Below are 144,179 nucleotides of genomic sequence, written 5' to 3' on the forward strand. Positions count from 1 at the left end.
CTCCAATGCCACGGTCAACAGATTTCATTTCTTCATGCACTTCCCATGTGGCTTTGAGCTGTGCTGAATGAATGAACACTATAACACTAGGTCTTCATTCAGATTCTCACGCTGGCTGGGGGCAAGTCCAGCTCTGCAGATGTTTTCTTTTGGCAGGGTGCGTGTTGGCAGGAACAGAACTTTGTTTATTGGAAATGTTTCTTCCACCTCTCAGTTCTGACTTGTTTGTTTGAGGAACACTGTCCTGAGATATAAAACACCCTTATTTTATTGCCAAATGCCTGAGCCATGGGTAGTCTTCACAACTGTTTCAAAACCCTTCACATTTGTGTCCTTTTGGCTTGCTCTGCATCTGGATACATCAGTGTCACTGTAAATTAAGGAAGGGGACAAAAAAAGGTGCCAAACCAAAACAAACAAAAAGCTCTTCAAAAAACTCCAGCATGCTCAAGATAAAGATAATGGAGGAAATGAATGAAGCCTAGTTAAGCGTTGGTTTGTATTGGGGAGTTACAGAAATGTTAAGCAAAGAGGCCATGATTATATAATAACACGTGAGAATATCTAATAAGGCATAATGGCAACGTTGGTCTGTTTAGCAGCTGTTACACAGCAAGGAAGCAGCAAGAATTTAATAAGAATCAGAGAAAGTGGCAACAAATTCTTTTTAAGTTTAAGAATCCTGCTTATTCTGTAAAATCAAATTTTATTTAGTGATGCTGAATAGCACTTGTGAAGTAGAAGACTTTTCAGCAAGAGAGGATGAATAGTACAGCTTCAAGAATGTATTGATTACTGCAGCAACGAGAGAGGTTGTACAGGTGAAACTGTGATATGTTCATCTTTCTGAATCCAAATAATGGGATTGTGTGTTCTGCCTCTGTGAGAGGTGTTTGAGCCCATGTAACATTCACTAATGGGTCTGAATCATCTTCAAACATGTATGGCATAAATAGTTTCCCAATGCTGTACACATAGAATTAAAAGGCAGGCTAGATTAAGTGTCTTGCTCAAGGGCATAGAGAAGACCAAATCCAACCATTGTTCTTGTCAACTGGTGCAGCATTTATCAGGTTGCTGATTAAGTGGAGGGTCCTACATTCTATTATTGGTGATGCTTGTCTGACAAGGAGTCCTGGTAAGGTGGCATACAAATGAACCCTGTTAATTTACGTACCATTAGAAACACAAGACAGAAGGAAGAAAATCAATGCTTTGTTTTATAGTAAAGAAAAAATCAATGAGGAAAGAAATGGTGCTTCCTAGGATCTCAGAAAATGTTTTGGGCTATGGGGAGTAGTTAGAGGGAATTAAAACTATTTAATACAAGTTGCCAGTGTCCTTTTAGGGTACGATAGTCTAGAGCTATCATTTTGTAGCAATAACATGAGTAAAATCCAGAAATTCAAAGTTGTGAAAAGAAAGAAATATCAAGATACTTCTGTTGTCCTTTTTTTATTTTAAAATAAACTGGCAGCCAGCTGCATTGAATCTATGAAAACTGAAGAACATGTCTTATAAATAAAACTTAAAAACGAATCTCTGCAGCAAATGTGAGGCTACATGTAATCCCAAAATCCGCAAGACAGGTTTACCTAAGAGAACTGCCAGAGGTCCATTTCTAGTTTTGTTTCTCTGTCTCTTAGAGTAGCATATAAAGGATTGCTAGGGGGAAAATGTAAAAACAGGCCAAAAATGGAATAAAGTTTTCATGGTGTTGACTCTTGCTTTTGGCAGTCTGCAGTTTAGAGACACCCTGAACCAGAGGTTGCATCAGGACCATCCCATTTAATAGTCTCTGACATTACTTCTATTATTTTTAACTGTTCTTTAAAGACAATACTCTGATTTTAAAAAAAGCAAAACAGAAAACCACCACTTAAGTATGTATAATATTAAAAATCAGTGGGTTTGTTTTGCTTTAAACTTGTTTACTTTTCATTGGGTATCCCTACTTCCTATAGCACAACAAATACTGAAAAATTATTCCCCTAACTCCTTCCTTAGTTATTTTTGCAGTTCACAGATACACAGAATTACAGAATAAGATGAGGTGAAAGGATGATCAAAGTCCAACTCCTGGCCCTGCACAGGACACCCCAATAATCACTCCATGTGCCTGAGTGTGTTGTTCACATGCTTCTTGAACTCTGTCAGGCTGGTGCTGTGACCACTTCCCTTGGGAACCTGTTCCAGTGCCCAGCTACACTCTGGGTGAAGAACTTTTGTCTAACGTCCAACCTTAACCTCCTCTGGCACAACTTCAGGCCCTTCCTTCAAGTCCTGTCACTGGTCACCAGAGAGAAGAGATCAGTGCCTGGCCCTTCTCTTCCCCTCACAAGGTAGACTGCCCTGAGGCCTCCCCTCAGTCTCCTCCTCTCCAGGCTGAACAGACCAAGTGACCTCAGCCACTCCTCATACATCTTCCTCTCTGGGCCCTTCACCATCTTCATAGCCCTCCTTTGGACATTCTCCAACAGTTTAATGCCTTTTTTATATTGTGGCACCCAAAACTGCCCCCAGAACTTGAGGTGAGGCCTCCCCAGCTCAGAGCAGAGCAGGACAATCCCTCCTTTGCCAGGCTGTGATTCATTGCCTGAGGCTCCCCAGGACACTCCTGGCCCTGCTGGCTGCCAGGGCACTGGTAACTCGTGTTCAACTTGCCATCCACCAGACCCCCTGATACCTTTCCTCAGCACTGCTTTCCAGCATCTCATTCCCCAGTCTATACATTCATCCAGGGTTGTCCCATGCCAGGTGCAGAATTCACACTTATCCTTATTAAATCTGGTTGCTGATTGCCAAGTCCTCTGATTTGTCTAGATTATCCAAGAGATTTCTGTTTCCTCTTGCTCCCTGTGCCCAAAAGTAATTTCTATGTTAAAATGTTGTGGCCTTTGATATTTATTTTATCTGAAATTTAAATAATTCAATAACTCTAAAAATAATCTTGCTCTTATGTTTATCTTTATAGGCGCTTCTTGTACCATAGTGACATTTGAGGTATGGATTTATGCTCTGTCATAATGATGGTGTCTCTTTATTTTCTCTTTCTTCCTAACAGTTCCTAATATTTCTCTTTTTTCTTTTTGACTGCCAGTGAGATTTGTAGAGTAGATTTTGAATACCTACCAGCAGTGCCTCAGGAGTCTTTCTTATGTGATAGTATACCCCAAAATGAGTCCATCAGTTGTTTGCTCTTTGTTTTTGCTTGTCACATTATATGAAATTTCGTCACTTCTTTTTTCACTGGTTCTCCAAATGTCTCATATGATGGTGAAAAAGAGAAATTAGTTGGCCCTAGGGAATGCTTCCACTCCTGTCTATCTATGTTGCTCCCTGCCTTTTAGCTAATTTCCTCTACACAAGCAGATATTTCTCCTGCACCACACTTTATTTTTTAGCACCTTCTGGTAAAGAACTTTGTCTAAGCTTTTATGGAAAACTGCAATTTAGTCTACTTCACTAGCTAGATTATTCTTTACAATATTTCCATGGACTTTTTTTTTTTTAGAATTTTAAGAAATTTGTGAGGCGTGATTTATTCCTCGTTAGAATATATCTGTTTGCATAGATCCATATATGCATTAAGACCTCACATAATTTAAATTAAAAATGTGATGATCCATAAGTACTTTCGGATACCTTTTAAAAAATATGTAACTGGCATTCTAAAATATTTTCTATTTCACTGACAGCAAGACCAACATAGTGGTATATGAACACCGTACTTAACTTCTAGTAATTTCACATTTAAATTCTTTTAGAATTCAGGAATTCCATTGGAAATCTTAGAACTCTGTTCTGAATTATTTATTTTAAAGAATTTTATATATTTGTTTCAAAGGCTGTTTTGCTGATGCTTCAGTTTGGACCATGGTTTCACAAATTAGCATCCTGTAAAAAAGGATGCTGGCACAGAAATCTACCTAAGGTCATTTGCCCCCTAACTACTGCCATTGTATCTCATTTTATGTTTGGCATTTTAATAGTTTTCTTTTTTCTAATGTTTTGAAAAACATCCTTGGAAATTTGAATTGTTTTCTCAAGTGTTCCTCAAAAATCCTTTTTTGACCTGTCCTCTTCTAGGTTTACATTTAATGTGATGGCTTTGAATTTTCATATTTTGTAACAACTCTGTGTATGTATATTATATTATATTTTGTTAATATATCCCTAAAAAACGTTCTGTGTTGCACAGAATTTATTTCTGAATTTTTTTATTGAAGTTCTATATTTATACCATCAGTTTCATATTCCCTCCATTTGAACACATTTTCAGACATTGAAGAATCTACTAATTCCGTTAACCTCCTTTACTTGGCTATTAAAAGCATACCATCTTTTTCTTGTCCTTCTGGAGGACAATTTCCTCTTGAGAGGTAATCTTGACTTAGCCTGGCCCATCAAAAAAGGGTCTCTAAACAGTTAATCTGACAGCAAAAATTATTTTATCCTTTCCTGTTTCATAGCTTTTTATGTAATTCCCTTTTTTGAACCTAAATGTTACGTAGGGAACATTTTGGTTTTTTAACTATGGTAACAGGGTGGATCATTGTCAGATACAAAATTACCAGGTTCTTTGTTGCTTGGGAATAAATTTTGCCTTAGTAAATTCTTATTGTTCCAGCAAATAGTCGAACATAATGGCATTGTAACATCAAAAATTTAATTATGTTCACCACTTTTTCTTTTAAAATATATACAAATAATTTCTACTAAGTGAGTTCTACTACCATTAATATCCTATACTTACAGTATATGTAATTGTTTTCAGCACTACACAGTCTTTATCATTGTCCTGACTGAGTGGTCAATTATCCCTTATGTAACACATTTAATATATATTGATTGCATCTCAGTATGGAATTTTAATATGCAATGACTCTGTACTATCAAAGTCTCCTGACCTTAATATTTTAACTGTATTCTTTTGTTCCATTCCACTTTGGGATTTTTTTCTTTCCTATATTTAGGAAAACCAGTCCTAAAAGGCATTTCATTCTTCTTCTTGGACATCTATCATAATCTCTCTCCAGATTCAGCTAGGCCAAAGTTGGTCAGAAGCAGTAGTCTAGCTTTCAAAAATGGTTAGAAGAATTGCAAAATGTGTGAATTGACACATCCAGGTAACCAAGGGCAGCCCCCAAACCATTGGGCTGAAATGCAAAGAGCAGATTTATCTGGTGACCTCACTAACAACGCTGGCTGGCACAGACACACAGGGACACAGGATCTGCTTGGCTTAGCTCATCCTGCAGAGGCACGGCGTTCACTGCCTGCCTCACTGGAACAAAAGGCTTTGGGCATGTCTGAGAGTGTGTTGTGTGTTATCTCTCCATGGGAATTCTTCTTCTCATACCAGGTGACACTAGGCATAATAAATGGAGTTTTCCCATACTGACATTTTTAGCATTCCCAGCTGCAAGGTCACTTTGAATGAAACTATTCTCTGCTCCTTGACAAATCTTTCAGTTTTCACCCTTTTCTCCCAGCACAATGACAGACATTACTACATGGCTGAACACTGTAAGTCTGTCTGAGACACTCCTAAAATCATTGATCATGGGAAATATGACAAGACCGTATATTGAAGAAAATTGGAGGTGAAGTACTGCATTTTGCCAGAAATTTGATTAAAACCAGAAGTCTCCCACCACTCTGAACATACGATTAGCTTCAGAGGAAATAGGTACTTTTGGGGTAAAAAGTTCAAAACATGTAGAATAATTCTTGATATTCTGAAGGAGATATAATTCTTGATCTTCTTGATCTCCTTCATTGAAGGAGATGAAGATGCACAACTCCTGGACAGTGCATTAAAAACTTGCAAAACCAGCTGTTGTGTGCTAGATTAAAACTCCAAAGTTGGGTATTTTCCCTCTGAAAGGGGACAGCAGTTAGTAACAAGGGGACAGTAGAGCCAGCACACTTCATAGTTGTGCATCTGTCTAAGAGAGTTTATTTCCTGAACCCATTTCCATCAGCAAGATCTTTTGACAATCAATTTCACTGTTCAATATGGAAAGTATGGGCAAAATATATGTTCATTTGCTTCTTTCAAATTCTGATATTATGAAAAAATAGAATCACCATTCTATATTCAACTTCTTTATGTCTTTCCTGGCTATCATGTTTTCATAGAGTTGTATCTTTTCTAAGTTGAGGAGTGTTGGTATGTAGAGCTTCTCCTTGTTGATCGAGAAGATGGTTCCTGCTTGTCACATTTTTCTGCTCCTTTTCTCAGTCAACCACATTCACTAGGAGATGATGGGAATCAAAACTGCCTGTAGGGAAGTTCTCTATGCTTTTCAAGGGGATGTCTAACACCCTAGTCTCCGCTTGATTAGCATCAACCTGATATTGCCTTAGATCTACCAATTATAACTCCAAAATCTTTTCCCTGAGTGGAAGCAGCTGCTTTACAGCTCATCATTAGGGACCTTCTGGAATTTTTTTTCCCCTCATTGCCTTCGTTTACTAAAACAGAATTTATTCTGGTTTTTATTGGTAATCCTTTTTATTATAAGAAATCCTCTGCAATGATTTTCAACCAGCTTCTCTTTTTACCCTTCACACCATTTTCTTTGTATCCAATCACTTTCTAGATCACTTTTGAATGCACTAAAGTGAAGATACCCCAGCATAAATATCTATTTCTTTCCATTTGGAAAACTAATGCTTTATTTGTGCCTTCTTGTTACTTTTTGTCCTGTGTTTTAGTCCATTACTAGTTCATGAGAATGCCTTCCTTTTAACCCATGTCAATTCAAGTCTTTTGGAAAAGACTTTTAAAGCCTTCACTCCTGTAGATTAGTATCATATTCATCTATACCCTTCTCAGCTTCCTCAAACAAGGCCAACAGATTTGTGAGGCATAAATATCTTGCTTGACTCCTGTAGTGTATTATTTTTCTTATATGTCTACTATTTTTGTTCTTCAGTATTGGTTTAGCCAGTACATTATTCAGATTTTCTTCTACAGATTTTCGCATCATGTCAGGCTTTTCTGGCAAGTGATATCTCTGGGACTCCATGCAACTCTTAGAGTTAGCATTACAGTCTTCTGATATGAAGGCTGATGTGAGAAACTGCACATTGCTGTTAAAGTTCAGTATTAGGCTAAAACTCGTGGCAGAATGAAAAATGGTTGCTGTACTTCATATCAACTTTGTTCTGAAACAAGGATTTGTTTGAGATACAACCACTGATGCGCCCCTGTAAAAAAATTTCCTTCACAGTGAACACACACAAAAAAAATTAAATTAGCTTCTCTGTTATGGCCTCATTTCCTCCAAGAGCTTCTGATGCAGTTTGTTTCAAAAAGATGCCTAGGCTTCTCTTTCCACTGCAAAACTAAAATACATTAATTTTGAGTGAGGGGTCAAGGAATACAATATACTGGTGGGGGTTACCCTGTTATGGTCAGTACCAAGAACATACATGCACTCTTGGGTTGTACCTACATTTGGGACACTGTGCAGGAGAAGGGTGTATGGCATAAAATGGGAAAGATGGGAAGCTTCATTCTATTTCTACTTTATATACACACAGGAGTAAATCTGGTGAAGCAGTTGAATAAAATCAATATTACAGCTAAATCCAGACAGAGAAAAACACCCAGAGAAGGAGAAAAAAATCTATCCTGAGCAAGAAACTGAGGAAATTCTTTTCTGCCACAAATGAAAGCCTCGCAATAGAGTTTTGCATTCTGCTGGATGAAGACTTTTAAATGAGATGTTTTGTCAAACAGTTCTGATTGATTGAGTCAGATTGAATACAGCCATGGAATTGTAGCTGCTTCACTGGGAATTTCATCAGAAGGTATTTGGGTGGTGCTAAAATAACTTTCACTCAAGGGTTGTAGCAATTGCACACGATGCAGTAAATCTTCATGTGTTTCCTTTACTGTCCATACAAATTGCAAGTGAGTCAGTCCCATTAGGTGAACTTTTAATCATAAATTTCTCTCTCCAGACTTAAGTAAATAATCCTTGATAGGAAGAGAGAATGTTGATGTCTATAAATCATAGATGTAGGTTTGGACAATATGAAAATGCAGCACTGAGAGTGTTACTGAATTGTGGCTTTTGAGAATGAAAACCAGATATTCTGGAATACTATGTAGCTCTTCACCATCAAACAAAATTTAATATGAATTATTTAATTTGATCACAATCCAAGTTCCTACTTCTTAAAAAGAATTCAAAATGTCTTTATTTTTCATACAACAGCCATCCAGAAACACCACAGAAATTATTCTCAGATGTATTCTCCCTCCTGAACATAACGTTCCATAGTCTGCTTTTCATGGTGTGATGGTCTCAAAGAAAACTTTAAATAGAGACAGTAAACCAGAAGATTGGGCTACTTCATTAAACTTTCTAACCATACTTTTATCTGAATTCACGTACTTGTCAAAAATCAAAGGATTTTGCAGAGTGTGATGATGTTCCAGCCCAACCCTCCCAGTTCAACCTGGCCTCTGGTCCTCTGCTGTCTTCTCACTCCCCTGCCTCTCTCTCAGGCAGGCTTCTTGCTGCATTACCAGAGCAATTCTACAGGCTGAGTTGAGACATCCTTTATTTTCCTGTCCAGTGAGGCTTTACTGTACAGGGAGGGAAAACATCACAGGAAGGCAGAGGATTTTTTGTTTTGTTTTTTGTGGCCTGTGGGACTTTGTTTAGTTTTAATGCTTAAAATATACAATTCTAGGATGACATTTTCAGTTCTATTTTCAAAGCTCCTCTTAGATGACTTGAGGTAAAATAATTAATTATTTCTTTATACTAGTTCTATTCTGAGTACAAAACAATCCAAGTTGTGATGTTCCAGCTTTGCCTTTATTGCTGCTTCTTTCCCACCATGATGCAGTGTCAATGCAACTGACAAAATATGGCATGTATCTGTGCTGAGAGATCTGACCTGAGGCTTGTCATCAGGTTCCTGCAGGCTAGATGTAATTGACTGTTTGTCTTTGACAACCCTTTCCAGCAATTGTATCAATTAACCCTGGGGATTGAGGGCTCCACACACCAGCACAATATTCAATTTCTCCCCCCTAGGCAAGAACTTAATGCATAATCTGAAACAGGTTTCTCCCCAAATCACCTATTGCAACCTCATTTTAAGATGAAGAAGGATTGGGGGACCCATGTGCCATAGATCAACAAACAAACAACAAAACATTTCTATCAATTCAAGAGCCCTTGATTGTCCAGATGCCAGCTAGCAAGTGAAAAGACTAACAGCTATCCATGCATTTTCTTTCATCATGTAGGGTGTTCAGCAATCTTGAGTTGCTAAGAATAAGGGAAAAAAGTTATTCTTTTATTTGAACCTGACTTACTGGCAAATTAATCTCTGTCAGGTACATATCAAAACAGAGTCATTTTCTCTTTTCTCTTTTCTCTTTTTCTCTGAGCACTGCAGCACAAAAAAACCAGAGAAATTAAATTACAGATGTGAGCTGAGCAAGGCAGACTCTAAAAAGCAATGTAAACACCAAACTTGGAAACCAAACATATGAACTAAGGCAGCAAAGGAAGCTGTGAACATTTTCACACTAAATCTTGCCTCTATCAAAAGCCTGAGTCAACATACCAAAGAAATCCCATTAGTACCAAAGCAAGAGCCTAGATACAGATCCAGTGAACTACTACTGGATTTTTTGCCTCTGCTTCGGGGATTTTTCTTCTATCTACAAATCACTGTGGATTTGTTTAACAGCAGGAACTGTTTGTTTAAAACCTCAGGTGTGCTTGATATTTTCTTTTTCCAAAATCAGTTATAACCTCTATCTTTCTAAAGAAAAATTAATCCCAAATGAAAAAAAAACAAAGCATTGGCAATAGAAGAAGGTTGCTTTTTTCCAGTTTATCTCATTCCATTCTGTTTAACCAAAAAAGTAGAAAAGTTCTGGGAGCCTGCTCTTATGTTTACCTCTTATTTAAGGCTTGGCTTGAAAAAAAAATTGTTTTAAAATAAACTCAGGCAAAAACTTTTGAGGAGAGTTGAGAGTTTGTGCCATAATCAACCATCTCACTTACGTTTAAAGCATAAAAGTGTTTTTCACCAGGCTTTCAGCCAAAGATAGCTAGCTCTTATTAATAACATATTTGTACTCAGGGAGAAATCCAGCCTAAGGGTCTGAGCTATAGAGGCACCGGTCACCTGCAGCTCTCATCAACTTCAATGGGAAGTAGATGTCTCTGTAGATCAGAATTTACTGGAACAGAATTTCAGCCTCAGGATAAAATGAGACTTTTAAAAGAAATTTAATTTACAGGGAGAAATATGACTGCTTGGGGTGGCTGCAAGCTGCTATGTAAGGATCTCTCTGAAGGCCCGAGCTAGAGTTTGATGGAGTAATGGCAAGGGCATCTCCTTTTGTGGCTTCAACCCATATCGATTGTTGCTCTTCTTAATTTATAAAAACCAACCAACCAATCAAATAAACCCCAAAACAAAACAACCTCGCAACTGGAAGTGATTGATTCCAAAAGATACAGGAGGAAAATGAGAACTCCAATGGACTGTCAGGCATAATACAAATTGTATGACAGCTTTAGCACTTAGGAATAACCTAGGCTCCTAGTGCCTTGAGTGATCTTTATGTAGTAGTTACTGATGTAAAACAAAAATTACTTTTTTGAATGAAATATATAGAATTCATTTCAATAGTAAAAGAAAATTGTACATGTCCACATAAACGCCTGTTTTTTGAATTTATCAGGGAGAAGGAACTTAAGTGGAAGAAAAGAAAGGCAAAAGATGATATGAAGGAAAATGAACCTAAGTTTCAGAAATCAAACAGCTAGCAAAACAAAGTTTATGTCAATGTCAACACCTAGATTACTGTCTCAGCAGATAGCTGTTTTGGGGACAACGATGATGGGGGCTCAACAGTGGCTAGAAACTGAGTTAACAAGGCAGTGCTTATAGGGCATGCTAAAGACTAGATTTTCAGAAGTCCTGGGCATTTATTTGTTTCTTCTGTAAAACTAATTGCCACACTACTTCTGATTTCTCAAGAGGGTATGGACATATTGTTTTCCACTGTTTATATCTTGAGTGTTTTTTCTGTCATGTGCCAAGTTATACACCTTGACTACTTGCAAAATTAGCATATGTTATCAGTTAAACTACTATTAAGCAGAAATGTTTTGGAAGTATTTTTTACATGGACTTTTGAGTCTGTTTTTTAAATGTAGGAATGGCAAAAATATTTTTAGCCTACAGTGAAATAAGAGAAAACTGTGGTATTTTATTGTTTTCTTTCCTCTGGGACAGATGCCCCTGCTCACAGCAGGGGTGTTGGAACTAGATGATCTTAAAGGTCCCTTCCAAGGTGAGGCTGTTCTGTGATTTCATGATTCTTCAGAGCAGGCTGCTGCTAGCAGGCTAAGGATCTTTGACAATCAGGCTCCTTGTTTTTGTAGCTATTTGCTTGGCCTGACAAAAGTCCTAGCCAGCCAAATCCTTCCTGAGTCTTGAAGGTACAACATGCATTGATCTTCCTTCTCTTCTTCTGTTAATGCTGCGGCTGATCTCAGGCAGAAGCTGAGGTATAGCTTTGTATGGAATTACTGCACTGGATCAGCAGCCTGAATCTGCTTTAGAAGTCAGTAACTGCATTAAATCTGCATGAATTTTAATAATGGCGGAAGGAATTATGCATTTTGAAAGCCTTTAAAGGAAAGAGTTTAACACTGTGAGGATTACCAAGTTAGGGATCGTTGAGTCAGGCAAACCAATTCACGGCTGATTTAATATCCTTATATTTCTCCAACAACCATTTTAACCCTACAGCAAGATTCAACTTCTTTTTTTTTTTTAGCCAAACTTTTTTGTCAGTTCTTGGTCTGTGGCTTCTGCTCCAAAACCAAGCTGAAGAACAAGCAACACCAAAGGGACTGACAAATTAGAGCACAAGGCCTGTTGACATGAAAATTTATTTGGGTCTTGCTTACAGAATATTTTCTGATTAGGGTTAGAATTATTAGAAGAAAACACAAAGAATCACAGAAATACTAAGTTTGGAAAAGAGCTCTAGGATCACATGTTGAATCCATCTAAACTCAGAGCAGAGCTGCAGATGGGCATTAAATGAGGTTTGCTCAGCTTTTCATGCTGAAGTTGGTTGCCTTGACAGCGAGGATGACTGAGTCTTGGTCAGTCTTCCTCCAGCAAACTATTTAAAGCAGAGCAGTATTAAGTGAGTAATTAATTGCTAGCAGCCTGGTGGTTAGGGAAGGTAGGACTGTGGGGTTAAATAGCCTCAGGTGAGGGATGGAAGAAACTTATGGTTCTATGTGGTTTTTGGTGCCTGATTCACTGTCACTAGTGTGTCACAAGGGAGTTTTTGTGAGCATCTAGACTGTCAGTGTCTTTACTGATTGGCAAGGACCTAATCTGAAAAGTCAGTTACTTACCAAGTCCTGTCTGTAATAACTTTCAAGTAGTACTGTGAGTAGCAAGGGACATTATGTTTTTCCCTGTTATCTTCTTCCAACAAATAGTAAATTCAACCAGCACTAAGAGCTTGCATTCATTATTGCAATTACAGAATACCTCCATTAATTTAATATTAAACTTTGTACCATGGTGCTGGAGTACCCTCCTTGCTACACTTGACCTAAGGACATCAGTACATCAAGGCCTGGTGGTAACAACCAAGCAAAGCACCAAGATTTTTAAACACAGGAGCTAAACTTTTGTACATATATAAGGGATGTAGTGCACCAGCTGTGCAGCAGTGCAGTCAATATTCTACTAGGGAAGAGAGGCAACATGGACTGGTAAAGGTGAAATGGAAAGAGAAGATGAGAGAGAAGCAAGAGTTTTTATAAACTTCTCAACCCACACCTACTGTATGACTTCAGGCCATTAATTTCTGTCCTTTTCCTTCCATCTTGGTCACTGAAGGATGTACAGTTCTAGGGATCCCAACCAATTTTTTTAGCATTTGTGCAGTGCCTATATATGGACACCCAGTTTCTATCTGGAGTGTCTCAGTCCTTAGTGCAACAACAATTAATAGGCCTTCTGTTTGTCTGTTTCCTAATTCAAGTTCTAGCCCAAATATTGTCTTCTCTGACTTTTTTTGCTTTGCTCTGTCAGCTTGAAGCCTAAATCATGAATTTTGAGCCATGTAACTTCTCTCATTAGAGAGAAAACTGTATCACCAGCCCCTGTGATTTCAGAAGGTCCTGAATGTAATCATCTCCAGTAATTAGATCTAAGGACAGAACACTTGGGAATCTGCAATTCATGAAACTTTCAACATGTTACAAATCATAATTTACCCTATTTTTGAAATGATGACATTATCAAATGCATATGTATTAATTTAAAGGCCTCATTGGGCCTGTAATTTAAGAAGAGCAACAAAATAATCCATTGCTCACCTGGTGCCATATCACAGCAACTTGCTAAGGGACCCAGGGACATCTATAGTAATGTAGAGAAGGATAATGACAGGAAAGCTAAAGCGTTTGAACATAGCAATTAGCAGAGTTTTGTTATAGATTGGTAACTTTAAATCCATTAACTCCAGCATCCAAGGTGCAAACTCAGTGTGCCTAATGTGTCCTGAGCACTTCCATGGGTATCATCTCCTGCCACTGGTGGGTGTAACAATGCACGTCTTTGGGAACAATCAGTGTAATGTTGCTTTTTGTTATCAATTCACCTCTTTTTGTGAAACTTTGAGAAAGCAATTCCTTCTTCAATTCAGTTGAGCTTAGACAGCAGATTCAAAAAAGAAAAGGAGGGCAGTAGGATAAGATGTGTATGCATTATGCATGAAGTGTCATTGCAAAAGCTTCAATTTTTACAAACTGGATAGTAATAATGAGAGAACAAGAGGGCAAAGAAGATGTCTTCTGGAAAGCATATCACTGAGGCCTTTGTGTCTAGGGGTTTATGCTCGGTAAATTTTGGAGAATATCACTTAAGCTCCATGATGGTTCTCTGAGTCTGCTGACTGTTAAAATTTTGGATTTTTTTTTTAATACTACAGTATCAAATGCCTGTAGGTTGTACTCTAATCCTACAAACTATGGAGAGAAGAGAGGCTTTTGCACAAATATTGTGAATTCCTTATCTTTCCAGTTCTTGATATAGGAAACAATTTCATTATTTTCAAGGATTTGTCTTGGTAGGAGACAAGAGTTTATAACTAACAACCCTATAATAGATGGTTTTACTCTACACTAACAATATTAACAGAGTATTTAAATAAGAGCAATGTGATTAAACACATTTTTATTTTACATACATACATATTTCAGAAAACACTTCGGCTGTTTTTCAAATAGTTCAACAGAAAACAAATACTAAACAGTAAAATTCATGCTACAGAAGTTCCAAAGAAAGTTAGAGAATGGAAATAAATATTAGTGTGAGTTACAATGCTAAATCAATTTTGCCAATAATAACTTCTATTTTGCCCTATCTTCCTGTAAGGTACATAAGTTGGGGTTTGGTTTTTTTTTTTTTTCAGTTCCATTTGTTCATTAAATTCAGGTCAATGTTTAATACAATAAAAGTCAAGAAATCCTGAGAGAACTAGAGAGAGAACAAAGCTGGGTTTTTGATTTTAGGGGGTTGTTTTTTCTCCAGTAATACTAAAGAACAATGGAAGGATGAGTTCTATTAACTTAAAATGTGGAACAATATAAGAATCAAATTTTTTTATAAACCTTTTGAAAGCTGATATTGCCTTTATTGAAGAACTTTACTGTGAAAAAAATGTATCTAGAGAAACTGAAATATTAAAAATAAATAAACCAATAATTTAATCATAAATAATAAAGGGAAAAGTAATAATGCTCTGTAATTTTAGTTAAATTTTAGATTACCTGTGAAGAAAACTAAACACAAGCCTAAGAAACACTTTGCTCACTTTTCCGAAACAATGACAATGTAAAAACTAAAAACATTGGTAGTCCATCCTTTGGCTTTGCAAAATAGAAGAACAAGGTAAAGTATTAAGATTTCTTTATACAAAATATTGTGTATTTAAATGTTTCATATTATTTTGTGTATGCCTATGTGTACATACATGCAAAAATATTTTATCCCTCTTTGAGCAAAAACACATAAATATAAAAAAATCTTCTGAGCCATGATTAACATCCATTTACCCTAGGCTACTGAAATGATGGTGAAAATAGGGGTACCAAAATGCATTTAGCAATGTTTCTTATGTCCTGTAATTACAAGCACAAAACACCGCAAATTGAATAGAAAATTATTTTTTCCTCAGAATTAGCCCATATGCACAGGTCTTGAATTGAATCGTCCTTGCTCTCCAAAGGTTTCACTATGCAATTTTAAATATTACATAACTATTATGATTAACATGATAATAATTTTCTCAAGTTTATATTGCCAAAATCTCTATTAGAGATGCAACAGTCATGTGAAAATAGGAAAATTATTAAAAGTAGTGGAACTTGTAGACATCTCACATACAAAAAGGCAACCTCTACTTCCCTCTAAGGCAAAATATGTGCATCATATCTCTGCAGAGCTTGCAGGGCAAAGAAATTGATATTTTCAAAGAGAGATTTTCAGAGATTTTTTAAACAAAACCAGTCTTCTTTGCAACATTTTGAAACAAGCTTCCATTATAGATAGCTTTCATTAGGATATTTTGCATTAAATTAAGTATTTTATTTCTATTTGTCATGGCTTAACTCCAGATGTAATCTCAGCCCCATGCAATCGCTTCTTCACTCACTGGTGGGGTGGTGAGGAGAATTGGAAGAGTGATAAAATTCATGGATTTAATAGCTCAAGCAAAAGCAGCACATATAAGCAAAGCAAAACAAGGAATTCATTCACCCCTTCCCATGGGCAAGCAGGCGTTCAGCCATCCCCACGGAAGCATGGCTCCATCACACGTAACGCTGCCTTGGGAAGACAAAGACCATCCCTCCAGCCTTATTCTTCATCACTCCTCATCATTTTTCCCACAGCTTTACACCCCAGCCATGATGCCATTTAGCATGGTATGGGGTCAGCTGGGACCAGCTGATCTGGCTGTGTCCCCTCCCAGCCTCCTGTGAACCCCCAGCCTCCTTGCTGGTGGGCTGGGGTGAGAGCCAGAAATGGTCTTGGCTCTGTGCAAGCACTGCCCAGCTACAATGAAAACTTCCCTGAACTATCAACATTTTTCAGTAGAAATCAAAACCACCTACTGAGAAGCAAATTAACTGCACCCCAGTCAAAACCAGCACAGCATTAGATTTATATTTTTCCTAATAATGAGACAAATCATAAGCTAAAGGGGAGTTCCTAGAACATAACCCAGTAGAAGCAAAAATCTTGTTTAAATATGTTTTCTAAACCTATGACTTCTAAAGTTCAAATCTCCCCTTGGTCTACAGATCTTTTTTTTTTCTTGGTATTACAGGCAAAACTTAAACAAAAAATTCATTATTTTTTATTTCCCAGCTTGCAAACTGTGACTTACAGAAGTGTAGGAGAGTTTTGAAGTTCCTACACTCTAAATGATGGGAGGGGGTTAAATTTTCATGAACACAAAGCAGAAAAAATGATATTATAACATATCAATATTTGTGAAAAACTAATAGAGACAAACGTAAATATAACTTGTGTGATACTGTGCAATACTTCTTCAATAATTACTTATCAGAACTAAAGAGGCATCAGAAAAGTGAAAAAAAGAATGAACAGGAATGTGTCTTGAGTACTTTGACAAGTGGCATAAAGAAAACAAGAAATAAAAATGAAAAGATGAAAGCTAACCTACTTTAAAATAGTTATGAAAGCTTGCTTTTCTTTATTTTTTAAGAGTTGTTTAAACTGCTTATTTATAATTGAGCCTTTCAAATACACATGATTTGTTAGAGTAATATGTACTTCAGCTTTGTCTCTCTCTCTTTCTGTCTTCAGATTGACTGCTATTTGAAGGCCTTATTTTATATGGCTGGACTAATGCTATTGCACAAATTGCCCTTTTCAAGGCTGTGATTTCAACCTGCCTGAAGACTGCCACTTTAGCACCACAATAACAAATACCTTTTGTATAACAACTCTCTTCCTTTTAGGAAGAATAATGAAACAAAGCAACATAAAAAGGCACAACCATCCCTTTTCCCAGAAGAGTCAAGCTCTGGGGACATCTCCTCCCCTCTCACCTTCCAGAGTTTCAGAGCTGCTGCACTGACAGGGGCACGGCAGCACGCAGCTGCTGCGGCACTGCTCCCCCAGCACACCCTGTCCTGCCCCTGGGCTCTGCAGACAGCTGTCCCCAAAGCCAACCTCCCTATTCTGTGGGGTTTCCAACACCCACACCCACTCCCCAGTTGCACTGGGGCTCCTTTTCTGCTTCCCCTGCCCAGCTTTCCAGGGTCCCATGGAGCTTCCTCCTCTTTTCTCTCCCAGTTTCCTCACTGGAGGCAGGTGACACCTCCTTCAATAAAATAGTCCCTGTGGGAGAACACAGGGATTTGGATACTTCAGGTGACTCCCTGGAGTGCAGGGTTGCATGTCTACACCGACCCCAGTGTGCATATCCCAGATTTTATCCATATATTAGGCTAAAAGTGGTTGCCTTCAGTGCTCTTAGATGTACAGGTCATGTCTGCCTAGCTGTGAGGTTTTGAGTTTATGTTGTAATTACCCAGTCAGAGATCCAATTTTAACTTGGCAAAAGATCCTACACTTCAATTCTTGTTGTTCATACAAAGGTCACTCTTTAAAAAAATTAATCAAAATTTCAGTCCCCCTAACCTGTATGAGAAGATGTTTAATTAAGTATTTTTGACTAATAGTGAGCTATCTTCAGCATGGATGTCCACTTTCACTGTCTTGACTCTGGTCTAATGGAGATGGTCAGCTTATTCCTTGCCAGAACAATTATTATTTCAACTACCAACTTCCCTTTTGCTTTCCATTCAACTGCATCCTATAAAATTAGGCTAATTCTTAGTCAAACTAAGCTAAAACAGAGAGAACTGTTTTGTGCACCTGACGGCTTTTATTTAAATAATAAGCTAATACAAAGTTCTCATAATGCAGACAAGACCCAGAGAAAACTCTTGAATAGGAAGCAGAATTTCATCTTCATCCAGATACAGAGTTATCCTTGCTACAGTTGACTTGAGGGGGATCAGAGGAGAGAAACTTGGAGCTTATTTTTATGCTACGTTTTTTCTGTGAATAAACAGAATTTCAGTCTCCAGGACCTTACATGGTACAGCATACAGTAGAAAATTTCTCATTAAAAATATTGTTAGAAGTTGCCTTCAGATGACAGATTTTCATTATTCTCTCTCCTAGTTCAGACTTCACTGAAGAAAACAACAAACATTTCTTACATATCTGCTATCTACATTTGGACTGCAACATATTGCAATTTGATTCTATGACATTAATGAGGTGGTCAGGTGTCAGTTCTGCAAGGGTCCTAGTGTCCGATACAATTAATCACTTAATATACCTACAAATCTGTCTAAACAGAGACTGAAGTAAAATAAAGGAGGGTGTTTAATTCTTTGCCCAGTAGGCTAGGATGAGCTGCAGTTTGTTATTACAAAAGTGCTCTGAGGCTTTGCCCTTCTTGCTACAGAGCAGTGTCTTGAACCATCAGCTCCAGCTGATGATCCGTGCTCTATGTAACCAGGGGTGGGAGAGGGAGAGCTCTGATAAAGAGAGCCCTGCATGCTGAAGATCTCAGATTTTGTTCCAGAGTTTCATCATGTAACACATGAAAATGTCAGAACCATAAATTGGCTTCTCTCTGCTCTTTACCACAGACATAGCATTGCCTTCCCAAGGCCCTTATTTTCTTCTGCCTTGCTCTAGCCACAAGCAGCTGCTGCTGAGCAGCAATGCTCACAGGCTTTTGAGCTCAAAGGTAGGTCCATCATTTTAAGTTGATCTTCTGCCATCAGCAATGGGGTGTACTGGCTGCTCACCTCAAGTCAGGGTTTAAACTACATAAGGCATAAAATATTTTAGGTTTAGACATGGCAAAGATTAAATTCTTTACTCAGAGGTAATGAGATGGTAGTTTGAAAGGAAGTACTTAATTATTAGCAGTCAGTTAATGAGAAAAGTCAATCTTAACTCCTTAGCAATTTGTCTAGAAATCCCCTAGCAATATGGAATTTCATTTTATTAGTGCAAACTATGGAAAAGTTTGACTTTTTCATATCATTCAAAACTTATGTCTTGTATTTTAAAGTTTCTGAGAATTATTTAGTTGGTGAACATCTGACTGGAAGACATGATGCAATTTCAAGAGAAATATTTTTTTTTAAATTAGACAGGAGTCAATACTTTTTAATAGCAACAACCCAGCAGCCAAAGGAGTTTAGCACCTGCATCCTCCTAGGGAGCAATTTAAGTATTTGGGTTCTCACAATTAACAGGTGCTCATGAAGGTATTTAACTATGAAACATTAGTACCCAGCAGATTTTCCTCGTTCTCTTGAGTACCGATATTGCACGGATACCATTTCAATGGGGAAAAAAAACAACCAAAACAAAACAAACCTGAAAATTATACCTAGCCTAAAAATTTCAGATACAGTGCCAAATATGTTGCAAAATCTAGCCATGGTCACAAGTAGGGCACAGTGGATGTTGAAGTGCTACTGTGGCAGAGGGTTAGTGCAGCTGGGGCTGTTCTGGAACATCTGTAAAGCAAAATTCAGAAAAGAAGATTATACTGATATGTCATCTAATGCAGCTTAAAAATAAATAACTATATAAATAAATAACCTTTTGGACTCCAAGCCCTTGCTTAGATCCTGAACAAAAGTACCCCTAGCTTTTCTTGTGCATTTCTGTCCCAACACTCCTGCAGCAGTCATTTCATAACAGACCATGCTGTCCTGTTTTTCTTTTTGTATCAAAGAAGTATAAAGGAGAAAAACGCAACTATATTTAACTTCAGAACTGTCCGTCAGCCATGCAAAAGCACAGGTAGGTATTTCAACTAGTAAACCACGTACCACTTCGCTGCTAGGGCAGGCTGGCAGGGGAGCGCTAACGCACAGTACTGCGTGATGCTGCGGTGCGGGCAGCATCAGGCGGGCACACTGAACAAACGCTGCTCAGCCGCCCCTGCCCGCGCCCGGGGCGGCTCCGCAGGTGTGCCCCGGCAGCGGGGCCGCGTCCCGCTCACCGTGGGGAGAGCGCCCAAAGCCGCACCGGGCTGCAGCTCGCAGCTCGCGTCCCGAACCGACGCCCCTAACACCGCCAAAAGTTTCAGTCGCCGGCGGGCGGGGCCGGCCCCCAGCGCGCCCGCCTTGCCCCGCTTCCCCGCCCGAGCGCCGCTCCGGGAGCGCGGCCGCGGCGGGGCCCTGCGGCAGAGCCGGGCTGCCCGCGCCCCGCACACCCTCCGGCGGCGGCAGGGGCGGGTAGGGCCGCTGCTCTGCCGCCCCCCGGCGGGCTCCGCGTCCCCGCCCTGCGCCCGCCCGCACCCGCGGCGTGGAGAGCGGCAGGGAGCGCGGCAGGGAGCGCCCCGTCCTGCCCGCCGGCCCCGGGGGCGCCCGGCCGCCATGTGAGAGCAGCGGGGCCCGCGGCGGAGCCCGTCCCCGGGGCGGCGGGGCCGCACCGGCTGCGGCCGCCGCGCCGCGCTGCGGGCTCGGCAGCTCTGCGGAGCCGAGCGGGCAGCAACAAGCCGCCCCGGCCGCCCGCGGCCCCGCCATGGGAGCCGGGCGCGGGCAGACCCGAGCCGGCCCGAGCCGCCGCCGGGGCTGAGCGCGGCGCCAGCGCAGGTACGGGGCTGGGAGGGAGGCACGGAGGCGTCGAGCCGGGCCACGGGGGAGCCGGACGGGCTGGGGAAGAGGCTGGCCCGGCTCCCTCACGGCTGCACTGGGAGGGGTCGGGCGGCGCTGCCCGGCCCTCCGGAAAGTTTGGGCGGGCGGCGCGGAGCCCCGGCTCCCTTGCAGCGGCCGGGCCGGGCCGGGCAGCGGTGCCTGGCGGGCGGAGCGCGGTGCCCCGCGATGCCATCGCCCAGGGCCGGCGAGGCGGGCGGGTAGGGAGAGAGAGAGAGGCTTTTAAATGGCTTTGGGGAGCGGTACCGCGGAGGTGGGGTCGTGCCGGGAGGCTGCAGCGGCATTGCTTGTCGTGGCCGGAGTAGTGTACGTATTTTGGTTTGGGGGTTGTGGTGTTTTTTTTTTTCCCCGATTTGGCGTGCAGTGTTTCAGGGAGAGGAGCCGGGAGCGCTGCCTAACTCCTGGAGGATGTGGGTTAAATGAACCTTGGCTGCGGAAACTCGGAGCGGCTCTACCTTGCCTTTCGAACACGGGCGAGGAAGAGTGTGATGTGTGATGGTTCGGGTAGTTCGGAAGGGAGGTAGTTTGTCTTTGCTCGCTTTAGTGTGCTTGGTTTTAGTTGTCTGTTACAGAGACGTGCTCGTTGGTAGGTATTTAAACAGAACCCAAACCAGCGTACTTCAGACTGAAAAAAAGGTTATTAAAAATCATCGTGTGTGCAGACAGTGACTAGCACTCAGCTGGGTAATTTCTGTTCCGGACCCTGCTAGATTTTGGGGAGCTTCATTTAATTCGTGGGGCGTCCGTCCTCATCACATGTTGTCATTTGAAAGTTAAAAATAACCCCCCAAGCGCGCTGAGTTTTGCCTGCACCTGCCTTTGCCAGTGCTGACTCCCCGGAGTTCTGCGCGGTGCTCTCTCGGAGCCGAAGACGCCCGGTCCGTGTCCAGAGCCCTGCTATTTATAAGAGTTGGCAGAGCGGGGGAGGAGGAGGAGGGATGCAGCAGCAGGCTGTTTGCCTTTTGCATAAACTACCGAGGCAGGTTGCATATTGTTTGAGATGTTGCATCGGTGGAGGCGAGGCGGGGTGCGGGGGGGAAGAAGTGCAGAAGCTGAAGTATTCCTAATCCTTCTTTTCCTAGGGAGTGTGGCTTTACGAAGCGCTTCCCTCCGATGTGAATGCAGTGTCCCCTGTGGGATGCAGTAGGTGATGCCCAGCTCTACTGCAATGGCAATTGGAGCTTTCTCTAGTTCTCTTCTCGTAACCTGCTGCCTCATGGTTGCCCTCTGTAGCTCCACCGTTCCCATACAAAAACTGGCCAAGGCTCAAGACAAACAGGAGATAAAAGCGAGCCAGGAAAAGAGAGATCACACGTCTGCAAGGGACAGCCAGACGGGTCCAGGGAAAATGAATGAGATCGGCAGGAGCGGGAGGGAGGAGGGTAGCAGGGACTGGAAGAGCAAAGGAAACAGGAACTACTCGAACAAGGAGTCTTGGACTAAGCAAAAGCAGGCTTGGAACAGCCAGGGGACAAGCAGTAAATCTGGGATCGTTCAAGTGCAAGAGCAAAGGGATGCTGCTCCTGAGGAACCTCAGGTGGCTGAAGATTCGTCTCTCCCAGCATCTGTTGCGAGCGTCACTCCCGAGCCCCCGGAGGAGTACGCCTATCCGGACTACCGCGGGAAGGGCTGCGTGGACGAGAGCGGCTTCGTCTATGCCATCGGGGAGAAGTTTGCGCCGGGCCCCTCCGCCTGCCCCTGCCTGTGCACTGAGGAGGGCCCGCTATGTATCCAGCCCGAGTGCCCCAGGCTCCACCCTCGCTGCATCCATGTGGACACCACGCAGTGCTGCCCGCAGTGCAAGGAGAGGAAGAACTACTGCGAGTTCCGAGGGAAAACCTACCAGACCCTAGAGGAGTTCATGGTAAGGAATGAAGCCAAAGGTCTTTTTGTGGGTTTTTCTCTTGTTGAAAGTGGTATTTTGGTCTTTAACTGTTTTCTCAGGGAGTGTTCTGTGTCTCTCCCTCCTCTTCACATCTTTGTGTTAATATTACTTCTGCAGTCCTGTAAAATCTTCCCCTTAAACATGACCTTTCTTGCTCTATGGCACTCTAATATTTTTAAGTGAGGGTGCTGATCTTTATTAATTCCTTTGGTATTTACAGTAAAAAATGCTACTTGGAAGGATGCTGCTCAGTGGTGTTATGGATTTTGTGAAAATTTTCAGCAATTTGTTTCTTTATTTAACTATTAACTGTTAAACTTCTGCCTTGCAGGGATCAAGCAGGGTTTTGTGGGCTGACTTCTATTCCTAGTAATCAGTTTGTGATGATCCCTTCTTTTGTAACAGTCATTTCTTTTTCATTATTAACTATTTAGGTAGTGTCGCCAAGATTGCATAATGTTTGCTTTCTGTGGATGACTATAGGCCTTCTTTTTAACAATAGCATAGTTTGCAGTCTTGATTGCAGTGATACCTAAAGAAAGGACTTGAAAAGCTTCATGTTCAGGGAAATCCTTTCAGACTAGGGTCTTTTTAGCATTATTGTGCAAGGTTGTTACCATTGAAAATGCAGGATGTTACAGTGCACTCAAAAGTTTTGGAGTTGGGGCCAGTTTTCTGGTTGTTTACCTTGTCTTTTTCCATTTAGTATTTTATTGTGGTTGAGACCTGTGAGCAGGCTCTAAGATTGGCTTGTGAAATTTCTTGTGAGTGACTGTTAGATACAGGGCTGTTCCAAAACCCATTTCTGAATACACTGGAGAATTTCATACTGAATATATCGAGGGGAGTATGAAATATTATTCAAGGTTCTGGAAGCTGAGGCCCTCTCAGGGTGGAGAAATAGAAAGTGAGTATTTGAAGGCTGAAAGTAAGTTGTCACCTTTGCTCTCTGGTATTTGCACGCTCCTGAAAACTTAGCTTTGGTTCATAATGTCTTTCCATGTTCTTCAGTTTAAGAGAAAATAAATAACAGAGCAGAACTACTTTCTCCATAATAAGAAAGAGCATTGTCATTTGCTCTCCTTAGGCAGTAATGCGCAGAGCACTGGTGAATTGCAAGGTATGGCAGAAAACATTGTATCATCCTCCCTATTTCCATGTAATCCTCAAAGGTTACATTCAACTTCAGGGTGAAGTTTTCTACTTCAGAGGGAGCAGCTACCGGAACAGCAGCTAGTTGGTGTGACCTTTTCAGAGATGGCTTTTGAGATCCTTTCTTTCCCAGTAAACTTAATTCTTGAGGAGTGACCAAAAGATGAAGCTTCTTCGCACCTTCTCCATAGGTCAGTGTTTTAAAGGCTTCTCCCTGCTTTTCATTCACACTCTTCTACGAAATTCTGTTTCTCAGCCTATTTCTGTAGTGGTGTTGTAGTAATGGCTGTAAAGCAATCCTAAAATACTGTGTTAAGTGTGTAGTAAGTGTAGAACCTTAATGTTCCCTGGTACATTTGAATAAGACTGACAGCCTTGGTAAAAATAGTGTTGAACAGTGACATTTATAGAAATGTTCTGAAAAGATTTTGGTTTTCAGCTTTCTTTTTAACTCCATTCAGCTTTTAGCCCTTGGCTTCAGATCTTCCTCTAAAGAAACATTACTGCTTTGCTTTACCTGGCTTTGGAAACACAAGTGAGAAGGGATGTCTGCTCAGTACAAACAAGGAAAGTTATTGATGCAATTAGGTGGTGGAGCAGCATCCTGATTATTTTCCTATGTGAGAACATTGTTTTTTAGTTGAGAGTCAGCATTGGTTCCAATATTTTGAGCACAAGCTGTAAGTGCAGCTCTTTGCCCATGCCACTGCAATCAGTGGAGTTGTCTGGCAACACAAGGTGCAGGTGTAGTCAGGTTGCTGCTGCTCAGTGGAAGCAATTGTGAAATGCAAGCAACTGCACAGTTTCAAAGGTGATTTTGTGAGTTTAAACTTCATAGTCTTAGGCTGACCATGCAATCTCTTGATTAAGGTCAGGGAAGGAGCTATAAATGGATAGTGACGTGATTTTTCTCTGTATCTGCTCCTACTATTTGTGGCAAGAGTACCAGACATGACTGAAGGAAGAAAAAGGTGACCTCCTAACATTTAAGTGACATTTTTTGTACAAACATTTATGTATAGATGTATAATTATGCATGCAAGTTTTTGAGTCTGCTTATATCAAATTCCTATATGGCTTGGCATGGCAAAGAATTGCCCTGACTGGAGCCAGAAGCTCAGTGCACCAGGGAATTTGAGGTTTGATGTGTTTCTTCTTTGATTTGCAGTCCGTCCTTCAGGCATTGCTTGTGTGTGCATGTATGCATGCATTTTTGTGTTTTCAAAAAGGACATGGATGTCAGCACAAAACACAGCTTGGGTATAGGGAAAGGATGAAGTCTCATAAAGCTGTTTCCATCATCAACACTCTGGTCACCTGTGGGTATTGTGGGGCAGAACAGCAGTGTGATCACAACATCTATATTAGTGGAACTGGTAGCAAAATCTTTATTTGGTGAAATGCAATGGGTATTAAAGTTCTGCACTGAAGCTGAAGGTTTCTAAAGCACATGGTCCAAATCTTCCAAATAAAATTTGAAAATTATGGCTGATGTATAAAGTCTTAAGAGAATGAGGAATTATCTTCAGTAGTGCAATGTTTTGGAAAAGACCTGTAATTCTGAAAGCTGTTGCTTTGTGTCTTCTAGAATTTCCTTGCTACCACAAGTGGTATTTGTTTTGTGGGTAAGTTACTTGGAAATCTGGAAGTCAACAAACCCAAATGAGTTTTAAAAGATCAGTGGTATTTTGAAGGCACAGAGGAGTAAAAGCATGGCTGCTGTGTTTATTATTATCAGTGTAACCCCATTCATGTTCTCCTGGGTTGTGTCAGTGGCAAGAAAATATTAGTAAAAATTCCAGCATGAAAGAAAAGAAATTTGGGATTACGACAGGTTTTCTTTTTTTCAATTTAGAAGTTCTCAAGGCTTAAGGAACCAAATGTAGATTGTATATCTGTTATGAATCCAGCTTTTTGTTGGTTTTGTTTTGATGTCTTTTTGGTTTGTAATAAAGTTGGACATTTGGTAGGGGAAAGCTCAAATTACTTTGGACTGCAAATGATTCGTCACTTCTTAATTATGACAATTTACATTAAGCTGCTGGATAGACCTACTACCCTTACTAAGCTACAGCTGTCTTCACACCCCACTAGTGGAAAATGTAGCAGTTTACAAGCAAGCAGTTTGCACATTAGTTCATTTCCTCTTTTACAGTGCCTGCAACTCCTATACCTCTGCTCATAAACTTCCCTTTAAACAATTCTAAAGAGCTAGGGTTTTTTTTACCATCTGTAGTCTATTTTCTACAGGTTTTATGGCTGCCTGGTGAATACACAAGACTTCTGTTGCCTCTTGTTGTCTTCCTGCAGTTCTTTCATAGGTAGAACTGCTGCTACTACAGAGTTAACAGCTTCGTCTGTAGACCATGGAGATGTGGTATCATTAGTTGTCAGAGAGAGATTGATATTATTTCTAGTCCAGCCTGGTTATGTCAGAAGTGCTGAGTGTGAGTGCTGCTGGTCTGGTCATTCCCCACAGGAACAGGTGGGATGCTCCTTGCAACGACTGCCACTGGGAACTGCGCTGCAGGGAATGCGCTTGCTCTGCATGAGTACAGAGGGGAAATGAAGGACCAAATGTGTCTTTTCATTCTGATTTATTTAGCTGCTGTTACATACAGGGACTGTCTTATTGTCTCTCTCTCTCTAGTGATAATTATGTCTCCAAGTATTAAGCTGCCATTAAGGTGCAGAAAGTGGGGGTTTTCTACAGTTCCTGCTGTATCCTGATGATCAGTAAAAAGCAATGTGTTTAGTCCAAGGATGAACAGATAATGGCTAACACTGATACCATTTTAGCAGCCACTATGGTTTACTTGCATGCCCGAAAAGAGCTTTGTAGAATAACCTCATGGAGACCCTCCTTCCCACTGCCATTACTTGGGTTGGTGGGTTGTACAGATGACAGTACTTACCAAGAGTGTACTGTAAGTATTCCTCTGAAATCCTATGATCTATTACACTTGAAGTGTCTTCATTATTGCAGTATCACATTAACAGTGCACTCTTCACAAAATATGTAGTCTTCAGGTGTGTATGCTATATAGGACAGAAATGTGTATCATGAATCATCATTATTAGATAAGAATTAGACCAGTTTTGTTTCTCAACCAATAGTAAATTGCTTATTTTTTCTGAGAATTTCAGCCTTTGTCAAATTTGGAAATCTAGTAAACCTATATAATAAGAACATGCTTGAATTTTACAGAGGAGAGATTTTAGGAATAACATCTGTGTGTTGCCTTGTTTCCTGATTGTCATCAGATACTCTAGTTTTTACACCACTTCCGATATTGAATGACACAGCTACTAAGGAGTGTCCTGGACTAAGGAATGTCTGTTGTGGTAGCTACTGATCTCATTCAGCTTTGATAGTTGGCAAATTTGCATCTTTTCCAAGTCATGGCAAAAAGTGTCAAATTTGATTGAAAGCTGTAGGTTTGCCTTGTTGATCCTGATCCTTGGAACTGAGTGCTGGTGTTTTTTTTCAAGTAGGATTATATATTGTATGATATTTTTATATTAAAAATAATATTTTAAAAATAAATCCTCCTTAAAACCCATATTTTTATAATTTAGTAAGTTTTGTTTCTAGATATAACTCTAGAAGGAGGGATTCTTCTTATTGAGTTAATACTTAGGAGCTCAGGTTTGCTGACAGTCAAAACTTCACCTGTGGTTCAAGTGATAACTCGAAATACCTGAGCCTTTCAACTCTGAGCATTGGATCAGAAACCTCCTCATCTGCTGACACTCCAGCTCTGGAACTGAATGTGACAGTTTAAAAAGGATTACAGGACAAAGTTGTCCTAAAGTCTGCAATAAAGATCTTCTGCACTGGACTATCAGCCTCCGTGTGGGATTTCCTAAACATATGCATGGTGTTATCCTTGGTAGAGTGTAAAGCAAAGAGAAAATGCAAAGTGAGTAGCCAGCAAAGGAAACCTGAAATAAATAATAGTAATAAAAGCAGAAAGCAAGAGACAGCAGGAGACCCTATTTAGGCTTTCTTAGCATTGGGAAGGGCGTGAAAGATATCTGAGTACATAAGCGAATAACAGCCTTGGCAGGTGGGAAGGGAAGTAGCAAAGCATGAATGAGCATTTAGTTGGAGATGATGCTTTGCAAGCATCAGCATGTTTGAACTTTGGAAGTGAGAAGGATGTGAGAGGCAAGCAAGCAGAGAATGGATTTGAGGAAAAAATGTGATAGGCTGCCTGAAAAATAGGGAGAAGAAGCAGATGATCTGCAAGTTAGACATCTGGGTGATTCTTCAAGGCGAATAATTATTTTCTTCTTTAGATTTTATTTTTTCTTCTCTTATTGGAGAAGTGAAATGGGGGATTGTCTGCATCAGCTGGAATCTGGAATGAAAAACAGTCCATAAAAAGAACAACCTCCTCCTTAAGTAAATCAGTAATCTGCACAGATTTTAGATTTAGAGGATCACTAATAATAACGTTCAGCTGCATTTTCATCCTGTGTTCTGAGCATGGGTACCCATGTGGTTTTTTGGAGTGCAGTAATGAGATTTACAGTATAGCATTTATTGCTCTTCAAATCCTTGCTTCCCTCTATCTTGTGTGGTATGAGGATATCAGCAATGCAGGTGAGATGTGTCTGGTCAGGAATGGTGAGGAGGACAGCTGGAATTGTACATTTGGCAAATGCAGACATTTCAAAGTCCATTTTTTACTAAAGAGAGTCTTGCTACTCTTTTGTTGGGAATTAATTTCTTTGAAGCAGGTCTTTCAAGTAAGTATCTCATGGTATTCCTATTCTGTAAGAGTTCTTCAAACACAGTAACATTTCATTAGGTATAAAGGATTACCTGTATTTTCCTTCACCCCTTTCTTTGAATTTCAACTTTCTTTCAGAAAGTTACAAGTATTAGAAGAATTGTCCAAAAACAATTAACCTATGGGAAATACCTGAATTCAAAAAAATGGGATTTTTTTCCTGACTTCTCTTTGAAAAATATAATTTTCAATAAAATGTAACTTCCTGCTACCAAAATACTTTCAAACCTAAAAAAATTTACAGTAAGGACTACCATTACAAGAAGTCTCAAACTTCATTTAGCAAAACTTTTCTTGTTAAAATAAACTTTTTCTCTAAATTATTTTTGAATCTCTAATAGAACTGAACTAGATTATGAACTTAATTTTCAGGAAATTCATTAGAAATTCAGTAGGGTAATTTTTGTTTATTTTGTGTTAAAAGTCTTCACTGTTGTTGTTTTCAACATCCCTCTGACTTTCCCATTTGGTGTGTAGGTTCAGAGAAAAACCTGTTTTGTTTTGGTATCTTTTCCTGCTGTGGTTCTATAATCTTGAAGGAGCCCAGTCTTGCTCTCTGCATTATTTAGGCCACAAAACCCATTTGTTTTAGAGTGGGGAGGGAAAAAGACGTGAAGGAAAGAACATTGCAGATGAGAGGGGAGCACTGCACACTCCAGGAGGGCATTAAGTGGAAGAGCTAAAGGGTGCCTGGGTTTGTGTTTCAGGTTTCTCCGTGTGAGAGGTGTCGCTGTGAGGGCAATGGCGAAGTGCTGTGCACGGTGTCAGCCTGTCCCCAGACCGAGTGCGTGGATCCCGTGTACGAGCCTGACCAGTGCTGCCCCATCTGCAAAAATGGTGAGTGGTGCCTGCAAAGCCAGGAGGAGGCCTCTGCCAGAGAGATCCATGGTGCCCTGTTCTGCTTTTGAAAAATTATTTAGATACTTGTCTTTTTCCTCGAATGGAGATGGAGTTGTTCATGGACGGTGTAATCCTGTTGTGAGGAATCAGATCTCCCTTGATTGTGGTGGACTCAATTATGACCTACATGGATGTTAGTATCAGCTATTGGTGTATCTCTTGTGGATATAAGTTGCATGAACTCATTGTGGTTATGTTTTATCTAGGTACACAAAATGGTACTCAGACTCTTCATATTATCCACCTTTCAACATGAGCAGGAAAAGCTACTTTTGTTCTCCATTCATATTTGTTTCCCTTTCAGATATTCTTCTCCTTTTCTTCTTTTTTTTTTCCTTAAGGCAAATCAAACATACCTTATTGAGTTCATCTAATTTTCATAACTAAACGAATTAAACTCCCAAGTTTAATTGAATATTTTTTGTAACTAAATTAGACAGAAAGTCTCTCTACTCCCAGCAAGAGCTTGTATTAGATCAAAGTCTTAGTATATTTAGGCGAAAGAAATTACATGACATACTAGCTCATCACTTATAAAGAAGAAATGATAATTTATTAATAGAAATGAAAGCTGCAAAATCTCAAATGAAATTATATTTAAAATTAAAAATGACATTTAAAAATACTCAGATAATGTGCACACATCTATTATTTCTCTTGAATAGGTAGGTTTCATTACATTAGCTAAAACAAACTGCTTAAAATTGTGGGAAAGTTGGGGGAGGAGAGAGTGTACAGCATATGGTTTTCACAAATTCAACAGTAGATGATAAGAGATTGTTAATTGCATTGGAGGAGTTTCATTTGTATGGATATAAAAGTAATTGCTTCATATTCCTTAATTGGTTGTTACAACCCTGAAGGAATTTATTCTCGGCTGTAGAGCTTAAGGGCACTCTTGTTTCTGGAGATGAGGACAGGCATTTTTCAAGGCATTTAGGGACAGTTCCTAAGAAAGTCTGAATTTGGAAGCTGGTGATGTCATAGCTAGCTAGCTAGTCCAAAGGATCCTTCAGCACTTGTTTGATGGCAAGAATGTTGCTGACATTGTGCGTGACATGCTCTGCTGCGGTTCCCCAGGTCAAAGTGACTTTAGCTGACAAAAGGTCTGTTTTCAATATCAGGGATGGAGTTACAAGCAGAATGTGTTAAGACTCTGTAGTCTTTCTCACTGAGCTTGTCCAGTGGTCTTAACGGTGTTTGTAGCTGGGTTGACTGTCCATCAGACATTGACACATCTGAATGTGTTCCTCCACACATTCTCCCACAAGCAGCAATGTAATGCACAGTAGTGGCAATCTCCCATTGATGGCTCTCTTTTGGATTAAGGTGGTGTGGCAGTGCAGGGCTTGGCTTGGCTGTTCACACAGATTCCCTGACACTTTTCCCAGAAATGAGCAAAAGTTACCAAAATCTGTACATGAAACATGTACACTTTTGTTGTGAGGAAGCTGCCTTTTCAGAGCTGTTAAAAGGTGTATTACCTGAGTTCTACCAACAAGAAAAGGATGATCTTGTCCTTAGCCTCTGAATCCCCAATATTACTTGTGTATTTCTCCCATATAACTGTGAGCTGGCATCTCTGACCCAGTTTCAGACCAAGGTGACCACTGCTGCCTGTTTCTACTCAGCTGTACTGTCACTTCTCTGCATGTCAGAGAACCAGCAGTGGCTTTCCTTGTTAGCTTTTAGATGAAGAAGAAAACCATTAGCAATAACAAGACCAAGATAGCTCAGAAGCAGCTCAGCTTTTCTGGATCAGCAGTTTCAGTGTAATACCACAAAGAAACTTCTGAGGAATCATCTCCACTGGGGGAGTGCATTTAAAAAAAAAAAAAAGGACTGTTTGCTTTTCGAGCTTGAAGTGTGGTACACGTGCAGCTCTCTAGGAACTTCAGTGAATTGCTCAATGTTTTTAATTAGATTGGAGCAAAAACCTACTGAGCAGGAAAACCTAGCCTGCCTCATCCTCTCATTTTCAAGCCTGCTGGAACAAATGTGCTGTGAATGTGGGTTGGAGAAACAATCATTGTGTTGTGCTTCAGGGTTGATTGTTACAGCAATGACATCAATGACATCATGTTAGAGACACAAAAGGGCTCTGGGTGATGTACGGGGAGCTCAGCCATTTAACCTGAGTGATGGGAAAGGTGGAGCCATAGGAAGCATCCAAGTGAGGTAACTGCCGTCATGATCTGCAGTAGAGCAAGAAGGGGTGGGAGGTGAAATTTGGATTCTCTACTTTACTAGCATTGGTATATGCTTTACTAGCATTTGGATTCTTTACATTTACTAGCACTGTAACACTAGCATTTACTAGCAGTGTTGAAAATGCACACAAATCAAACCGATTTCCCTCCCTTTTCTGCCACTTCTTAACATATAACCCCTTCCCAGCTTGCCTGGTGGAAGCTTGCTGGCAGTGACCCAACACTGAGAGCTGAGTGACTACCTCTGTCACTGGTAAGAACATACACAAATGCCCAATTGAGGAGTATGGAGGAGATCCAGTGAAAGCCTGTGATTATTAGAAATTAATGAATTCAGTATATTGACAGGTGTGAGATCCTGTGCCTTATCCCTTGTAGGAAGGCAGGTATGTAGTTGTCTTCTCTATTTTCACAAGTTTGCTGGCAGCCCTTACAAGGAGGGGTGGATGTGTAACTGCACATTGGGCTTACACAACTGCACATGTGGTGGTACAGATTTGCTTTGGATATAAGCAGTGGTGAATGGAAGACTTGTGGAATTAAAGAGTAGTTGTATGTGTAGTATTTAATAATATTCTATATCACATCCCGACTTTCAAGAAGAAACCTGGATACTTCCATAGCTGAAGATAGTACTTCTTCGTGAGCAGGGACAGGGAGTGCTTTAAAAGAACATTTGCTCTGAAAAGTAGTATATAGAAGAGACAAATGATAACACCTCACTGAGATCTTTGGATTAGGGGAATTTTCCTTCTTTTTATGCCTCAAGTCCCTGCAACTGCGGGAGCTGTTTTGTGTTTATCTTACATAAATGTCCTGAAAGGAAACAGTGTGAGGACAGAAGGGGATGGAAGAGAGGCTTCCTTCTCATGTGGATTACATGTTAAGCTTTACCATCAGCACCAGCCACAAGAAAAAATCCAGAAAGTTAAATCTGACTTCAGAAAGTTACATTAAGTAACAGGTGCCCAGTTCAGATCTCCATCGTGCTATAGAATATTAGCATTGTGGTTACTTTTGTGGAAGACATCCCTGTTCACAGTGATATCAATAACCTTAGATTCAGGTACAGAAATTTCTACAGTTTGTGCAGAGTTAAGGGTAAAGATAATGGGCATACAGTCACTCTTTCATTGGGAAAAGTCTGAGTACTGATGCATTTGGGGGTAACACTGGTAGTGAATTGTCTTTCTCTAGATTACCTTGGCTGTGTGTTCTGCTTGTATTCCCAGCATTAGAGCCCTAGTAGACATACACAGCTGAGTTCTGCTTGGCCTAAGCCTGCAGCCATGGAGCAGCTGATGGAGTCAAGGGTGGCCCTGATCCTGACGGTGTGCTTGCAGGAAGATGAGATTAAACCCATAACCCATGCGGAGCCTGAGGGGGAATCATGGTTGCTAGACCAAAAAACATTTTGATCTAAGGTCCCCAAGAGATTTTTATTTCATTATATGGCTGAAAGATTGCCCCAGATAAAATGAAATGGATCCTGTTGCCCTCCTAGCATTCATCTATCCGTGTGTCAGTGTTGTTTCTCTGTCTACAGCAGGGAGAGCTGAGCTTCTCCTTTTGGCAAAGGCTCATAGCTGTACAGTTGAAAATAAAAACATTGATGCCTGGAGGGTCAAGTGTGTTCTCAGGGCTGTAACATTTGCAGGAGATGTCTATTCTTACTGGTTGTGCAATAGGGAGACTTCACTGATTGCAGTCCTTTCAGGTGCCTTAGGTCATTTCAGGACCTAATTTGATATTTGTGTTCATAGTTACAGTTGAAATACATGCATCATTTGGTTGAAATGCTTGCTGCTAGTGAGGTGCAGGTGTAATGTGCTATGGCTAGGGAGGGTGTGTGGTGATGGTTTTGTATCCCTGTGCTGAGGCTGACTCATTGAAACTTGCTTTAGTACCTTTCCATACAATTGCAGTGTTTAGGCCCAAGGTGACTTAAAAGTGCTTCTGAATGGCAAGTGGGGACCTCCATCTGAGAGAAGGAGCTCTCAAGGGAGCAAAACCCTGGTAATGGCTGGCAGAGCTATTGTCTCCTTTTGCTACTGTTGGTAAAACAGGGCTTTGTCTCACCTCAGGACTCAGGTCTGTTAAACAATGGTGCTGGTTGATGCAATACTGATGTCATATCTCTAAGATCCAGGTGGAGAGAGGCTACTTTGGGCTGAGAGACCTATCTGGCCATAAGAAAGAGGAGGATGTTTATTCTGGGCCCATGAAGGGAACTTGCACCTTGGCAGCTCTCATGTGAGCTGGCTGTTTGCTCTGCCCTGCAGCCCCATCTTTGCTCAAGGACCATGGTGAATCTGACCTGTAAAATTTAATGTCCTTCTGCAGTGTGTTTAAATAAAATATGATATGACCTTGACCATAAATGCCTTAATCTCAGCAATGAAGAAAGTATCATCATGCTGGTGTCCAAGCAGAGGTCAAGGCAGGACTATTGCAAACATCCGGAATGTAACTGCTGTAAAATTTAAGTAATCCATGCTTTTGATTGTCCTCCCTTCCTTTTTCTATTGTCACTTTAAATACCTTTTTCAGTCATGCTTTGGCAGCTAATTTATATATAGCAAATGAGATCCAGAAGTTTTATTGCCTGAGAGTGGATTCTTCAGTCTACATTATAAGAGGGAGATCAAATCAGGTGGTTATGGTGGCCTCTTCTAGATGTAAGATATAGGTACCATAAAATGATTGTAAGTTCTAGTTGATAATATTGGAACAGTATTTAATTTTTTTTTTTTAAATAGGATGTATGTTAAAAAGTAATAACCTAATGAACAAGAAATAATTTAAAACTAATCCCAGTTCTGCCCAGACAGTATGCACCAATGTGATTTGTTCCCTTCTAACTTGTTGCATTTGAATGCTTGTGTATGCAGGGTAACATTTGCTCCACGTTTCTGTGTGCACGAATCGCTTAGCAAAAACTTCTGCATGGACTCTCCACTTCAATAGAGTGTTATTTCACAAATGATTTATAATATGGGACTCCTAACCAAGAAATATTAATGTTCTGGGGGAATGAATGTTTCAGGGAGAAAAAAACATTATTTAAGTTGCATGAACAGCTGTATCTGATTAAAATTGCCTAGAGATTATGCAGGTAGGTTTAAAAACTGTAGCAGATATTTCGGCGGCCATGTATTGAAAACAGCAGCCTTGTTTCTTTTAGTCTGCATTGGGTGTTTAAATTTGGCTTCCAAATCTGGTAGGTGAAGTTGGTAAACTAGTTGCAGTAGTTTTTACTCTTGGTTTCTGCTGTTGATGAAGTTGAGAGGAGGTTTGGTCTGTATTGTCTTAATTCAAGGAATTCCTTTAAACTCATTTCATCTCTTCACTCACTTTTTCTCTCCACTGTGGGAAAGTTGGTGGCTGCATAGGCCATGTGTGCTTCTTGTGCCATATTTTAGATCCAAAGGTCTTTAAATGCACATGGATCAGCACTGCAAAGTGGGCTGAACAAAACCTTATGCCAAAACCACAGAGGCCTTGTTGTTTCCAGTTCACATCCATGTGCATGCCTGTGTGTGGATATAGGATCCACTGCTGGCATCGCTCGTGTTCAGCTGGCTAAGGAGTGATAGGTGTGTTATTTCTGCCTCCAAGGGTGTTTATTTAGTGTACAAGTTATGTGGACTTTCAGGGTATACATGTTTTCCTAAGTATAGAAACCCATCAGACCATGGAAAGGATCCGTCTGAAGATACGGCATTAGTATCCAAATACTGAGCCTAGATCAGTTACATGGATAAATCAGTTTATATAGTCTGTATGTATTTATTGCAAATAAATGTAGTGTGCATTTTTTTTTCCTTCCAGAGGCCAGAATGCTCTCAATTGGGAGTTCTGCTGTCAAGAGGCAGCTGTAACTCCCCTGAGTATATAATGTCCCATCATTTTGCTCAGACACATGAGGACAATCAGAAATTATACTAACCTTGGTATTTAATGTGGTACTTTATACTTAAGTAGAAGGATGTTGAAGAGCCTATTAAACTATAAAAGCAGTGTATCCTATAAAGTTTTCAGAACTCACTTTGCAATATTTTTTCTTTACAGGCTGTTACAGTGAGCCTGAAAAGCATTCAGTTTTTTTTCCTATTACTTGATACTGCAGGCTTAAGTCATATAGCAAAGCTAAATTCTGCTGTATCAGTCCACTTTTGTGACAACTGCTTGCAGGGATTGTCATTTTACTGTAAGTTGAAGCAAAAGCCAATGATGATATGCCCCAAACTGTTGTTTAGTGGCGGTGGTCCCAGGTGAGTGTGGGAAACAAGCTGCCAGTTCCCCATGGTGCTCAGAACTTCCATGTGTCACAGCTACCTGGCTTCTTAAAGTGTGTTTTGTGTCAGCCTCAGGAGCAGAAAATTGAACATGCTTACTGTGCTGATAGAAAAAGAACAGACACTGAAATCCTGGGATGGGAGGAGAAAATTTTCTAGCGACTTTCATGTATCTGATGTAGCTTGCAGTGCTTGTCATGGCAGTTTCACACATCTGCCATCCTGTATAGTTCTGGATGCTGGTTAGGGTTCAGACAGGAGAGTGCCTTCATGCCAGTACCCATCAGAGTATTGGAGTAAACAGTGTGCTCTTACTTGATTTGTTGTTCCTGACACTTTCTCTGGTACGTTGAGCCACATTTGGGCATTTGCTTGGTTTCTAGCAGAACAGCTAGCCCATGCTCCCCAAAATGAAGTCATCAATTGCTTTGGGGTTTTGTTTATTTGTTTATTTTGTATTTTTAAGTTCTTCACGTAAGAGTTTTCTGAGTTTATATTGCAGTTTTATTTCCACACACCTGGAGATAGGTAAGATGTAAAAAGAGAAAAATAGATCCCAGATCTCACATTATGGGCTCCCCCTGCTCCATACACTTTCCCCCAGTGTTTTGCTGTTCTTTGCTGTTCAAAGAAAACAAACATTAAGGGAGTTGCCTTGTCTCCTACATCTAGTATTTATTTTATGCTTTTCATTAGAGAAAATATTCCCACTGCTAATTGTGTTCCCCCATTCTGCCATTGGACGTCTATTTTTATTTTGTCATTAGCTGAAATTGTGGCAAACATTTGGGGGACATGTAGGCTTCCAAGGTCTGAAACACTTGTGTGCATCTTGCTGTATGCAACATCCTTGGAGTAAAATTCCCTTTGAATAGAACACTACACTATTTGATTTAATTGTGAGCTCTTAGATTCTGAAACCCTCTCTTAATCCAGATTGAGTTACTATAGGTCAATTCATTATCCAGTGTCAGCTGAGCCACTGTACTGCCCATGTGAGCTCTTAGTTGTGTTCTTTGCAGATAATCCTGTTTGTAAATAGAAGCTGTTAGCTAGCTAGCTAGGTGCTACAGTAATAGGTCTACATGGCTGATTAGTATTTTGTATTAGTATTTTGTGGTGTGATCAAAAGGAGCAATGAAGAAAGATACCTTGTGCATTTTGCTTTATGTTCTTTTGCATTTTTTCATTGCTATTTCATTATGTTTAATGAGGCATCCAAGAGTTTGCTTGGCTTTGAGGGGAAATGGAGGCTTATATTAAAGTGCTGTGGTATGTTGGTATATCTCTCTCATATAAGAACACTTGCCCTCTGATGATTAATGATATAATCAAAGTCTCCTATAGTTCTAAGTGCAGTGTAGTTTTCTCTGCTTATATTTTCATAGGAAGTTGAGATTTAGGCATTAAGAAAGATGTGAATTGATCCAAGTGACTTACTGGTTGATGGAAACAGGGAATGAGCTGATTTCATAAGATTTCATTTCCTTACCACTTTGCTTTTCTGTGGTTGAGCTTTGCAATCATGATGGCCTTTCCATGCAGTGCAGGATTGCTAATGCCAGGTTTGTCTTAACTTGGCATGACTCCTCTTTCTTTTGAGTTTGTTGACTCCTCTTTCTTTTGAGTTTGTTGAAAGTCTTCCCATGGCATGACAGAAGTCTCAGAAGTTTTCTTATAGTCCTGATGGAACTGTACTTGTAAATGAAGTCAAAATCTGATCAACAACAGGAAAACTTGTTTCCTTTCCTGAAATGAGTTTGACCAGGGGCTAACTGGGACACCTCTGCCAGAGTTTGGAAAAGGGATCTGAAGAAAAAGAAATGATGTGTTCTTAGGGAAAAGGCTAAAAGCTTATCTTATTTTTTATTAATATTTGTAAAATTGCAGTGCTTGTTTTTCTTGTTGCTCTAAGTAGCATCTTACTGTTTCAAAGTACTGCACTGGGGATCCCCCCCATGGTGTGTGCTGTGAGAGTCCTGAATTAAGTCCCTCGCTACTACCTTGGCCCAGCAGGTCAAACACCTTTGTCAGCTAGAGACTTAAGTACTTTCCTAATTTAAAACCTTGATCTTTAAGGTGGAAGGAGCTTTTACTTCATGAACCTTTGGATTACTTTCATAAGGGTAATTATCCATACAGTTTTGTTTCCTTGAGCATATGCAGCTGTAGAGCAGCAGTGATTAAAAAAAAAACAAACTAAAAAAAGAAAATAACACACTTTAAGTAATTCCTTACCTTCACCAACACAGTTACCATAATGATTAGCATTTCAAAGCTGATAAGCAATCAAAAACTTTGATTGCTATTTTCATTTAGGGAAACAGTAATTTTTTTTTTCTGCCTACACTAGTGCTTGTTAAATTTTCATTAGAAGAATGACTTCCTACTGGTAAACATCACTTTCTTCTAAATGTCCTGTTCTTTTGCTGAGTCTTCAGCTCTGTTTGGTTATTTCTCTGCTGCTAGCCCTGGGATAGGGGCCCATTAAAGAACTGCATGCATAAATTCTACTTACCTTACAGTCTTGTAGGCAATGAGTGCTTTTTCTCCTGCATCATTTCTTCTTGCTATTGCACACTGGTTACTGAGCAGCTTTCTTTGAAGTACTTGTGAGCAGCAAGTCACACACTGTATTATCCATGGAAAAGATAACTAAGTCTTCACTGTGTGCTCACCCAACGTGTTATTTAATTTTAGATTTTTTTCTCTTTTCAAGTGGAGTTGATCAGATGGAACAGTGGCAAGAAGAAGAGAACAAGCAGTGCATTGTAACAGGATTCAAAATACTATTTGGTGAATAGTGTTGAATAAAGAAGATCCCTGTCCAAACAATTGCATTTGGGCCTCCTGTGTTTCAAATACTTGCAGTGTTATTTCCTTTCTCAGAGGTAGTTTCACTGAAGTGTGTTGTTAATTGCTTTTTCCAAGTTACAAGAAAAAGTAACTTGTGCTCCAAAATGGTTTTTATTCCTTTTCTTTCTGCCAATACCTTCTCCAACATTTTGAATTCAAAAGGGAGATCACTGGTTAAGCTGAACAATTTTGGGGGAGATACACAAATAACAAGTCCTGTAGGACTAGGAGGAGTAGTGACCATTGATAATATCTCATGAAGCCAAACAACAAGGTAGCACAGTGGTAAATAAAATTCAACAAAACCATATGTTAAGGAGTGAAAGAAATTGCTTGAGTATTTTGATGACCTTTTTTTAAGATTTCTGCAAAGGGGTTTGATTTACATATCAGTGTGAAATGGAAACATCTTGTCAGGTTTCATTAAGAAAGGCTTGCATGTATTAGAAGTACATGCATATTATTTGGAGACTGGTTCCTCCCACCTGCTTTGTATAATCTTCCATGTTTGCTGAGCACTCAGCAAGAAGTGGTTGCAGAAGTACAGAGAAGAGCAGCAAGAAATTCCCCTGAATATTCCCCTGTGAGAACAGATGAGGCCTCTAGTAGTGATAGTGCATGAATTAAAAATCATATGATAAAGTGTGGTACCAGGGGAGAGCGATAGTACCGATGAAAGTCTTCCCTGTGCTCACAAGTCAAGGGAGAAGCAAGAAAATAGAAAGACATTGTACATGAGGTCTTTAAAGCACCATGTAATTAACTCATGAACTCACTGCAGAAGATAGTGCTGAAACACAGTTTCCTAGTGTGGTGGTTTGACAGGAAATGTGTTTTTTGGGATGCTGTGTTTTTGGCCAATGGATATTCAGGCTTTAATATTGGCATTTAACCTGGCCATTGGGACATGGACACGCCTCTGAGAACACGGGGTTAAAAGCAGGGCTCTCCCCTGGGAGGGTCCTCTTGGGCTTCCGGCGGGAAAGAGTTCGGGTCTCTCCCCCGGCCCAGCTGCTGGCTGGGCAGGGGGAGGGGAAAGCCATGTGGCCGAGAGAGGTAGGCCTGAGCCCGGGGGTGGAAGGGTGGAAGAGAGAGAGAGAGAGAGAGAGAGACACCGGGAGCCATCGGGCAGCCCCCCTGAGAGACACAGAGAGAGAGAGCGAGCCGCTGCCTGAGACTGTGACCTTGAAGCTTGATAAACATGGGCCTGTGCCGGCAGCACGGCTGGGACGGAGAAGAAGGGGGGGTTCAGCCGGCTGCTTGTAGGAGCTTTTAACCCTTTTTTGGAGAATGAGAACTTTACAGATCATTGACCTTTCCTAGAAGATAGAGTGGAAGATGAGGAAGGAAATGGGCCAGTGTGAGAGAGGTCTGGGCAAGTGAGAGATAGTAGAAGAATAGAGAAGAATCCTCGTGGGAAGAGATGATGGAGTAGCTTTTGCTGGACTCTTTTTGTATAGCCATGGACAGAACCATGTTCCTTGTGATACAGAGACTGCATTCTAGGGGGAGGCAATGGCCTCAGAGCCAAGAGGGTTCAGTGTTGATGCCCCTTGGCCCCAGGGGGTGAAAAAATATGGGGGGGACAGGTGTCCCAAAGGAGAGATTGTGGGGACAGGTGTCCCAAAGGAGAGACTGTGCCTTTTTTGGATCGGGACAGAGCATCCTTAAAAGACAACCCTAGAAGCAGTTCTGGTCCGTGTTCAGTGGTGAGAGCACTGGACATGAAAAGGAAGAAGTCACGATGGCAGATGTACTCCGGGCGGTGCCACAAGTGACACAGGAACACATGAGGCTTCGATTGTGTTTCCAGGGGAAGCCCATGGCACAAGAAGGACTCCTCTCCTCTTGATGAACTGAGGATTGATTGTTTGAAGGGTGGTGCTGGACCGAGAGTTGGTGATTTGAGAAACAAATGTATTGTGTTGGAAATTTGGTGGGGGGAGGAGGAAATGCATTTGTGAAGTTTTCATTTTCCCTGTGTATGTGTGTTCCTTTTTCTTTGTAGTTGTAGTGTAGTTAATAAAGTTTTGTTTTCTTTTTTCCCTAAGTAGGAGCCTGCTTTGCTTATTCCTGGTCACATCTCACAGCAGAAACCAGGGAGAAGGTATTTTCATGGGGGCACTGGCATTGTGCCAGTGTCAAACCATGACACCTAGGATTAGAATAAAGATCATGTCTTTGATAGAAGGAATAAAAGAATAAAATATCTTGACCTAGCTACCATAAAACTGGCTTGGGGTGGCATGCTGTAGAGCCTACCAGAAACCTGCTAATTTTTATGTGAACAGAAATATAACATTGTTTTCTACTGTCCACATCTTACAATTTCCTTTTTGAACTGCCTTTTTTGTTTTTAAATTACTTTGCAGAAAAAGAGTTGGGCTATCTTGACTTTAGCCCAGCCAAACCAGTGTTGGATGGGTACTTTCTAGTGAAGGCAGGAACACAGAGCTAATGAAAAGATGTTAAAACAGCAGCAGTCCTTTTCCTGCACAACCATTGCACAAGCCTTGTGTTGTGTGCTGGGCCACAGTAGCACCTTACTCAGTACTTGTAGCTGATGGAGATGGGACCTAATGAGGAGGCCTTTTTGGCATGGTCTGCTCTCAGCTATTCTATCAACCTTTCTTTAAATGACCTAAAGGGAAGTCACCCATGAACTGCTTGTGTAATAGCTGTCCAGGCTAAGACTTCTGAGACTGGTCAAAGGACTCTGTATTTACAGTTTGTGCGTGTTTAATACAATCTGCTGAAGAACTAATGAGAAAAAGAGGGCTCAGAAGCAAATAAATTATAGCAGTTTATGGAGTTATTACATCAATGTGATCCAGAATGTGCCACCCCACAATGAAAACTAATTATCTTCTGGCCACAGCAGTTGCTAACCTGATATTTTGTTAATGAATGGATTAGATGGAGCTTTGACAGCCACTAACATGAGTGAATGATTAAGACCACTTTGTGCTGCTGTCTAAGCTAGGTGATGATTATGACAACTTAGAGGTAATTCTGTATCCATTATTAAGCCCCTGCCCCCTCTTTCTCTCTCCCCTCCACTCTTCCCTGCCAACCCTCTTAGATAATTAAGTCTAATTATATATGTACATCCTTAAGCACTCCTACATGCGGCTGGCATACATGAGGAAGCTTCATTTACCTACTTTGTAGCCTAGACATTAAATCTGCAAGTTGGAGTTTGATTTCAGTGTGTTTAAATAAGGTTTGCCTTCCTTCCCACGTGACTCTTGTGTTTTGCTGTGATTAGATAAGCTGTTAAGACATTGGAAGAATCATCAAGTCCAAGTACTGGGGAAAGGAAGATCCAGGTTTGCTGGCAAAGGCTGCCTGGCTTGCTGGCAGGCAGGTGTATGTCAAGTGTACAGTTTATATGCCTGTGGTGCTGAAAAATAAACACTTCCTTGGATTTTCTTGCCCACAGCTTGTTCAGCAGAGATGTTTTAACTGTTGTGCAGTCTTCATTATGAGAAGGTGATGTATTTGTCAGTATGAGTGGACTTTTTAATTTCACATCAGCTGAGTGTTTAATCTCCAGTCTTCTGAAGTTAAGTTTGTTGTGACAGCTGATTCTTTCCAGTCAGAGTGACTGAAGAGTCAAGTCAATTATCTTGACATACATGGGTTTATGCCTAGGTGTGACTGATTAGTCTTTGGCTCCACGCTCTGTTGTGGTGCACGCTTCCTCAGGGCCCTGGGCTCTCTCCCTGGCTGTGCTGCTGTCTGTGCTGTCACCTGGCCATGGCTGTGCACCAGAAGCTGCTTCCATAAAAATCCCTGTGTTATCAGCTAAGTGCAGGAGCAGTCTGGAAACTTTAACCGTCCTTTAAACAAGCTTTTAGGATGGCAGAAGTTTCCTCTACTCTGGTTTTGAGGACTCTACCAGAGACAAATATTTGGGGTGGACAATTGACAGAATGTGAAAATCCCCCCTGATGCCAGTCATGTCCATGTAAATGATATATACACAGGTTACAACATCTGGACAATACAAAAGGGAACATTAGAGATTCAGATAACAAAAACCCACTTAAATTTACCCTAAGCTAGGATCACCTCTGAAGGTGGTTCTCACTGTCTGAGGTCCAGCTGGCAGATTTCCAGCCTCCTGGCTAAGTACATTCTTTCAATGTGTGTGTGTGTGTGTACACAGATATGTATATACACACAAACACATGGTACAAGGGTCATCAATCACCATACTTCATGGAAACATTTCCCATTTTGGAAGCCCTCTCAAACTAGTTGCTTACAGTGGTCCACAGGCATCACCCTTTTACTTTGCCTCCCAGACACTGGGGCAAACTTTTTGATTGGGTCTCTTGTGATAGGATGAGGGGTAATGGTTTTAAACTGAAATAAGATAGATTTAGACTTGATATAAAGAAGAATTCTTTATGATGCTGATGTTGATGCTCCATCACTGGAGTGGCTGCTGTCATTTCCTCCCTGCTTTCATGAGATCAGGTGGTTGGTGATTTGCTGTAACCTGAGTATCCTTCCATCTGGATATGTTGCAGTGGGTGTGCAGGGGAAATGCCTGCCCCCAGGGGCCCATCACACCCTTGTTTTGCAGAGAAAGCTGCAGGAGTATTTCTTAAGCTGCAGGGCTGCTTTTGCTGTAGAGCTCTAGAGGACAAGAGGTTGACTTGTTATTATGGTCCCAGAGATGAAAGATGACATTATGGTTGTTTGCCTGAAGATGTGGGCAGTTGTCTGTCATTAGTTGTGTGTAGCTGATTCTGTGATGCATTTGTTGCAGTTGTGAGGCTCAAAATCTAGTATTTGTATTTTGTTGTTGTTTCCTCTTTTTAATAAGTGAAATCAGAGGTTTGGATTTAATCATAACATTTCTACACACTGTGGTGAATCACCTTTAAATCACCTGAGACTGTAAAAAATGTGATTTCAGGGTTTCTCCTTGGCTGCACATTCCTTGCAGTGGGTGTAGCTGTGAGTTGGAGCAAGCTCTGTAATTACAGAGAAGCCCAGAGATGTATTCCCAAATGGGCAGGCCCATAGAAAGGTAAATTCCCATCAGTTGTCACTAGAGGTCAGCATTAATTTTAAGATCAAATCTATTCTTACCACGTAGTGAGTTGTCTGTAGATTCAAGCTGTGGGTGGTTGTGACACAGGTAGGACTTGAATGAAATGAATAAAATAGGGAGCTTAAATAGTTAGGTTGAGTCATTTCATACATTCTTGTTATCTCTTGTTTTGATGGAGTGACTGCTGCTTTTGAGGTAAGTAACAAGATGATATGACTTATTATCTTTTCTTTTCCCCTCCCCGCTTACCTGCCTACTTTATAATTAAATATCTGTGTTCCTTTTCAAGTGTGTGGGTTAGTTTTTTAGCAGAATTTGAATTGAATAGCTGTTAACATAATTTTCAGTCAGGGGTTGGGATCAGAAGTTAAATGTACTGATACTGTTACAATGCTGTTGTGATTCACTGTTTTTTGCAAGACAGCAGCTTAGGTCTCTGGAATCAGAGACCTAAAACTTTCTCACCAAAGCCCTGCCTCTAAACTTTAGTGTAGGTCCCTTCAATCTCCTCTGAATACTCCAGCTAAAGCCCTGTTTGTAAAAGGCAGGTATCGCTCTGAGTTTAATTAGAATATTTAGTTAGTTTGATTTTTGGAATATATGTGTTTTAATAAAATGAGGACTAACCTTTGATGCCTAGTTTTTCCTTTTGGAAATTACATAGATCTAAGTCTCAAATAGCAATATGGATCCATCTGTGCCAGGGCATCCAGTGCTTGGCCAAGTGGAGCTGCCTGTCTGTGTTGAGGACATGTTCGTAGGCTGTGTTCATAGAAAGCTTCTGGATGCATTAAATTTTTGGCTGCCTGATAATGTCAGGCCATGGATGTACAAGAAAAGATGCTGCCAGTTGCTGCAGATCACTGAGCCAGGCCTAATCTCCAAGGGGGTGATGAGCCTCTTGAGCAGCTGCAGTTAACTTCTGCCTGTGAACTTGCAAATTTGCTTGTCTTTGGGATTGCGGTGCGTGCTTTGTTCATAGCAGATTGTGCTTAGCAATAATTGGCACTGTGTCTAATCCTTTCTGGTTTAGGACATGGAAGAGAATTACCTGATGTGACAATGCCTGGAAGATAACAGAGTAGCCTTGTGTGAATGTGGTTATTCATCAACATGGCTTGTGGTACACATCAAGGAAGGAAAAACAGAATTGATGGGGAAAGGATGGAAACCTCCCTGATTTCAGGGAGAGTATGGCGTCTCATATGGCCTTTGAAACTCTAAAATAATGAATTTATTTTCAAGCATCAGATTATTTGATAATATTTACATTTCTAATTCCAGATAAAATGATGTTATTTAAATGGGTGCCAGCCTTCCATTTATGGAAGGTTAAATGGCATTTGCATTTTGTGATGTTTGAAAGACTTCAGTTCTCCGAAATTGTTTTAGTGTGAGAAACCAGCTTCAGTGATAATTATAGAGAGAATAGCTTAGCATAAATGCATATATATGTGCTTACATCATTTTCATAGAAGGACAACTGAGTAGTTCCCAGCAGTGAAATCTCAGTGCCTGTTTTCTATAAAGAAAATTCAAGGAATACTTAAGAATGCCCCAAACCAAGTGATTTGTGCCCTCACAAGATGCACCTGTAGGAACACCAAGGTACTGGGTGAGTCAGTATGGATGGCTTTCCATGGACTGTTTAGGAGTTTGGTAACATGACACAGATTTCTTCAGTCAACCTCTATTTCTGGGTTATTTTTATTAGGAAGGTCAGTGATCTGTCTGAGCCTAATTATCCCATCTGGTGAGTACGCTTGAGGCACACAAGTTTCCTGCAGTTTGTGTGCACAAAGAAATGATGTGGTTACCATGTTATTTAGTCAGCTCTGATTCCTTGGATGCATGGGAAGGTGTCTGCTGGGAGCTGCCTTGCCTGGGGTAGCCTTATATGTGACTCTGGAAAAGAGTTTCCCTCTTCAGTTTTATGGTGAGAGTTTGCTCTACTGCTCTGCTATTGGGATTTGTGTTTTCATCCCATAATTTATATTTTTTAACACATTCTTTTATTGGTCTTAGTTAAAAGCTGTGTGTTGATTCAGAATTTCTCTTCAGTTTGTCAGAAGTTTCTTCCTTTCTTCTTGCACCGCTGAGCGATTAGGTGGGCAGTTCAGAAAGACCTCCAGGTCTTCCAGCTGCATCATCTTACAGCTACCATTGTTTATTTTAAGTGTTTGTACAGACCTCCAGTGCAGTTCAGCCACACAGTGCCTCTGTAACACACAGAACTAGTTTAGAGAAGAATCTTGGTGTGCCAAGTACCACACCATTGGTCATGCGCACATGAGACATGGATGGAAAAGGAAATTGCATATTAACTCTTGGCTTATGTCTTAGCCTATGAACTACTTAATCCCTCTGTTCTTTCCTGTGGCATTCATTCAAAATGCCAGCTGAAAGGAATACAGATTGCTGACATGTACTGTCACTATATTTAAGCCTTCACCAAGATTATGCACAAACCTGAAATCTGTAGAGACATCTTTATTAATAAAGCTTCTCAGTCATAGGCAATAATATAGATATATATTTTAAGGCATTCATTTCCATGCTTTGTAATCCTATTTCAGCTCTGAAAAGAATGTAATATAATTCTGGCTGGAAAATGTTTTAGATAAATCTATGAATTCAGTCAAAACTGTGAATTCTTCATCTGCTGCTAATCTCTTTCATTAGTGGCTCTTGACAAAACAGTGCTACGTAGAAGGTGACAGTGAAACTGATAAAAATCCAATTTTCTTTGTTTAACCAGAAACCAGTGTGCAGTCCTTGTATTTTCTCTGTCAGCTTAGAGATTGCTGGTGGGATTGAAATAGGTTTGTAGCCATGAGGTTTGAAGCTTCAATTCTGTCACTGGCCATTTTCCCACTGGAATGAGCTATACCTATTTGCAGAGGCACAGAGCAAAGCTGTGCCAAACTGTGATAAAGATTATGTGCACAGGAATGGGAAAAGGATAAAAACCCCACACTGATATGAGGAGAACGTGCTGATATGAGGAGATTTGAAAATATGAAATAAGGAAAGCTTGCATTCTTTTTTTTCTTTTCCTCACCTCTATCTAGAACAATTTCAAACAAGAGAGCGTTAGCCCTTGTTATGTCCTTGTACACACATGCAAACTTGTAAAAAGAGTAAACTTCTCTCTTCTGATGTTGCACTGAAAATGTGGGCACTTTCTCTGCTATCATCATTGAAATGTGAAATATTTAAACAAAAAAAAAATTTTGTTCATTTGTTTGGAATATAGCTTAGAAAAAGCCTGGGATATGAAACAAAGTGGTGGTTTTTCCTTTCCTGATAAATTTGTTCTGGTGCATCTGTCTGGTGTAGATATTTCTTGGTCATCTAAGCTGGTCTTTATTTCTGCCAGCATCTCAATTCAAATATCACTTCAGTGATTTAAGAAAAGGAGATGGAAGGTATGAGAATGAGTTAAAAATGAGAGAGAAGGATGAAGAGAAAGAAAGAGAGAAGGAGTCAAAGAAGATGAAGTAGAGACACACTTAAGAAAATGATTGTATCCCCATAGTGAGGTAGGCAAGAAGTGCATTTATTGTAGTCTGATTTATCTTGTTATCTTTGTTTGGAGAAGAAGAACATACCCAGCCACATGGTCAAGTCAAAATGTTTGTCCACAAAGAATTAGGGAGTGGGAGGCATGGAAAGCAGAGCTGCAGTGGCCATGTATTCTGCACATACTAGCCTGCATCTGCTTGGCTGGCCATAACCCTGCAAGGCAGATGGGCACAAACCGTGTGGTGCATGTGTCTCTGTCTTCCCTGAATCTGTCCTGCACCAGCCCCAGATTTATTTAATTGTTTTAATCATCTTCAACAAAGTCATCCATCACCATCTTAAAACTTTCCTCCCAGCATCATAGGAGCTAAGCAGCCATTATACTGATGAGATTATTGGGATTTTGTATGTGTCTGACTGTGTGGCTTTCATCAAACCACTGATCTGTTGATTAGGCAGGAGATTTTTTAATTATTATTATTTTTTTTATGTATGAAACATAGCAGGACTTTTGCTCAGCTAAATGTTTATTTTTAAAAGGGAATGTGGTGGTAGAGATCTGTAGTCAATAGAGGCACTGGGGTATTCAAGAAAATTGATTGAGTTTTTTTGTTGGTAATTTGATTTTTTTAATTAGTTATTGCCTTTGGTCATAATAGATTTATCATGACCTTAAAACTAATTGTGAACAACAGAGGAACTTAAGGAAAGATTGAATTATTTCACTTCTGAGTTGTTTTTTTCTGGGTGAACAGACATGATGCTTTTCTTTGTGGGCAAATTTTCCATGCTGCAGGTTGTAAGATACCATTTCATCTTTTGCAAGTTTGGGTTTTTAAAGAGAGTGTGGCAAAGAGGAGAAAGACTCCCTTTGTTCTAAGGTCAATATCATATCCTTTGTTAGGTATTTTAGGGACTCCCAGATTTTCAGTGTCTAGGGCAAGCATCCTGAACATGAAAAACTTAGAATGGGAACCCAAGGGCATCTCATCCAGTATGCGTCCATAATATCCCTATGCTATGTTGTTTGAGGGGAGCCCATGATGCCCAATTGTGTTTGTAGCCATCAAAGCTGGCATTGGCTGGAAAAAATTATTTCAGGTTTGGGGAATTATTTGCTTTTACTTCCTCTCTCATTTTAAGGACATGCCATCCATTTCAAACAGGAAGTTCAGAAATGAGCATTTCTGATGTCTGGTGGCACCTGTAGCTCATGTGACTTTTTTGGCAATGGTAATGAATTCATTGCTTGGATAAAATTACTCCCTCTCAGCTGCTTTTGGGTGGTTTTATGTTTACTTGCATAACTCAGAAAGGACTTCTGGCACAGATTTCTTGACCAGATCAAGCAACATATCTCAGCATCTCAATGCCTCCTTCCTCACACCACATTGTCAGAAATCTCTCTTGCTTAGAGACGCTTCTAGTCTTGGGGAGACTTTCACTACATTTGCAATTGGCTTGTGTTGGCAATAGTACCACAGATTCTAAATCCATGGGCATTTGTGTGGAGAATAAAAAGTAAATCCCTGCTTTAACCAGTATACAGTCTAAATGCACATTTCTTATAAGGAGTATGTTGTTATTTTCATTAATATTGTTCTTAATGTCATACTCCCCACACTTCATTACTTAAACTATCAATTGCCTGTCTTATAAAGGGTGGTCTTCTCACCCTAACATGTCATCTTTTGTAGCCACAAAACATTTGTGGATTTGGATAGCATCGAAGGATGTGTATCAAGTAAGGAGGGAAGAAATCCAATAATTTTTATTACTTGTGACCAGAACAATTCAGTACATGATACTGATAATCCTGTGCCAATGTGAAGTTTGAAAGTATTGAAAAAACAGAGAATGGTGTCAATCATTGATCTTGAAGCTTGGCCAATGAATGAAGCAAGAAATCTTCAGCACTCCTTTAAAAATAATTATTACTTGTAAACATGATTGTTCCAGTTTAATAAGCTTGTTTGTTTAACCCTGAATTCAGTTTCTTTAGTTGTTTTTATTAAACCACAAAGAAGGTGTACATGGGGAACTTTCCACTTCTACATTTAAACCATTTATTAAGAAAATGTGTACTCAGGCATTTATTAGTGCCATTAATACTGCCATGTTGCCCAGTTCCTTTGGAAAAAAAAAAGTATGAGAGTCATTCTTGGATAAGGACTTATATCTGAATGAAGGTGTAGTGTTTCTCAGGTAGTTTTCTTGGGTTGGTATAATTTTGATTGCCAACTTTCAAACTGACTGGTTTGGGCCATAGCCAGGTTACATTTGGGTCATTGCCTATTTTTAGTGTTTTCAGAATAGACAGTGCAGGTGTTGATTTGTGTGCACTCTTATAAATGTTTCCCATGGGATTCTGCTGTTTGCAGTTGTGCAGAACAGGAGAATTCAGATTGCCATTGCAACAATTTTACAGATTTTATTTAGCAGAACTGCAAGAAAGGAATGTCTTGTCCTGGATATAGACATTAAGATACAGCAGCTGAGCACTTTGGGTTACCCAGTCTGATTTGGCTGTGTTGCACAGCTGTGATCATGCAGTCCTAACAGACTGAAACTAGGATACACTGTGCTCTAACCTTACTTCTGGACAAACTAAATAAACAAAACAGAAAAACCAAAGAAGAAAATAACAAGAAAACAGCATTTCAGCAGGACCCTGATCTAGGACAAGGTCTTTTGTTTTGTTTATTACATGTAATAAACACACAGAAAAAATACCACCATGAAGTGACCAACATAACCATATTCCACGTGCTTTACAGTAAAGAGAGGATTTGGTTATTTTATGTTTTTTGATAATGTAAGAACAGCTGTGAGGTGAGAAAGCAGATGGTCCTTCCTCTGAACAGCTCACATCTTAAATAAATAATTGTGCAAGCATAAGGAGAACGGGTGAAGGAAGAAGATGAATTTGTGCACACATTGTCATGGTGTGGGAAGATGCTCTGTTACCCAGTACTTCTCAGTGCTGAAAGTGTTCAAGGTCTTGAGCTGTTCAGATCTCTTTTCCCCTCTGCAGCCTGTGAGTTTAACTCTCTACTGAGCTGTTGACCTCTGTGTCAACAGACGACTTGGACTGTGTCCGACCATAGGAGATTGTCCACAGCATTCCTGTGTGTCCCAAGCTGTGATGTGGATGGCTTGGAAAGGCTTGACTCAGGAGAGGTCTCTTTACTCTTCCTTCGATCAAGGTTTCACATTACCTGCAGTGCTGCTTAGTTTTCTCCAAGACATGTAGGCCTCTCTGTTTTTCCTATCTTTGGCCAGCAGTTTTCTGCACTTTTCAAGTTCCTGCTCACCCACAAAGGGGCAGGAACCCCTTCCCCCTCAGCTCTTCACATGTGGATTGCTGCTACCTCCTCTTCTGGCTTCCAGGTGTCCCAGCAAGCCAAACAGGGTTAAACCTCAGTCTCTGGAGCCCATGTAGCATCAAACAACTGGCAGTGGAGAAACCAAGAGATTTTCTGATGTGACTGCACAGGGAGTTTGCACGTATGGCTGGAGCTGAAGGAATGAGTGCTGCAGTGCCTCAGGAAGCTGTGCCAGCCAGCAGTGCTTGACAAGGAGCCTCTGTGGCACCAGGAAGCTGCTTTCACACAGAGCAGGGTAGAAGCAAATAATCTCTAAGCCACCTTGGGGTTTAAAGGACATACATTAGTATGTGGCAGTGTCGTAGTCAGGTGTGCTCTCACAAGGTCAGGGACAATTCTGTTAAGCAGTGAAAATGAGGACAAAAGCAGCAGCAGAGAGTTGGAGCATCAGAGTTGTCATTCATTATCTCTTCAAGTCATCTTTGGATTACTGATAATTAGAGGATATGTTGACTCATTTGCCTGTGCTGTGAAGCTGACGTTTATTTGAAAAGGAAATAAAGTGACCTCTGAGAGAGGTGGTGCTAGCTGCTCTCAGCTGGGGGTTGCCACTGTGAGAATCATGTACCCAGGCATTTAGGATTGCACATCTGTTCTTTGCTGTAGGTTTAATGTGATTTTAAATAAATGGGAAAATTGAAAGGCATGAGACAAAGAGGAAAAGTGGATGTCATTTAAGTAAAAAAAAAAAAACAAACAAAAAACTATTAGAAAATGCTAGTCTTTGATGTCTTGGTTGTTTAGACCACATAGCATTAAAAATGAGATTAAAAACAAGATTAAAAACATGCTCATTTTATACATCATATCTCCACATTGAAAGCACATTGCAAGTGCTTTCAAGTTGCAGACAGTTAAGGAGTTTTTAATGATAATGATCCAATTATTTTTAAGACTTGGTCGTAAATACATCATGTCAATATTTTAAGGGTTTAAAATAATGATTTCAGTTTTACAACTTGGTAAAAACTATTGTAAGAAATATACACACCATATGAAATTTCATTGGCCAGACACCCTTAAATCATACCCTATTCCTGGTGCATTACAAAACATAAATCAAAATTAGAATCCTGTGAGTAATTATTTCTTTTCTTGCTCTTTTGTTGGAATGGCATTATTATGTTCAAACCCCACATGGAGGTTGTGGTTGAGGTGTTTCCAACAGCAGTAAATAGTCTGAGTCTTTCAGAGGTGAGGATCCACAAACTAGTGTTTTCCTATACAGTATGCTGTCACGCTTGCACAATTCTTTGTTTTCCTCAATTTTATTATTAGTGTTTTTAATACCTCCTTAAAAGTGGAGGAGATAATTAAAATGGGTATAATATAATTAGTGGATGATGAACACAGGCGCTTCTAATTATCTTTTGGGGATGACAGTGAATGTGGACAGGTGATACTACAGGTATTGCCTCTATAATAATTGCCCATAATTACATGCTTAATAGTAAAAATATTCTGAAGTAGTTTATCCCCGCTTTTGAGCTTTGTGGAGAATCCAGTTGAATGCATTGTGGGGATCAGATTCCACTGCTGCCCTTTGATTCTTGGCACAACAGCCCAAGTTTTGAGCCTTGGTCAGACCTTTAAGTTATTCTCTTGAACTGGCTCCTCAAAGCAGTTGCAGTTTCTCCTTTAGGCAAAGATTCAAAGAGAAGTGGCTGAAGACTTAAAGAGTTCATCTGAATTTTCCTCCTGTTTCTTGTGTGCAGTTGTTTGTTGTTTCAGCACAGCACTGTCAAAACAGAGGCACCTCTCAGAATGTGGATGAGAGAGGAGTGTGCTAGCTGTGTGGAGAAAGAAATCTGTGCTTGTGCACTCATTTATTTTATTTGGTAAGGGAGGCTGAGCTCTGTTTTCGTGCTTTTTGGATAGTATGGTCTTGGTTCTAAAAAACAAACGATTCACAATTAAGCCTACAGTTTCAAATTTCATCTTGCAGAACAAAGACTTTGTCAGTCTTTTTGTGCTTTCATTTGCTCTGAGTTTTCATGCCAGATGAACCAAAGCTGTTTACTCCCAGGATCAAGTATTCATCTTGCTCTGTGGGCAGGTGAGCACTGGCAGAGCTGAGCTCTCTTCAATAACAGCTTTAAATGAATGATGCTGAGCCAGTGGCCTCAACACACTTCCCACAGAGTCTGGTGTTCCTCTTCTGGAGCTGGTTAGCAGGCAGCTTGAGTGTGTTTATCCCTGCAACCTGTATCCTGCTTTAGTGTTGGAAAAAAATTTCATTGTTTCTAAAGCAGCATGGTACAGAAAATCCAGATCTCACAAAAGACGAAAATATTGTCACTGACAGGCTCGTGTTTGCTGCTATATTTGAATATTTTAACCAAATACATGCAGGTTTTTTCCTCTGATTTATAATACTAAGTAGAATACTGTCTTTCCTTTTACACTTAATACAATGCATACAGATGGTGTAGTATATAATAATTGTATCTACAATACATTCTACAATAATTTACTATTTAATACACACAATATATTAGTTATATGTGTGTGTAGACACAGGTTTATGTGTGCACAGACATATGCTTTATTTTGAAAAGCCTACTCCTGCAGGGGTAGTGGGTTTAGGTGTAATTATAGCATCTCATTGGCCAGGAGAGAGTGTAAGTTGTGTATAAAATCATCTGCTTACAATAAGTTAATGGCAGGATCACAGCTTAGTCCCATTAGTAAATGTCCCTTGGTACATATTCTGTAATTGCTTTAATTGGTCTCTCTCCTAGCTCCCCTGAGCAGAAAATGCCACTGAAAGGCTGCCATAATACATGGAATATATAATTCACTCCATGCTTCTAATAGAGCAGGTGTCTCCCCCAATATGTTTTAGTCATTGAGCTTCACTGAGAAATTTCAGCTTGTTACAGCCTAGGGTGATAAATTTTGGGATTTTCTTTTGAATTGTGCCTCTTTGTAGATTCTGATTTGGCCCTGATGACTACCTCTCCGTGGTAGCCTAGGAGTAATAAATACATTCTTATTGATGGTTTACATCTATATGCATATATATATAGAGAGAGAGCATATATATATATATATATGCTTGCTAGAGACAAGCTTGCTTAAATTAATTGTAAGAAAAAGGAAAAAGTTTAATTAATGTAAGTATCTGTTGATAGCTATTGAAATACCACAGGGGAACTAAATGATTCCTGTGACTGATTTGGTAAGAAAGGATGGAAATGACTGTCAAAAGCCCTGAGCTCCATCCATGTACTTTGTTGGTCCTGTGAGGAGGTTTTTGCCTTGCAGGAGCTGTCTCCAGCTGCAACTTTGCTCTCCTATCTGCTGGTCCAGTAGATAGTAAATCAGGTTTCCTTTTGACAGGGGAGTTTGCAGCAGTGTTAATTGGTAACAGTCATTGTGCTCTTAGGGATGTGGAGGTGGCACATGAATTGCTGGTTCCTTCAAGAGAACAGTGGAAGTGCTGTTCCTGAGTAGGAACTTCTCACAAATACAGAAAGGAGTATAATCCCCAATAAATATTTGTCCAGCTGTGTAGATTTCCCAATTTTCTTTTCCTACAAGTGCATTAATTGATTATCATACCAAAAAGGCACTTTGATCTGTTAGTGCTGTGAGGATTTGGAGCCCTTGTATTACCAACATGATTAATTTATGGTTAATTTGTGTTGCATGTTTCAAATTACTGGTGCTCTTGACATGTTAGATCACCAAAAGCCCAGGCACTGTGTGTGCTAATACGGGAACTAAAGTGGGTCTGCTAAGTATAGGATGAAGCACAAACAAAGTAATTTGTGGTATAGAGGGGTTTTAAGAAGGATTTTTTGTCTTTGGTTAGCTGGAAGAACTCATCAAAGACATGGAGAAACTTGTTTTGCAGCTCCTTTGTGTTGTTAGATAAGTTGAGCTAACCTTCCTTGACCACAGGTTCATGAGCCTTCAAATGTTGATGAGATGATCGTTTTTGACCTCTATTACTGTAAGCTGCAGCTGTTTGCTTCTGTTGTGGTTTAACCCCAGCTGGTAGTAAGTAAGTACCATACAGCTGCTCACTGACTTCCTTCCCTCCCTGCCCCCAGTGGGATGGGGAGGACAATCAGAAAAAAGGTAAAACCTACAGGTTGAGATTAAAAGAGTTTAATAACTGAAATAAAGGAAAATAATAATAAATAATAATAGTAATGAAAATCAATATCTCAGATCTTTCCGGATATTAAATATAGGGCCAACATACATCTGTGCCCTGGGATTGTTCAGTACAACATGTCCCACAGCAGTCTTTGACAAGTTAACAGCCAAAAATCTGTGGTATGTAAATCTGTGTAAATTCTCAAAGTGATATCAGCATTCTTATTCAGTAGTATCTCACCTTAATTCAAAGTATTGTCAGAAGCTGAAATTGCACTTGGAATACAGATCTGTGCAAATTACTTAAGCATATTCCGTGAACTTATGTCCTGTGACGAGCTGAAACTTGGGTCTTCTATAGTGTGACTGTGTAGTGTCCCACATGTTTGGAAAACTTTATTGAGAATGTAGCTGTGCAATAATGTGTAGCAGCTTTTTTTCTTTTTTACTTTATGGCACAAAATCTTTCTTTTTTAGCCAAGTCCCTAGCTATCAGTAGAAGAGCATGAGGCTGAAGGACACTGCCTCTCAGTACATGTTTTTTTCATTGCAAGGAGCTTCATTTTGCCTGTTGTTGTGAGAGCATGATCAGCACAGAGCAGCAATTTGAGGAGTTACAAGCTGGCACATTGTGAGTCCAAAGAGTGCCAGCTGGGCCTGAGAAGCAGAGTGATCCCTGGTTGTGTTTTCCTGAAAGTGCTTGGACAAGTTCCATGTTGTGAGCAAGAGGGACAAAACTCATACATCCAAGAGCAGTGATGAGGCACTTTTTAAGTGTGCTCTGCTCTCCAGCTGTGTTTAATTACACCTCTAGCTGGGTAAAATTTCCCACAAGTTTTAAAAGTCCCTGGCCCGTACCTGAATTTATGCAGCTTAAGGTATTTGACACTGTTTCAGACTTCCTACTATTTGTCTTCTAATCCTTAAAATAACTTTTCTCTTTTAATCCTTCACACAAACATATTTTCAAAGGCCCTTTTTTTGTTTATAGTCAGCTGCTAAAATTATTTGGCATCTGTGGCTTTTTGCATTAGCTATCGAGGGAGCAGGAGCTGAGACACAAATGCTGGTCCAGCACATCCAGTGATGAGTTCTAAATGATGACTGCTTTTCCACTAAACTTTTGTCTGTCTTTGTAGAATTAATACATTTTCTGCAGGCAGTGTAAAGCTCTGGTGGGGGGAGGGGAATAATTTGTGGGGAAGTTTCTTAAAAAATCAAATGGTACATGTTTGGGGGGTCTGCAGAAAATTATTCTAATAATAAAACCAGGGCACTGGAGGTTTGCTATTTTGAAACATATGTATTAGTGAGACAAAAATCTCAGATGAGAATTGTCAGCTGTAGATGCTAGAAGAATTATCTGAAAATCCTGTCTGCAGCTGCTGGGGACAGAGCTGAGGTCAGTCAGCCTGCAAGCCGTGCTTGTTTCTGTGGGTATTCCAAATTGTCCAAATGCTTCCCCAGCACTGGGGTGGTTTGGAAGGCTTGGTGCTTATCCTGCACTGTTCTTCTGGGATGTGCAGAAAGATGATAGGGGGCAGAAGCTGGTCTGTTGTGTATTCTCTGTGTCATCAACCCCCTCTTTGCCCTGGGGGAGCTCTCTGAGGCCCCTTCGTGTTTCCCTGCTTTAGTTCAGATTCCTCAGCTGTTTGCCTACCATGAGTCCCACTCTGGTTCTTCCCTTTTTGGGGTGCTGGTCACTGGGAAGGACTGGAGGACATTCTTGGCGCACATGGATCTCTGAAGAGCTTACAAGCTGGGTCTGGGGCAGACTCATGTTTGAATCAGTTTCAGAAGATGTTCCAGAAATGCTTTTAATCACAGACTTGGCCACTATGTGTCTTACCCTGATCCATTTCAAAGGCTCATCCAGTTGTTCTCCCCAAGAGAACAATTGTTTCTCTTTAAGAGAACTGTTTTCTTAATACAAAAAATTCTCTCTGCATGAGGCATTTCCTGCTGTGCCAGGCTGTGTATTTGTCCTGTACCAGTTAGGCATCACTGCACCTAGTAGGTTTATCTCCCTCAGGGTGGGCACAGCTTTGCTTCATTTCCATTTGCAAAGGTATTGGCTATATGCTGAAACATTAGTCTTGCCTTCAAAAGAAAATGCTTAAATTCTCACCCCTCATTGATGATCATATAGTTAACTACTTTGCAGCAAAGTAGCACTGATCTGTGCTGGCAGCAAGGCCCTGTCAATACAGGTCATTCAAGCTCATACTTCCAAGCCCATGGAGCTCATCTGGTGTGTAACAGCCATGGATCTGGCTCATTTTTCACATGCTGTGAACACTACTAAACATATTCATAGAAACTTTTGCTTTGCCACAGAGTTTCCTCATGACCTTGAAAAAAAGAATTTAGAACTTTCTTATGTTTAAAATTATGAGAATGAAAATCTCTCTTGCCTCATCTGTTTTTTTCTTGCTTGAATGTGAATTATAGCAGAACAAGTTTTATTATACAGTAGTGCATTGTATCATGATTAAGGTCTCTGCTGGAGCATTAAATATTACTATTCTACATAACTTTCATTTAAGCAATTGTTCTTGCTCTTCAGTTGCCTTCCATGCTGCTCCTCTGTTTATGTGTGTGTGCATAGGTGCTTCATTTCATATTGCACAGACAGGTAATACTAAATTTCATAGAAATTTGAGTGTTTGTGTCTGTGTATGTGCCAACCAAACACAGACTCAACAACAGAGGTTATGTGTATGATCTAAGACTAATCTATTTATTGAACAGATGTTGGGAGGGAGGAGAGTGGTCTTTCTGCAAAGCGCTACTTTTAATTGTGACTCCAATATATTCTTACTTTACAAAGCCTTGGTAGAAGTTTATTGACTTGATATATTCTTTGCAAATGAAAGTTTCAAATGCATATGGAAATTACCATAGCAAGCACCAGTGTGTGTTCCTATTTGAAACTGATCAGGTTTTGAATTATCTTAGCCATATATAACATTTTAGTGAAGTACAGAAATTTTCATGGCATGAGTTTGGGAAGCCAGTTTGTTTTGTTCTCCCCTTCTTCCCAAACTCTTTGAAAGAAACACCTTCCCTCCATTATTCCTGGGTCTTATTTGGCTGAATGTGTAGATTAGTTCTAATTCTGGCATCTTGTTTGGTCCTTGGAAAGATCAGCACTGCCCATGCTGCACTAGGGCTCTGCAGGAGGACAGGCTGCTTTAGCCAGGTGGTCCTGGGGCTCTGACTGATCATGTATTTTGTTTTCTTATGTGCATCATTAAATCTGTATCAAAATAACCTTGAAGTATCTCTATTAGAAGATGACAGGTGTCTGTTTGTCCCCTCCTTGAAGTTCACAGGCTGCTATTAATGCTCTGAAAGGTGCTTTGCAGTCTGCTTGGCCTGTGATTTCTGCAAGTACCATTATTCTAAAAGCATGAATTAGGGAACATCAAAATGAGTATATCTATAATATACTAAAAGCATAGGTTATAAGTGCTCAAGTGCCCATAATTATTCACTGTGTCTCACAGTTTCATTCTTTTTGTGAAAGGAGATTTGAGTCCTCCTCAATTCACTGAACTACTTTGGAGTCAATAATTTATATGAGTGTGTGCACAGGTGCATGAAGACAGCAGTTTCCCCAAAACATCAGAGTTTTGGGTTGGAGTTGCATGTGCAATGTTTTTCTTTTAAAACCTGTAGGGAATCTTTAGGTTTTGGATGGTTTAGAAAAGTCTATCAAAATGCAGAGGAAAAAAATGAGCAAAAATGTGAATGGTCAGCAGCATTCCATGACTAAATTAGCAGTTCAATCTATGTAATGACTACAGGGCAAAAAGTCATACAGTAAGGGGCCCCCCACAACTGTGAAGTGACACAGCATATTGCATGGAGAAAAAGAAACAATTTAAACTTTATTAAGGTATTCAGTATGCTACACATTGGGTAAATCATTGAAAGAAAATGTTACTGATTGAAAAGAAATGATATGAAGCAGCTCTGTATTACCCCAGTGGTATCAATTTAAGTCAATGACTAGCCTGTATTAGAAACATGGAAATTTTCAAGAACCTGAACCTGTCATTAAAAACAAACAAACAAACAAACAAAACCACAAGGCAATTGTTTTTGTAGATTTCTGTTGGGATCTTAATCAGGCTCTTTGATTTCTTCTGGGAAAAAAAAATGCCCCTCTGAGAGATGCAAACTTACAGCAGCTGTTCAAAAGCACCAAAGTGGTTGCAGTATTTTTGATCAGCCTTGAATATACCTCAGAATATTAGTGACAACCAAGATGTCAGGACCAGCTTTTTTATCCATGTTCTGCAGGAGTTGAGGAGAGGCATGGGTGAATTCATGCAACATGCACTACTGTAATATAAGCTGCAGTATTCATGAGGAGAAAGCAAATCCCTCACCAGGGTGTGGAATTCCTGAAGTGAATGTGCAGCTGGGAATACTTGTGGTGCCTGTCTGAGGGAATGTGATGCTGGGCACCTTTCTGGTCAGGTCTGCTGTCTGGGCTTGAACAGGCAGCATGAAATGGTGCTGTTGCACAGCAGATGATGGGGTCCTGCAGCTGTCTCAGAAATCAGAAGGAGTTAAGGGCAAGAAAGGAAGCAAAGTAAATCTGACTGGAGCAGAAGGAGATAGAAAGACTAGAGGTGAAGACAGAAAGATAAATGGAATGAGAGCTTGGAGATCTTTGCTTGCTGTAACTTGATTTATTCAACTTTAAAATGTATTAAAAGGTAAGAAAATTGCTTACAGATTGTACTTGTGTGTACATGGCAAGTGAGGGACTGGGTAGTAAGAAAAGTAGTGTGCTAAGGGTGATGCTGGGGGCTGCAGCACAAAAAGACTTGGCAGTGGGTATGTTTGAGAAAACTTGTTTAGATGTGATGTGCTCATGCCATGATAGCTGGAGGAAGAAAAAGTGCTTTTAAGTTTCATTTATATTGCCTGACCTCTTTTGGAATCTTTTTAGTGCCTTGGGCCTGGTTTCTTTAACATGCAGACTTGCACATTTCTGCATGGGAACCTTGCAGATTCTTTCATTTCCTTACTTTCCTATTTTTCCACTATTGTTTTTATCATTCCCTATTACTCTCTACAGCAGTGTGGCCAAGGTGCTCTCTTCTCCCAAGTCTTATGCTTAAATGCCCTGTAGAGTCTTCCTACAATCCTTTCACACAGCTCACATATGGAAACTGAACACAGGGCAGGACTGTACCTTAAGGGGGAAAAATAAATGTGGTGAGGGTTGAAGCTTTTCTTGAAATCCTTCTCTAAACACTAAGCAAATGAATAAGAAGCAAAGCCAAAGGTGTTCTGTCTGTGATGGGAGTCAAATGTGGTCAGATATGACCACGCAGGCTGATCCTCTCCTTTAGACATTTTTTCTCACTTTTTAACAGCCTGGAAGTGGAATCTGTCTTTTAACCAGAAACCTGTGTTAGAAATGTTATTTTAAAAGCAATGTCATCTGCAGGAAGAACCCACAACAGATTAGTTATTGGGGAAAAATAATTGACTGAGTGCAGCTTTTAGGAGTTCCACTTTGAACAGAAGTGAAAACTAATGAGGGGAAGTACCAAAAAGCAAAGTTTTTCTTCCTGCCTTCCATTATAGCTGTTATTTTATCCTATTTTAAGAGTTTTCCCCTTTCTGGCTTGTCAGCATCTGTATTCAGTCATTACTTGACAACATGATTATTTTGTTTTTATTATTAAGAATGGATATGCCATAATTAGCTGAAATATCAGTCTCATAACTACAGGTATAGAAGTGTTTCATTTGATAAGACGTTGTGCCCAGAGGATAAAAATTACTTAATGTGCCAAGAAGGCTTAAAATCTGAAATATAAATTTATCAATCCAATTATTTAACCATGATAAGGGTATTTTGACTTAGTTTCAGAATCCTTTTACAGTTCTGGTGTTTGCAGTGCTAGCCAAAGATGAAGATGTATTTAACCATGGGTTTTATTGCTGGCATTTTGAAGAGATGTTTGAAGGAGATCTGTTTGTGTGATTCCCTCATGAAATCTCATGTTTGCAACTGTATTATTTTGCCTTGCTGCCAGATGTTTTTACCTGGAGCAGTGTTCCTAATACAGTAGAAATCAGATGGCAATCATGCCTGAGGAAAGAGACTCCTTGATGCATTCTATTCCTTGTTGTAATGTGTCTGGAATTATACATATTCCGTATGAAAGTTCCCATTCCCAAGTGTTTTAGTCTATTTTGGAGCATTTACATGGTCTTATTCACAGTATTGTGGTCAAGATTTCCCTTAAAAACTGTTGCGGAGTTTTGGTTTTTGGTTTGGAGTTTTTTGGTGATTTACCTCCTGTTCTGACCAATTTTCTCTCTTCTCCTGAAAACCCATCCACAGCTTTTGTTCCACAAAGATTCCCTACAGAATTCATTTTTTATGCATGCTAATACATGGATTTCAATTGCACGCGCATAAATTACATATAGACTTGGAATTAAGAATCAGAAAATAAATTACTAATCCAGTAAAGGTTGTAGACTTTACAAGTACATATCGTGCTATTAATGGCTATGGTATCAAGTGCAAAGGGAGTAACTGCAAATTAAACCCTGGAGAAGACAGGAATGAGCACTGCCTTGCAAAAGGGAGCAAATTAGAAGATCCACTGCTTTCTTCCACTTGGGCTGATATCCCCCCTTTGCTAGGACACCAGTTCTTCTGCAGGAAGCATCTCCTTTCCACACCTCTGAATCTCACGTTTTACAGCTTTCCCACCTACTCTGTAATTAAGAGCTTTTCATTTTAATTTAGTTTTGTTTTCTAGGGAGGTTCTTGAAAATAATAACTTCTACTCAACACAAACTTCTCAAGTCTTCTTTACACTTATGATGTGTATGCCCTTATGAACTGAGCAGTGATCACTTTATCACCAGAGGGTAGAATATCCCCAAGACAGATTGAGTAGCTATCAATTTAATCATACACCAAGTGTTTAATTGTTGGTTGTAGGACATTCTGGAGTAATAACTTTATTAGAGAAGTAAAATTTTAGTTTTATCACTTTTGTATTATTTTATTGCTCTTTTTCTAGTGCTTTTATCACTTTTGTATTATTTTATTGCTCTTTTTCTAGTGCACTAATCTGAGTTTCAAAAAAATCAGTTCAAAATGTCTTGGGAATCATTTACAGTTTCATAATGCTTTGGTTTTGCCTAGGAAAAAAACAAACATAGCTTTCAGATAAACATTAAAGCACCAGCTGTTTTCCTCCAGAACTTTTATTTCCATAATAATTGCCTTTGGAGGTAATTTTACAAGAAGAAGCATATAATATGTGGAAATATTTATGAATAGGTTTACGTAATTCTATTACTGTATATACAAAGACTGGTTTTCATGCCTCAGTAGCTGCTCCAGAGGTCGTACATGTTAGGGAAAAAAAAAAGGAAAAGAAAGTTCTAGGAAGCAGCCCAGCTTCCCAGTGCCAACTTGGCCATCTTGGGGGCCATTTCTGGAATCTAATTTTATTTTTTTCAGAGTTTTCTGGGCTATTAATTTAATGAAAGTCCTGATCCAATTTCTTACTTTTCCCTGAGCATCTTTGCAGGAGCTTGATGGTTACTTCTCTGAACAGTAATAATTGGTAGTGCTTGCCTCCTCTTGGGCTTAGTGCCTTGACTTAGTGGTTGGGCATTTAAATAGTTCAGCCCCTCGCTGGGAATATCTTGTCTCTCCTTAGAAGAGCAGATATCTTTGCAATGTCCATTATATGAATTTTGGCTTCTTAGACTGTGAGTTTGCACTGGCTAAAACCAGAGGGCTGTACATGAGCCCCGGTGTTTTTTGAATGTGTCTTTATCCTGCTGTGTGACTGGGATCAAATGTTAAATCTTCCTAGCCAGAATAGCCCACCCTGTGATGATAGTGTTGGTGGCTGAGCATGCAGACTCAATCCATTGATACCCCTTAACAAGTCCATGGGAATGTTGAAGGGAACATTGAGCTCATCATCCTCACTCTGTGTTTCTTTCACTGGCCCCTGGCCCAGCTGGCATATGTCCAGGAAGCCAGAGATCTGTCTGCTCCAAGGGGGTTTTGCCCTTTGCTGGGCTCTGCCCAATTTCTCACACCTGTGTAATGGAAAGAAAGAGCCTGCACCAAGAACATCATGGGAGAAGAGCACTGCACTATCAAATGGCGCTCTTGGCTTTGCAGCACGTGGGAAAATAAATGCTGTTTAAGACTAAAAGTGAAGAAGTTGGGTAATGTTATGTGGAAGATTTTTTTTTTTTTTGGGTAGTGTGTGTCCTTTTATGTGTGCCCCTGTGAGTGACATAAAATTTCTGTGCTGCTGCACTTCTCTTGAATGAAAGGATTTGTATAACTCACAGAGGCAATCCTTACATTTAACAAAGACGGTTCTCATATCTTTCCTGATTCATGTCTCTCACTTTAAACCATATGTCTTTCCATCTCAGCAAAAAGGTGATTCCTTAAAATAATTTTGCCAGTCACCCTGCCTGCTTTCTTCCTTTTTGCTTCCTGCTTGAAATCACACTGATTTGGTTTCTTCCAACACCAATGGCTTCCTAATCTCTTGCATTTGCAATGAATTACCCTTCCCTCTTCTGATTTCCTGCTCTTCCTTGTCCAAAGCACCCCTGTTAGCTAGTTTTTGGTTCATGAGTTGTGTGAGAGTGATGCAAATGGAAGTAAGAGGAAATAAACTTCAGGTAGTGATGGATTTTCATGTTGCAACTTAATATATTTAGATTTTCATAATACCTGGTCATATTTCTTAAAAGCTGGCTTTAGACATAGTCCTAAGTGGAGTGTGTGAATTCTCCTCAGGAATGGTGTCTCAGATTTTCAGCTCTGACTTGCTGACAGTTTCTGATCAACAGAATAACTAATATTTGATGCACCCCTTCCTATCCTGAGTATTTCTTTCATCCAAATTGTATTGTTTTAGCATCTCACTCAGTATTCTGTGCAAGACCTTGATGAGGTAAGGGAGTGATCCAAGGAGCCCATGTGAGAAATGGGGCTGAAATGTGAGGAGGATGCCTGTGTGCTGGTGCAGGGCTCGGCCTGCAGCCCAGACCAGTGAGCAGCTGTGGCAGCACCTGCCTGCAGGATGTACAAGGATTTGTCCCCAGAGGTGCCTCTTCCTTTCCCTCTGTATATGGACTCCGTGGGTGGCTGGCTTGGACCAGGTCCCTCGTTTTTAGGTGGCAAAGCTGGGTGCCTATGCCCAGAACTGTGTCTGGCCAGAAGCAGTGTGCTGGAATAGGGATTGATGCCAAACTTTTCCCAGACTGCATCCTGGCCACCCATGGGAGCAGGGCTGCTCAGGGAACCCTGCCCGGGGTACCAGGGGCAGGAAGAGCCTGCTCTCACAGAGACATTTCCCTGTGATTTTAAATTCAGCTTCCTCCACAGGTACAAAATGCAGTCTTTCCAAAGCAAGCTGTGTCAGGGCTGTGTTTCCTAACCACCAGGGGAAAATCGTTAAAGGGGATAAAAAGCTGGAATTATTGATTGAGTAGCATGGAGGGCAAAACATAACCTCTCTTTTGCTCTTTAAAATACTGTGATTTTTCTCAGTTGTGGAGTAACCTAGGTGCATCTTAAAGCTAGCTGATAAGGAATTTTTTCCTTATGAAAACTTAAAAACTCATTTTTTTACAGGTATATTCACACAGTAATAGTATGACATTAAAACAATTATCAATTGCAACTGTATATTTTGTAAATTTTCACACCTATAGAATTAATATGGTAATATTTTGACTAAACAGGTTCTTCATTTTCCTCTTCTGGTTCCCATGCATTACACCTGTTTTTCACAAGGACAGCTTTTTATTTCAGTCAGTGAAGCTAACAATGCACAGCAAAGGACGTTGTTAGAATTCATTGTGTTTTTAAATGATGCATGGCATGCTGACAGTTGTATTTCATTCTTTGGCACACATCCCTGACATTTCTATTCCTGTAAGAAGGGGTACTATTTTTCTGGTTTTAGGAGGAAGATTATTGGAAACGTTCTAAATGAGAAAGGTAGAAGAGGGAAAGAAGGTGGTCAGTCTTCAGTATATATTGAAGAATATCCTTTGTGGAACTGTTTCATTTTTTTAGTGCTTTAAATAACAATTGTGCTGGTCTCAGCTAGGTACTTACCTTTTGTAACTCAAAAGAAATGGATAAAATAAGCACAAAATCACAGATACAATCAAGAAAATGCCATAGGGCCAAAGTCCTCAAGTACAAAGCTGAGCAGTTCAGATGTCACAGACCACTTATTTCTGTTACTGCAGAAACTATAACCTTAACCTCTGTTTCCTATTTCTGCAGCTGTCAGCTGTGCTCACAGCTTGTCTGTATGAGAGGGTTACACAGGTGTCTGAGATCCCAAACTGCAGCTCCTTCAGTGATAACACTTTTTTCTCATTGGTGTGTATTACTTCAGCAGCAGATTACCTAGAGGAAGGCATGTTAGGGACATCTGTGCACATACAACCAGAATAAATCAACTCTACTGAAGAGTGGCTAGAAATCTGTCTGTGTATGCAAGCCCCTAAGTTCATAACTAAAACAAAAAATAAAAACCCGAAGGATCAGTAATGATGGCACAAAACACGAAATAACAACAAAAAGTCAAACCAAGTCTTTATAAAATATCTAAACTTGCAAGGGGACTGTATAATTGGGAGAATTGTCACTGTTTGCTGTGACGGTCTATCAGGACTTGAATGATAATACATTTAGGATTTTGATATAAATCATTCTCAGTGAGAATGATAACCACTGGTTTAACTGTATTCAGTGTGTTTATTCTAAAATGTGGTGAGAAAAATGGCTGATGCTTGACTGATGATGTTTTGTTGGTTCAATTGAATGATTCCTTGTACTAGTAGGTAGCCACTGATCATCCTCACATACGGTATTCTCAATACCCAGTGATTTATAGTGCCTGACTGGAAAAATACACTGATTTAGATTTGGCTTCATTGCTAAAGCAGAATTATACTATATTTTGGTACCACTTTAGCTTTTGATTTAGTTGTAAGCTTTAGGGATTTTCTCAAAATAGATTCTCTAAATCTTATCCTTCATTAGTATCCTGCATTTAGCCTGTGTTTCAGGACATATAAAATCCTGACTGTGCATTTTGCCTAAATTACTGACCACTTCTCAGGACCTAACTAGTCTAACTGATAGATACTACCGCCCCACAGTGCTGCAGTGTTTTGGCTAATTAAAATGTGTTTTTTATTACAGTGTTTGCAGCAAATCTCTGAGGCCTGTATCATATGCTTTTGGAAGAGCAGAATCTTTTTAAACTTATAACAGTTTTTAGGACAACCTGTTGAGGATCTTTCAACAAAGGCGTTTCACATGGCTTGCTTAATCTGAAGAGTAAGCTGATGTTTCCCAGTGCAAAGAAGATGTCTTAGTGCTGAGCAGATCTTTCACCAGGCCCTCAGTTATCCTGCCAAGCCCAGCAGGGTCACTGGGATTAATAAACAGCTTAAGAAAGGGAAGGATTAGCCCTGCTAACCTCAACAGAAGGGTTTTTAAATTCCCATGCTACAAGTACTGGGGCAGACAGGCATTTTACTCCACTGCAGCCCACAGACTGCCCCATCACTGCTGCCAGTCCTTGCAGTGCCTTCAAATGCTTCTGCAGTTTCTGTAACAGAGGGAAAAATTAGCAATGATTCAGTTTGTTTTCTTAGACATAAGTGCCCTCTCTGGGCTTCAGAAGCAATTTCCAAGTAGCCAGTGCTACTCCCACACACTCCCTGGGCTCCACTCAATTGCCAGCATCTCTGCAGAATGCTGCACCACAGCTCGTGTCCCAGACCAAACCACCCTCCTCTCTTCCAGGCTGGCTTTAGCCAGGCTGGCTCACAGGCCAGTGTGGCTGGTGCAGGGGGAAGCAGGGAGGGAGCTAAGGGGAGTGCAGGCAGGCAGCTTTCTGCAGCTGTGCCTGGGCCCAGCAGGCAGGGACAATGGTAAGCAGGGATAGGAGTGCCAGCCCCCAAGAACTCCTGTTTGTCCCACAGCATTCTCCTGGAGAAATGGGCTGCTCGTGGCTTGGACTGGTTCACTGTTCACTTGGTAAAAAACCAGCTGGATGAGCAGACCCAGCAAGTGGTGGTGAATAGAGCTACATCCAGCTGGCAGCTGGTCACACTGGTGTTCCCAGGGCTCAGCATTGGGGCACACCTTGAATCCTGTGTCCAGTTCTGGGTCACTCACTACGAGGACATCGATGTGCTGGAGCATCAGAGAGGGGCAGTAGAGCTGATGTAGGGAATACATTTCCCATGAAGATCAGCCGAGGGAGCTGGGTTTGTTTAGCCAGGGGAAAAGGAGGCTCAGGGGAGACCTTATTGCTCTCTAAAACTACCTGGAAGGAGGTTGCAGCCAGGTGCAGGTCACGTCTCCCAAGCAGCAAGTGACAGGAAGTGGCCTCAAGTTGTGTCAGGGGAGATTTAGACTGGATATTAAAAAAATTCTTTATAGAAGGGGTGGTCAGGCTGCCCAGGAAACAGTGGAGTCACCATGCCTGAAAGCATTGATTGGGCATGTGGATGTGCCACCTGGGGACGTGGTTTAGCGGTAGACCTGGCAGTGCTTGGTTAACATATGGGCCAAATGAACTTAGAGATCTTTTCCAACATACATGTTTCTGTGATTCTTTTGTTATCTCAGGTATCTGACATGATTTTTCTCCATACATTCAAGCCTGATGTTTTTAATTTCCTAGTCATCTGGGTTGTGACAGACCTGCAAGAAAGCTGAGCCTAAAATCAATACACAGCTTGTAGCTTCTAAGTGTTTATGTAATTTTCTGTGAGATACCCACAATGTTCAGCTCATGTCTAATTGGTGCTGTTCCTGGGTGGAATACAATATCCTTTTACAAGTAATTAAGTCATTTTAAGTAGCCTATTTGAGTCTTTCTGTATTTTCTCTGATAAAGGAAGTAGTTTGATGCAGTATATTTTTATGGCAGTCAAACCTCATGTTTAATTTGGCCCTTTTATGCTTCAAGACTTCCTATTTGTCTCATGTGGTATTGGATTGTGTGGTGTTCGATGTTCCTTTGCTTCTTTGTATTCAGTACACAAAAAACTGAAATGCTGCTCACTGGATACACCTGAAAATCTAAGGTGACAGCAGCAGTGGCAGGTTGCAGACGGTTCCCTTCCTGCAAGCCATTTCTATCTGTGCAAAACTGTGCAGCCCTTTTTGGTAGTGGTACTACTGGCATTGTCAGTGATTTTGGTAGTATTTTGCATTGTCATTCCAGGGATGTTAATATCACCAACAAGTTCAAGGTGATGGAGAAACAGAGCTGGGAAGAAGCAGTGGTCAAAAGGATCAAGTCCAGTGGCTGTGGTGTTTCATGTTCTGTGGGTCTTTTTGGACACTACTGCAATTTCTAGAACTGGAGCCAGAATAAAATGTTCATCAATGGTGCTGTCACATGTGATAAATGAAAAAGAAAAACAACGGGAATGTGGTCATAAACAGGGCTTGGAAGTCTCATCAGCAGAACATTAAAACCCAATTCTTAAGTAGATTACAGCTGGTTTATCTTCTGGATTAAAGCCCATGCACCCACACAAGGCTGCAGCAAGTGCCAGAGCTTTGGTAGCCACTTTGTCACAGCAGTGCCACTGATGGCGTGGTCACCTTGTTTAGTTATAGAAGAGAGCTTCCTTGGGCTCTCTTCTATCTGTCCAGTCACAGCAGACACTTCTATACACATCCTTCTAAATTAGTTGGCAAAATGTTATTTGAAATTGTTTCTTCCAATCTGTCATTTCCCTAAGCATCTAAAAAAATATGGCCCTAAGAGAAGGAAGGATTTTATTATTGTTAAAATCACCAAAGTTCTGTGTAGCATGAAAAAAATTATCCTTTCATGGAAGGTTGAATATTGCACCCACAGCTTTTTTTGTTACTTCCCATAGCAGGTAGGAAATATCACACAATGGATATACTTTTATTCTGCTTTTCCTTGTCATACATAAATATATACAGACATTTACAGGAAGTATTTAGGATATCTGCCATGGTTCTCTGACTGCCAGTATCTTAAAGCATTGATAAACTATAGCAATAGTACCTGATTTTTCAGGGTCTTAAATTGCTTTTAAAATTAGGTTTACCTGAATCCTTCTTCTGTTGAAAACTCTCTTTTGGGGTTGGTTCAGTTGTGTCCAGAGATACTGAGGCAAGTATCACAAAAAGATTTCGATGGACTGGGAGAAGTCAGAACCATGACAGTAGCAGGGGGGATGAACTTATTTTTGTGAGAGAATGAGAGTCTGCTGTAATCCTGGTCACAGACTCCTTTTGCCAGCTGCTGTTTGTGCTTTATCTTCTGAGCTGACATTTCACAGGAGACAGATGTATTATATATACACACACACATCCACGTGAGAGGGAAACAAAATCAAGTCAGGGAGATACAAACCCCTTAGAAGAGATTAGAAATTGGAAGGACACAAAGCAGGTACTGATACCATCTCTAGGGAAAGTGATTAGGTTTGAGAGGGATGAGGGAAAGAGTGCCCGTGTCTCAGAGATCTTTCTGTGGCACAGCAGCCTTATTTTAATGTCTCACCATGCCACATTAGCACGTTTCAAAACCCATCTCAAACAGCTAAGCAGGTGAGAAGGGACTTTGTGTTCCTGTGCACTGGGAGGCAGGCATAGCCAGCATCTGCCTGTGGTTTGGTCCTCAGTTGTCCTAGCTCCTCAGTGTAACTTCCAAAACATCCTTGGCTTTGTATTGTGGCATCACAGGTCATCTGCAGCAGTAGACAGCTTGAAATGCAGGCAGGTGGTTGTCTACATTTTCCAGCTCAGTGTTTCATTAGTCTCCTTGGTATCTGCAATGGAGAAAGTCTCAAAACGTCAGAAAGATCTGAGAGATGGGAGGGAGGCTTTGCTTTCTCCAGCATGTTCCTGAAACTACTGAGCAACAAAAACACTTCTGCGGTACATAGTAGACTGTCAAGTTGCATTTCTGGACAGCCAAACTTTAACATAACACAGGCAGCAGCAGATTTTACTTGAGTGCCATGACACTTGCAGAAGCTTGTTTCTGTAAGATTTCTATCTGATGTAAAATTCATAACTTTAATGAAAATGTCAGCTCAACTTTTTCGTCAGTGGTCACAACAGGAAGGCAAATGTCAGGAAATGGGAGGAAAATAGGAAACAAAACAGGGAATATCACTGTGCTACTGTATGGATCCATGGTGTTTGTACAATTTGTGTATGGTACACAGGTCTGATCCTCACAGCCCCAAAAAGGGGTAGCAGAACTGGGGGAGGTCAGCAGGGACAGTGATGGTGCAGAGCTGGCCTCTTCAACCCTTTGGTGAGGTAATGGGATGGAAGGGAATCATGATATAGGTCATGACAGCATGACAGAAGTGGGGATGATTGTTACCACCTCTTCCACTATGAGGATTTTGAAATATCGAGTTGAGGTAGTGGGTGGACAACAAAAGAAAATGGTTCTACCCTGTGCACAATAGCTGTGGACCTCCTTGCAACCAAATTCTGTTTATCAGAATTTGGTTTGGCAGGATGTTGGAGAGGTTAATCATTAAGTAACCTTTTAACTCCATCCATTAACTCCACTAACTCAGCAAGGAGGAGCCATTGACCAAATATCCAATGAAGGCAGTGCAGGAAGCTGGACATGTGCTTGTTCCGTTCTTGTATGCTTCCCCATGCATCTCCTTCTGCCTCCTGCTCGTGCACGTGGACCTCTGATCTCACCCAGCACTGCTCATTCTTGTATACTGTCATGGTTCCCAACACTTCCAGGGCAAAGTGTAGGACCTCTCTTTCCACATTGTAACCATTGGAACTGTCTCTGTGAAAAATGAAAAAAGGAGTAAATAAAACCAAGGGGGGTAGGCTAAATACTGAAGTTATGTAATTTACAAAGTGCTCTAATACCACATGAATAATGCCAGAATGAATGATGCCAGTGATGAATGCCAGAGAACTGTCAGGGTAGATGGGACTGCTGTCAGGTGCCTTGGAAGTGGCCTGTTTGCTGCAAGGAGCTATTAGAGAGGCAGCTGTGAGGAAGTTTAATACAAACCAGAGCCCAAAGCAGTCTTACATCGAAGTGTTGTATTACAGAGAGGTTGTCACTGTAGTTTTAATTGGTAGAAAACTACTGTTACTTATTCTCCAGGCAAGGACATTAACTTGCAGTTGAACAGATTTCTTTGTCCATGATTGGGTTTAACATGTGATGAAAACAGTTGATTAAATAGTGATTTACCAAATTGCTGTATCTCATATTTTGTAACTGATTGGAACATGTGCCCATACAACAGCAAGGACAGGAGAAAGAGGAAACAGGAACAGCTCTGTGACATACAGCTGTGGTTTTGTGGAAGGAGGGGAGGAGTAGTTTCAGAGAGGCACTTCTGAGGTTGCCAAGGTTACAGGTGCTTCTATAGGTGAGTGGCTTGGGCATTCTCTGCTGAGAACTGGCATCAGCTGTTTCTGTCTGAGATAAAAAAAATTGCATTTTAATTAGATTGTTGCCTTTGTCAACACTGAAGCATAGCATATAAGCAGTTGGAAACTTTCCACAGGACCAGTAAAATTATTAAAAAAAAATTACAACAGCAGCATTTACCCCAATAATATTTTGAAACTTTATTAGTTTTTAAATGTTTCCAAGATGAGGATCTCTTTATAATAACTCAATGAATTAACCACCCAGATCTGGCTTCTTAGCTCTTAAGATCCCAGTAAAAATGTTGCTTTTGGAAGGTAGGATTCACTGTTTCAGATGCAAGGAAGCCAAGAGCTGCGTGCCAGTCTGCTGCTCAGTGTGAGAACTGAGGATTTACACTGAACTTGCTGCTTTGAGACGTGTCTGCAATGGCAGCAACTGTGCCTTAGCCCTGGGAAAGAAATCTGTGCTGATACCAGCATGGCATGGCTCGAGAGGAGTCTGACAGCACCCCTTGTACACTTTAGGAAAACAAAGAGTGTCGTGGTAGATTTCAAGCTGCGCTCAGAATTGATACAATATGTCATAATGAATTTTCTGCCAGATTTAAGAGTGATACAGCAAGATCTTCATCTGCTGTGAAGAAGTGCAGCACCACTGACTGCCTTAGTGCTATGTAAGTGTACACAGCTGGGGATGGGGCCAGGGGGTTTATAATGCAGAGCAAACAAGCCAGCACTGCACTGAGCAAGTACCAGGTGCTGAAGTTGGGCGGAGTAGTGGTGTAGCCAAAAAGGAGCTCAGAAAGCAGGCAAGCGCCTTTGTAAACCAAGGAGAACAAATTCACTGCTCCTGGAGCAGCAGAATTTAGTGAGAAAGCCCACCACTGCTGTGGGGTTGGAGCAGCCCCAATTTACTTGGAAATGCTTTTTGTAAGCTAAGTCAGGTAATTTTGCAAACTTAAAAACTCAAAAATTAAAAAAAAAAAACAACTTTTGAAAACCTTGCTCAATCAATGTAAACTGCCCAGTTTTAAGTAAAGCAGTACTTTCAGCGAGTGCCTTGCCATCGGGACAGCTCGTCCTCCCTGAATGTGGAGGACCTCCCTCTTCAAAGGGAGACTGAGGAAAAGGCACTCTTACACTTTTAAAACCAACTTTTGTGTGCCTGCTGTGCCTCCAGGCCTTCCCACTGTCTGTTCAAAATCTTCAATTCCTCAGTTTCCCTACTGCCCTTTTAGACAGGCAGCGAATCTTTAGTGGCTTCATCATCATTGTCTCTTTAACTGGACTTGATGATCCTTGTGGGTCTCTTCCAACTTAAAATATTCTGTGACTGTGTGACAGGCAGGGGCAGGGAAGGGCTTCTGGAGGCACAGGAGTACCAGAGCAGCCCTTCACCAAGGGTCCACCAGTGCTGTCCCATGTACACCCCATCACTGCAGGCTGGTCTCATCAGTCCAGCCAGGTAAGTCTGTGTTCTGTGTCTGCTCCTTGGAGGAAGAGGAAAGGGAGGAGCATTCCCTGCCTGGTGGGAAAGGAGCCTCAGGACACCAAGAGCCAGGACAAGCTCATACAGCTTCAAAATTGAATGAGGGTAGGGGTGAAGCTCAGAGTTATTTTCCCTAGAAGTCTGAGACTTTGGAGAAATGATAAGAGTTGTGGAAATAATTTCCCTTGTTTGGACACTGTATTGCACTGACATTTATGTGGATGATGTTGCAGTAATCCAGTCAGTTCAGCCTGTTCATTCATGACCTTTTCTGTAACATTACCCACAATGTTGTGTGTGATATTGCAGAGAAAAAGGTGAGGTCAAGGATGCCAGCTGACTGTTGTCAGCTTAAGTACGATATAAGATTTGCACTTACAGTAATGAGTGGGGGCAAATGCAGAGCCAGAAAATGGGCAGTTTTCTAAGGAAAACTTCCATGGTACTAAAACAATATTTGTTGCTGCCATTTATTTTTTTTAGGTCCCTTTTTCAGGTCAATGATTACTGTTCTTCTGTAGATTTACCAAAGCAATGACTTACCCCCATATAAAATAGTTTAACAGTTGAGATCTAACTTGTTGAATCTTTACATTAAATAACTTTCTGGTGTAAAAAGGACTCATCACACATGACATTAAAGTGTTGCTAATTGTGACTGGAGGCATTTATATTCTGAATCCAAGTGAATTATATTAGGTGTGTTGCACCGTTTTTACTTCATTCCCCAGTTGGTTTTATAACCAAGTATAACCTATAACATTTGCTTTTCCAGAATAAAATAAATCCTGTACAGGGGATTGACATCACTGTTTTTCCTATGGTGCCTTTTAAGGAGTGTTTAAATTTCAAGTGGTCTTGTAGCTTTCATACAAATTCTCCATGGAAAGTAGATTCTGGTTTTAATATTTTAACTCTTTATATCATATAGCTTTGTAAATCATGGGACTGTTACAGTCCAGCATAAAAAACATTTAAGTATATTTACATAATGTGCAGGTGAACTCATTTTGGGATGAAACTTTATTAATTGCAAGAAGAATACTGTATTTTAGAGAAACAGAATTGTACAGATCAGCATTCAAATATGTTCCACCAAGGACATCACAGTTTACTCTGCTTTACCTTGGTTGAAACCCAGGGCATTTCCCAGTGTGCAGTGGGGACCCAGGAGCATTACTTCCACCCAAAAAGTCCTCCTTCCAGTGTTTCCAGCTCAGTAATACTTTGCATGTACAGATGGAGGGACTGAAAATGCAGAAGTATCACAGTAAGATTAAGATAGTAAAGCAGCTGATTTTAAATGAGATATGCTGTATTTTGCTGCACTTTCTGCATCCAGATGGGCAGGAAGTCACCCAAAATTGTGGAAGAAGCCACATGTTGGAGATAATTGTCAACAGTCAGTTCCAAAACTAGGATAGGCTGCCCAGGGAAGTGGTGGAATCACTATCCATGGAAGTGTTCAAAAGGTATGTGGATGTGGCACCTGGGGATGTGGTTTAGTGTGGAACACAGTGGTGCTGGGTTAACAGCTGGACTCAGTTACCTTAGAGGTCTTTTCCAGCCTTAATGATTCTACAGTCTGTGATTCTATGAAAACAAAGTATGGGCTTAAATATTAAGAGCATTAAGAAGGAGTACAACTTGGGGAAGTAAATTTCTGCAGGTCTTGCAGGTCTCTTCTACAAGTAACTGTTATGTGAGGAGAGGCTTTCTTTATGGCAAATTTAGCATCTAGTTTTCAGGCTGTTGTGTGCACACAAAAACATAACCTGTTTCAATGAGGTAACTGTTAAAACTGATTTGTGCACTATTTGGTTTTTGCTTTAAAATGCACAGCCCAGGAGGTGGGCTACATGTAGAAGAAGAAGAAGAAGCTATGCTCTTTGGTGTAGGTCTTGGAGTAAACACTCAGCAATGGAAGACTGAGCCCATGTGGGATATATTTATTTGTATGAGAAACAGGCTGGCAGTCAACTTTGACTGTGTTTTGTGCATCCATACCCTTTAAGAATTTCAGCAGTATCAGATCAGTGTATCCTGGCCTCCGACAAATCCTGCCCTGATGACAGTGGTGCCAAAGTGCTGTGAAGCAGCCAGGCTGTGCCTGAGCTGCTGCTGTGTGTGCTCATTAAATGGAAAGGCCAGGTTCCACTGGGGGCATGACAGTGGATAGATACATGGTTGGAGAGTTCAATGCTGCTCTGTAAGTGCATGTGGATTTTCAAGGCAGAAGTAGACTTCTTTTTTGACAGAAGTGTAGATAATCCAGCTCTCACAGCCTTCTGCTTTTTGAAAGAACCAGATTGGTCTTCTGAATGTTGTGCTGGTGGGTTTTTCTCCTGCCTCATCCTTGGAAATGAAGTTATTTCAGTGTACTATGAAAAGAGGTGTTTGGAGACTTACTGACTTACATAAAATGGAATATTTCATTTTGTACATGAAAAGTATCCTCATTCAGAAGGGGCTGAAGCTATTCCACTCTGCTGGAAATAAACTATTTTCTCATGAAAGGGAAGATAAACTAATGTGGTAGTATGATTACTACAGAAAGTAAAATGCTTGCTTCCAGTGGGAAAAAAGTAATAAAATGTATAAACGACTCTCTAGTAGCTTACAGTAGCACTGTTGAATTATCAACAGCTGGCATTTCCTCTAGCTTCAGTCTGTGTTCATCTGCACCATCAGGGTGTGCCCAGGTCTCTGTCACAGCTGCATGTTGCACAGAAAGGTTTTATTGCACCTTCCTGCACAGGGAGCAGGGACAGTGCATACCAGAAACATCCAGCCACTTGGGCAGGCAGCTCCTTGTTTTCTGTGCTGCTCTTATGCCCTGTGCATGATGCCCATGTTTGTGTAATGTGCCCAGCATTACTCACTTTGCTGTAGGCTTTCCGTGCCCAGGACCAGGACTGTGCTAGGCTGGATTGCAGTGTGTGTTGGTGTCACATAATGAACTCTCTCCTTCTTTCAGGCCCGAACTGCTTTGCAGAAACCCTGGTGATTCCAGCAGGCCGGGAGGTGAAAACTGATGAGTGCACTATATGTCACTGTACTTACGAAGAAGGCACGTGGAGGATTGAACGGCAAGCCATGTGCACTAGACACGAATGCAAGCAAATATAGGGAATCTACAAATCTACAAACTTTTCGTGGTTTTTATAAAATATCCCACAGCAGTGAGCACCTGAGATGACCCAGGGAAATCCGAATGAGAAGATTCTGGCGAGGAGCAAGGAATAAAATACTGATATTTTGTTTTTCAAAGTAACATAATACTGCAAGGCAAAGAAATGCATATATTTAAAACATTTGGACATAAGAATACCTGTCTTAAATGTGTTATTTTCACAGTGAGTACACTTAAATACACTATAAAATATTCTATGTATTTCTATAATACCATTATAGAGCTTAAAAATAAATGTTTTATATAGACAATACAGATTGAAGTACTGTAGCATTGCCTCTCCTCTTGTATACCTGCGCCGTGGCTAAAACTATACAGTTCTGTTCCAGTTTCGCTATATGAAGATTTTCTTGTGCGTTTTTTGGTTTTGTTTTGGGTTTGGGATTTTTTTGCTGTTGCTTATTTTGAGTTTATTGGGGCAGGCAAGAGATAGCACATGAGAAAACTTTGGCATTCTCCATTATGGAAAAAGAGGAGAAGAATAGGCTTTCAGAGAACACATGTTCATTTATGGACATAAATGGGTGTAATGTAGAGGTGAGTCAGCTCCAAATCTTACTTTTACTTGTGCTCCTGTCTTCTGATCCACTGCCAAGATGACTTGGAGCAGTGGGTAATGTGAAATTGGTCTCTCATAGCTGCTGCTAAAAATTTATTCAGATGAATTCAGTTCTTAATATTCATTTCAGACATAAAATTTATCAGCAGGACAGACATGGCTGTGACAGAATATGGCATCACCAAGCTGGTGGAAGTGATGGTAAGTAATCACAGAGCATCTTGATGTGATGCATAATGGGTATGGAGAAGTGCAGCTTGGGAGGGCTACAGCAGCCACATAAGCCTTCACTGATGTGGCTCCACATTGCTGAGTTTGGGCAGGAGAGCTGGTTAGTAGCTGCACCATTCCCTAGCCCTGCTCTTGCCACCTTGTTGGAACCTGGTTCAATATTCTGTTTGGCAGAGTGTACAGAATCTGTACACACTCTGTATTGAAGTGAAAGGTTTAAAACTCTGTCTTTGAACACATCAGAGGATTTCTAGCACATAATCTGACCCTGACTGCATGGGAGGTGAATTACATCTCTCTGCTTCAGCCACCAACAGCCTTTGCTTAAATTCGTTTTAGTTTAGTTTGTCACCAAATCCAACAATATGTCTGTTTTGGATACCTCTTTAGGCAGTGACTCAAGAAATATGGATTTACTTTTAAGTTTTTGCAGGAGGGAAGATTTGATGAATAAATGTCTTAAACCAGAAGATTATTGCTTAAATTCCCACTTACTCTTTGCTAATTTCTCCTATGGTGTAACCTGGTTGCACCTTTGCATCCATACAAAGTATGACTTTCTGCTGCTTCTGAACACTGAGGAACTTTTGCCAGTGACTTCAGTGGATCCCAGTTACCACCTCATGTCCTTATTTTGAGCATATTTCTATCACTGTGAGTTATTTGGGAGTAAAGGATGTATGTTTTGTCTAAAACTTGTGATAAAGTATACCAAGCAATTCATTCCATAGGAGTCAGTAGTCATATGACAGAGAGCTAGCTCCTAAGCCAGTCAGACCCATGCCTCATGGCTATTGGGCTTCTGCTTACTGAAATCAAGTGTCAGCACAGCTCTGAGAGAGTGCCATGAGTGCCAGTGGTCTTCCATGAATGACTGCCCAAGACAAGTGGAAGTACCCATGTAGGAAGCAGCCATGAAACTTGAGCAGGGAAGGTGAACTTACAACGCAGTGTGGGATTGCCTTTCCAAGTGGGCTGCTTGGTGACTCTAAGAGACATATGTGTTTTCAGTGAACTGTGAGAAACTCACAATTTATGTCTTTCAATGTATGGCCAAAATGAGTAAGTTTTTGGAATTCTCACCTCAGACTAGTGAAGCTTTGCTTCTTTACTGAAGGTTCTTGTGAAGCCTTAGACCATTTCTGAGGAGAATTTCTGTTCTTTTAGGCAGTTCTCTTTGTTGAAGTAGTGAGTACAAAGTTAAAGGGTTAGTTTCTAGTATAGCTTTTATAAATATTTTCTATTGCACATTCTTTCAAAAATATTTTTCTGTCTTTCCTGGTACCAATATATTAATGTCATTTTTACTGTAGTAATAGGATGGTCCTTTCGATTGCATGTGAAGCTTCCCAGGTGTGTTCATCTTGACATCCAGCACTGTGAGTTGTTCCTTAAAGAGGTTATATTTTGAGTTATATAATGTTTTTTCTGTTTTTTGAGAAGCAAACTTCAGGTATTTTTAGATTTTTTTTTTCTTTTTATGGAGTGATGTAGAAGTTATTCTGTTTTTGACCTTCTTTATGCTTAGATCACTGGCCACATCCAGCTTTGGCCTGTACTATTAACACATGAGAGCTCTTTGGCTGTCCCTGAGATGGGGAAATGGGCTGAGTGACTCTTTCTAGGCAGATCTCACCAATCTTGCCCAGTTGCCACACAATGTGCTAAGCACCACATGGCCACTCGCTCCCCACCTGCCCACCCAAGTGGAATAGTGGAAAAGAAAGAAAGAGTAAAAAGCAGGAGAACTCATTGGTCAAGGTGAAAATAATTAAATAAAAAGAGAAAGGAGACAAGAAAGAAAAAACAAAAAAAGCATGGCAATTGCAATCACTCTCTACCTCCCATGGACAGGCCAGTGGCCTGAGCAAAAGATAACCTCAACCTCACTCTCCTTCATTTCACTGCTGAGCAGAGCACTATATGGCATGGAACATCTCTTTGGTTTCTTAGTTCAGCTCACCTGCTGGTTGTGAGCCCTCCCAAGCCCTAACCCACCCCATTCTACTCACAGGGGATGAATGAGAAGCAGAGAAGACCGTGGCACTGTGCATGTCCTGTTCAGCAATAGCCAAAACACTCATGTGTTTCAGCGTTGCTTTGGTCACAAGCCTAAACCACAGCATCCTACTGCCTATTTTGGAGAGTAACTCCATCCCAGCATGTGGTGCTTCTGCCAGCAACCTCACACAGGCACAGAGGCAAACACACCAAAAGACCCCAAAAGCCAGACTCCAACCAGTGACTGCACCAAGCAGCATGTGGGCCTTTGGCAGCCGATTTGGGGAGCTGAGATTTGCAGCCTGATGTGTGTCACTTCACACAGACAGGTTTAAAATTTTCTTGTTATTAGAGTCGATAATGAAAATAGAAAAAGTATAAATATTTAAGTTAGCCATTATGGAATGCATTTGGGAACCATTTGCCTTTAAACTAATTTAATCTCAAGGCAATAAAATAACAACCCCAGAAGTGCTGTGGTGGCCACATGTACTAATCTAAATGTTATGCTTTGGTTATGTAATACACCTGTTCATGTGTAACCTTAAAAAATAAGAGAAAAGTCATCTGCATCATTTCCAGTGAACTAAATTCCAAAGAATATTGTCTTCCCTACTGAAGCCCAGATACTCAGCTGGTTTTTGCTTCAGTGCAAACAGGATTATGCATCCTACACATGAGGAGTTCTTCTGCTTTGCAGGTGGGTTGTGTCTATTAAAGCTGTATTTCCAGACACACTAATAACTCATGAATAATTTTGTATTTGAAGGCCTGTTGCTTGGATAATGAATATTCTTCTCAGATGTTCTTGTGTAGCTGCATTGGCATGAATAAGAGATTTCTGCTTATTTCCCAGTTGAAATCAAGACAACCTATTTCTGTAGGAGTGCATTATAGATGAATTTGTCTTCCAACCTCTGTAAGCAGGTGCCTGAAGAGATTACATTCTAGATGGTTTCAGGTAATTATAAAATTGCACTGTTAGTGTGCAGTGGGATTCTCTGTACTACTCATTTAAGCCACAAAAATGGAAGAGCTGATACTCAAATATTATGTGAGATTTAAAAGGCAAAAGGGGAAAAAGAGAAAGTATGAGAGACAGATGAGCTGGGCATTACAATAGGAGTGTCTAACAAAAAAAAAACCCAACATATATTTTCAAATAATATGATAAGAAAAGTAAATAAGAAAAGTATTTGGGCACAAATTGAAATACAAAAAATTCTAGTTGGAAATGAAGAAAAAAATCACACAGTAAAGGTGAATGAATACTGGAGGATGCTGCCCGGAAATGTTTTGGAGTCTCCATCTTTGATGCTGGGCACAGCCCTGAGCAGCCTGCTGTAGCTGAACTCGTACTCAGCAAGTTATTGGATGGGATGCTCTCCAGAGGTGCAAAATTAAAAACCAGGTTCAAATGGCATTGAATTAAAGTCTTTAATACATACAAGAAAGAAAAAGATATGATGAAAGGTTCCCTCACTTTGGAAAACAGCTGTCCTGTTTCCATATGGGGAACTGTATTGTCATGCTTGTAAAGTATTTGATGTTACTTTTGACAGTAACTTTAATACCAAAGTTATCATAGCTCCATGATACATAGAAGGCTTTTAAAGGCACACATTATTTAAGAATCTAATGTAATCCAATTAAATGCTCTATTTATTCCCCTTATCAGGCAATGAGTTTTCTTCACAGCCTATGTTAACATGTGTTTTCTCTCTGCAAAAATGCAACTTCCTACTGCATTAAAAACCAAACTCAAACTTGGGAGACAGCACTGAATATCACAGGCTATTTTCCTGACTATCCAAGAATTCAAAATTTTCATCACTTTTTGATTAAGGTAAGTACTACTTTAGAAAGTACATAACTTGCTCAGTTTTGACAGCCACTCCTTCCCAGTTTTCTCTTTCCTTTGAAAATATATTTAGGCTTAACCACACTAAAAATGAAAATTTGCAGTCTCTTGAAATGTCATATTAAATAACTTCCATAGCAGTTAAAAAATAAACACAATCTAGTATTTATTTATTTATTTATTTATTTACTATACCTTTAAAAGAAATACAGGAAAACTCCAAACTAGTGTGTCACTCGGTAGTTACAGAGAAGTGGAAATAATGATATTAAATTATCAGTAATAGGAAAAAATTCTTTTCTCAGCTAAATCAGCATAAAACAAGAGTTTTTCAGAAGCCCAGGTAAACACTGTTAAAACTGGGTAAGTATTTCTTCCACAGCTAGAAATAATAAAGTCTCTGTACTTGACTACAGTCGATAAATGAGAGGGAACATTCACAAATCCTGGTATAAAGTGCCTTTGTTCATAGTAGGCAGATTTAAAGACAAACTTCTATTTATAATCATTTACTTTGCTTTTTCCAGTAAATCCTAAAGGTTGTGCAAACCTTGTGAAAGAGGGTGAATTTCACCTATCAGTAGGACCAATTCCCACTATTTCTATACTCTGCTTAAATCCATAAATGTGTGCATGGAGAAGAAATTCAATATTCCAGTATGTATAATACCCCAGTGAAAAATACATCAGTTTTATTTTTCTCTCCAAAGTATAGATGGAAATCTATGAATGCCTTTAATTGATGAAAATATCTGCCTACCAGAGTTTTCCATTTCTGATATAAAGGAAGGCAAATTATAAAAATGTCAAAGTGCTGCTTAACCTAAATGGCTATTTCCTTAAATAGCTGCATCCATTTCAGAGGCTAATTCTCAAATGTTTGCTATCCATACCTCAGTAAAGTCCATGTGCTGTATTACTTGTTACAGTTCTGTTTAACAAAACCAAAGTCTGTATTTTCACAAAAGCAATACTGTATATGATGCTCTCTTGTTAGCCACTGCTAATTCAAATGAATGCTCACTAATTTAGTGCTGTTGTGAGTGAGAAATCGTGGAGATAACACAGACATGCAGTGCTTCTGCCTAATGTAACAACCCAGTGGTCTGTTCTATTCTGGTTATCACAAGAGGAATAAGGAATAGGTGGCCTTTAGTCATTCCAAGGGTTACAGTAAAAGAGAGTTCAATTTCTTAAATGCCAAATGTTTTATAATGTTCTTTCCCAGCTATGTATTTTCAAATGTCATTTAATAAAAAGAGCTATTTTATATATTCTGCTAGTTATGCCACTTATACTAATGTTTGAGCAGTTAACAGTGTAACTCTGTAGAATGCTAAAAATGTGTTCTTTCCATTTTCTTCCAAGGGCCTTATCTGCCTATGTTTTATACAAAAAACTTCATATATACTTAATTCAAACCAGAAAGGCAAGTAATACAGTCTTAGTAGTTACTTTCAAATGCACTCTTTTCAGTTATTCAATTCTCTTTAAAACAAAATATAATATAATTGGAGCGTCAGGTTCTGTCATGTCAACAAGATATTAGTGGGTATCTTATAGTATAGTATCTTAAGATAATACATCATATTGAGAAATTATTTCTTAGATGTAGGACACTATTTCTTTTTAGTCCTTTTTTGCAGAGTAGGGTGGTCCATATTTGTGCTTGAAAAAAACAAATACCTGCAAACCTCATTTTCCAGATGTGGCAGAGAGGTGAAAATGGTGTAATCGTTTTACCCCAGCCAGCAACCAAGGTCTGTGCAGCCGTTTGCTCACTGCCCCACCAGCAGGATCAGGCAGAGAATCAGAAGTGTAAAAGCTGGAAAACACATGGGTTGAAATAAAGACAGTTTAACAGGGAAAGCCAAAGCCACACACACAAGCAACGTGAAACAAGGGACTAATTCACTGCTTTCCAGGGGCAGGCAAGTGTTCAGCCATCTCCAAGAATGCAGAGTCCTATCACACATAGAGGCTACTTAGGATGATGAACACCCTCACTCCAGATGTTCCCACTTCTTCCTTCTTTCCCCCATCTTTATATACTGAGCATGATGTCAGATGATCTGGAATATTCCTTTGGTCAGCTGGGGTCACCTGTCCTACCTGTGTCTCCCAACCTCCCAAGCATCCCCAACTTTCTCACCAGCATGTCTGTGAGAAGCAGAAGAGTCCCTGGCTCTGTGTAAGCCCTGCTGAGCAACAACAAAAGCATCTCTTTATAATCAACCCTTCAGCAGAAATCTGAAACAGAGGCCCACAACAGCTACTGTGAAGAAAATAAATTCTACCCCAGCCAAAACCAGCACAAATGACTTACACATCTAGCTGATTGTTATACATGAATTACATGGAAAAGAAGTGGAAGATTATAAACTCTGTAATACTTATTAAAAACTAAGCAGTTTGCAAATACAAAACAAATAGGATTTTAAACAGGAGTCCACTAGTGAATACCAACTTAAACAAGGCGCTTAGTGAATGATGATGACAAGGAATGCGTTGAGTCAACCACTTAGTAATTCTGAGCAGTCTTACAAAAGTAGGTGAGTGTCAGGAAAAGTATCACAGTACTTCATGTTGCTGGTTTTTTTCTTCTGGTAAGAGCAGAAGTCTTGTGCTCAACATGGTCTCTTAAAGCTGGACAGATTACTGACCCAAGTGGATATGTTACATCCATTGGGAGGAAGTTACCAATGGGTCAGGAGTGGTGATATAATTAACCCTGAAAGAAAGACTTTAGGACATTCTTGCACTGGGGGCTACATGGCATCATTCATGACCTTTCTCGTACACAATGAGCTGCTGACTCTAATCCTCTAAACCAACCACTGAATGGGCAGGGAGCTGAAAACTACAGTACAGACTCCTTACATCAGCCCATCTTTATTTGAAATAGGCTTCTTGAGCATTCTGACTTGATGATGAAAAAATTGTATATATTTTCTACATCATCCATTTCTTAAACCATAATTTTCTTTACTTTTTACTCCATTTACATAGGGGGGATATGCCCATCTATTGCATTTTAACATGGCCTAAATGCAGTAGTATTTTAAATACACTTCTATAGCTCCTTGTATTAGTACTACAAGACAAAACAAAGCTGAAATTTACACTCTGGTAATTATTAAGAAGTAGTGCAAAAACAATACATCAAATTAGAAAACAATGTATGATGCAGAACAAGTGTTCTGAATGAAATCTTTTTCTTCTCTTGACTCATGTTATGCCATTTGACAAAGTCTGCACAGTCACCTACAGAATGACTTCACTGCAGAAGACTAACTCAGCATTGTGCTCTTGGCAGAAAAAAGCAGGATTTGAGCTACTCGGTTGTGACTGTCCTAAATCATGCCTTGATTTGGCAATGGTAGCCTTTCTTTGGGATGGACCTTTAACTAACAGCATTTGCATTCAGTATGCAAAGATAATTAGGGCCTTCTTCCCTTTTGCAGAGTTGGCATTTCCCTTGTTACTGGTTTCTGCCTTTCTCAATGTTGCCATCACAGTCGCTGCTGCACAAACCTCCAGCAGGATTTTCAGTATTTGGTCTGGTTTATATTTTTTTTCTTGAGGCCGGCAGGATTCCCTGGATCCCCAGGGGCTGTTACCAACTCACCAAGCATTTTTTGCTACTGCTATTGATGGTAGAGGTTTTAGAGGTTATGAAATGTGAGAGAGAAGGAGTCCTCTTCAGGTGATGTCAGAACATTGCTGTACATTAGTACAGGCAGACCAAGATGGCTTCATTGGAAAGAGAAAGCTTTACAGGTAACTAAAGATATTTTGCAACCTTTCTGCCTGGAAAATCCATCATCTTGTGCACCAGAGGAATAATTCTTCTCTTTTTATTGAAGATTATAGGCACATATCTAGCAAATCCTTCAGAATTTTCAGCTTCTTTAAATGTAGGAAGGTGGGCTTTTCTTACAATGGGATAAAAACTTTATTTCTTAGAAGTGTCATCTGCTTGTTATCTATCAGAAATCATGAAAAACAGAAAGGAATCAGAAGTAAGAAGCAGTAGCATGCTTACCCAGCTACTGGAAACTTTCTCTAACTGTTAAATTGTTTCAATCTTTTCACTAATGGAAAACCCCTGTTTCTCTATATCTACTTTGAAAGCATAAAATCTTAAAAAATACTTTTACAGCATATTTTACATACTTGCCACATCACAAATCAAAATGGACGCATCCTAATCTGTTCTTGTATCCTAAAACTAAATAGCATTTTGCACTTTCTTCTGATTTTTAGGACTGTTTCAATGTTCTTTGAATGCTTTCCTTTTGAACTTTCAAGTTACTATATGTCTGCAATAAAAATAATCACCATACTGTGAGCAAGAGCTGAAGAAATCCAAATTAGAACTGACTATTCAGTATCTAGTTTACTAAAAATAACACAGAAATCAAGCTTTGCAGAATAAAAATATTTCATTAAGTTACTACAGCATCTCATATCAAATTTTCTTCTCAGAGAAGACCTAAGAAACATATGACATTTTGTACTGTATTAATCTCACAGCTGCACATGATTTTTATATATATAATATATATTTATAAAACATACAAATTATATTTTAAAGTTTTGATGACATGAAAGTGACTCCATCACTTAAGTAAAATTTAATAGTGGATCAAACACGTTGCCAAAATATTTAATTAACTTTTTTCTAAAAAAACATTCCTTATTTAACATAAAACAGGATTTTAAAAGTAGAAAAGCATTAAAATTAATACAAAATTATATTAAATAATTTCTCAGATGCTTGTGCTTATCAATTCTGTTATTCAAGGCTGCTTTACAGAAGCAGAACACTAAATGAAATTACTAATCATCATTTACTCTATGTCTTTAAGACTTTGCCTCTACAAAACTGCTCAGTAAAAGCTTGGCCTGAGGCTTATCTAGTACTGGATAAACAAAACTTTGATACGTTTTACCACCTCTGTTTTCTGCCGAAAAGATTTCTAATGGATATGTACAGCACAGAATGGCTAACCAGGGTAACACATTTAACTGATTCAGAAAGAGATTTAGACTAGAAAACAGAAGTTGAGACAATAGCTCAATGTTTCCTGCCATGTTAGTAGAAAAATAGAGGTGAAAAAACAAATCAGGATATTGTTTGATACTGAAGAGCATGAGGCTGATGCATGGAGAAGAAGATGAATGCAAGTTCTGATACAAAGATTTGGATTGGCAGATGATGCAGTAAGTGAAAGGGGTTCGTGCTTAGTGCACAGATTGTGTGATGGCAGTGTGAAATAAATGATGCACTGCACAACAGTATGCAGGAGCAGAACTACTGAAACATCACATGGAAATAGATATTCTAAAAATAATAGAGGAAAGAGAACAGATGTAACTGAACATCAAGCTATTTTGCTGTATTAAGAAGTAAAAATAGAACAGCCTTGGTTATGAAACCTGCAGAGACTATGGATAGTTTTTTTTAATTTTTCCATGCTCTTGGGCCTACTCCATAACCTTTTTCCTTCTCTCAGATCCTTATCAAGACACAGAGACTAGAAACAGATGCACTACTCAAAATTTAGAAATTCTTGAGTGACATCTGTTTGCATGTTCCAAAGTGGGACTGACCCACAGAAGATAATATGAGGTTTTCAATGTGTCTGTGGTGATTGCCTATCACCACAGACACATTGAAAATGTAAGAAATGTACTATAAACTTTTCAGAAAAGGGAAAAATAAGAAAATAAGAAATCACAGACCAGCTGATCAGACTTATGTAATATGTAAAGACTTCATGAATGAATGCTGAAAACCATGCAGGTAAGTGTAAAGCAATACAATCTGATGTGGTTTTTAAATTAAGATAAACGTGTAATTAATTTGAAGGTGCCAGGTATGGCATCATATATAAATGTAATTAATCAAAAAAGACAATGTTTAGAATGAAATTTTAGAAAGATTATTGAATAATCCTAAAAGGGAAATGAGAGCTAGAGAGAAATTGCTAAAGGGGTTGCTCAGGAGCTTGCATTTAGAGAGGCTTACTAAATATTTCCACTAACAAGTTTATCATAAAAAGTCCCAATTGACAATGCTGACAATAAAAGTGTGAGAAGCCATGAATAAAGACAGTGTGTAAATAGGCAGGAAGAAACAGAAGAATGAGAGTGGCCTGTATATTTGTTTGATTAAAGAGGACTGTGGGCACAAACAGTCACAATGGAAAGGGGAAGTGTGTGCTGTGACATTTTTGGCAAAAGAGGTTCTGTAGACCAAGAGAAAAGAACTAATGATGTAAAAGGCACTGGTAAGAGCTCATATGAAATACCATGTTACAATCTAGTGACTCCTGTGTGAGGATATTAAAATCAAACATGACACGTAGGATACAGGTTTGCTTTTCAGTGATGAGGATGTGCAGTACAGAGTCTCATTTCCTTGAGAGTCTGTGTAGCCTTACTGGGGTTTTTAAAGCTTATGGAGGATACATCTCTCAGATATAACTGAAGCTCATATCTTGTCTTGAGTTAGAATGATAAGCAGAGGATGATAAGCAATGTGATTTGGATTCTGGGGAAGGAAATTCCTGATTTTACCAAGTCAGCCTAGGAAACTGGTGTATTTTTGGGTATGCTGACACTCAGACTATGGGACATCCTCAACCATGGGAAGTAGCAGCAATCAGGTGTCAGGATTGGCAGTTTCAGGTTCTTGGGTTCTTCAAATGTGAAAGCTTGCCAAAACCTCTGCCAAAGATGTGTCTGCTGCAATCCCCAGTGAACAGGAATCAGCTGCTTGGGTTGATGCTGGGGTAGGGCTGTGTGATGTTTCTGTCTAGTGCAGGAGGTAATGGAGCATGGAAGCTAAGAAAACAGTGTTATTTTTTGCTACTTATGTTAAACAGCCACCAGAGCTAATATGAAAGTTGTGTTTTGAAGAAAAAAAGAAATGCAAATTAACTTAGTCTCAAGTAAAATATTCTGAGGGAAAGCCCAAAACAAAAGTGCAGTCCATGCAAAGCAAGTGTCCTAAAAAAACCCTGCTTTTCTAAACTTGATTTTCAAATTCAGATTTATTTTGCAAATTTATAGAGAGCGATTATTGTACCTATTATCCTTATTATACTTAGATTTGTAATGGGACATTTGAATTTGTAATTAGATGAAAGCATTGCATTATCATGACCCTCTTTATGAATTCAAGAACAAAAATAATTATCTTGTTTGTCTCATTGTAAAAGAGCCCTTGAAACATACCTTGTCAGATTACAGATTTTATATCCTAATTACAAAAAAAATCATTGCTACTTAGAGGTCTGAACTCAATCTGATTGCTTTTAATTAGAATCAGGCCACAGAAATTTAGGGTCTGGCGTGAAATCTAAATCTACAAGGTCTTATTAAAGTTCTAGCTAAGTTCTAACCTGATCTAGTGCTTGTTACCTTGACAGGCTTGTCCCAAAACAGTCTGGCATAATAATCTTATGAAGTTAAGTATCAAAGTACTGAGTCCAATCAGAGGAAAAAAAGCATTGTACCATTTAGTACTTCCAATGATAAATTAATTTGGCACTTAAGACAACAGTATGGATGTATTAGAGCATTCATTCCATGGATATCCCCTGGGTACTCCTGGGACAATAGCAATCAACTCCTGCCATTTGCAGGGTACCTTCAGTGTGGTGTATTACAGGGAATAAATCAGGAATTTCCCTTCTGACTTCAGGCAGTTCCAGAATGAAAACATCCCCATACAGTGTTCTGCCTAAATTGAAGCATACAGTTTTTTTCAGAATCTTTGATTTAAAGCGGTCAGAATACAAAACAAAACCATCTAAGTATGAGTTAGGATTAAGATGTAAAGGACCTACCACTGAATCTTTGGGCTGTGGATAAATGGAAACAGGACAAGTAATATTCTTGGATATGTTTGGTTTAGTTTAGATAAACCTTGATCAAGTAGTTCAATGTCTTTGAAAGTGTTCAGAATTATACAAATAGAACTTTCAAATCTCATCTGTGGCAACTTTGCCTACATTAGAGAGCTGGAGCCCACCCTTGGTAGACTTGGAGCTTTCCATCTGCATAAATACTACTGTTTATGTCCACTTATATTTCAGAAATACTTCCATCTTTATTATCTTTTTTTTCAATAAAGAAAAATGCCAGAAGTCTCTTGAAGCCAAGTTAAATTAAGATGATGATGATGATGTTGATGATGATAATGATTAATTAATCAAATATAATCATGGAAGACTAATGCCCTTATTAAAAAATATTTGTACAAATACAATCCTTGATATGGAAAACATTCATTTCAACCAAAGTAGGGTCTGCAGCACAGAATCACAAAAATGTTAGAATGCAAAGGAACTCTATTCCATCACACCTATTCCATCTCCCTAGCCAAAGACAATGGTTGTTTTTAAAAATGCTTTACTTTCTTATGAATTTTGGACTATTTTTATACGCTATTTTACATTTGAATATTAAAGGTTTTAAGTTATAGCAGTTAAATTTGAAGATATGACTTCCAACTGGCTAAAATGGAATACAGAACATAGAAATAACATGGAATACAGAACAAAAGAAAATAAGCAATCTGACAAAAAGTGACATTAAAAGTTGTCAGTGCTTCATATCCACACACTGCTTTATTTGTATAAAGGTTCTGGTTATATAGAGAGAAAGCTAAGAAGGAATAGTAAAAAAAAATAAATCTTTTTAATGATTACAAGGTTCAGTACACACAAAAATTGGCAAAAAGAAATTTATTCATGCTCTCTTAACTTCATCCATTTTTGTCAAAAAGTTTCACTCTTGTTGCAAGCTTTCCCTACAGATTTTTTTAGACTTTTTTCAGTAGGCAAGATGGAAGCTGCTTAATGACTACAATGTTATTTTAAACTCCCTCACCCCTCTGTTGGAATCCCAAAGCACAATAGGTATACAAAAGTATACTTCTTTCTTGCTATTCCCCCATACTTCCCTTCCCCTTTTTACTTTCCCCTCTAAGATTCTTTGAATTATCACTTAACTTGGTAAGCAGGACTCTGGCTTCTGCTTCTTCAGTGTGACAGCCAAATGCCCTCAAGCAGCTAAAATTCTGCCCAATCAATAACAAAATCACTTTGAAGTGATGGAAAGGCACTCCCACTGCAGAACAGCATGTTGGTTATTTATAAGATAGCAGTTGTTCAAAGGTTCCTGGTTGGCTCACCACTTTTTATGTTCTTAATATAGATTGATAGTGTGATCTGCCTTACCCATAATGGCAATAGAATATTAGCAATTGTAACGGATAAAATTCTGTATCCACTAGGACTTTTCTATCGATGTATTAATTTACTAAACAAAGGCAGTTTCATTTTTTTAGTGCTGTTACTCTTTATTGTGAGAGTAGCTTATTATGTTAGGTGCTGTTTTATGCTTCCATCCACAGTACCTTGCTTAGTCTCTGAGGTGCATCACAAGCACTCTGCTGACACAGGCTGATTTCTTTTCTCTGTCTAAGGAAGCAACTGTAACAAAGCATAATCTGATTATAGAAGAACAAAGTCAAGTAAATAATTTATTATTTTATTTACTTGGTTAAGATTCTAGTCAGCTTTGTTGCAGGTATTTAGGAAATCTATCCCTCTAATAAACATCACACATCTACACCTAATTTTCAGTATACTTAAATATTTCATGGGAACTGTCATTTATTTGCAAATTCTGATGGCAAGGAACTGTATAATTTTGGCCTTTCCCCAGATTTATATAATCAGAATTGCTTTAAAAAAATAAACTACTCCCTCTCAGCTTCCCTGCTGTTGTAGTTTTATGAAGATTCAGCTTTATAAGACAGTCATACAGGAACCATAACAGTTCCAGCTCCTGGCTGTTTCTGTTATGGACTTGAGTTTTCCCTTAAAAGCAATCAATCAGGTTAATATCTAGTGTTTTTAAAGACATTCACTGCCCCAGCCCCCTGCACAAACATATCAGTTCTTCAGCCTCCTGCACTCAACCTTTATATTCTCCCTGGAATGCCTCTGACACATAGGAACAAAGGGAGATTTCAAGTACAGACTGAAGAAAAAGCATAATTACATTTTAGTAATCCATTTGCGTGGCCCCACACTTCTTGTCAGCTGGCTAGTACCAACATGTTGTGGTCAAGACCTGGGGAATTATTAACTGAGCTGCTGGACTGCTCTCCAGGACTGACATTAGACTAAGCTGCCATATTAAGAATAAAATAAACTGTTAGCATTTGAATTTAACTCTTTATTTTACAAGATTTACTTATCTCTGTCACAGATGTTATTCTGAAATACCAAATGCTATGTAGAAATCAAAAAGTACTTTCTAAGATTTGGAGCTACTTAAGACCATGTAGTTTATGACTGGCTCATATCAAAGTTTACATTCATCAAAATCTCTCACTGAAGACTTTCTTCTACTAACATTCCAATATTCTATAAAGCCTGCTCATTGGCCAAATCTCATTTATGTAGTCTCAAAAACCTTAGAATTAACTAACTACCTATGAGAGGAAGCAGATTTTTTAAGTACATCACTATAAATACAGTTTTCAGAGAAACACAACAGACTAAAGATTTCAATGCTTTAATGAAAAAAAAATGAAGCATAATTGCTGCACTTTGTTCAGAAAGAGATCTTTTCAAATTGCAAACCTTGATACATAGTGACTAATCTAATAAAACATTGGGAAACAATGGCCGTTTTAGAACCAAAATAATTAGAAACCGTGGGTCCAAGAAAATACTGCAGATGTTCTGATGTACATTCAGCTCAACAATTTTAAGTAGCACCTCCTTGGGGTTTAGATATCTCTTTTACTAACAAAGTACTTCAATGAACTGATTTTACAGTGGAACTCTGTTATAGGTTCCTTCAGAACTCAAAGCATAAATGAAACTTTTTTTTTTTTTTTTAATGTGGCTTCAGTGTTTAGAATGAAGGGTTTAAGAAAAAATCTCAGGGAAAAAAAATCTCTTTTGGATTGACATGGCACTGAGATTTCTGACTTCCACACTTAATGCCTTTAGTGAAAATCTGGTAATGAAAGTATTTTAGAAAAGCAAATTCATGTTGAAGCAAAAATGTATTTTTAAAAACAGTATCAAAGGCGAATTAATAACTAAGACACTGAGGGGTCTTCATTTATGTATAAACTTAAACATCTAAATACCCGGATATCAAATATAAAGTTTTATAATTATTAGAATACACAATCACACTCATTAAGAATCCTTAAATATCCTGTAATTTGGTGACATATTCCCAAGACACCTAATCTCTTGCCATAAATCAAGCCAACTCAATATTTCTGACAACTCAGTTTTATCCAAGCTCCTTTTGTTTTAAAGAAATGTAAAATTATAACATCTCTCTCTTTGACTGGTGCCACTTCAAGAGGGGAAACTATTTATGTTCATCTAATTCAACTAAATTCTTGAAAATCAGACATCCAGCCTTAGTCTATCATTGGGAAGCTGTTTATAAAGACCAAGGAGCATCTATGGAGTGATTTATGCACCTGCTGTACGTGGCTGGATGAAGGCTCTCAGGGCGGTTAAAGAATGCACTGTATCACTTTCCTTCCTGTGTTACTGTGCAACTAGGGACATTATAATGGTTTATGATACAAAATTAGAAACATCTTCATCTATCCACAGCTATAAGAAGTTCTAAAGCTATTTGAAATAATGTCAAATATGCACTTTTGAGTAGATCAACTATCCTTTTGCTATTGACATGAATTTCATGTTCAATACTTGGATGTACTTTTACAGTCAAGAAACTTTATTATTAAATCTTTACAAAATTTTCTGCATGTAAGCAGTAAATACTGTTAAAAATAAAAATTCTAATCATGCTTTTAAAGTAAGGCAGATTTTTACCTGAAGATGTAAGATTCTGTAGACCTCCACTCTGCATTTTTATATGATGGCAAGTTGACTTTAATGGCTGCTCACAAAGTTCAGACAATACTTTCCTTAGTGTCAGGGGCAATACTTCCTCAGAAGTGTTATGGGAACTGCTGCAGAGGGCTGTTTGATACCAGGCTATGAACTCATGGTAAGTTTTAGAGTCAGAATAAGCTTCAAGAAAATATGTGGAAGATGATGAGGAACAAATATAAAATCAAAAGAAGAAAAGTATTTGCATATTTGAAAATAAAATTTCCAGTTTAAATCCTCAGTGTATAAACTAAACTTATTTTGCATCCATACAGAATTTTAAATGATAAAATAGCATATGCTGGGCCAGTTGGAAACACTAAAGAGATTTTTACAACTAAACATTCTTGTTTACATCCATAAGTAAGTCTTACTCATTATTGTAATTTTTCTTTTATAGTTTCTAAACTAACAGAAGGTTCAGTAAGAGAATCAGGAATATGTACTCTAAGGTTAGAAACATGCAGCATGTACTTTAGTATGTGGCACAATATTTCATCTCACATATTTTGGCCAGTTATAGTCCATGTTTTTAGTCAACTATCATACTACTTTCAGAGTACTATCATGTACTATCATATAGTACATGTTTTTAGTCAACATCATACTACTTTCAGAGGCATAAAAACTGAATCCTCTTCCCCAGAGAGCAAGCAGATTAACTACTAGATGAACTAATAGATGAACAGGAATTCCTTCTCTATGAGCAACTGAAAGTGTTTCTGTATAGGTAAGAAATTTACTTTTATGAATGGATTGGCTATTTCACATTTACTATGAAGCTAAATGCATAGTTGAGCATCTTTTACAAGTAATCCAATGTACCATGTATATTTTTCTAGTTATTTCATGATAACTACTCTGCTTATCCAAGCTGAAGACCAACACAATGCTAAATAGAAAATAGAAATAAGGAAATTAAAAAGAGGTACCATGGTGTGGGGTTTTTTTGTATATATGTAAACTGTAACATTTCTGTCAAAACTGTTTCAAATAAACCTTTTCCTATCCTGTTCTGTCAAGGATGCCAGATGCTAAAATCATGATTATTCTGAATGAAGGCTTCATGACCAAATTTTAAACTTCCTCAGAGGTTAACTGAAGTTATTGAGCTGTACTGTGTTTCTCAATGAGCACTGGTATGCATTGTGAATTAAAGAACAGATTTAGTTCCTGCTGAGGGCAATAGGAGCTATTTCCTACATCTCCCCAAGAAGAGAATATCTTTTAAAGAAGAAAATAAGAGCTAGTAATTAATAAATAATGTTGCCTTTACAGTATTTCACTTTATCAAAGACTTTTTACCTGCTGATAGAAGAAAATTTAATCAGAGCAGGAAAAAATAAGATACAAGTATTACATCATTAAATTATATGTTCTTTAAAAACACAATCAGATAATAATCAAGGCATTAACATGTGTGAAATAAAGTCATATGGCTGTGCTAAAATTAATCTCCTAAAGAGTAACTGTTTAAAATTATAGTATTTTAGTGTTATTAAGGATTACTGCCTATTCAATTTGTTACATTTAATGGATTTTTTTCTTTTTTTAGTCAAGAGCTGTATCATAAGTTTCTCAGCCACTGAGCTTCACTTAAGGCTGTGTAAATGGCATTAAATGAACTGCCTGGTAGTGACTAATATTAAAAACTATTTCCCAGAGAAACAGAATGTTCCTATCTCTGCATATTAAATTCTGAATAAGCCCATTTATTTTAAATTAGCAAGACATATTTTAAAAAGTAAAACTTCTCCAAGACAAGACCATCCCACTTACCTAGACTGGTTACTCAATATAAGCAAAGTAGTTTACTTGGAGGGTTCTATCAGGTTTCACTGCTGTTTATAAATAATGGGAAAAAATGCAGACTCTACTCAAAAAAATTACTGGAAAAAAGAACAAAGTGTGTAAATAGTCTCTTTATACCTCTGTATAGTAAAACAGACTAGCAACCTTTCAGTCTTCATAACTGCTTTATGAGCTAGCTGCTGGTGGTATTTAATGTGCAGTAAACCTCAAAGTAAGCAAGACAGGAAGTTTATGTTAAGCAAGTATTGCACAACGGACTTTCAAAAATTGTATTTCTATGCCAAAATAAGAAATGTGTTTAAAATTGTAAAATAATCCTTCTGAATGGAAAGCTATTCATTGTCATGGTGGCCAAAGTCTTAACACTTCTCCTTAGCTCAAGGCAGAGAGGAAGTAGGCTCTACTTCAAAGGACAGATCATGAGCATGGCTCCTTAACTGAGTTTTTAATTTGAAAGAGAAGCACTGTTAAAGGTCTGGGTTGAGCACTGACCTTGCATGTGGGTCACTTGATGACACTTGTTGTGTCCTTTCCTCAAAAGTCTTCACGCAGTAACAATAAAGGGTTTAATAATAATGATATGCGGCCCATCTTGCTGTTGAAAAAGTCTATATTAGATTTTATTGGACTCAGTTGTAATAGATTTCAAGGTAAAATCATCACCATTTTGAGATATTATCACAATATCTCAAAATATTTTGAGAAAAAATATTTTGTTTCCATTTTCAGACCAAACAACCCCCCCCCCGCCCCCGCAAGACTTTTAACAATCTAAATAATTCAGATCTTTTTTGTAGACAACACAAGCTCAGACAGTTAGTGTGGTGCAAAAGCTGTGTATTTTTAGACTGAGAAAAAAAAATCAATGTAATATCTCTATCACACATATCTTTGGGCTTTTACTTTAGACTAGTCCTAATCTGGTTTTACAGGCTGAGCATATATTTTTTGAAGCAAACCTCTTCAATAAGCTTCATCCAAAATTATTCTAGTTTGTGCACTCAAGAAACCAGACAATGATCCAAACAAAATGTGGTAAGTGGGTACAATAAAGCAATTCACTTCAAAGTCACACTCCTATTCCAAACAACATGTTACTGTAGACACATGCTGGTTTTCTTGGTTTGTGATTTTAAGAAAGATATTGAGGAATAAAAATAACACAATTGAATGCATCTCTTCGAGTACTTTGCAGGAGGATATAGGACAACTTTGTTCCACAAGAAACTAAGCTGTTAATTAATTTTGTTATATAGATGACTGTGTTTTAAAAAAAATTGAAGTGCTAGTAAAAAGGAGCACTATTAAAAAGAAAATGCAAGTGCCTTGGCAAGAATGGTTTGGGATTCCATATTTGCTTAGGGTCTTACAATAATGGTGCACTGGCCTTCATTTTTTGAATGATGGTTTGGTTTTTAGCCTGTGAACTAGACATCATTTTCTCTTGTGGGCTGCAACAGCTGAGATAGATTCACATTGTCAGAAAAACTGCACCAATTTAAGAACTACAGGTAGTTCTAATCTTTGACATACACAACTGTCCTGTGTGGGCCAAAAGCAAGAACACTGTTAGTTGACTGAATGGCTGGAACACCTTTAAAATGTATCAAGGACAGATTTGTTCTAACGTGTTACTGAACTACAAAAATGACAAGAAGTCTGCAGAAGACAAAGCTTGGAAATCCAGTGAATATTTTTTCAATGTACATCAGCAGCAATGGAAAAGTAAATTGTTTTCTGATGGACTGAGTCCCTGACTGTATTGTAGAATTTGTATCCTACCTAGAACAGTGAATGCTTCATACACCAGAAAAGATCAGAATTTCTACATGGGAGCCATTAATTATTTTAATGGTATGTCTGAGTGTAAGGGATCTCCTTTCAGATCATGTAATTATGAGCCTGTTATATTGTTGGTTTGTGTGGTTTTTTCCCCTCAGTTCTATAAATGAAACCAGACCTAAAATACCTTACTCCATGGGATTATCTAAATGAATACTGCCTACTCTGCTGAATTTGTGTTCACATACAGTTATTTTTAAAGCAAATTTTTTTAAGTGACTAAGGTATCCACCCTTCCCTAAAATCTAGCATTTTTTTCATGTTACTTCTCTGCAGTAGGTTCAGTAAGACAAGAGAGCAGGTTTGTGGTGTGAATATTGATTAAATATTAATCAATATATTGATTGAAAGGTGAACATGAGTCAGCAGTACCCTGTGGTGACCAGTGACAGGACCTGAGGGAATGTTCTGAAGTTGAGTCTGGGGAAGTTTAGATTGGATATTGGAGAAAAGTTCTCCCAGAGGGTGGTTGGGCACTGGAACAGGCTCCCTGGGGAAGTGATCACAGCGCCAGCCTGACAGAGTTCAAGAAGCATTTGGACAATGCTCTCAGGAACATGGCATAACTCTTGGGGATGGTGCTGTGCAGAACCAGGAGTTGCACTTGATGACCCTTGAGGGTCAGTTCCAACTGAGTTTATTCAGTGATTCTGTGATGCTGTTAACTGTAAAACTAAACGAGGAAGGGAGTAAAGGAAACATTTTTTCAGGACTTGTTGTGGTATAGAAAAGAGGGGTACCCATTGAAAAGTAAATAAGTTTAAAGCAAACCAAACCCACTGATTTTAATATTATACATACTTGAATGGTGGGGTGTTTGTTTTGTTAGTTTGTTTTGCTTGGTTTTTTTTGTTTGGTTGGTTTTTTTGGTTTTGGTTGTTGTTTTGTTTTTGTTTGAGTTTTGTTTTTGTTAGAGTTTTGTTTTTAAATGCAGTTAAAAATTATAAAAGTCATGTCAGAGACCAATGTCACCAACTTTGGTTCAGGGTATCTCTAAACTGCAGATTGCCAAGAGCAAGAGTCAACACCATGAAAACTTTATTCCATTTTTTGTCTGTTATTACATTTTCCCCCTAGCAATCCTTTATATGCCACTGTAAGAGACAGAAAAACAAAACTAGAAATGAACCTCTAGCAGTTCTCTTAGGTAAACCTGTCTTGTGGATTTTGGGATTGCATGTAGCCTCTTATTTCCTGTAGCTGTCAGGAAAAGGCTCTTTACCCGGAGAATGGTCAGGCACTGGAACAGGCTCCCCAGGGAAATAGTCACAGCACCAGGCATGACAGAGCTCAGGAAATGTTTGGACAGTGCTCTCAGGCACATGGTGTCATTCTTGGGGCTGGTGCTGTGCAGGGCCAGAAGCTGGACTCAGTGATCCTTGTGGGTCCCTTCCAACTGAGGTTGTTCTGTGACTCTGTGATTACACAGGACGCTTTTCACATGCACCATGGACCAAACGAAAATTCAGAGATTCCCTGGAGCTGGTGGAAATTGGCATGTTTTAAAACTGAAATTCTTTTTTAAATTAATGATAGAGAGGGAGCTAGACCATTTTCCAGGACCCTCTGGAATTAGAAGGATGCAAAGAAGAGCTGTTTCTGTGAGAACTCTCTTATGGATTCTAAATCTCACTGAACAAGTATGAATGATGTATCAAGCAAGGTTTATGAATCCCTTAACTTTGTATAATTTTATCTGAAGCAAATGTTCCTATTTTTAGTTTATCTGTTTACTTGATTTAAAACCAACAGAATTATTCTTCTTCCAGTTCTTTCAGATAAAAAATGAAGTTACTCCCCATCTCCTATTCAGACGAGTTTTACAGTAGATCAACTTCTGTATTTTGAAATTATACAATAAGAACAAAATTAAATGTCAACAGAATCATGCTGATGGGCTTTTCAAAATTAGAATTTTTACACATTTAGAAACAGATATCAATCCAAAACATAAATTCCGATTAAACTATTGTGCATGCTCAAATTTAAATAATCAATATATAAAGATGTCTAAATTCAGTGATTAATTATTCATGTACAGAAACAAAAGGTAACATATATAGTAATATATGTACATATAAAACTTATATGTGTGTATATATTTATATATGTACTTATGTACATATATAATAAACTTGACTTAACTGAAAAGCTTCTTAGAGATGAAATACACTCTGTTTTGTAGGACTCTGACAGTCTTATCAGGAAATAACTCATGTACCATTTATAAGGATAAAATGAGTATACAGATAGACCCATCTTCTATAAGCTGTGTCATATTTTTTCTGGTTCTCTTTTGTTTCCTATCCACAGAACAACTGTTTTGTTTAGCAATAGAATGTTTTAGAATGTCTGGACTTTAGCTTGTACTTGAGAAGCTGACTGCAGGTGTTTGATCTCTCAGTTATTCATTTGCTTTGTTTTGACAAAATTCTAGGATGCTCTTTTTTTTCAGTATGAAAGGACATTCACAATCTTGCCACACATATATTCCTTCTATGCATATATTAGTGGTTGATGTGTATGAAAATCAGTCACTTTCCTGTAAATCTAAATTCCTATGTTCATTTTCACCCAGTTGGAACAGGCCTATTCCAATGTTTGCATTTGGAAATAAAAATTGAAACATTATCTTTTTCTTTGTTCTATTTGGGCTGCTTAGAAGATCAAAAATTCTGGTTAAGGCAGTAAAACTCTAAGATCCTGAACTCAAGAAGCAATTATTTTGAAGAGTTTTTTCCCTCCATTCAAAGTATATTTTAAAAACATCTTATTCTCAGCCAGCCCAACAGCTGCTCAAAAACTTCAAAGTACAATTTCCAGATCTCAGTACAAAAGAGCCACTATGCCAGCTGAAGAAAAATGTTTTGCTAATTTTAAAGTTTTAGTGATTTTAAATTAAATTTCATGCAGTATTTAATTTTTCGTAACTCTATACATGGAACAATCTGTGGACAATCTGTGAACAAAGCTGCTTGTTCAAAAAACAACTGGGTTTTAATGCTATAGAAAGGAAAGTGTTTATTGCACTTTGTGGGCTTTTACTGTAGTCATGATGTTTGAAAGCATGTAGCTAGACAGACTTCTGGGGCAAAAAACACCTTCTTAGGGAGTGTATGGGTCAAGGGCTAATGTGTCTGAAAGAGAATCTGGTTTTTCCAGCTCTGACAGACAGTGCAATGAAGAATAGGTTCTCTTCCTGCAGATGTTATGCTTAAACAATTGCATTTATTTATTTTAAAGCATCCCAAGAAGAGGTATTTTATTAGTCTTTCCTAAAACTTGATTGATAATTCATCATTTCCATTTTTTTTCCTACAACCACACTGAAAATAAAATGATGTATCAAGCAAAGTTTATGAATCCTAATTTCTTACAGTAATGGAGACCTGCTGTGAAAGGTGTTAGAAGACTCAGTAGTCACACAAAAACCCAGATAATTTTTACTATGTAGAGAGGATTACACCCATTTTTACAGGAGGGCAAATGATCAAATTCTTCTTTTTACACAGCAAATATTTAATGAGCTAGAAAGTTTAAATAGCTTTTTGTCTGTTTATATTTTCTTTGAATAATTAAAAAAATGTATCAAAGCTCTAAAATAAGGAGTGTCTCCATGGTATTTACCAAGTTGGGGTGGCTGAAGATGAAGTCCTTTGATTAACATTTTTAAAAAATACTTTTTCCCAAACCTAACTCATCCCCATACAAAGTGAAATCAGGGAATCATAAGTTTTCTTTTCTTACTGAAGTGGTTTTTGCCCTCCTGCTGCTGACTGCAGTACACCTGAAGTTGCCACAGAGCCAAGAATCCCTGCCACCATAGGGGTTTTTTTGCTGCTGAACCAAGGTTGGCATAGCAACTTGGGATACTACTCAAGCAATCTGCCCTGAGGGTTTTAACCCTGTCAACTGGAAGAAGTCTGAGGTCTCCATGGTTTTCTGTTCTACACAGATGAAACTGCAGTTTGAGTAAACAGAAGCCAGAGGAGTGAAATGGGCAATTTTTGTTAATTGTGAATCAGAGGTTTTCTTCTGTCAGATCAGATAAGGTTCAGTACTTAGACACATGACAACACTCCTGGCTGTGTCTGTCATGCATCACAGACTGGACATCAAAATATATCAGTTACAGTGCAGGGCACTCAGATAACCAGAGTGTGTGCATCCAAAGGGAGATTAGCAGCTTCAACTACAAGGACATTGCCCACAGCCTTAAATATAAACAAAACCATTTTGAGGCAAAGAATGCTAAAAATTCAGAAGGCAAAGTCCATCATCAGATTGAGAGCAAAAACACAGAGCAGTATTAGATAAAAATCACATAAACGAGAGATGCTCTACCATGAAGGTTGGCATGTAGAGGATTAAGAATGAATAACAACTATGATATAGATGGTTTTTCAGATTGTGTAATAGGAAAATATCAAACCAAGGACAGAGTTCTGATAGATGCTAGTATAGACTAAGAGGAAAGCAAATAGGATAGGATTTGCCTTGTAAAAGGATTAATGGTTCACATTCTAAATTGTAAAATTAATAAGAGATTAAACAGGCTTATAATTTAATCATAACATTCTTCCTATTCTTTGTAAAAAATGAAATTACACTAAAGGGTAATTGAGACATGCATAGAAAGAAACAAAAAAGCAGAACTTGGGTTCTCTGCTCTGACTTCAAAAGAAATTGTTGATGAGCCTGTCATGATATCTAAGTAATCTCCTTATTATTTGAGAAAAAGAATAAACACACAAGTAACACAAATTATTCCATGTAGAGACAATAATATAGAGTTTTGGTGCCATACTAGATTATTCAGACAATGACATCATTAGAGGCATCTTTCTGAAAAAGAAGTTTGATACTCTTAAGATCAGTAGGACATCCTAGCTAATACTCAGATTTTTTTTACTGTACCTTATATTGCAGAAAACAGCATACTATAAATTTCCAATTGTACAATACCATATAATGGAAATAAATACCATTTACAGGCATTTTAACCTTGAAGCATGAAACCTACCAGGAATTCTATATGTTAATGCATTTGCCAATCTGATTAGTCATTTTCCAATGCAAATCTTTAACAGTTTTTCTCAAAGTTTACTAACCAGCAAGTTTATTATTAGTTTATTGGGGCAAAATTTTATATGTTGCAGGTTTCCCTCTTCACATTTTTTTTATTTCCTCAAAGTCACTTTGTTCTCTCTTGTAGGAATGGGAAAAAAGCCCTATGTATCCATAAGTAACGAAATTATCGTGTCATTATCATCATAACCTGCCAAGGTGGTAAATTCTATCATACCACTGTAAATTTCCATGACAGTTTTGTAAGCTGTATCATAGGATACAGAAGGGCATCTGATAGAAAATGAAGGCTGAAAAAAAGAACTGCAACCTTTTCTTTTTCCTTTCAAAATAAAGTCTTACTCTTTAATTAAAGTTCTTTTCTATTGTTCTTTTTGTTCATATTTTCTCCATCATAAAAATATTTATCTTAGATTAGATAGTGTTCCAAAAAAAGAACATTGATGTCAGGTATTTTAAAATTAGAGGATTTAAAAAGTGCAGGACTGTATTTAACCAAATTTTTGTGGGGAAAAAAGAAAAAAACATTGTATAATAAAGATGTTGCCCTGCATCTCAAAAGAACACTGGAGCCAAGCCTAGAATACTCAAAATGGTCTGTCCCAGATATAGTGAAAATATTCTTTCTTAATACTAAATTGTTTAGAAACAGAGTTGGTATAAAACATTTACATCTTACCTATTAACTTTCAAATATCACTGAGCCATTCAAGTAGTAGTCATGTTTACAGGCATTAAAGTCACAAGAGACAAAAAATACACTAATAGGACAAACTTTATACCACTCAGAGTCATTATTGAACATTAAATAATATTACAAATTAATAAAAGAAATCTTTAAGTTATTTCCCAGGATTGTTTCACCTTTAGAGAAAAATTTAACTGTCAGATTTTCCAGTCATTGTTCTTTTTAAAGAGAAAATAAAGTGGTAACTTTGTATTCTGAAGTTAGATACATGCAACTTAGAAAGCAAAACATTCTTAACTCTTCCTTTTTTTTTTTTTTAGAATATAACCTTCAGGCTTCAGGTTCTGTGAATATAACAAGTTAGATGAAATCAGAATACTTACTGTAGAAAAAAAGCAATATTTTGAAGCAGTCCTACAGACAAGTGGAAGAGTGGAGAGAAGGTTGTTAGTGTTAAAACAATCACAGAAAATAATTATCTTGGTTTCATTAAAATTATGAGCATGAATCCAAAGAAATATTTTAAAAATAGTTATATTCTGCTGGATGACCTAATAAGCATAAATCAGTCAGTCCAGAATTGCAATTAATCAAAACAATTAAAATAATTTAAAACCACTCAGTAAAAAGGGATTTGATAAAGAAGGGCCTTTTCTTTTAAAAATATTTTCACTGAATTTGTTACTTTATATTTAAAGAAAAACAGTGGAAAGAAAACATATCCCACTATTTTTAAGCTGTTTTGTCTTGGTGCCACACCTAGAATCTCTTTAAGAGTTGAACTTGGAAGACAGAACAATGACATTAATACAACTACTTAATATATAAGAAAAAATGATCAGCATACTTTAGGTTAATCTACACTCTTTAATAGTTGTTTTCTTCAATTCATTTAATATCTGCTTAGTATCTTTGCAACCATGACTCATTGCAGCAACAAAATGCAATGCCAAAGGCCTAATATCAAAAAATCACCCTTATTCTAAATAACACTTAAGTTTAAATTTTGTTTTAAATATATTCATGTTTTAAGAAAGACCTGTCATATTTTAAATTAAGACTGTCCATAATGAGGAAAAGGGGAAAAAGCACTGTCCAAAACATGGATAAAATTCAGCTGCCTTGTTACAATACCCTCAGTCAGCAGGTCAATCCATTTATACATCAGCCCTCAATGAAGCAGTGAACTTGGGCTCTGTCATGACTGTGACCTTCTTAATTTCTTCATGAGATGAAATATAAGGTATTTTATTTCTGCTGTAATTTGCATTTATTTTAAATAGAATTAAAAACGTTCATAAAGATTGCAGAGATTTGCAAGATGCTCAAGGCTTCTGGAAGAAAACTGACATTTTGTTCAGGTGGCATTCTAGTACAAGTCAGATCTGAGGTTCTCTGACAGAATTTTCTGAGGGACAGAACTGGGGCCAGCAGGAAGATAAGGACAGCTTTCAGCCTCTCAGCATTTTGTGTTCTTTGTCTCCACCTTCTGCTTGGAAAGAATGTGTGTTACAGGGAGTTAAGGCATTGTGATTTTTAATTCATTTGGAAAAATCTGGAAAAGAAAATAAATAACAATGGAGGAGAACCTCGCAAATACAAAAGGCAACAATAAAATACTAAACATATTTGCCATTATTTTAAGAAGGCAGGCTCAATAGTTATGTGACACCAAATTGGTGCTTGTTGTTAACTTAGATTAAATAGTCAAAAACTAATAGCAACAATAAATAGTCACATGAACTGGTAACAGATTGAGATATTTGCTGGATACAAGAAGAAATATGAGGTCAAACCACAACTTGGGTTTGATTTATCTTGATTTAAACAACAATTTAAGCAATGATGGGTAACCATCAAGTCACCCCTTCTATTACAAAACCTGCAACTGTACTTCTCTACAGTGTTGTTATGGAAAACAGAAGAAAGGCAAATTCTCTGGCTCTAAGGACAAGACAATCAGGGTAAGTTGAAAGAACTACCTGTAGTTGTCATGTCAGAATATCAGCACAGTATGCCACTGAAGATACCTAGGAAGTAGGAAGAAATAAAACTTCACTTGGAGGGGAAAAAAAAAGGCAGAAGATACTGATAAGAGTATCTCATAGATGGTGGATTTCTGTGATTAACAGTTTAATTTACTTCACAATATGTTTTTGTTATGTACCAGTCTCACAACTTTGTTTGAAGAGCAAAATTTTTCTAATAATTTTATTTTCCCCAAAGACCTCATGGAATATTAGAGGCTTTTTATTGAAAAATAAAATTGATTAAATTTTTCTCACTGTAATATTTAAGTCTTTTAGAGCTCTGCTGCACTGGCAGAAATAAAATTAATGTTTCATTAAAATTCTGCTCCCAAAAGAACTTGAACAGATTCCCCATTGACAAAAATCAGCATATGTTCTCATTTTAATAAAAGCATACTAATTCCTAACAAAAACCAAAACCTACCTGAAAAGCAGCCTGTTTTAAAATTCCATCTGCCACTATTTTCTGTCATGGTCCATAAATATTTTATGAAATGTCAAATTTATTCATATCTCATAATTGAAAGGGAAAAAATAATCCACCAAAACCAAGTGAGTTAATGAAAGAAAAACTGAAAATAATATTAAAAAAAGACTGTTCAAAGTTTATCAAAATGCAATGGGATAAATGTATCTAGAAATGTTAAGCACTGCAAACTGACAAGATATGCGAAGATGTACATTACATAACTTGTAGGAGGTTTAGGTAGTAATTAATACAAATAGAAATCTTTTTTTTACAATAACACCTTAAACCCGAAGATGGAGCTCTTGAACTGTTTATTTAAAAAGAACCAGAAAAAGTGAAAGCAATACCGTTACCAAAGGAAGATACTGTAGAACTTCTGGATTGACTTAGCATCTTCAGTGGCATTGCATGCTATATTGTGAGAAAGTCAGTTTAAATTCTCTTTCATGTGCACACACATTTCACTCGCATAGCAGCCATTTCACTCTGCAAATCTTCCTGTCCACAAATGAATTCCAACTCTCAAACACTTCTTTCCTCACATTTGAGACATTCTCTCAAAATTTTTTTAAAACCTTTTTTTTAGTTTTCTTACTGGAATTCCTTTGGAATTGAAATGGTACTTGTTGCAGCAGTGTCTAGTACAAATGATTTTCCCATTCCTTCTCTCTGTTTAAAGAGTGAATGTGACCAGGTTAAAGACTCCCATTCCACAGGGAAAAAATAAAGTATCAAGAACTCAGTAAGTCCCACAGAAAGACCCACAGAAAATGAAGCACAAGGGAACTGCTTTAACCCCATTTTAAAGTAATTATCTCTTCTATCTGAACCCATCCTTAGCAAGCAGCAGGAAAAATCTTCTGTTTCAGTACTCTCTGAGAAAAAAAAAATAAATTAATTTCTGAATTAACTCCTTAATTAAGTGTTCTAATCAGCCAAATACACTAGAAATATATAGAGTCTGATTCCGCAATGGCTTGTGCTTTTTACAGGCATTATAGAAAGTATGAACAGCAGTTCCTTTTGCAGAAGAACATATATGAAGAAAAGCAGTTTACATAGTGATCAGACACATAGAAGTTTGGGCCAATTCACCCCCAAGTCCAGGGTAGTTCAAACCTCCCAGTTTTATATGACCATGCCCTCAAAAGGTACATTTGACATATAAAGTACCTGTTGTTTGAGGATTCCTTGCTCAACTTTAAAATCAGACTGAGTTAATTCAACAGTTTTGCTACCAATTTATGACATGGAAACAGGCCAAAAGAGCCTGCAGTGAGTTAAATTCAAGTGAAAAATGCTAACATCCTGTTCAATGCATTTTAAATCTACTTGGGCAGCAGTACAGACACTACTGAAACACAGAGAAATTGAGCTCTTGTATTTCTAAGGGGTTTTGCAAGTTGGAGGAGTCTCAATTCAAGATGAGAAATAGTATGTGGATTGTTCCCACACCGGAAAACAAACCTTCCTGCTCCACCCTGAGGAAAAAGTTACAACAGCTTCAGGTAAAGAAGACTCTCTTGCCACTTCTTGTCCAAAGGAGGAATCAGGATAAATTAGACCAAATTAACATTTTTCCTATGCCCATTGAGTTGAAAGGAAATGCCATTCACCCCCTTAAAGTTTCACATCAAGTACATCCTACTTCTTGTCCAAAGGAGGAACCAGGATATACTAGACCAAATTAACATTATTCCTATGCCTAATATTTCATAAAATATTTTTTTGGGAATCTTTCCACCTTAAAATCAGCATTAGAGTTGCAAAATCAAGTATCTTCACAATAATTTATCAGAAAATTAAGTTTAGTCTGAACCTTCATTGGCAGGAAACAGTTTAGAATGAGCCTTAAATAATTAAACAGTCAATTTATTAATTAATAAAGTGCTGTATTATTATATTATAATAATATAGTGTTAAATTGGCATTGGTTTAGTTCATGTATTAGAAATTAAAATTCTATAAAGTAATAGGAAAATATTTAAGTCATGGTAACTGCCAGAAGTTTTTTTAAAGTAATTATATTTTGAGATAGTTTTAGTAAACAGATTTCTGTACCAAAAGATTATATTAATAGCAAATCTATTTACTTAAATTCTTTTTCTCAATCATGCTTATAGTCAAGATTGGTTTTCTAGATCCAGGTACTTTAATGACAGCTGTCATTTCTAAATTGCCTATTCATGGTAAGTGCTGTGCAGAAATATTACCATTTCTATTATTTGTCATTTTAAAGTCATACAGGAGAAATAATTTCAGTTTCTAATCTGTCTCATTTAAGTGTAACTCTTTAGACAAAAAGCCTGCAAGATATAAGCTGTTTTACGTTTTGCAAGTGGATCTCTATATTTTCTGTCTGACAACTACACCACTCATGTGTTTCCTAAGTTCCCTAATTAACTCCCTAAATTAGGGAGTCTAAAAAGAAACTTTACCATCTAGCATGCCAAAGTTAAAAATGCAGTATCTCTTCCGTAAGACCAAAACTTCCTTTAGATGGCTCAGAAAACTCAAATGGAATTAAGACACTTGAAGAAACACACTCTACATTGTCCTCAAGAAGTTTAATTATTCAGTTAGGGTAAAATATAATGCCAAAACTGTCAACATTAGTAAGTTAAAAAAAAAAAAAACAACAAAACAAACAAACAAAAAAAAAAACCTAGGGAAAAACAAAACAAACCAACCAAACAAAAAATTTTAAAAAACCCAACAAATAAACAAACTAACATTAAAAGTCTCATGTTCTTTACATCAGTCTGAAACTCAGATTGTACTAATAACACTTTAGTGCAATAATATGGAAATGTCTTTTCTGGAGCAGACAATGTCTTTCATGCCTACTCAAACCAAAGACAGTATAAATACTCTGATGTTTTAGTGACTATGTACTAAAATACTGCTTGTGGGTTTCCCTTTTTTGTCAGAAAGTAGAACTTTGAATTTCATCTTTGATCACAACCAGACCATAGAATAAGATCCAGCACATATGTACACTAATTAAATAACCTAGTTTAATACTACCAGAAAGCTTAAGCATTTTACTGTGTTTGAATTTCCAAACCTCACTAGGAAGCAGAGACTGTTACCTCCACCCTGGCATGCAACTTCTTTGGCACATGGGAAGGCAAAACACCCCTCTCTCCAGCACTCTCTGCTTTTTTTTCTGGGGGAAAGGAATCAAATTAAATAATCCTTTCGCTTTCCTGCATCCATCTGCAAATTCATACAGGGACAGGAAGTTCAATCCCACTGGGTGGGCGTACATGGCTAAATCATCTGATCAGTCCTAATTACCGCAGTACTCCTACTCCTGTCCCTTCCAGTCCTTGCCGCAGGAATCACAATATTCCTTACAGACTGGAACCTCAACATCACATTCTTTGACCCTGCAGGGGGAGGAGACCCTGTTCTATACCAACACTTTTTCTGATTTTTCGGTCATCCAGAAGTCTACATCTTAATTCTCCCAGGATTCAGAGTCATCTCTCATGTCACGACTTACTATGAAGGAAAAAAGACCCATTTGGCTACAGGGGAATAGTATGAGCTATACTATCTATCAGATTCCTAGGCTTTATTGCCTGAGCCCACCACATATTCACAGTAGGAATAGACGTTGATACCCAAGCATACTTCACATCTGCCACTATAATCATTGCCATTCCAACCGGCATGGCAATGTAAATCCTGGCAGGTGTAAAACAAAACCCACGGGGGAAAGCTCCTGCATTATGGAACAGCGTGTCCCAGAGAGCAACACCAACTTCAAACTGCCAGGCTGCCAAGGGGGTGCTCCCAAGGAACAGCGACAGGACCAGAGGAAACGGCCTCAAGCTGCACCCGGGGAGGTTCAGATGGGATGACAGGAAAAATGCCTTCAACTCAAAGGGCTGTCAGGTGCTGGAACAGGTTGCGTGGGTTGCCGGCGGGAGGGTGGGCAGGAGGAAGAGTAGGAGGAGGTGAAGGAGCAGGGGTGGCCCGTGAGGCGGCCCCGCGCCCCGCCCGGCCCCTCAGGGCAGGCTCGCCGTTCTTCCCTTCCCTGCATCTCCCGGGCGGAGGCGGCCGTGTGGGGCTTTCCCGGCCGCAGCGCCAGCTCTGCCCTCACCTCTGGCGAAAGCAGGGAAGGGAGGGGAGCAGAGCAGAGGTTTTCACATCCTCAAACCCCAGGGAAACATCTGCTGCTGCCGCTGCCGCCGCTGCCGCCGCGGTGCCATCCGAAATCGCCCCGCAGCTGGGTTTGGTTAACTTGTCCCAAGCCGTCCCCTCTCCAGGGACAGCTCCTCTAGAGCAGCCAGGCTTGCGGCAGCGCGGGCTGCACCCGGCCAGGGGCACGGGAAACTGCGCTCCCGGCAGCTCTTCCTTAAAAAAAAATAGAAACCAGGGTGTCCTGGTTTAGAGCAAGTTTGGGAAAAAACCTCCAAAAGGGGGCCCCTCCAGAAAGCAAACCCACACGGCCCCTCCCCGCAACCGGTTCGGGAAGGATTCCTCGGAGAGAAATGGAAAGAACCTGCTTATTTAACAGGCACAGCACCCCCCAGCACACAAAATGAACAATACCGGATGACACCACTCTTTCACCGCTCTGAAAAAGATGGCAAATTCAGAAAGTCTCTCCTGGGGGTGGTCGCTCTGTTATCAGTCCCTCTGGCGCTGGGGCAGCTGCTGCAGGCCACAGGGTGCAAACTCTCGTTGTTTCCCAGGTCCCCGTCCAGAGCAGGTTCGAGTGGGTCCAAAAAAAGGGAAAGGAGAAACAGTCCAGGAAAAATTTGGAGCATGGTAGCAAAATGTAAATAAACTCCTAGTTCCATTTTTAGCAGATTCCTGCTCAGGTTTTGTGAGTCCAGCAGCAGATGCTGAACAGCAGCCCAGTGTTGGAAGAGCTATTGAATCCTTGGCAGATTACAGTGATAGGGAACCTCCCCAGTGTCCCCACCACAGGTGAGAGAGCCCAGCCTGACCATGGAGACCTCCTGGAGGAAACCAGCCAGGACAGAAGGGGGAAGTCCAGGGTATGACTCAGAGGTAAACTGTTTTTTTAATCACTGAAGAAACTGGTGGTGCTTAACAAATAAATAAAATGAGTTTCTGAACTCCATTCCCTAGTGTCCTAAAGGAACAATCTTATGTTTAAGGAACAATACTAAAGGAACAATCTTACATTGTGGAACTGAATATAACAACTGCAGTAAAGTGTTTTTATTATTCATTATTCCTGCTGTAGCAAAGAGGTACCAGTCAGCAAATTATAATGAGAATTCTAATGCTAAAAAAACCAGAAAACAACTTCAAAGGTAATTAACTGTTTTTTAAAAAAATCTGATTATGTAAAATGTGAAATTATTTACCATAGCTCTAATGAACACCCACTTTAATGCAAACTAAGAAACTCAAATCACTCCAAAGTTAGGAAATCCCCTGGATGCTTCTGTGTATTTTAGTATTTCCTGACAAGTTGCAATGCAGCACATTTAGAGACCTGTCACAATGTCTGGTTAATCAGAGAACAGTAGTTTTTGAAGACTGCCATCACGTATTGGTCAAAGTACCACATTACCCTCTTACTTTATATCAGTGTCTTACAGATAAATTTGAGTCTGATTATTTTGTAGTGATTGTAGCACCAAAATGGAAATTCACTCCTTATAACATAAAGTAAAATTGGTTTGATGGTTTCAGAATTTTCTGATAAAAATTGTAGAAAGCAGAAATACCTGCCCAGGACTTATAAGGAAGGATGTAATTAACAATAAGCAATATGTTTGAAGTTACTTTCAGGGACTTTCATAGAGAAATTCTCATTACAGCTAGAACAAAATTTTGTGGTATCTCACGCTACATGCTCATAGATGAGGGGAGGCATTTCTTTGAACATGGTAGCAAAATGTAAATAAACTCCTAGTTCCATTTTGCTATGAAATAGTGCAGTTACTGCACAGTTAACAATACTTTATGCACGTTACTGCAATCAAAAAAGTCTCTAAGTACCATAAATTCTGGCAGTGGTTTTGGTTCCCAATTTCTGTACAAACTTTGCATTTTAAATCACTTCTTGCTTAATACAGCCATATAAAACAACTGTAAGGAACCCAATAAACCACAAGGGATAAAAAATAACTACATAATTTTCCTTTTTTTTTTCTTTTTTCCCATACCATGCAATTTTCACTCTTATTTCTCATTTACTGTTTTCTTCTTTTACATATGAAAACAATACCACAGATACCAGTCAAAAATGTTCAGCTGTTTTTCTCTGCAATCCTCTGGAAAAGTGAAGGGGAAGGAAGATTTCAGATAAGCAATTTTATCTGCCCAATATTTTTTTCCAATGCAAAGAAAAGCAGGCAGAGAGAGACATACTCTGGCACATAGAGACGCACCTGAAATGAACACAGACAAAACCTGAAAATGAATGACATCAAGTCAGTAATCTGGGTTATAGTCAAGAAAGTGCTCTGAAATGGACAGTAGTTCCAGGAAGCAGATAGAAACTGTCTGGTGGCTTTCTGATGTTATTTTGTTCAGGAAAGTCACTGTTAGACTAAAATGCTGACCCTGCTAAAGTTGTCAGGAAAAGTAAAACTGAACTCAGGGACAAACCTTGAAACAGATATAGTGCAGCATAAATTTCTTAAGGAAGTGGTGTAAGTGCTCTTCCAAACCTAATACACATTTACAAGGGTTTTTTGTGATGCTGAGGTATTAACTTCAAATGTGTAAATATTAATATAAAAAGTTGATGAGTTTTTAGGTGCTATTTTTAATGAAACTGCATAAAAAATATCCTGATTTTAGTTTTATGATTCAGACCCTGACTATCAACCCCCAAGCATGTGATGAAACTTGCTAACCCTTCTAGATACCAGTCCCAAAACATTCCACAGCTAAGTCATTTGGGGAAGTTGTGCTGAAAGAGAGATCAGTCAAGCATTTTGTAAGCAAATTCTACAGTCACTTTCTCCACTGTGTCTGGGATGAACATAAAAAAAAGAGAGAGAAGGAGCCTTTGAGACAGATGAGCTGTGGTATATAAAACATCTGCAGCAGACAGTTCTCTATTGTGAGAAGATGTAGCACTGTGGCTTTGGCAGTCCACAACTTTGAACTTCTCTAGCAGACTTTTGCATCTGCTAAGCAAAGTTAACTGTGAAGTTCTGTAATAGCAAAGCAAGTGTGAGAAGCTGGTGAAGAAGGTTGTTCTAAGACTGAAGAATCAGAGAAAGGACAACAGCTGAGGAGCTATTCTCCATGTATTCCATACAGGGGAGGTGCTCTGTGCTGGAAGACCAGGCCTTAATAATGATTGCCTGTGGAGTCCCCTTCTCTCAGTCACATGACAACAGAATTTTCTACCCTTTTCTCCGTGGTCTCAAGCTTTCTTTGCAGTGGTTAGGAGGAGGATGACCTCAGAATTTGACCATACAGGTGTATTTGTACTGGGGACCTGGTTATGAAGTCTCCCTGCCCAGTTTGTAAATACTGTTCTATTTGTAAGCCTTAACACAGAGGTTATGGGGATTGCAGAATGAACCAGGTTATCTTACAAGTCTGATAAAGAGCGGAGATGATTTCTTGCCCCTGCTGGAAGCTAACACATCTGAAGACACAGTTTTCTCCAAAGCTGGGAAATGAGAAATAGGAAATACTATAGAGTTAACTTATAGACTTGGTAGTAACCACTTTTTAAAGATATAAGTAGTTTACTCATGCTGCTACTAGATTTTTAAATTTCTCCAAAAGCCCATGTAGCCCAGCATTTCATCCGAGACTGTGGATAGTTAATAAAGTCATCATCCTTCCTCCAAATATTTTCCAATCATGTGGTGATTTGTTGATCAGGGATTCCACCACACAACCAGGAGACTGTGTGTTTTAATAGTCATGCATTCACAGATTTGTCTTCATTAATATATACATTTGCTTTTTGAGCACATCACTTACATTCTAACTCCCTACTTACAGATAATTTGTAAATATATTAGGCAAAAATGTCCTAGGCCCAGATGGGTTATCTGGAGGTCTCTCTACCAGTGGTCTCTACCAACTTGGAAAACTGATTATTTATCCCTTCCTTCTATCTGTGATCTTCTAACCAATTATTTATCCATGAGAAGATCTTATTTTTCTTCTACTGTATCTTTAAGAGGCTTAATGCAGAACTTACTGCATTTTTGGTAACATTATATTAATTTCACAATTAATATATATTTTATATATTAATTTCACAATATATGTTATAATATATTAATTCTCCTGTGGCCTTTGAATAAGGAACCCAGTGGTTCCTCTGCTGAACCAGTAAGCATTTTCTCCACAGTAATCATTACTCTAGAGAAGTAATCATCACATTGACTGAGAGGTATCTCAAGGTAGGATTCCAGCCTCTTTTCCATTTCAAATATTGATAGAAAATTACCTTAGGCGGTATTTAGGTACTTAGTAAGTTAAAAGTTCTGACTGCCTGTAGAAATAGAAAGAAGAAAGTTTAATCAGAAGCAAAAAAAAAAAGTAAAGTGAAAAGAAATGTGCAACTTGAAAAACAGCAAGTGAAGTATTTACAAACTTTCAGACCTTGACAAATTAGATGTCCAGACAATGACCAGCCAAATTAAGTTCAACAAGGGGAAGTGATGGAATCTGCACTCTGGTTGTATGAACAGACTGGGGAATGAGATGCTGGAAAGCAGTGCCATAGAAAGGAAACTGGGGGTCCTGTTTGATGGCAAGCTGACCATGAGTCAGCAATGTCCTGGCAACCAGGAGAGCCAACACTGTCCTGGGGTGCATCAGGCACAGCATCACCACCTGGGCAAGGGAGGGGATTGTCCTGCTCTGCTCTGCTCTGCACAGAGGTGACCTCCCCTTGAGTGCTGGGGGCAGTTTTGGGAGCCAAAATATAAAAGAGACAGGAAACTGTTAGAGAGTATCCAAAGGAGGGCAGCAAAGATGGCGAAGGGTCTGGAGGGGAAGCCTTTTGCAGAGCAGCTGAGGTCACTTGGTCTGTTTAGCCTGGAGGAGACTGAAGGGAGATCTCATTGCAGTTACAGCTTCCTCATGAGGGGAAGAGGAGGGACAGACAATGATCTCTTCTCTGTGGTGACCAGTGACAGGACCTGAGGGAAGGGCCTGAAGCTGAGTCAGAGGATATTAGGTTGGATATTAGACAAAGGTTCTTCATCCAGAAGAACATCACTGGAACAGGCTCCCCGGGGCAGTGGTCACAGCATCAGCCTCAGAGACTTCAAGAGGTATTTGGACAATCTTCCCAGGCATATGCTGTGACTCTTGGGTATGGTCCTGTACAGAGCCAGGAATTGGACTCGATGATCCTTGAGGGTCCCTTCCAAGTCAGATTATTTTGTGATTCTGTGAAAAATGTCCTACAGCATATTCAAAAATATCTGTGCTATTAAATACCCATAAAACAATGAAATGTGTAATAGCATACTGCCTAATAAGCTAATAGATCATCTGGAAATAAGGTAAAAGACTTGAAATAATCTCTTTAAGGCTGAGTGTCGTTGAATAAAACAACTGTTGTTTTACTAAGGGTTAGATTATTTATCATACTTACAGTTACATATTTCACTTTGCATTTGTTCTTCCTTGCCCAATAGCAGAATAATTCATTGTTAATTAAACAACTTAGGTTTTTTTCTGTTGCTTATTTTGCTATGTATGTTCTCTCCAATATAAACTGGTGAGGTTTATGCTTAGTTACAAGTAGTTTTCAAGGAGTCATTTGTAGCCTTTTCTTTCAAAAGACTAAAAGAGAGACAAGAAATAATGTTAATATCTTTATCGTTTGTATATAAAGAGAAATAGAATAATTAACCAAAGAATCAAGTGAAAGAATCTGGAAAAGTAATTTTAACGTCATTTATTTAGCATAACTGCTGCTGGGCCCACTAAAGTTAATATTCCTAATTTTAAAATATAAGGGTCAAAAACAATACATAGTGTCTGGAAGTCAAATACTAGCTGTTTCTTTTTAAAACAGTTTTTGCTTTTGTTTTCACTTCATTTTTTATCTTCTAAGGTGATAATAAGCACTTTTAGATACCAGAACATACAAGACTACAAAAAAATTTTCTAGCAATCAGAATTTCTGCTGTTTAATGTCATTTAGCATAGGATTTATCTATGAACTTTAGTTATCTAGAAGTTTGTATCCAGTCTTTGCCTTTCATCTCCACTTCCCCTGTAGACAGTGAAGAGAAACTGTAGTTTCCAAAAGGGCATGCTGTACATCTGTCTTCAGCACCTGTCAGAAGCATGATGTGCCTGGTGTCCAGTCTCTACTTATGTCTCCTCTCCCTTAACTGATTATTCAAGTTCAGACAAAATAAATCCCTTCACCACCATAAGCTTATTGGAGAAGAAGCTACCTCTTTCACTTAGGGCGTAAGACCATTTTAGAGAAGACAATCCTATGAAAAATCCTGTGCAGTAACTACTTGTTCCCTAGCAAGCAGCATATAATCCTCAGATTTTCATTTCCTATCAAAAAAGAAGTCTATACTTTTGTTACTTTCTACATCTATATCACATAGTCCATAAGGACTATCTACCAGTGTCATTCATTAATGATTATATGGGAACTTTTTCTCTACTTTTTTTTTTTAAATTGTTGATCTAGAGCTTACAAAGGAGTTCCTTGGGATAATATGTTTTCTTCCAAAATATAGCCTCCAATATCAACAGGGGAGATGTTGGATGATCCTGTTTCCCAGTATTTCGCAAAAAGAAGATACAATCCCAAACCTAAAATAAGCCAAGTCAATGAACAATTTCTTTGTAAGTGTTTTTAGGTTTGCTAATGAAAGGGAGCCTAAATTTTGTATAGGTCATCCACATAAACCCACAAAAATATTTTCAAGCAAAAATAATCCCAAGTATGCATTAGAGGTCACCACCACATGTGAGTAACTGCCTCATATTATTTAATATTTCATATTTTTTCCCTGTGCCCCCCGTAAATTGATACAGAAGACATGCATGCAGAATGTCAAAACAGAGTACAAGGGTATTGATGAAAAATTGATTGATAGGAATGATCTACATTAATAAATCTCATGTTAAGTTGGTTTACGTGTGTTTATTAACTGTAACAATTATTATTTTTAATAAAACTAAAATTCATTCTTGCAATTGGTTCTGCTTGCTGCCTGAAGAAACTATTAAGTCAGATTAATTAGCTAATGTTGCATACAAGAAGCATTATTTTGCTATTATGATTTTAGGTTGTCGGAGGCTTCTGGGACAGATTCCAAACAAGATCTTTTACCTCTCCACAGAGATCTGGTGGTTTGTAAATTTCAGGTTTTGTGAATATTGGAGTTGTCTGAACAGTCCTTTTATGAAATCTGTGGACAGTTAATTATCTCAGCAGACTAAATTCAGCAGCATTCTGTAACTAGAGAAATTAAGATATTCAGTTAATAACTGTATCAAAAATATTTTCTGCATGTTTCTCCTGTGAGAGAGTTAAATATAAAAAGCAGAACAGAAGAAACATGTAAAGGGAATGATTCTCATGATTTCCTACATCTGATGTTTGCATTAAGACATGACATCTATGAAAACACCATGGTAATCATACCCATGCACTAACTAAAGGGGGTTTTTGCTGTCTGTCCAAAACAATCACTTCTGCATTGGTGTCTTTTAGTTACTCTGTATTTCACCTATTCAAATCTATCTCAGAGTTAAGCATTTTAGATGAGTCCAAGAAAAGGTCACAGAAGTCTTAAAAGGGGTCAAATAAGAACTAAGTTGAGACAAAGAAAGAAAAATGGGCAAAGTATTATAGAAAAATAAGAATATGTCTCCCTTCTGGACTATGAGCCAGAAGATTTGCTCAGGCAAACTCAATGGATAGGTGAGTTGCTGGGCAGGCTCAGGCATACAGTGGGAGAGACAGGTACCTCAGCAGGGTGGAAGAAAAGCATAGATAGGTAGGTAGGTAGATAGATAGATAGATAGATAGATAGATAGATAGATAGATAATGCTATCATGGTTTCTTGAATGACACTCTTTCAAGGGAATATAGTTGTGGACAGTGAGAGTTGCTTGCAGGGCCAGACCAAGAAAGAAATTCAGACCTGATGTTAAATTGTCCTGTGTTCTCAAGGACTCAATGAAATAAGTGTTGCTAGAAGGGAAGTAGTTAAATTTTAAAGAAAATTTGCTTATACTGTCCTATGAAATTTACTGAAGTCCTAATATCAGCAGAGGTTAAAAGATAAGATTCTGCCTGCTGAGCTGGTTCATTTAGCATATATGCCAAGCTAAATATTTGCCAGTCTTTTACCAAATTCAAATGAGCACTGTATTATTCCAAGAGCAAAACTTTGACTTGTCACGACCTGTCTTTGGGACCTCATAAATATTCTACAGAATGTTCTGTCTGGTGGAAAAAAAAAGTTATTGATTCATTTTGTATTTAAAAGTGTAAGCCAAAGCTCTCAAATCTGTCATATCCCTTTGTATATGTAAGTATAGTGTCCCTAGGTTGTTTCAACTTTTGTCATTTTTTATTAAGCCCAAGCAGTCTCTCTCTCATTTTCTGAAACAAGGACTGTAGCTGGGCTATGTTATTTAAACTTAAGGCATTTTCTGGTGGCAGAGGAGAGTGTATGCTGAGTCTCCTTTGCTTGTGGGTATCTCCAACTTTTTACCTGTAAACTAGGACTCAGAATCTGTTCTGTCCGCTTTGTAAGAGTATCCCAGCCCGATGATAGGAATAGCCAAAAAGATGAGAGATGACACATTTCTATCTTATTTCCATTTTCCCCCAAGTCTCTCTGAACATATGCATTAGAGCTGTCAGTCTTTATGTGCTGCAAGTTCAGCAGATGATTGCTTTTATCTTGGGATATGCCAAGCACACAGGGCCGTTCATCTCTGTGTTCTTTTCTTGTGGACCATTTTAATAAATAACTAGAATTTTGGAGCATGCAGTGTATGGTTCAGCTGCCTCCACCAGCTGTCTAATGAATAATGTACATATATTTGATTTACTTTCTATCTGCTGTGTTGGTGCAGTAAATTTTGAAGGCAGTGCTGATGTAGACTTAGTCCTACTTAACCATGTTCAAACTTCCAAACCTCACTACACAAGCACTGCACACTACGTTTCACTTAGCATGATTTTGACACTGCCTCTTGCATTCTTGTTACTTGGCTAAAGGGAAAAACTGGTAAGAATCTGATCTTGGGTGAAAAGAATGGAAACATGTTTATTTTGAAACTATGCCATACTTTCATACTTCGAATATTTCCTATTATTTAGTATAGTGGTCTGTTGCATGTTTGGTAAGTAATATGATTTGAATATTGCCATGTCAAAAGTGTGTGATTGTTAACTTTAGTCACTAGATGGCCTTTGAGTGTGCAAAAGCTCCCTGAGTGCTATTGGAAAACTATACTTTTAGCTAGATCATTAACTTTGAAGGTTTTCACTTTAGGCCATTCCTAAACCTATCTTTAGTAGCTTGAGCTACTAAGTGCTCATTTGTAAACTTTTGAGAAAGGAAAATGGCAAAATAGCAGCTTAATTATAAGAAGTAAAATAATAAAACAAAAGAGAAACTAGACTTTTTTATTTTTTAAATTTAAACAGAATTTCTCTTTTCATCAGCCTTTCTTGTGTGTCCTTAAAATCGTCTTCCCCAGCTCACATTTTTGAGGAAAGTACAGGAAGGATACTTCACTGGGTAAAGCAGAGGGTCAAAAGCGGTAGAAATATTGCCCTCCCTTTCTGAAGGAAAGACTTGATGCTGGGTGTTACATCAGAGCATGTGCTAAACACACCTGGCTGTTGGGAGCTGCCTTGTGAGTAGCTGTAATTTTTGTGCTACAACTTAGATCTGTTCATTTATGTTTCTTACGTCTGTTTCAGGGTGAATGTATACCCTTTTGCAGTGCATCACATGCTGTTACCTGTGTGGGGAGCAGCGCATCATTCTTCACACAGCAGCAGATTCACAGGTAAAGTGAGGTGCTAATCATTGTAAGATTGTAAGGTAACATTTGATCCACATTACTGCAAACAAGACTATTAATCCCAAGCTTTTATGACATAATGCACCATTCTGATTATTTTCTCTCACGTTCTGCATAAGTCATCTTGTTTCTCAGAGCCTGCATTTAACTTTTCTGCTTGAAATTATGACAAAAACAGTTTTAAATTGTTATTGAGAAATGGCTGTGCTTTCAAAATACAGCACATACAGAATACAGCATAGTGCCGAACAGAGATGTCTGGGTTGAGGTGAGGTTACAGAGTCGTTAACCTTTAGTTCTGCTATACTGCTGTTATGGTGGAACTTTGAAGAAGAGAAGCAGATGTGTGCACTCTGCTGCAGGCAGACATCCTATCTGGGACTATTTGCATCAAATGGTGTCATGGAAGATTTGTGGATAAGTGATTCTGTATTGCCTTCTCTGGAATGCTGCATCTCATTTTTCTGTTTTTTAGTGAGTGAGGCTATGGATTTCATTGAATTTTGGCAACAGGGAGACCAAGACCTCTGAGATTTAAAAGATTCTGACATCTCAAAGCTCAAAAAAACTCAGTTGTAAAAAACTCAATTCCATCTGGAAAATTTTATTAAGATTTTCACACTTATTATTCATCCATGACTGTCAGACATCAAGATTGCTATGATTTTGAGCAGAAGAAAGAAGGAAGTCAGAAGGCATAAAATTTTGCCTATAATTTGTTTTTCTCACTTTGTGTGTTCACCAGTAATTTTGGAAAGATGTGTTGAGGCCATTGAACTCAACCAAAATCCTTGATAAGTCAGATATATACTTTGTAAATATAAAGTGTAAAGCTCTCTTAATAAACAGTCACTTTCACTCTCGCAGAGTAGCAGCAGCACTTCCTGCTTGCAGCACTTGGGCAACAGCATCAGTGCCCAGGCATTACTCCAGAGTGAGACACTGTTCTTCCCCAAACCATGCAAGAAAGTGGTTGCCATTCAAATTATTAGCAAAGCTGAAAGTAACTAAGAGTCATCTGTCATGTAGCTGCAGAGACAAACAGGAAGAGTGGTGAACCTGGGCATGTTTTTTCTGGTAGCCTTGCACCCACCCTCTCTTCCTTTTGGCAGAACAGGAAACCATCTTCTGTTTTTCTTTTTTCTTAAGGAATTAGAAAAAAGATAAAAGTCTTAACCTGAGCTGTAGTTGAGCCTAAAAGCCCCTAATACGAGATCAGTGTTGTGAAGAGCTGCTGTGCATATATCCCGCACTCTAGATTTTATTGTGAAGTCCTTACCATGCAACTTGGAAGTCTTACAGATGTAAATCCAGGTGCAATATGATAAGGTCATTCACCAAATTCCCATTGGGAATCTGTAGCACAGTTAGGAAAAAGGCTTCACATATCCTGAACCCAAACATACTGTTTTTTAAACTGAACTCTCATATTTAGGCTTTTCAAATATTTCTTTGCTCAAACTTGGTTTCATATAATATTAATTAGGATGAAGTGATGGTCATACTTCTTTAAAATTAGGCTGAAATAAAAATGAAAACTTAGGAATCATAATCATGTGTCATCCAGCTTTTCCATCCAGTGGTTCAGATATCAAATAACTGTGGCAGCTTGCAGCACATGTAAAAAGCCATGTCATAAATGTTGTGATTCATCTAGAAGTGCTAAATTTATGAATATGAACTTATTAATACCTGTGTGGGTAATCTGGTGACAGTCTAGAATAATCAGTGAAAATGGCCCAAAGAGAGCTATGGATGTGCTCTTTGGGTCAGACTCTTCTCTGCAGGTGACCAAAAATCCTGGATCATAATTCAGTTCTTCTCATTCTCTTCCAGGCTTTCATTAAAACCTGCCTTTGGGGAAAATCATGAATGGCATAGTCTCTTGAGGTCTCTTCCAGCCCTGGAATGTAGCATCATTCTTAATATTCATGGTTTGTATATGCACTACTGAATTTGCTTTAAAATGAACTTGTTGCTCTTTTTCATCCCCAGATATGCTGCAATGTATGCCTAAAAGCTGGAATCTTCTACCATATCTTTGTCAAGGGTGACATTGAAATAAGTTTTTTTTTTGAAAGTGACAGTCAAAAAATTAGGAAGCTGTTGTGGGAGAGCATTCTGAAAATCTCTCTCTGATGCAGTCCTCTTTCACCAAGAGACCTCATAAAAAGTTTTATAAAACTTATAATCCCATTGTACAGCTCAGTGCATGAGGAGGCTACACTGTCAGAACACATGTGGTGTAGGCTTAAAACTTATCTTTTTATCCCAACAATTAATGAGTACATTGAATATATTGATATTTTTCTATTTTCAACGTATGTTGCTTGTGTGATTTTTTTAGGTGTACTGGATAACAGTTGCCCAGTGGCTCAGGGGGCTTTTGTGGTATTTTGAAATGCACCATTTTTTTTAATGCATGCTTTCTTTTTCTTCATTTTTTCCCTACCCTCTCTACTTGTCTGCCAACTGTAAACTCTCTTGTACTTGCATTCTTGTTTTTTCAAACTCATGAAGTGTAAAGTCCATTGGAATCAGTGAATTAAAGGTATCTGCTTAACAAGATTTCCTGAACAGGGATAGGATTGAAAATCTGTTCACATATTTTGCAGAGCTGAGGCCTCTAGGATTTCTTTTACAAGACTTTAAACTCTGAATTAATTGTGTCTGTTTTCCTTGGTTATTTTTGCTTTGTTTCTTAGTAGTTTGATTGTTAATAATTCCCTGATAATATTAATTTATTTGTGGAAGATGAATACATCATTTGGCTGTATATGTCACATAACTACCCATATATTAGCTAGGTAAGCAACTGAGTGCTAAATGGCTATGTTTTGTGCAGCTAGCCAGGCTTTCAAAAATAGTTCAGCAACCACACATGAAAACCAGAATTCTGAAAGAGCTCACATTCTGGGTGCACGTTGATCGCTAAGCTCCTGTGAAAATCTGGCCACAAACACCACAATCTGATCTCCTGTGTCTAACTGCTGCTCCAACCCACATATGCACCAAGGAAGAGGAGGACAGCCCAAATACTGGAAAAACATCATGTTTTCAGAGGAAATTTTGCAGCAGAGCTACAGTGACTTCCAGGAAGGCTCAGACTGGTAAATTCTATAAGCACTTTTGAGAGGTCCAATGTTATTGAAAAGTGAAAATAAGTAATGACCCAAATCATTGTTTCTTTTTATAAACAACTACTTTGAAATACTGTCTTTCTTATTTAGAAGTGCATTTTGAACTCAACAATTTTGAAAACTGTAGATAAACTGCTTTTATTGGATCATGTGGGTTTCCAACATAATCATCTACTGTTCTTTTTTTCTTGAAAATATTTATATACGTCTTTTATTTTGTATAATTCTACTTCACCCCTGGCCACCAGCATTTTTCCTCTGTTGACTTCTTCCCCAATCAGCTACTGAAACAAGGTTATGCTCTATGTGGTATTTTAGATTCTGCAGGTGTTTTAAGGGTCAATGGAAAAAAGCGTCCCACGCTTTGGTGATGGGGATTTCCTCTGTAGCATTCAGGGGCTGGGCTCTGGTCTGATAGGCACAGATAACTCTTCTCCCTGGTATTGTTAGAGCTCCCTTACACCTTCAGTGAGCTGGCAGAACTTAATGTAGTAATAGTGTAGCACATTTAGTGCATTCCAGCATACACAGCAACATTTTATATCAATCCAGGTTTATTTCCTATATCTGACTTGTGCTTTTCTCTTTAGTATGTCTTTGGTGTTACAACAACTTCCTGATTCACTTCTGTGCCTACTGGAATCTGCCTCTTGACATTTGACAAAAGCAGTTCGGACAGTGATTATGTTTTCTTGTTCCACAGTGCAAGCCTCTGCCTCCTCAATTAAGTAAGAAATGGGGCAGTCATCATCTTTTCAAAACTTTCTACTCATTCCTCAGCTCTCTTAATCCACGGTAGAGGGCAGTGTTTACACAAGTCATGTGCATTCTCACCAAGGGTTAGTTACACAGCAGTGCTTTTGAAACATCAGCTAATGCATTGCCAGAACGCTGGTGAAACAGGTTACAACTGGGTTTTGACAGGTACAAATTGACAAGGCTGAAATGACCTGTCCAGTGCCATAGGCGTTGTGTGTGTGAGGAAGACAACAAATCTGATCAAAAGCATTTGATTGAAATGGGAAACATTCAGTTGCTAGAAAGACAAAGTCCTAAGTGTTTCAAGTCCTGCAGTTCTTGCACAAAGATATTCTCTGAAACTACCCTTTATTCATGGTTTCTCAAGCACATTGAGCAAAATGCTACTATCACATCAGTACATCTGTAGTGACTTCGCATATTTCTTCAGTGTAGTCAGTTTCCAACTGTCTATGTGCATGCATCCCTTGAAAATTCAAGTTATCAGAAACTCCACAGGCCTCAATTAGCTGGGAACAGGACTCTCTGCTGTCCTGCACCTTGCACAGTCATTTCCAAAGTCTGCTGTGGAGCTTTCTCATAAAGTATTCTTTCTTCAGAAACTGACAGCTTGTCTACCATACATGCCTGTTTAGTAGTTCTCCAGTTTGACTCGTTCAGGGGACTGTGGAGGCAAGTGTGTGTTGAAATATTCTACTTTGGCCTTTTCCAAATGATATTTTATTGCTGCCTTGAAATGCTTTATTGTGTCTGAAAAATATTGCCCCATACTACAAAGGGGGACTGAAAATTTTGAAAGCAGAATAAAATTGTTTGAAATTGTAGAAACAAAGTTTCCCAGTCCAACATGATACAACATATTTGGGGGAGTTGCCATTTGATGTTTTTATCTTTTCAGGAACCCCAAACCCATTTTTAAGTACCCATTCCCTATTGTGCTTTGATGGCTGAGGGAGATGGGTGTGAAATGAAACCCAGAATGCTGTCGGTCCTATTCTCTCCTCTGCATTAAAGCACTTTGTTTTGTCTTCACAAGTAATCTTAGATATGTTCTTTCACAACACAAAGGAGTGTATGAATTTCCTGACACAGGATCGTGCCTGAGACATTTTTACCACAGGTTGTTCTGTTTGGCAAGTAATATCAAAGAGGCAAAAAGGATGTAGAAGGGCACAAATGTGTTACATTTGGAAGAGAATTTGAGGTGGAAACCAATTGTTATACAGCTTTATATAGTGAGTGAGATTTGAGAGGCCTATTCTATAGTAGCAAAAACCCAAAGAAGTATAATGACTTCATATGGTGATTTAGTTCTATTGCATTTCTACAGGGGTGTTTATAAGGAAGAGTAAGATGTTAGGAACTCTTTGCTTGTAAGTGTTAAGGTAAGAATCTACTGGGTATCTCACTAGATAGAATTTTTCCTCAAAGAGCTTGGATACCTCCATTGCTCAAGCTGAAGTGCTAGATCCAAGGTTTTGAGGAATTACAGATTATTTGGGGGAAATCTATATTTTACTCCCATACAAACAGGTGATGTGGAATTTACATGGCAAACCTGGGCATCCAATACCCTGGAGGCACTATAGACCATCGCTTCCAGCTGCTGGTTCTGAACAATATGTATCGCCTGTGAGTTCTGTGTTATAGAAAATTATCTCAGAGACCTTAAGGGGTCTCAAATAGCTCTAAATATCAGGCTAATATGGAGGGCCTACTAAATTAAATCCATATTGATTTTCCTGATCATTGCCAGGAAATAAAAATCTACAAAGACATCCCAAGATGGTAAAGCTGCCCTTTAAATCCACTGTCCAGTTCTGAGCCCCTCACCAAAAGAGTACATTGAGGTGCTGCAGCATGTCTTGAGAAGGGCAATGAAGTTGGTGAAGGGTCTGGAGCACCAAGTCTTATGAGAAGCAGCTGAGGGAGCCAGGTTTGTTTAACCTGGAGAAAGGGAGGCTCAGGGGGAACCTTATCTGTCTTTACAACTATCCAAAAGCCAGGTGGGGGGTCAGTATCTTCTCCCAGGTAACCAGCAACAGGACAAGAAAATATGGCTGCCCAGGGAAGTGAAGGAGTCACCACCCCTGAAGATATTTGAAACATATGTAGATGTGGCACTTGGGGACATGGTTTAGGGTGGGCTTGACAGTCCTGAGTTAACAGTGAACCTGATGATCTTAGATGTCCTTTCCAAACTTAGTGATTCTCTGATTCTATGGACATAAAAAGCAGAAGTACACCAATGCAGAGGCCGCCAGAATCACTACAATTCACTTGAAAAATCTTAATGCCTGCACAGATTCAACTGTCAGCACTATATATTTGTTACTGTTGACTAAGAGCTGCTGGGATGATAACAAGGAAGTGTATGAACAAGAAAGATGTCATGGTTACAGAAAGAAAGCTTGATGACGGCAGCACAACCACAGAGGAGTTTTGTGTGTTGCCCAGTGGTAGGCTGACACTTAGTTGTTTTCTTCAGCAGCAGCAATAGGTTAGCAGCTCATCAGAGAAAGTGCACAAGAGCTAGATGGCATGATCCAAAAAAACAAAAACACAAAGGGGTATTTTTAACCTCAGTTTCTTCTGCTTTATCACCTACATAACCGCAGTACAGTTTTGCATCTTCTCTGCAGGTTCCCAAGAGAGCAGCTGCTTTGCTGTAGTGTAACCTTGCTTACTTTCCTGGTACCTTTATCTTCTCTCTGTTCAGCTCTCTTCTTTTACAGATCCACATTCATCCCACATATTATGAATGTACCAGCCTCTGTCAATTATTTCTACCAGACAGTCTAGAACAAGTCTTCACCTTGGGTCATTTCTCAGATTGACTTTTGGGTCACATTTGCCCATTTATGATGCTTTTATCTTTTCTTCTACTTTTGCAAGTTTCAAAGGTGAGAAGATTTTATCAATCAGATTCCTCACAGTTATATAGTTATAATTATATAATTATAGTAATATAACTGCATAATAATACAATTAATATATTAATATAGAAATATTAGTATATAAAATATAAAAAGTATTTTATAGAATATTAAAGTACACAGTTAATATGTAAAATTATGATAATATAACAGTATAATTATTATGTGATTTAACTTCAAATAGGCTCATAAAATGCTGGAAGCTACTATAGGACTTCTTGTTGTCATCTACTTCTCTTTGTGACCCCCATACACTTCCAAGGAAATCACTGGAATTTCATGACATGTGGTAGACATATCTTGCTACATAGCCCATTACCAGGGTAATAAAACTGGGTTCACAGTTTGACTGATTCCTTCAGAGTGGTACATATTCCTTCAGATACATTTTCAGTTTTGGATGAATTTGTGTGCTTACAGTCACAACAACCCAATATCCATTGTGTCCTTTGGTGGGATCCTGATATACAGAAAAAATATACAGTCACGTAATGTGCACTTAACCTAACAGTTGTCTACTTTGACGTGAAAAAGCAAATTTGAATGCAACCCATTTTGGCCAATTCTGAAAACATGTCCTACTACTGTAAAAGGTTTTCAAGCCACTTGTTGCCCCTGCACAGCTGCTGTCAAGACAGAGAGCAAATTTGTTCCTTGCCCAGCCAACTACTCAGTGATTCCCTATAGGCAACAGCTTTCCAAGTGCTACACAACCTCTGTACTGATTCTACAAAGCCATCCTCTCTGGAGAATCATAGACTGGAGCATGGCACAGGGAGTGTAGCAGTATATGAAGATATGGGCTAGTGCAAGGTTACTCCAAACTGAAATACATAATTAGGTGGTCCTTCTGCTAATTATGGGTGCAAGGACTACAACAGATACCACCAATGCTCTCATGCTAAATACAGAGTCCTATGTTATAACTCTGGCAGGTAGATACAGTTTTTTGTCATTACCTCTGCTCTTCTTGTGAGGAAGGTCAGAGTCAAGTTTCCCACTACAAAAGTCAGAGATACACAAAGTCTGATAAACTGTATCTCTCATATGTGTCCATTTTTGCATCCCCTGCTGAGCTTAGTTGTAGAGAAGGATCTCATCAGCTTCATGATACTAGTAATACATGCATGATACTAGTAACTCAATTTTAAAGAAATTGTTTGTTTTTACACAGAGTTCAGGGAAGATGAAGAATACTTGAGAAATTACTAGAAAGGAAGCACTGCTATCAGTGCTATATGGTGTGAAGACCCACAAATGACTAACAGAGGTGAGGTGTATAATCCCAAATATTTAGTTGAGTCAGCAGATGAAACAGCTTGTTGTAAGCCTTTACTTCCATGGGTATGGGCAGTCTGGATGCATATGCATATGTGTGTCCTATGTTTAATTGTATAGTCCAACCGTGTCCTACTTTGAGATGTCAATACAGGACAATATCAATGATACTCTCTGAAAAACTTTGAGTTGCAAAAAAAGGTACTATATTGAGGCTTTATATTGTTTTATTTCTAATACTAATGGATTATCTGAATTCATATTACCTATTTTTTCTTTAATTTTGTGCATCTCTGCTTCATCTTGCAACAACTGTTATCAAAATTTTCTTTGTACTGCTTCAGATAAGTAGAGTTTTTTTACTCCACATCTTTAAGGGCCTCTGCTTTTCATTTTCACATTAAAACACCATCAGAATTAACAAAAGGCTTTCATTTTCCAAGATTCGGTGCATACTGTCTCAGTTCAGTGGTTCGCTCACACTAGAATTTAAGTTGGTGTCTAAGCAGTGTTGTTACTACTACATCTTAATAAATTCTTAAGGGAAATTTAGAGAACCTTAGAATAATTTGGGAAATCATTTATGTTTTAGCCCATGAGAAATCACACCTGTTGGCTTGAAATCTGTTATGTAAATTTTATATTTGAAGCTGGAAACTAAATATGAGCTAAATCTGTATCACATTTTTAAAGAATATGTCCTTGCTTTTTTGTGGTCTATGCAAACTCTGTGATTTCATTTCTTCTTTGTGATTAAATATTGCTTCTAATCATTAATATTATACAGATACTAAACCTAAACAGATTGAAGAAAAAAGAATTATCTAAAGAGCTCACCTTTATAATGTCTAACCAGAGATTTGAGCCCAGATCATCAGGAAGATCATCATAAAGTTGTTTCCCTGACTTTAAAGAAGCTATGAAAGTTTATACATTCTAAGCACTTCTTGTTTTATTATTAAGAGATTTTACCCCATCCATCTTTGATAAACCTTATCCATTTTAGAGCTTTATATATCTATAAGTCATATGTCAAGCCTTTAGTCATTTAATTTACCCTTTCTCTATCCCATCCCCCTTTTAACTATTTCCTTTAGCACTCCAAATATTCCTGGATATTCTGGCAGGGTTCATTGGTCAGCAACTCACCCAGCAAATTCTAATCTTCCATCAACAGCCCCATCAGTAATTGCAGGAATGCATGGATAGGTATGAGGTATATTTTTCAGCTTGTTCAGAAAAATTACTGGGAAATTCATAATTGCATTTATTTAGTTAAAGAACAATTAAATGTTACACGTTATATTCTATTGACTTTAAAATACAGAACAGTTAGGGTTGGATCCCAGTACACTATTGTCATGATAATCTGAAGTCCTTTTGAGGTTTTAGAATTTTTCTGGAGCATTGTATGTCATGTGTTGGGAAGATGACTTTTTTTTTTTTTAATAAATGTCTTTGGTTTTTTTCAAAAATGTCTTTTTTCTTTTTTTAATTAATGTCTTTGTTTTTTTCAAAGAGGCCCATGAATGCAAAAGTTATCAATTCCCAAAAGAAAACTGTATGGAGTTTCTCAATTGATCCTGGCAGACTTAAGAAACAGGTATTTGCTATGAAAAAATGGTTGTTAAAAATGGGTGGGTTCACTTAAAAGGTAGTGAGAAGCAAAGTCATACCTTGCTACCACACTGACATAGCCTGGGACCCTGTGATTGTGAAATCATCACAGCTCCCCATCACTATCGTGGCTGCCCCATTAAGTGAATTAATAATCTTTATCCTCACTTGCTCTTCCATAAAAGGCTGGTTAAACCAGTGGGCTCATATAAGTATTTAGATGTCTAACTTGTTGATTTCAAAAGATCTGGACACTTCAAAATTGCTGAAAAATCCTTTTCCTTTTGTTAGCATGAAAGGTTTCAGATGCTGGCAAAGAACTAACTTAGCCTTTCTCCCTAATAGCTTAGTAACTATTTGTTTCTCCTCTCTCCTTTATGATTTTGTGCTTCAGATTCTGCTTTCTTGTTATCTGTAGTGATCTAGGATATGGTGACACTTTTCCAAGTTTACATGTTTTCCTGAGAAATTGATCTTCTAATTAAACTTTTAATTTGCCTTAGGATTCTGTTCACAGCAGAATCAGCACATCACACTTTTTTTCAGCACTGTCAGTGAAAAGTATCCAGAAAAGGCTCGGGGAGATTTACAGAACTGCGTGGCTTTTAAAGAGTTCACCTTGTCAAGAGTTTCACCATTTTGATGAATTACCTAACTTACTTTTCTGCTGCTCCCCATCCAGTCACCTCTGCTCTTTTTCTCTTGTGGTTATACTTGGAAAATAGGCAGTCACCTGTAGTTGCAGGCTGCTGTTGGCAGGGAATGGAAAGATGCAACAAAGTCCTGAGTTTCCATAATATGATAAAGCTGAACTCAAAGCAGTCTCAGGCAACTCTAAATGGCTTTTAAATGTCACAAACAAATAAAAAAGGCAAATCCATCTTAGCAAAGATCATTTAGAGACTTCATTAAGGTATCAGAATTCAAGAGCGAAAATGACAGGCGCCACTGTGATCTGAAGAAAATACATCAGTTACTTCCTTTTACTTTACACAGATGTTACTGTGGGTGTAGCTCACAGTGGAGGAATTTCCTTCATTTTTAATGTATAGCAAGAACAGGGTTCTCATTCTGTGCTAATGGATATTTTCCAGAATCAGGACAGAATCTCCTGACCTTTTTGAAGTAGGTTGTGTAGGAATAAACTAGAGAGCATAATCACATCCAGAGATTGCAGAGCAGGTTTTGCCACCCTTAGCCTGAGCAAATGTATCATTATGGTACACTTTCCTAAGAAGATATTATCCCTGATAGCAAAATTGTAATAGGTGTATGGTCCTACTTGTGGAGTAGGACCATAGTCCTTAGTGTTTACTGAGCTAAGATAGAACATTCTAGTCCTTTATGAAACTGCTACATAGAACTATGATGGATGCTGAGAATCTCCCCTCAACATTAGTTACTGATGCCTATAAAAGAGACATGCTTAACATTTGATTCCTTCCCTTTATAAAATAAATTATTAGAATTCCTGCTGATTTCAGGTCTCACAGGTCAAGGTAGACTGTAGTGAAGTGAAGAGAGATTATTCCCATAATTTGAAGTGAGACAATTTGCTCCCATGCACTTTTGATCTAGGATGTGATCTCATCCTTACCATTTTTAAAAGGGTGGTCCCTTTCTTTATCTATTTGCTCATTCTCAAGCAATGATTTTAATAATTTCTCAGAAAGTATCAAGTGATTGCATGTGGTGGATGTTTTATAACTGCTGTCTACAACATATGGTCAGTGTCCTGAAGACAACTATAGGTATAAATGGAGTCTCTTGTGTACTGCTAACTTGGTCTAATAAGTATTCCTCTCAAAAGTATCAGCAATATCAGACAGACCAGGCAGCATGCAACCATTTCTGCATGGAGTTTCTGTTGCACAGTGCTCCTACAGGATGTGCAGCAAAATCCTGTACACCAGTGTCAAGCATTCTGAAGTCAACAGGATTGTGTAGGATATGAAACAGTAGAAATATGGTTTTCTTATCTTTAAACATGCATAGTGTTTTTATATGTCAAACTTTATTGATGTATTTTTAATCTATTTTTATTTCCAGGTAATCCCAAGGTGAAGACAGAAAATTATGTTTTAAAGTCCCCTTAGTGCAATTAAATTCTGGCAGATTTGTTTAGCTTTTGCATAGGAAGGAATGCTTTATGTGTTGTTTTTTCTTGTGTCCATTGCTACCTGGAAAATACAAATCCAATTGCATCTCAGGTTGCACAGAAATCCATTGGTTTCACCATAATTAATCTAAGATATTATTGGACTTTGTTTGATTATTAAGATAATAACTTTCTTGATTATTGAGAGGACTGAAAAGCAGCTTTAAGCAAGTTGCTTTGAAGATTTCAAAAGTCATCTCTAGGTCAAAGCCATGGGTTTTTATGTGGAGAGTGCGTTAACATAAATAATGTCTGTGGTCAGTTCTGTGTCAGCCATGAGAACTGGGCATCTAAAGCAGATGTGACAGTGCCAGCAAAGTATTTTTAGAAGGCTTGAAAGCCAAATCTCCAGCATGACCTTCAGGCATCACATGTGCTTGAGGGCATTTGGCATCTTCATGGCAGGTCTGCACATGTATTGTGCACATTAGTTGTAAACAGCTGTGTGTGTGAGTGTCTCTGTCTCTGTGTGTGTCTTGTCTGTGTGTCTGTGTTCAAGAAAGGCTGGAGAAGCTCTTCAGGAAGATTTACCACCACTGATCTTTAGGGGGCTGATTCTAACACTATGGAATATTGCAAATTATTAATATTCTCTGTGGCCAATGGGCATAAGCGTTTGTGAAGAAAGCAGTGAGAGGGGGAAAAGAAAATGTTTAGGAATATGAGAGCATGTTTTAAAATTCCATTTTACCCTGTCTTTATGTGACTGCAGATACATTGCAAAACATGGAAGTTGACTCAGTAGAAGCACCTAGGACTTTTTAGAGAATGCCAGTCCTTTTTACCTAGATAAAAACTGAGAGCCTCAGTGTCTGACAGTGAGGAGGAAGGAAATGTATGAAGATGTGCAGACATTTTAAATACAGAACGAAAATAAAGTAATACAGAAGTGGGTGTCTGTGGTAGCCCTTATTGCATTATTCTCATATTTATGACTTACAAACATTGACAGTTAAAACCATTCTAAGAACAAGAAGAGACATAATTCAAAGTCTTGAAACTTGTCATCTGTACTAAATTGCCTCGTTAAGTAAGGTTGAAAATGGTGCTGTAGCTGTTCCATACATTGACATGAACATTTTGTGTATGCACAGAGACACAAAAATGTGGACACACATATGTGAATGTATTATTAACTATGAAATCATTACAGGGCAGCAGACCTTCTCAAGCTGTTCTGAGTGTGCCTAGCAAAGATGGTTAAATGTCACAGAATGTGATTTTAAACTTTAACTGGCTTTGTGTGTGTAGTGAATAAAAGGAGCCAAGTTATGTTCCCTGGTTTGGAAGCTAAGAATGTATGCTTTTACACCCATGCTTAAATCCTTTTATACTTAATCAGAATAGGGAAAATATAAACATGGGAGATGGAGGACCTCTACTTAAGCATTTGTCACATTTGTCTTGGTACTATTTATTTTCTTATGTTGGTGTAGACAACGTGAGGAAGGAGCACACCCGAGAAAGAGAAGATCAAACGCAAATTTGTCAGTCAGGAAGTTCTACTGAGGTCCAGGGGCCAAAATAGTGCAAATACTTATTCTGATTCAGACAGCCTTGCAGATTGCTCAGAATTTTCTGTCCTGATGTCTGTGCTATCATCTGAATAATCTGTATTCCTTCTCTATTAGCTCTGAGGCTTGTTTTTCTCCAGTACAGGCTTCTCCAGGCTTTTAGGTAGAAACGTGTGTAAAAACGTTTGTAAGAAGTAGCTTTTTTGCAGCCACTTAAGGGCTTTCACTGAAAGATTACAACATGCACCAATGGTGAGAGACCCTTTCAAGAGTAGATTGAAGACTTCTTGGAAATACTGAAAGGTAGGGAGAATAAACCACAGAGCCAAAAGGCACAAAATCTGCAGAAGGTGCTAACATCCCTTAACAAAGGGATTAGATCCTCAGCAACAATAATGGGAACTAAGTATCCAGATCCCTGACATTGCTGTGCCAATCTCAGTCACAGAGGATATACAACCCCTTAGGGAATGCGAGATGACAGCTAAAATACTAGTGTATAACATTTCCCCTAATAAGATTGTAGAAAGTTGTTTATCCAGAAGTGGGGCAGAAGGATACCAGTTCTTGAAATATCCAACTTACACAGAAACTTTTACACTCCCAGCTTTCTGTAATTTCCTTGTGCAAAAATCACCAATCCCAGATTTTTAAAAGAGTTGGTTTCATCTAATTACTTTCTCCATAGGCCTTAAATGTATACCTAACATGTACATGTGCAAAATTATAGCATATGTTGAGGTGGAGAAAGGTTGCAACCTGCTTTTGTCTTTTGTTCTTCTCCATTTGGAGCTACACATATATACAAGCCAGTGAATATTTTAGATGAAAATATAAAATATAGCCTCTTTTGCAAATTTGGCTTATTATGTCCTATCAAATTATAATGTACCATTTAAAAATATTTGCAGATTTGTTACTGGTTACTAAGGCTGTGTTGTTCTATGCTTGAGAAGGATTCCAATTAAATCTTTCAGATCCCCAGTTGTGCAGTGCAGAGTGATGTGACATTAGGTACAAATGTAGGAATTCTCTGTGCAATGGAAGTGCAGTATCACTGCTGTACCTCGAACAGAAACTTAAATTCCATTCAAACTAGCTGATGAAAACAGATTATATTTTAAACTAGCACTGGGCTGAGAACATTGACTGCAAAGATAGATGCCATTGCTTGAGTAAATTCAGATTGGTTGCTTTATGTATAAAAACATTTTAGGCATGGAATAATTATTGCACAATAATCTATGAATATGGGAACTATATTTAAACTGGGTGGGTTCTCAGTTGGATAACTCAGCCTAGTTTCATCTGATTTTATGGATTGATTAAGAGCCAAAACCTCTGGCTCTAATGAGGGGAAGTTGTGTCTTAGAAATCCTCTAGAGAAATCCAAATTGTAAAAAAAAAAAAAAAAAGTAATGATGTTTTACACTTCATATTGATAGGTCAAGGCGAGGACATTTACAAAGAAAAAAACCCCAAAACTACACAGTGAGGAGGAAAAGTATTTTTAAAGTTAGTTTCTAGTTGCTTTCAGTTTCTCTGAACATTTCAGTAAAAAATAAAAATCTCTAGGTCTTAAAGACCAAGTGCAAGGGAAATGCTTGTATCTAAACTATAAAAAATCCCTCATAAAATAAAATAACTAAAACAGCAATAATCATGTTTTCAAATATTGCTTTTACATTAAGAAGTACTTATGATTATAAAAACATCTATTTTTTCCCTAAAATTAAAATATAGTATTCCCTGAAATCTCAAGGAGGGAAAACTTTCATACAGAAAAAATAACAAGAGTAGTAATTAAAAAAGAAGTATGTGACACACTTAATATAAGATCTAGCCCAATTCTACTGGATGAAATGGCATTGCTCTTGATAGTAAAGACAGAAGAGGATTCTTGCCATCATGTCCATCCTGTGACTAGTACTACTTCACTTAATCTGAACTCTTCTGGATTCATGAGATTCATGGTATCATAATCTGGTTATTGCTGTTTTATCATTTTATAACACTTCCACAGTACCCTAAAGGGAATTAACCCACACATCTTCCCCTGCCCCAAATATCCTTTCACTTGATGCTGTATCATATGATATAAAGTAAAAAGGAAACTTATGAAAGACAGTTTTTATTAATTAATCTCTTTTCCCTAAAGTGGAAACCAGTGAAAAAATGGTTTAGTTCAGGGGCAGCTTTTGCTTTCCAGCTGTTAAATGCCTTGCTGATGGTGTTAAACTGGATGTGGGGTTCATAAAGCAGTCAAATTTCAAGTCACTAGAAATGATTTTTGGAACTGTTCCTTTGAGAACAGATCCAAAAATCGACAGCTAGGTGAACAGGAACAGAGTTGGCTTCCGGTGTGTAGTAAAACCACTGAAAAACAATGCTGCTGTGAGAGAAATGGTTTCCTGGGTAGAATTTAGCTGGTTTTCCTCCTACAGTCATCTAAAGACTTCTGAAAGTATAGTCTTCTAAAGCAGAGGATTTACACCATGCACAAGTCACTGCATTTACATCTTGTTTCACAGAATTTCTCTTCAGAACCAGCAGGCTTTGGAAGTTAACTTGAAATAGTTTTGTGTAAAGTAGTTGTTAGTATATTGACCATGCTTTTAATATGATCTCTTCGATGTTCACAGTAAATAATAATGTCTTAAACTATTCTATTTCTTTTTAAATATCTCTAAATAGTATCTATATATATTTTGTATGCATAGCTACTAAACCCTTTCAAATATATTTATGCATTATGCTGAGTGGATTGGTCATAAAGAAGCATTTTGATATGGGAAAATAGGTACAATAGAGCAATTATCATAACTCTAGCTAAAGTTCATATTTTTAGACTAGATTCTTTTTCCTCTTGCTCGTTTCAGAAATACATATTTTAAAAAATTGGTTTCCTTTGGTTTGTTTGTTATTTTATTCCTAATGCTTCTCATCTGCCATCTAGTAAAGGTCATAGAAATATTAATGTACTTCCAAAGCAAGAGGACCAAAAAGCTTTGCTTTCAACATAGCTTAGAGTATGGGGATGCAAATTGCAAAAAATCAGTGGCCTGTATCTTCTCACAGAATTATTTAGTAATGAATATACCAAGTGAAAGAGAAATGTCTGTTGGGTAAACACTACACATAAACAACTTCATGGTAGGAAAATTATATAAGAGGCAGTGGTGATCTTAGCCTGAAATCTTGAAAATGACTGGAGAAAATAAGGTGCTTATAGAGAAGTCAGAAACCAAAAGCATTTAATAACTGGAAACTTTGGTTTGTTTTACTGTAGATAGAAGCTTCTCTTATTTGATAAAGTGCAATTAAAACCAGAAAAACATCATAAAAAAGAAGAGAATTTGTGTTGCTCTCAGAAACTGAGAGACTACGATTTACTTGGCAAAGTCTGGCAAAGCAGAGGAGAAAAAAAGTTTAATTGGTGTATTCCTCTTCGTCAGTGGCTAAAATCTCTTTGTTTTGGGTCTCAGCATCTCTTAGCCCTTGCTGTCTTTTCTGCCACTTCAGCAATGTGGGGTTTAAGAGGCCTGACTTATACTTCAGAACAGGACTCCATGTTTTCCCCAATTTGCAGGAATGCAAAGCAGCCCTGCAAAGCATTTATTGAGCCATCCCAGAGGAGGTTGCTCCCAAAACACTGACCTAAGTGCTGAGGCAGGATGGCTGCTTATCACCTCTTGCATGCGCAGTTGCACTTAAAACATGTAACTGCTGGCTTTGCAGTAAGGATTGAGGACACCCCTTCTCATGCAAATACCAGTGTGTGACATTTAATGGTGGTAAGTCAAGACTGTGCCTCACATCTTCTCTGAAAAACACCAGCTCTGAGAGCAGCCTTAGAAAATAGTCTGTAAAGGCTAAGAAAGGAAATAGGCACCCAAACCATCCCTCATTTACAAAATGTGACTTTCATTAGGGGCTTCTCAGAGGAATAGGAAGCCAGCTTAAGTGTAATTGCTTACAGAACCAGACAAAATCATTGCAATTGCTCTGTGCTCATTACTTGGTCTAGAAATGAGCATCTCTAGTAAGTTTATCACATATAGGCCCTAAAAGTCGAAGGCCTTTAGATATCCATGTTCTACTGACCAGTAGTTTTGTTTGCCTGCAAGAGCAACTTTGGAGCATCACTAATTCAGCACTGAAGTGTCATAAGAGATGCTCTTTCTGCTTATACTGCAAGCCTTTGGCAGTATCTGTCTTATACATAGACAATTTGCAGCCATTAAAAAGACAATAATCAGTTTCCATTTTTAGATAAAAGTCATTGTATGGCCTCTTGTTGTCATCCTGTATGAAACAAATTTGTATATGTAAATTACACGTACACTTATTATCTTAGGATTTTGTCATGAACTCCAACATTCTCAGAATTTGAATAAATTATGAATGTCTGTCAGCTCATTGCAGGCTCTCAGTTTTAGAACAGCATACACCTTGCTGAATCCTGTAGTGTATCAATCCTTCTCGTTGATATTTATGACCTCTAAAAACCCCATAGAACACTCACTCTACATCACCTAGGCTAGTTAACTGTTTTGTTGCTAGTATGAAATCTAACATTCAAATATTGCAGTTATTCAATAAAGTAAGAATACATTTATTAAATCCATGAATTTCCTTCAAGAACCCTTGAGTGTCCAGAGAGTCCACTTCTTTTAGGTTAAAAAATCATTATTAGATTTTCTCAAAAACTGTACCAATTTCTTACAGGACCTTTTTATTTTTGAAGAAAGAATGTCCAGAGTATTCTGCATGAAGTAAAGATAAAGCTCTCTACTGAAAAAAGAATTGTTACAGCTTTCTGTCATGTTCGGTTCACCGGTGACAGCCAATAAATTCAGGATAAAAAGACTACCTAAGATCAGAAAGAAGCCCTGTCCAGTTAACCAGGTGCAGACCTAATTTCCAATTTACCTACATCATGCTCCCAGTCCTCTTAATTTTCATTTGCTACACACACTCCTTTTGTATGGGATAAGAGAGACTTGCTTTGTAAAAAAGTAAGAAAATCAAGGAGGAAAAGAGATAGACAAGACCTAAGTGCTCCTATTATTTTTTTAATTGAAATTAAAATGTGAGCTAGTTTATTTTCCTGCAGGCTCCAAGTTGCTCTTGCTATTTCTCTGTCTAATTCTAGCCCTAACCTGAAGAGCTATTACTGTGAAATCTCATAGAACTTCCTAGGCTCATTTACATTTTTTTTTCTGACAGCCTTGCATGGAACAATTAAATAATTTGGGTAGGCAGTCACCCCAATCAAAATATTTTCCAGTTAATTAACAGATCAGATATCAGTGAAAAAAAGCATATAATTGTATTAGCCACTATCAGTTTGAAAGAGTAACTATGCTAGTATGTACACATCTCAAATAATGACACAGGCAGCAGGCTGTAGATCAAATTAATTTACATTTAAAATAATTAAAGAATAAAGGAGGAATGATTGAAATTACTGAAGATTTTGTAGAAGGCAAGCCACAACACAAATGCAAGTGATTAAAAAGAAAAGCTTTAATGACAGTGTCCAATGGCTTCAATGCTATGTAAATCAGGCTGCAGCTTTCCAATGGCTAAATATTCAGTGCATGGAAGACAATATAAGCCTAAACCAGAAAGCAGATTGGATTTAATTATTCAAATGAAAAACTGAGGTTAATTCTCCTCCCCACAATATACATCAAGCTGCACAACTGCCAGTACATCCTGAAGCTGCCCCTTTTACCTGAAAGTTGCCTAAACACCGAGGATGTGACCATACTGGTGAATTAAAATACATCTGGTAATGTATTAAAATACATAAATACATACAATACTGGTGAATTAAAAGCCATTTGATGGCACTTGGGTCAAGGAATAGCCAATATCCATACTGTTGACAAGACTCCAAAACAAAGGCACCACAGATAAGAAGAAGTGATAGTTTCTGTGTATTTTGAAATTTGGGTCTGAGAAATTTTTGGGTATGTGAAGAAGAATGGTGTTCAGCATGGAGCAAAAATATGCTGAACACCAGACTAAAAATCTAATAGTATAGCTAGTCCTGCTGTATAGCTAGGAACAGTCTCCAGTGGTGTTTAATTAGCTTATATAGACAAAATGGCAGAAATTTTATTCAGAGCTTGCATAGTTACCTGATAATGTACATACATAAGCCAGATGGAGTTCCAGAAATGAACAGCAATAAAAAAACTGTTTCTCCAAGCAGCCTGTCCCCTGAGAATTAGGATATATCCTTGTGAAGAAGAAATATGGATAGAACACACAACTATGATGGGAATAAGATGGCCATAAGCCCCAGAAAAACAATCATGGCATCATAAAAAAAAATTGTTTTCAAGAGGCTCATCTGTATAAACTCCAAATTCACAATGAGACCAGTGGTAAAGACAAAGCATTTTGCTCAGGGCCTTGCCCAGCTGGATTATGAAAATTCTCCAAGAATGGAGACTCCATAATCTATCTTAGAAAAAACTCTTTTAGATGTTTTTTTCTGTTAAAATGCTATAGTAGTATAAATAATAGGGTGTTATACAAACATGGTAAATCTTCTAATGCACATATTTGTGTATTTATGTATAGATATGAACATGTGTATCTCCCACTGTCTAAGTTAAAGTGGCTACACACCAAGTGCTTCAAACAGCCCAGCTTCAGGTTTTCACCTTCACCTGCCATTCCTGCTTCTCTTTAGGCACCCTTCCCCACAGTCCTTTTGTTTAAATTAGGGATTTGGCTTTCCCTATGACATGAGATTACGTCAAAATTTGACCTTCCACTACCTTCAAGGCACTTGGGTTCTTTTTCTCTTTTGGTCCCAAGTGACTGTTCATTATAAGAGAATTTACTTATATACTGATTTTTGTACTGGTCTGAGAGAAATATAGTACTTTACAACCCTAAACCTTTCTTAGAGGCAGTTCTGTAGCATGGATAAGGTTTTTTTCTAGCACAGACACGGTGTCAGTTGACTTGCTACAACTAACCTGCCTCCATATAACACTTGCTGGCGGAGTGCTATGCATTTTCTCTATATCAGCTACTCCTCACTCTAATTTACCTTTCAAGTGGGCTAATGAAATGCATTACTGCAGTCTGTCTGTCTTTAAAAATAAAAACCCAACCCACTACCCCAATTCTGCAGCACAGAATAGGAAAGAAAAAGAATCTAATATGACAGAGACAGGCTCCTATCATATTTGTAAAACTTTCCTAGGAAGGAAATCCTGTCAATTTTCAAAAGTTCCTCATCTATCCAGACATTTCATTTAGACCTGTGTTTTTGTGTATAATAAATTGCTTCTAGTTGGCTGAAAATCATTTTTAGCTCTTATCTCTGTGATCGGTTACCCCTGCTGTTCTTTAATGGCCTTCACCTCATTATGCAACTAGTCATTAAAAGCTTAGTATCCTGTACAATGGTAGCTTATGTAAAGTGATCTATGAGAGCTTTATATAGGCTTACCAGCCGCAGCCTTAATTTTACTCATTCGTCTTAATTTTTTGTAATCATTTTTTGTAAAAAGGGTATAATGTCAGGCATGCTTCCCTGCGACTGACAGATCCAATCTAGCAGATAATTACCATAAGGAAATTGATGTTTTAGTGTGCAGGGGAGAATTTAATTTACTCAGACATCCTACAGTACAATGCATTCCAAAAGATATGAGGATTTAAGTTTTTAAGAAATTAAATTTCACTATTTAACATGATTACTTATGTTGAACATCATTAACTAGCTTTTTTTTAACTGTTTGATATAATTACAAGAGCAGTTATGTGGTCTAAAATCCAAAGTCGTCTTTAAATAAGGGTTAAGGATCCATGAAGTACAGAAAAGAAGGTTGCATTCTTTCTCTCTCCCTCTCCAACACCAGCCTTCCAGCAGCAGCATTAAAAAATCTATAGAGATTAACTGAGCCAATGTATGAACTATAGAGCTTTTTCCAATGATGTTTTAATAGATACTTTATTATCAGCCCATTCCACCTCAACTCCAGCGGTCAGGAAGCTCTTTAGTTCTATTCACAAATACAAATTGCTTATAATGTTTCAAAATGATACAAACCATGAAAGAGTTGTGGATACCCCAATTAAACAAGGTGATTAATTTATATTTAATTTGAGGTGTTTGATTACTTTAATTGAAACCCGTGTGGTTTAGAATTAGATTAATTTAATTAATCTCTATTAAACTGTTTGGTCTTCATAAGAAATAATTATTTCTAACATACAGCATGTGTACTTTGCAAGCAGAACACACAAGGCACAACCTGGAAGGCCCAAATGCTTGAGTCTTTCAAAAAATAATTACTTTAAGCTTGAAAATCTTCTCATATGAAGTCCAGAATCTTTGCTTGTTCACTAAACTTCCATATTAGTAATACTTCAACCAGAGAATTCGAGCAATGGAATTTTATAAGCCTCCTCTTTCTTCTTGTTTGTTAAAAGTTTTGCTAAATATTTTAAGACAACTTTTCTGTGTTTCATTTTGTCATGAGGTTGTACAGTCAGAGAACAAAAAATACAAAACTGTCAAGAGTGCGTGACAAATATTTGTAAGATGCCAGATCTGCTGATAGAATTTGAATAGCATTACTGTTGTACAAACAGAGCTAATGCTGATTTAAAATATTCTCTTATGATACTCTTTTCATTCTGGGTTAAAGTGCCCTCTCCAAAGATAGGAAGCTCCTATTATATGATATTCTAGGAATTACACTGGTCAGAACCTTGACTGACACCCTACTAGGGGCACAGTCAGGACATAGGATCATTCCTTCCTCCTGAAACTGGAGAAAACTCATGGGCTCCTAAGCACCCTTGCTCTGATGGCACAGTACAGAGAACTTCTGCTCAGATAGCATTTTTTCTTATTCTTTGTTATTTAAATAAAAGACACTACAGCCAAAGAAAGACTTTTTTAGTATGGATAGACTAAGACCAATTGTTGGCGCTTCAGATAATCTACTTGAAAATAAATTCTGTCTGTCTTTTCCTGAAACAGCTTTGTCAAAGGCATGCTTTTTGTATTTGCAGAAGAGAAGCTAAGAAACTGCAAATAGAAGGAAGGAATTATATGACTCAGTATTATTTCTAAAATTAAATGTAAAACTGTGCCATTTTTAGTTACAACCAGAGATATGCGATGTAAAATGGAAAGAGCATAATGTCAGTAATGACATCAGTCCTAACTTCAAATTAGTTGTTTTTAGACAGAACTGTGCTCATAAGAGTGCTCCAGAATGCAGAGAAGAGCCAGTCAATAACACCGGAAGCACAGCGGGTATGATGACTCTGAAGGGATTGCATGTCACTGAAGTCAACATCTCTCCAGGTCATGGCTTACCTGAGGGTAACAGCAAGGAAGCAAGAGGGAGCAGCAGTGGCTTATAGCAGACATTGCCTGCTGGCATGCTGTCTTGAGCAATTTCTTTTCCAAGAGATTAGATGCACTTACAACCTAAAATATTTTCTCAGTTTTTAACCATGATCAAGCTTCTGCTGACAAAATCCTTCTACAGAATTTCTTAGAAAATTAAAACAGAAAAGCAATATTTTGAAAGGAATTATTTCCTTTTCTGAAGCTTGCCAAAAATTCACCAGCTTGTATAAAAATTCCTTCCTCTGAGAAAAGAAAGAAAAGATATTGCCTGGTAGATATTTGCCTGAGCTTGGCTTGCCTGTGATTAAGGCGGGGCCTTGGCATCTGAGGAGATAAGCAGCTGGGGAAGCTACATTTATCATCTGTGCCAACACAAGGCCTTCCTCTCATAGGTCTTTGCAGTCTTTAAGAAATCACAGCCCTAAAACTTTCAAAATAAGTAGAGGAAAAATTATAAAAATCAATGGGCCCTCAGTCAGTGACCCTGACAGTACTTTCTGAACCATTGCCTACCTTAAGCAGTCTAGACAGGAACTCGACTGGTGCATGACAGACACATCCCAGCTGTGCTTGTGCCCAGCACTGCATCTCCTCCCCTCAAAAAACCTGATTTGCAGAAGATACTTTGCAAACTTGCATATACAGTATCTGTATGGACAACAGTGCACACACAGTCGTGCACAATTTTATGTATGTATAAACATGTATATAAAAGGATACATAGTGTCAAAAGTATGTACTTTGTACACTACAGATATACAAAAGCCTATAAAGCCACATTTCATCTGTTTACTGTATCATGCAGATGCATAGTGCTGTCACGTCCAACCCAGTGGTCTTTGAGCATAGGCAATATTCTGCTCTTTCACAAGACTTTTTTTATAATTATTTTTTACACCATCCCCAGAGCTGTGAAAAGGCAGCGAATTTTTTTTTTATTCTATTTTGGAGTGAGGTTTGTTTGGGTTTTTTTACACAGAGAATTGTATCTGCCTTTTCTCTTGTTCTCAGAAGACAGTTTTACCTCATAATTCCAAAAAAATGTTACTTCATGTAGAGGTCAGGCATGGAAATTTTTACCCTGCAGGGTAAAATTTGCACGAGCTGTTTAGGTGGGCGACTGAGAAAAGTGGGTTAGAGTGGAAATTATTGCACAACATTGACACAGACATGTAGGGGGGTACACTTCTTCATAGACTAGTTTATTAATGAGAGCAAGTAGCAGGATATGCCGTATCCTTTTGGCATTTAGCAAAAACCCTAACTTCCACTGAAACATCATCAGAGACCATTTTCTAAACTGGCAGGTGGTCTTGTCATTTTTTTCTTCCTTTTTATTTGTTTTTGTTTTTCTTATGAATGAGCAGTTTGATGTCACTATTTTTAGTCAGAGAAGGAAAGATGACATCCCCTACACCTGTGCAGAGCTGGGACCAGACCACCAGGGATTTTCCCAGAAGATCTGAGCCTCACCTCTCAGGTCTTTGAAGACCTGAGGTATTCAGAAGACATCAGGATATAGTTCACAAAACATTCCCACAAAATAAAAACCTGTGGTCCGGGAAACTCTTTGGCTAGAGCTGCATGTGACTGAGCCTGTCACTGCACACTGTGGGCAGCCATGGACATGTCTGAAAGCAGCACTGTTTTGCATGCAAAATGGAGTTTAAATGCAGTTTTGGAAACTTCTAGAAAGTTATCTCCCACTCAGGAGAGAAGGGCAGACAGCATCTCATCTTGCTTCTTTATAAGGAGACAACAAATATGCTCTAGGACATGACAGTGCCATGTCACCACCTCTGGGCCAGCACCCGAATGGGTGCTGAGGCCTTCCCTGGGCTCTCCCTCTCTCTCGGGGGGCAGCCATTTTGCAGTGGTGACCAACCCTGAGCTGATAAATCTTTTCTCTCCTCAGGAAGTTGCTGTAAAATGATGTCAGAGCACTGATGGCTCTTTATGGGCTTCACCCAATTCTGCACCTGCTGGCCCAGGCCCCTCTGTAGGCACTCGGGCAGCCCGGCCGCCATCGGGCCCTTGGTGACCGTGCCCTGTGGGGCAGCAGGTGAGCCCCGGCTGTCCCTGCTGAGGTGTGGTGACTCCGGAAAGCAGCAGGTCACAGGCTCTGTCCCAAGCAGCACAGCTCACCCAGCTCCACAAAGGTACGTACTTTAAATTGTTTTGGTTTGGTGGTTTTTAAAAGCATGGGCTTGTGAAAAGCTTGCTTGTAAGTTTCTATTAAGTTAGTCTTAAAAAATATTACCCTGTAACGGTTTCTTCCTTAAGACTTTCTCCGAGTGATACTCATTTTGATTCTGGTTTTCTTGTCATTAAGTAAATGAGTTTGATTTAATAATTATGTTTTATTATAGCTGAGGATGTTTAATATAGTAGAAGGTGGGTTGAGTTTTTCTCTTTTGCTGTGAACCGAGTTTGTTCCCTGGAGCGTCCCACAGTAGTCTTGACCAGGAAGTGTCGGGCAGCGCCGCCATTTTCCAGAGGGGCAGCAGTCGCTGGGCCTTGTTCTGTGAATAATTATATATGTGCTTAACTTCATCACTTTAGACTTTCTGTTAGTTGCTTTTCCCAGTAAATGTGTACATAAGAAGGGCTACCAAATGGCTAGATAATCTCTTTTCCAGC

At 38.7% G+C, this 144,179-nt stretch overlaps 1 protein-coding gene across 2 annotated transcripts; it reads left to right on the forward strand.

Moving 5' to 3' along the window:
- The first annotated feature begins 20,393 nt into the window (after positions 1–20,393).
- On the forward strand, positions 20,394–76,447 carry VWC2 (von Willebrand factor C domain containing 2). Of its 2 annotated transcripts, none has more exons than XM_071454719.1 (4): positions 20,394–20,762; positions 21,905–22,686; positions 29,366–29,495; positions 75,970–76,447. In XM_071454719.1, the coding sequence occupies exons 2-4, from the start codon at positions 21,973–21,975 to the stop codon at positions 76,119–76,121; spliced, it is 996 nt and encodes a 331-aa protein (XP_071310820.1). In that variant the 5' UTR covers positions 20,394–20,762; positions 21,905–21,972; the 3' UTR covers positions 76,122–76,447. The 2 variants fall into 2 exon arrangements, with proteins under 2 accessions (XP_071310820.1, XP_071310826.1); XM_071454725.1 differs by lacking the exon at positions 20,394–20,762 and adding an exon at positions 20,903–21,022.
- Positions 76,448–144,179: the final 67,732 nt, after the last annotated feature.

This window comes from Agelaius tricolor, unplaced genomic scaffold (genome assembly GCF_023055355.1).
Source record: "Agelaius tricolor isolate 1412-34295 unplaced genomic scaffold, bAgeTri1.0.p SCAF_2, whole genome shotgun sequence".
Classification (NCBI taxonomy): domain Eukaryota; kingdom Metazoa; phylum Chordata; class Aves; order Passeriformes; family Icteridae; genus Agelaius; species Agelaius tricolor.

Coding starts and splice junctions, on each gene's coding strand:
- VWC2 (XM_071454719.1), top strand. CDS start 21,973: ATGCCCAGCTCTACTGCAATGGCAATTGGAGCTTTCTCTAGTTCTCTT. Junction 22,687..29,365: donor AGACCCTAGAGGAGTTCATG/GTAAGGAATGAA, acceptor TTTGTGTTTCAG/GTTTCTCCGTGTGAGAGGTG. Junction 29,496..75,969: donor CTGCCCCATCTGCAAAAATG/GTGAGTGGTGCC, acceptor TCCTTCTTTCAG/GCCCGAACTGCTTTGCAGAA.